Here is a 107,892-nt window from a genome sequence, read left to right on the forward strand (position 1 = left end):
ATGTATTGAATGATTTATATAGGCTGCAGTAGCCTAATCTCGTTACCTTATACATTCTAAATGACAGAAGCCTAGCTAGAAGTCATTCAGAAAATATAGCTCATAATACTCAAAATAAACAGAAAATCATTAAAAAGCTAAACTGCCCAATATAATATTAAACAGCAATATAAAGGTGCAGCGTATGACGTCACCGCTCATGGGCGGGTCCACAATATTGCTGTGCACCACTGGTTTAGTTACTATAATTAGCACAACAAATAAATAAATAAATAAGGCTAAGTGGAAGTCCCCTTCGTGTATAGTAATAATAATAATAAAAATAATAATAATAATAATAAACGTGATTATGTGTGTGTGTGCGTTAAAAACTAATAGGCCAGAATAGTATTGCTTTCAACTGCTTATATTCGCACGACATGCACGCAAATGAGCGTGCACAAATTTTCATAAACGCAAATATTTGCGGAGATGTAAGAATGTTTAATGATTAAAGGCGAATCTAAAAATGAACACAAACGCTTTCCAGCTCCAAGTGTGCGCTTGCCTAGTGAACAGATGATCGCTCCACGGGAGACACGGCTCGCTCGCGGCCAGATGCACGCACTGCGAAGCGTTTTGCTCCGGAGTGGATAGAGGCACCGAGTGCTGCGGCGCACTGCACCGCTCATTATAAGAGAAGAGGGGCGTCGTGGACGAGTAGAGCCGAGGTTTACATGAAAAGAGGATGTTCTTCATCTGTGGTACTTCAACAGCAACATCATCTCCTCGTCTAAATGTCTCAATGAACTATTCAACATGTCTTTCCCGCGTACCTTTGTGATCCATCCCGAGACGGAACCGGTTTCACCTGATCCTCCGCTATGATTGCGGCCAGCGCGTTGACTCAACAAAGGGGATCCCGGTACAGAATCGCTACGGACGGTCGGTCACCATCGGTGAGGGACCCACACGCCTCTTTTATTTTCAATTTCAACCGTTTCGCTTGGTGGACAGCTTCCAAATATTCTGGCTACCCTGGATTCCGCAGAAAGCGAGGGCTGGGATGGAGAAGTGTTGTCGCAGCTGTATGCCCTGTCTGAAGACGCTGTGGGACTGCATATGGCCCGAGTTTTACTATCCGAGCATGCCTCGACCGGCCGAGATCCGCACGGTTTCGGGTGATATCCGTGTCCCGGCTCCGAAGAAGAAACCTGCGCAGCTGTACGCGGCGCTCTTCGACTTCGAAGCCCGCAGTGAGGAAGAGCTGACGGTGAAAGAAGGGGACAAACTGTCTGTCATAGAAAAGAGGGGAGATTATGTACTTGCCAAGAAGCTGACGGGGTCTCTGGAGTCCGGACTGGTCCCTGCTAATTATGTGGCCCTAGTACAGGATGAATTCGCTAACTACAGGTGAGTCCTGACAGTCAATAGATCTATTTAGTTTCTGATAGCCTGTCCATTTTTAATTACCGAGATTAATCATTATATGTGACCTTGGACCATAAATCATAAGGGCCGATTTTTTTTTTAAATTGAGATTTATACATCATCTGAAAGCTGAATAAATAAGCTTTTCATTGATGTATATTTGGCTGAGATACAACTATTAGAAAATTTGGAATCTGTGGGTGCAAAAAGAAAATCGCTTTTAAAGTTGTCCAAATTAAGTTCTTAGCAATGCATATAACTAATTAAAAATCATGTGTTGATATATTTACGGTACAAAATATCCTCATGGAACATGCTTTTTACTTAATATCCTATTTTTGGTATAAATATAAGTTAATAATTTTGAATTATATGCATGGTTTTGTGATCCAGGGTCTCTCTCACGCACACACACACACACACACACAAATAGATTTTCATCAACACTTGATTTCATTTGTTTATATAGGTAACCATAAAAGTATTTCAGGTTTAAGATATATCAGTTATAGGGTGTAAATATGGTGGTTTGGGGGAGTCAGAATCCCTAATTAACACTTGAACCTAATTGATTTTGAACAAAAGATTACTGTCTAATACACATATGTTTTGACAAAGATTTCAGTCTGCTACATCCATAATAAAGGACTTTATTATGCATTTAGTTATCTTTAATATATTTCCAAAACTCGTTTATTAAACTCAGTTGACTATTGGACCCAAAGGTAGCGCATGACAAACCCTGGCAGACTGTATTTTGAAAATTACCTTTAAATTTAGATTGAATGATTTTACAGACATTATTATATCTTTTTTTAAATAAATAGATCCTTAAAACCTTTGTATAATTCACACTGTAACAATACGGTGAAAAGGTCCAAATCTGACCTTACTGTTTTGAAATCACAGAAGCAGTGAGCATAGTTTTGGTTGTTCATGAGCTCAACCAAGGAATGTTCATGTATACCTGCACTGTCTCGTTTAATTCACAACGGGGTTTATCATTGTCCGTGTGAACAATGGGCTGTTTCCCTTTCTTTCTGTTTGGTTGCTGTAACGGGGTCAGTCAATTGTCCTGGCTATAAAGACCTCCTAAATAGTGTTGACAGGTAACGGGTTGTTATGTCAGAGTAATGTGTGTTCGGCCTCTGGTGCACCTGTCATCTGCCAGAGTTTCACTGAAACTGAGGCACCATGGGATTGTGCTAAACAAGCAGGTGCACCTGCCGCACCCATATTTAACATGGCAACACTTTGCATGACGCCACAGTGTTTACTGTCAGAAGCTGGACGTGGTTAATGCGGGCAAAATATGAGGTGTTTCTTTCTCTCCCTGTAATAAATATCAGCAAAAAAAAAAACACTAAAATAAGTGAACGGCAGGCTATAAAATCCCAGGATATTAGACTAATTGGTCTAATATTCTTGCTGTATATGGCTAATTAGGGTTTCTACATAACTCATAACATATTGATTAACCATTTATAGAATTTGGAGGAGCTTATTTAATTGTACCTTATTTCATGTGGAGTATCTCAGTCTATTTGTCAATATAAGATATTACTGGTAAAAAGAAATGGCAGGTGTAGATTTTCATACAACAATTTCAGGCATTTTACACTACACTACTCATATAAATACTGACATAAGACTAACAATAATAATGTGTCAGCCAATAATTACAATGAAATACATATCGTTCAGTCCTCAATACTTCGTGATGCCATCCAATTACTGTAATGTAAAAAAAAAAGACAAATTACAGTTTTAAACATGCATTACTGATTATATTATTAATATTTTAGCCGATAGTTCAAACTTTAGTATAGAAATGTATGTGCAGTAGACAGTAAATGTGCTGTGTTTGTTTTTATCTATCAACATGGAAATATTCATATTTCAGAATAATATCATAAAGATTCATTTTCTGATATTATGCACATTTCTCCTGGTTTTATTTATATTATATATGTTGATGTATTATCAGCATTAATTAAAGGCTAAACACTTAATATAATAAATAAATATTCTTTGAAAATGACTATTTTTACACATTACAGTAATGAAGAATGGAAAAAAAAATAGTTATTTTCTTTGGATTTTTCTGGTGAAATATGACCTGGACATGCATGGTCTTGACAGGTTATGAAGTGTTCATTCATTCAGCTGTGCTCTCTGCATCTGTTTTACAGATGGTACTATGGGAACATAAACAGACAAAAGGCTGAGAAGCTGCTTCTGAGTTCACAGAACAAAACCGGCTCCTTCCTGGTGAGGATCAGTGAGAGCCACAGCGATGAATATACTATCTCCGGTTCGTTCCCTTGTTTCTTCTCCCTCCCTCTCTCTCTCACACTCTTTCATTTGAATGCCTGGAGACCTCCAGTACTTCCCTTTCTCGTCTTCTTTCTTTCTCATCTGCGTGACAACGTAGCCTCCCCTTCATCAATCTTATCATTTTCTGCCTAAGATATCCACTATCATGTTATCCTTTACCCTTTCAGACCCGCATCTCTCTCTCTATCTCTCTCTCTTTCCACCCCACAGCTTGTAACACCATATTGCTCTTCCACGTGCAGCTGACTAAGCGTTTTTCTGTCTCCACCCAAGAGTAGTAGCGGGCATTATTTTAAGGTCTCAGAAACCACAAAGCCATTCAATAATTTGTGTTAACCTTGTCCAAATTGATTATGTTAACATTCTTTTCAAGTCTTCCACTAAAGATGTTTTATTTCTTATATTTAAAGGTCTCAAATATAAAATATTATTATATGTAATGATTATTATTATTTGAATTACATTTATGAAAAGTCCATATCTACTGATTCAGTCAGAAATTTTTTTTGTATTAACTTTATTATTATTTTATTTTATTCTCTTTATATATACATTCACTGGCACTGCTGGGACCAAATATGTCATCTCAACAAAAAAATCATGGTTAAAAAGTGCTAATGTTGGAAAATTTTATTCTCTCCTTCACAGCCAGAAGTGAAAATAGTGTCTTCCATTTCCGTATTCATCGCTCAGCGATTGGTGCTTACTTTGTATCTGACAAGATCTCCTTTGGTACTCTGGATGAGCTCATCAGATACTACCAGCAGAACTCCAGAAGTCTGGGATGCCCCTTAGACCAGCCATGTGAACAGCAAGTATGACACTCTTAATATTTAATACACACCAGAGAGCGAAATCATGAGACTAAGGCTCATGAGCGTTTTCATGAGACTAAGGCTCATAAATAGGCATCCTTTTTATGGGTATCAGTTCTGCATTAGAGATCCAATTAGTGTTGTAGGGAAACAGTCTGTTTTTGGAGAAGTGGCCCTGGGTGATGGCACCAGTCGGCCTGCAGTGGTTTCTAATCACCTTCATCTTAATCAGCAGCTCTGCACAGAAAAGCATTTTCTTGTGCTCCGTCTGGTTTTGGCCTCATGGTTATCATCTGCTCTTCTCTCCTGGTTTTCAGTAATGAATCCGAGGCTGAATATGAAAACACAAGCTTGCTTCCTAAATCAATAGCACAACAAACTTGTTACACATTTTACTTTATGCATTTCGTGTTTTCACTTGGACAGCTTTACCATCTTTCAGATTTTTATTTTGTGACTAAGAGCACTTGATATGAACACTTCATTATGTTTTACAGTTATTTCTGTGAAAAACATGTTAAGGTCTTTGAACCATTTCATGCTGAATTTATCAAGAAGGACATTTTCATGTCAATATATTGCATTGTTTATTGTATTTATTATATATTTCTATCAAATAACAGTGGGCAATTCCTAATCAAATCAGGAAAAAATAGTATAGGTAGATTTTTCATCACAAAGCTTATTTTTTCCCTTCTAAACACACCATAATCCTCTGATGATTTGTTTTCCCAGTGAAATTTCCTAAAAATGCAAATAGCCTCCATTCCTTCTCTCTTGTCTTCTCCCCTGCCTCATGTTTATGCTGTTAACAAAATATAACCACCACTCTCTAGCCTCTGGTTTTATGATCAATACTGCACACTGTGTTTAGAGCAACTTGTCATATATAGGAGAGATTCTTGGAAGAGCTTTTTTGAGAGCTTTGTTTCGTGTGTGTCCACATGAAGAGGGAGCTATTTGACATGGAGCCATGGGAGCGGCCGAGGGAGGAGTTTCAGCTGCTCAAGAAGCTGGGGGAGGGCCATTTTGGGGAAGTCTGGGAAGCTGTCTGGATCACAAAGAAACAGAAAGTGGCCATCAAGATGCTCAAACAAGGTGAGGCACCACACAAGATGAAACAACAACCCAACTAATAACAGAAAACATCACCGGATTCATTCAATCAAGTCTCTAATAATGATGGTTGTGCATGCTGTTGTATTTAGCACCAAAAATGATGTCACTTCCTGGTGGTTTTTACTGCTAAAAGGAACTGGCTTTTATAGAGGGATATGACAAAAGACTGAAAGTCCAATTTAGGACATACAGAAATCCTAAAGAATTGATATTTTAAGAAGTTGGAAAATTATAAATTTTTTAAGCATTTCGATAACAGAATCATAAAATATTACTATATTAAAATATACTACAGATGTATTGGTTAGTTAATTTTAAGTACCTAAGGTTAATTTATCATTTTAACCACATGAGTGCCTAAGATTTTGGGGATTATTTTCTATATGAACACTAATAATCAATTAAAATGTTTCTTAATAAACTGCCCGTAATGTCATTAGAAATTAGTGCATAGTACCTGCACAAAACTGCAACATAAGGACAAAACTGAATTCACATTCACCTTTTTCTGATATTCTGATAAAGGAAAAATTATTTCCATTTTTAAAATGAATTAACATTATAATATACTAAGGATATATATATAATAGGATGTGAAACCCTAAAAAGCTTTAATTGAAATTTTCCCATACAAAAAGTCTGTTTATGTAATTCAGCACTGAAGGAATGAAACAGCACTCACAAAGATTTTAATGTTGTTTGTTCTTTGAAATGTATCATTTTGTTCTTACCCACAAATTATTTTAGTAAAAATCTTGGGGTTTTGATTCAAAGTCAGTTGGATCTGCATTATATCTTGAGAAAAGGACCACTGTTAAATGAACAAATTATTATTATTTTTTCATAAAAATATAAATGAATAAAGGTGATTCTTGATGTGTTGTTCTCTTACTCTGCCCTGTAGAGGACACTAAATTGGATGAGTTTGTGAAGGAGGTCCATGCACTGAAAAACCTGCACCATCCTAAACTGATTGAGCTGTTGGCCCTGTGCACACGAGGGGAGCCGGTCTACATTGTCACTGAGCTCATGAGTAAAGGAAGTCTCAAACTGTATCTTGCTTGTAAGTGTCAATGCACTCTAATTCTTTGTTCACTTCTTGCTTATATACTTCACCTGCATGTTTGAATAGCTTAGTATTATACAGAATTGCACGAGACATTATATTTAGTTTTCTTACCCCACAATCACGTCCGCACTGACAAACATTTATTGCTTTATGTGACACCAGTGTTATGGTTAAAATTCAAATGTCATCATTTCATTTCCTTCAGTCTGTGAAGCAAATTCTGTACCTAAATATGGCCTGTTGTTTCCCACACATAAAAGTGTTTCATTTTCATCTCTGTGAATTAATATGTCACTTCTTATACTGAAATTATATTTTGAGCATAACGGTTTCACTGAAAAGTTGAATTGAAAATGGTTACCTTCCCCTTCAGCTTTGACGACCAAAGCCGCATGAAATCCTCAGCGCAGATCATTTTGTCCTTCAGTATGATTCGAGATAATCTAAAGATTTTGAGCTCCAGATGGAAGAACATATGAACATATGTACAAAGACTCACACAATCAGTGCCATTAATACTTCTTTTGATTACTGACACAAAAATTACTCTAAATCATTAAACTTTTTTAAGGCAAGTTTATTTATATAGCGCATTTCGTACACAATGGTAATTCAAAGTGGTTTACATAAAAGAAAGTAAAATAATCATGAAGAAAAATAATAACAAAAATAAAACAAACAATTTTAAAACTTTGGAAATTATTTAAAACTTGATTCCAACTACGGTCAGCATAGTAACTATAGGGGGACTCCCCTTGTTTTGTGTGAACCCTTGGTATTTCTAACTGACTTGATCCTAGTGATCTGAGTGGTCTGTTGGGTTAATATTCAGTAAACAAATCTGCAATATATTTTGGTCCTAGGTCATTGAGTGATTTATAGACCAGTAAAAGTACTTTAAAATCAATCCTAACTGGAAGCCAGTGTAAGGACCCGAGGACAGGTGTGATATGCTCAGATTTTCTGGTTCTAGTCGGAATCCTGGAAGCAGTGTTTTGGATGAGCTGCAGCTGTCTAATGGTCTTTTTGGGAAGGCCGGTGAGGAGCCCATTACAATAGTCTACCCTGCTGGTGATGAAGACATGAACAAGTTTCTACAAGTCTTGACTGGAAACAAAACATCTAATTCTTGCAATGTTTTTTAAATGATAGTATGCTGATTTAGTAACTGCTTTGACATGACTACTGAAACTAAGGTCTGTCTCCAGAATCACACCAAGATTCCTGACTTGATTTTTAATTTGTTAGATCCCAACTAAAGTCAAGGTATGCATTCACCTTGAAAACTTCATCTTTGTTTCCAAATGTAATAACTTCAGTTTTTTTCTTGTTTAAATTAAGAAAGTTCTGGCACATCCAACTCTTAATTTCATCAATACATTGGCCGAGGGAGTCAATGAGGCTGTAGTCATTTGGTGATAAGGCTATGTAAATCTGTGCATCATAAGCATAGCTGTGATAGGCAATTTGGTTCTTTCTCATTATTTGACTTAGTGGGAGCATATACAGGCTAAACAAGAGCGGTGCAAGAATTAGAGCCTTGTGGGACTCCGCAATGAGCAACTCTTTCCATCTCTTTTTTCTCATCTCTTCCTGCAGCACCCGAGGGTCAGGTGTTGACCTCTGCTCATCTGATCTACATGGCTGGTCAGATAGCAGAAGGAATGGCGTATCTGGAAGATCGACACATTGTCCACAGAGACCTTGCAGCTCGAAACATCCTGGTTGGGGAAGACCTGGTGTGTAAAGTGGCTGATTTCGGTTTGGCTCGCATCATTAAGGTAATATTGGCTGGATGTCAAAGATGACCATGAAAATCTGCAGATAAATTGAATCTTAGTGTGTAATTTTTTTGTTTGTGTGTAGGATAGCGTGTATACCGCTAGTAGAAACACTAAGATTCCTGTGCGGTGGACGGCTCCAGAAGCTGCTCTCTACCAGCGGTTCTCAGTCAAATCTGACGTCTGGTCCTTTGGAGTGCTGCTGTATGAGATAATGTCACGTGGAAAGATGCCATATGATGGTATGAGTCTCTTTCTCATATACACTACCATTTTTATTTTTTGAAAGAAGTCTGTTATTCTCCTTAAGGCTGCGATTGATCAAAAATACAGTACAAAATAGTAATACTGTGAAATACTATTGCAATATTTTTATGTATTTTTAAATTCAATTTATTCCTGTGATGTCACAGCTGTATTTTTAGCATCATTACCCCAGTCTTCAGTGCCACATGCTCCTTCAGAAATCATTCTAATATGCTGATTTGCAGTGCAAGAAACATTTGTATTAATATGAGTGTTGAAATACATTTATGCTTAATATTTTTGCAGAAAGAACAACATTTGATATAAATAAAAAAATTGTAGTATTAAAAATATATTTACCTTTACTTTTGATCAATTTAAAGCAGGGTTATTCAAATTTTGTCCTGGAGGGCCAATGCATTAGAGTTTAGCTTCAACCCTGATCAAACTAACCTACCTGTGATTTTCTAATGAGCCTGAAGACACTGATTAGCATGCTCATGTGTGTTTGATCAGGGTTGGAGCTAAACTCTGCAGCGCATTGGCCCTCCAGGACAAGATTTGAATAACCCTGATTTAAAGCATCCTTGCTAAACAAAATCATCCATTTATTAAAAAAAGATTGCAAACCTTTGAGCAGTAGAGTATATATATATCATATGTATGTGCCACCCTCTGTGTCCCACAGGGAAGAATAATAAGGAGGTGTTGGAGATCCTGTCATCGGGGTACAGGTTACCGTGTCCAAATCGCTGCCCTCCAAACATCTACCGCATTATGTTGGAATGCTGGCAGGCGGAGGCTTCAAAACGGCCCTCGTTCCATGCCCTTCACAGTCAGCTGGAAAATATCTACTCCAGAATCTACTTCAAAACCATTGAGGTGTAGAAGAGGTGGACTGAAACAGAAGATTCTGTGTGGACAGAAAGGAGAATGAAGAAAAGACTTGCATGGACAAAGTGCACATACAATGGACTCTTTTTGACTGCTTATGCTAATTAAGTTATGTGCAATAATAAATGCTTGTTTACGGATTTTAAAGAGGATAAAAGATTAATTGAGTTTGGAGGAGAGAAACATGCATCTTCTTACAATGACCAGGCCAGATTATCTGTAGCACGTCAGCGAATCTTTATCATGAGTGGATCAAGATGCCAAGCACTGTTATTTACTGTCATAATATCCGTATTTTAGACTGCAGTTGAGTTGATCTGGCTAATTCAGATTCTGTAGTAATAGGAACAGGAGATTATTTGATCTGATGTTTTCAGGTCAGAGTTTATGTTTACAAAAGACTGACCTGCCAGTACGGACAGGTGTCTTGACGGTGAAATCTACGGCGATTTTTAAGTTGGATCTGTTGAGTGTCTTTAGCCTGTGTGAAGGCAGGCTGCACAAATAACTGTACTAGGTACACGATATTGAAATTAACACAGGAGCCATATGACAAAACTACCTGGGTAGGTGTCCTCATGATCGGTTTCGTAGAAATCACATCCATGTCAGAAGTCAATTGTCTTCCAATGAATTATACAAGATGAATTCTTAAGATAACTCTTGTAAATAAAATATTTTTTCAGTATATATATGTTTCTGCAGTTTATTTATCATTTATTTGCAGATTGATCATAATGTAACCTGACTTGAAGTTTGACCGGAAGCATGCTGCTAGTCTGTAAAGCAATTCACCTCAAATAATAAAGTATGTTTGTTTAGCCTACTCAACTTGTGTCATTGTCGTCCACAGGCGTGGTTCAAATGCGGAAGGTTTCATTTTAATGTCAGTTCCCTAAAACAACAGACTCGTATGGGAATCCGCTAGCAGGTGTCTCTCTGGGACCGTTGTATCTCATGGGGGAGTGTTTGGGGACAATTTGCCCATGTCTTAAGACATTATGGGACAGAATATACGGACCATCACCGACCGACAGAGAAACCAGGATGAAAACTGACCGCGACTCTACCAGCGACGGGCTCGGTAATACCGAATCTGACCGTTACGGACAACCGGCGAGCGAGCCGCCGCCAGCCCGGAAGACAGTCACCGCACTTTATACGGCTCTGTGGGACTTTGAGGCTCGCGACTTCCAGGAGTTGTCGTTCAAAGCTGGTGATATGTTAGAGGTTGTCAGCAGTTCCGGTGACTGGTGGAGTGCGAAGAAAATCGCCTCACATGGACGCGTGGCCACCGGTTTTGTACCGTTCAATTATCTGGCGCGTGTGGAGTCCGTGGAGTCTCAACCGTGAGTGTCCAAGCTATTTGTGGAAAGTAACGTAGGTCTGCTAGTTTGCTCATCACTTTTCTAATGTCTAAAGCAGGGCTATAAAAAACAATACCTATTAATAATTCTGCAAGTTTCAGTCTCTAAATTAGATTATCAGCAACGTCACTATGTTGTAGGATATGAAATAATTTAAATAATTTATATATAAAAACAATTTAGTTTACCCAAGACTGTGATTTGAATCCTGTTCATACCCTATGCCTCTTGACTTTTCACTTTTGTCATTTCTAAGTGTCGCGTTCAGAGAAGATTTAAAGGGGTCACATGATGCTACATGCATTTTAACAATTTGTTTGAGCTGAAATGTGTGTTTGCAGTGTGTGTACACTACCACCCCAAAATTATAAAAATCCACCCAGTGTTTTTTTTTTCTTAAATCATTACCTGTTTCTCAAATCCAGCTGACCCCAGATGCCTGTCTGTGTGACGTCTCAACAACAGGCTCCTCCCACGATGGTTTGATTGACAGTAGTGTTTCATCACAGACTGGTCTAGTCTTACCTTAGACCCGCCCTGAGTGAACGGTCATCAGTGTTGCCAAGTCCGTGGTTTTCCCTGTGAAATTGGGTTACTTTAACACCAATGCCATGGATTGTTTTTCATTTCTGCGGATTGTAGTGACCCCAATAACGTGATATTTAGGCCCTGGAATGCAAATTTTACTGGGATCCCTAACAAAAAAATGTTTATTTTACCCCACAGAATGTGATTTTTTTTTTACCGTACCCCCCTCGAACGCGATTGGGCTAGTTTGGAAAAGCAATTGGGCTGGTTTTGTTGCGAAAAACTGGCAACCCTGACTATCATCAGCCAGCCATTGTTTCACCGCCAGAACAGATGTAGACAAGAATGTCTTGAGGTGTTTTGTTGTTGGATGTAATAATGAACATAGCAGTCGTAATTTACTCCTGACATCTGAGCCACTGAAGACGCAGAGGATTAAGTTTGTTTTTGAAGAGATTGAGTCTCTGATCTACCTAAATGTTTCTATGTTTGGGCGAATAATTTGTGATCCAGCTTCACGTTCATATTTTTTATTAATCTTTGCAAATTGCCTTTCCTAATAATGTGCTAATTAGCTAGTTTCGCGATAAATATAGCTAAAGTAAACAGTCCCTCAGAGAGCAGTTAGGAAGAGAGAGGCGGAGTCACTAGAGCTCATAAACATTTAAAGAAAAATGCTACAAAACGGCATGATCTGAAAAGAGAGTAAAAAAGGTGTTTTTTTACACTACCACTGAGAAATTTTAACCAAACTATGTTACAGACTTTTCATTAAGACCCTAAAGAAACATATCAACTTGTGGAAAATGGGCATCCTATGACCCCTTTAAAGGTATAGTTCACTTCTCTCTATCTTTATCTCGCTCCCTTTCTCTCTCGTTGTGGAACACAAATAAAAAATGTTTTAAGGCAGTACCATTCCTAAATGCGGTCCGAAGACGTCAAGGTTAAAAAAGGACGCAATAGTAGGCCCACTAAAAACATAAAAACACTGGTTTATGCATGCTATAGCAAATCTTCTGAAGCTCAGGATATCGAAAAGACCAATATTTTTGTTGTTGTCTTATAATGTACCCGTCCAGTGAATTGGTAAAAAAGTTTTGAACCTATTAAAGCCAATTCACAGACCTAAGTGAATAAAAGGACCAGCCTCAAATACCTGGATTAGCAGTGTGTTATTAAGCTATGTTGATGATGAGAGTTGTTTTTGGGGAACAACACCCTTTTGACCAATCAGAATCAAGTATTCCAGAGAGCAGTGTAATAAAGCTCATTATAATCAGTGATGCTGTCTATGTGACACGACAAACCCCTAAAAGGAAACAGTTCTGAAATAAACACTACTTCTGACAGAAAGGACAAATGAATTGGCAACAGTCACTTTGCCACAAAGAGAGCTTACCTAAAAATAAACAGGTTAGCATCAATTACTCACCCTCATGTTTTTACAAACCTGTATGAAGTTCTGAATACAAAGTTTTTCTGTACATTGAAGATTTTTTGAAGAATGTCGTCAATCAAACAGTTGCTGGTAACCATTGATTTCCATAGTATTTTTTTCATCCTATGGAAGTCAATGGCTACCAGGAACTGTTTGTTTACTGGAGGCGTTTTTAGCCTTTCCACACTCCCCCATTAAAAAGTGTGCCCATACTTTAATACTCTTTTAATGCTGTTTTGGATATAAATCATCTCTACCTGACATTTACAAACTGCATGCACAATAAAGAGCTGCTCTGTCATTGACGACCTATAGAAGACATTTGCAAGTTTTGTTTTGGCCTAATTTCCACCTCATCCAGTGCTTATTTTGTTTAGCTAACTAGTTCCACATTTTTGCCTGTTTAAACAATTAGATCATAATAGAGATTCAGTCAGGGTTCTTGCATTGCTAGCTCCGATTATAAACTGCTTACAGAAATCACACGACTTGATTGCTGAAATATTATCAGAGAAAATAATTTAGAGCTTGATATACATCAATCCCTTTGACACATAAGGATTTATCAACAGCATTTTAATAAGGCCCTAGTAAAAAAGGTCTAGCGACGCTATCATTGTAGCGGTGATGTGGACTTCCCCATTCTCACAGATTTTGAATGATTTAGGGTTATGGTAATACTAATCATCCTTGATGTGAACTGAAACAGAGCTGACAGGAAGAAACAGATTGGTCCATCAACAAATCATTCTGTGAATCGATCTGGTCAATATTTATTTTTAACAAATATGATTCAAAAGAACAATCCATTCACAAATTGAACAACACCATACTGTAAAGCTTAAAAAAAAGTGGTTCCTTTTTTTTTACAATATTTTGAAGCTTTCAGCAGATCGAATAAATGTAAATTAAATAGTGGATGATCACCAATTAATGCTTCATTATTAACTACCCATGCTGTTACCCCAAAGGAAATCATATGACCCTGGTGTTTCTGTTCTTTTAGGTGGTTTTTTGGAAAGTTGAGCCGGGTTGAGGCATTGAGTCTCCTCATGTCAGCAGAAAATGTTAATGGATCCTTTCTTGTGCGAATCAGTGAGACTGACAGCATGAGCTTCGTACTCTCAGGTGTGTTTGTGTGTGTGTTTGTGTGTGTGTGTTTTTTCGACAGCCATTAGGGTGTTTGTTACAGCACACATTGGTATCTCTAAAAGGTACAATTTTAGACTGAAGTTCTGAATCTTGTCTCTTAGTGAAATCACAGGCCAAAGCAAAGCACTTCAAGATTTACCACACTAGTGGTCACTTCCATGTGAATCCAGCTCCTCAGTTTGCCAGTGTATTAGAGTTGGTGGAATATTATCAAACGCACCCACTCTCCACTTCGGATTTACTTAGAAAACCCTGCGTTCGGGTAAGACTCTCCTCTACTCTGCTTGTTTTTATAAGTATATCTCTCTTATGGTCCTCTTCTCTTTCAGTTTGGTCAAATGAGGAAGTGCTTTAAATAGTTCCTTTACTGTTATGAGAATGTCAACTTCATCGACATCAAGAAGCTCATTTTTTTCATTATCCTCCAATAAATATATATGCTGACAGTGTCTGATTGAAAAGCATCTAACCCAGTGAATATGTGAGGACAGTTCTCATAAAACTAAATGTGTTTGTAGACTTCCTCCCTGACTCAACTGACTCATGTTTCTGTAGAAAATGCCGCGGGTTCTTCCACCCCCCTTAGTCGATGAGTGGGAGCTGCCTAAAGAACAATTTACTCTTGAGAAGATGCTCGGCGGGGGCCACTTTGCTGATGTTTACAGCGGCAGGTGGAAAAATCACACTAAAGTGGCCATCAAAATCCTCAAGAACAATGGTGAGCTCACAGCTAGAGTCTCCACAGAGCAGAGCCGAACACTAATTTATGCATTTACCAGACCCTTTAATCCAAAGCAACTTGAAGGGTGCATTCAGGCTAACATTTTTTACCTAACGTGTTCCCTGGGAATCGAACCCACAGCCTTGCGCTGCTAATGCAATGCAGTGCTCTCCCACTTGAGCCACAGGAACACTCGAATGCAAAAGTTGCACAGCAAAATCATATAGGATCTAGCAGCATAAATTTACACACTGCATGATTTTCAAAGTCACAAATTTTTTTTGGGATGTAACCTTCTGATCTAAGCAAAAGACTGTAGATGTACAGTCCCATTGACAACACAGGTTAATGCAGTGGATCAGAACCAGAGTCTCTGCAATCTACATGAGAGTTAATAAACATTCATGAAGACTATGCATTTCATAAATCTATGTCGGAAATAGAACAGACAAGAGTGGTCATTCGATTAAAACCAGTTCAAAAAGTGCACAATACTCCAGACAGAACCTCCGGATCTGCAGTGCTCAGGAATTTCCCTCGGGGAAGGAACTGGACAAGCATGACATGGATAGGCAATATGACAAAATTCATATTCAGATTTCATGCAAAAACCTGCCCTCGGGACATGAATACCCTACAGTTTTTACAACCACCATTTCACACACATTGCACACATTACAGTGTATTAATGTGCCGAGGCTGGACACGATGTAGGTCATGCTGAATGGCAGTGATCCTAAACATTACACTGGTTAATCTACAAACCAATACCTCAAGCAGAAAAAGGCATTTCAATCGCAATTCAGACCCTGACTTGCAATAATGTGGAATAAACACAACAGATACACTGCAATATACAAGTTTGTCTTGTTTGTCCATAAGAATCTCAAATTTAAATAGCACAAATTAACTCAGATATTACATACTATATAACGACATCCTTCTCACTCCATTTATAGATATGTTTAAAACAAGAAATTTTGCTGTGCAACTGTGAGAGCTTACTCTAATAAAACGAAGTATATTTTTAGAAATAGTAATAGAACAATACTTTTTTTTTTTATAAATGCATCCATCTAATGTTTTTCTCTATCTTTATATAACGCAGATGCTCTTGTGCAGAAGGACTTTCAGATGGAGGTGCAGATCATGAAGCGCTTCCGTCACAGACACCTGATTTCTCTCTTCGCCGTCTGTACCTCCTCTGTCCCGTTTTACATCATCACCGAACTAATAGAGAAGGGAGACCTGCTGAATTTCCTAAAAAGTCAGTCACTGTCCCTTAGATACGTATGACTGAAGTCTCTTCACATCTTAATATTCTTCAAATGCATATCTTTTTCTTGTGAGTGTAATTATGCTCTCTCACTTCTTGATTTGCTCTGCCTCCTCCATCAGATCCAGAGGGTATGGCACTGGAAATGGAGTCTCTGATCGACATGGCAGCTCAAGTGGCAGATGGGATGGCATATTTAGAGGCACATAACAGTATTCATAGAGACCTTGCAGCAAGAAATGTTCTAGTTGGAGAGAGATATGTCTGCAAAATAGCTGATTTTGGCCTAGCTCGAATCATTAAGGTGAGCTAAAATGAAATGCTTTTATTGTGCAACACATGCTGCATGAAAATACATGCAGCAAGTTCCACATGTAATGCACATTATTTGCAGTATGCAAACAAAGTAAAGTAGTATCTACAGCACCAGTAGATAACAGTGGTAACAGTATTCACCTGATCCTGTGATATGAAGTCATATTTTTGTTTGCTATATATTATGATTCAGAACAATAATCAAATCGAACCAACCCCACGAATGATTTTACATCATTTAAATGTGCTCTTCATAACCAGAGAGGAAGTTGTCTTTTAACTCCTGCTTTTGAAGCTCTGTCCGTTTTATAGCCTTAGGTAGTGCAAAGTCATCCAGTAATGAAATAAAATAGTGTTCATTCATATCTAGGAACCTATTTATATATCTGATGACAAGAAAATCCCATATAAATGGACCGCGCCGGAGGCTATAGGTTATGGTCGTTACTCAAGCAAATCTGATGTCTGGTCATTTGGGATTCTCCTTTATGAGATTGTCACATATGGAGCTGCACCATATCCAGGTCAGTTTCAAGATTTGAGATCGAGTTCTTATCATTTATACTATTGATCAATTAAGAAATATTGAATTACTAAAGTATTTGATACTGTACAAATGATAAAAAATATTTATGGTTCACAAATGTATCTTAGTCGTTATCATTTGAATCTGTCTATTGAAGCCTTGTGCCGTGTTTTATAGGTGTCCGTAATTGTGATGTGTATGATCTGGTCACACGAGACAACTACAGAATGCCTTCGCCGCTTCACTGTCCACAGGTCATTTATAGCATCATGCGATCTTGCTGGAAAGTAGAGCCAGAGGACCGTCCAACATTTAAGATTCTGAGGCATGAACTAGAAAACTATCAAGGCAACTGACCTTGAACATTTCATAAAGACAGATGTATCATACAATCAACTTGGATTAGTCCACCACATCAGGTTTCAGATAAAGAGGAAGATGCACGTGTAAAGCACTTTTTTTTTTAAAGATTTATTTATGTTTAGAGCAATTATTGACTGAATTTATACAGACTTATGCTACTGTTAATATGTTTTGTAATAAACGTTCTCAGGTATTGAAGTGCACCTTATAAATCTGTAATTGACAGTGTAGGGGCAAGTTAAAATGTCTGTTTTATTATTAATATGATTTTGGAAAAAAATGTGTTGGATGCATGTTTACTTTTTGTATATTCCTATATTTTTTTATATGTTTTATATATGTTTATATATTTCATAAACTTCAGATGCAAATATGAAAGCAATATAGTGGAATATTTCATCATACAAGTGGAATTATAATTTTCAATAACAAACTAGAATAATGTGTCAAAAGAACATATGTAAAATGTTATAAATCAACACAAAAACTTTATGCGATACTGAACAATACCATACAACACAGTCTACTGAATGTATATTGTAATGCATAGTTATTGTTTGTTTTCCTCATGCCAATCTTACATTGACAAATAATAAAAATATAATAAAAATAATAATAATACTTACTTTTTAACATTTTTATCCAAAGTAAAGATCGCTATATCTGCAAACTCAAAGTGCTTGGGAATTATTTATATAAAAGTGTTTATTTGTTTTGGCAAGTGTCACATTCATAAAAATATTCATTTAAAATAATTAATGGAGCTGGTAATGAGCTGATACATAGGGTCAAAATTGTTGAACCTAGTAACTAAACCAATGAATCAGGCTTGTTCAATATGAAATGTCACCAGCAGATGGCGCCATTATAACAGTGCTGCGCTGTATCACGCAACCAAGATTAATGGTTTAATACGGTTTTATTTAACTGCATGTCATTTACTTATAGCACGGATATAATTAAGCATGAAATAGCATAATTATTTCAGAGCATGTTAATCAAATGTATATGCTTATGTCATGAGGGAAAGTAGTATAATGGACAAGGCGTATCAACACTGACACCTTCATGCTTTCAGTTCAACAACAAACACCATGCACCTCTATGAGGGCTTTTCTATGACTCTGTTCTTAAGTTTAACGTATAAATAAGTTGTTCTCTCACATGCTAAAGTTTCAACAGTAATAATAACGACAAGAACTGCTAATGTTGGTTGTTTATCATCATTAGCAACAGGATCCTGTTATTCCTTTTATCATAGTTATACATTTTAAGCATATGGTATTTCTTTATGGCAATAATATCAGAATGAAATGTACATAGCGTGATTAATAACTACTTAAGCTACTTTGGTTTACTATGATCTTTCCATTTTTAGCGATAAGCAATATTCAAAACTGCCAATTTATTAAAAAACATTACTGGTGAAATATTTGATTTTTTTTTTTGTTTTTTTTTTTTTTTTTTATAAATAATTTGGTCTCTAATCTGTTATAGGTTTGAATTTCCACCCTGTGTTTAATTTAACTAAAAATCCAGTTCCTTATGGCATCATCCTCCAGAAAGTGATTAATTTAACTTTGGTTGGAAAACAACTGTATATAGATAGACATCAGTAAATGTCATCCATGGATTAAATAAATATTTATGTTTTTACATTGGATGGTATGCTGACATGCACATGTCCGTAAGTAATAGCTTTTTCCATTAAGTTCGGTTCTTTCCTGTTTGGCATCTTGCCATTGTCTAAATAGTAACTAAATTTTCTGAAGAAATTACATGTTTGCATAAAAAAATCTAATAAAGGCTTTGTTGTATAGGCTACCTTAACAAACAGTTAAAAACTTAATGCAACAGGTATTCAGCTTTGCTGTGATGCTGGGTTTACGGTGACATGATCTCTTCCAGGGACAGCTGCTCTAGTTCTCGGTGTGAGTGATTTATGGTCAGCCATGCAGCAGGAGGATGTCCACACAGCTGCTCATGCGGTCCAAGCGTGATCAGCACTGGACACCCCAATAGCTCCTCCTATTCAAGACTCTTTTGCAGGCATGTCACATGACTTTCTGAAGTAGTCCTGTTTTTCTTACTAGAAGAATATAGGTCAAAGTGGAATAATGGCATGCAGGGGTTTTCTATAACCTCAAAAAGATGGAACTTTGCAGAGATTGTTATTATTGAAATAATCAGAACACATAAAGGCAAAAAGAACATTTTACAGATTTACAGACAGTAGAGTGTACTTCAATAAAGTGCATTTAAGAACAGTAGCATCCATGTGCAAGCTTGTCTCTTATGCAATGAATCTCCACTGGTATTTGTGAGGGCTGGAAAATATGTGTAGCAGCGCATAAGCGTCCCGACCTTTCCTTCATCCCAGTGTCTTTCTCAAATGGTCAGGAAAGCATATGGGTGTTCCTCAGGGTGGGACCTTCGACTCCTTAGCGAATAGTTTGTCAGTCCTCGAGCCTGAAGCAAAGGAGGGGTTTGATATAAAGCTGTCTCATCTGTGTTTGGACATGCATTATGATTCCAGGCTTTCCCTTCTTCACAAGATTTAAAAACATTTCTGGAACATTTACACTGCCATTGGACTTTAAGGAGTTTTACACATGACAGACAGCCTACAAAAAGGCAAGGTCTACTTAAAGATAAAATCAAGACATATTGCATGGACTTTAAAACAACATTTCTAATCATAGGAATATAAACAGCAGCATTATTGTTTTTATATTTGAAGAAATGTAAAACAAAACTTTAAGCAGACTTCTTACACTTCTCTGTGTGTCTGTATATATATATATATATATATATATATTTAAACTGATTTAGATATATCTAATATGTTGGCTTGATACTAACCGAACAGGTCTCATTTATGGGTTGTTTTTCATAAATGTACTTTGTAGCTTGTTTCTGTGTTTTGTTTTTTACTGTGGATGAAGTTTAGCAGGGAAATATTCACAACTGTGATGACTGTTTTCCTCTTCTTCTTTGATTCTCTTTATCTTTGGCAAGCTTTCTATCTCTTCTGCTTCTATTCTTATGTCTCTTTTTTTTCTGTCTAATACACCCGCCCACCATATACATCAATTCACAAAGAAACTCTTCTGTATTTTTGTCTTTGAAAAACGCCTGGAGGAGTGATATGGATCTGTTTAAAAGAATGACACCCTTGTCCATTAGCTTTTCTGTTTTCTGTTGTATCTGTATTCAATTCCAGACGTCTCTGTTCACATACTAACCTTTCAAACGGGATCAAACGACAAGTTTTTCCTTCAATCCCTTGCTGTTTCACTCTTTAACAACATCAGAGTCTGCTGATGAAGCATAGTTCTCCCTGCTGTTATGCCATTGCAGATTAAACCTCCTTTACACAAAGGCTTTTGTGTTCAAGATCAATTTCGTGTTTCGTGGGGGATTAGTGATCATGAACAGTCTTGCGCTTAAAGGAGCCTTAACAAAAAAGCCTGTAATGTTTCTAAGAAAAGAAAGAGTAATGCAGGAGACTGCAGAGCTGTTGAGAATCATTGTATTCTGCATCAAAACAAGAGGACCAATATAGAGATCAAACTATGCACTTCTGGCTGGCTATATAGAGCAAAGTTCACTTCCATAATTAGCACCAGCCAGCTATGATCGCACATAGCTATGAAGCTATATATATGAGTGTTAGTGTGGAGGAAGTGGTTTTATTTTTAGAGATGGAACAATATTTTGGTAGAGATCCTCTAACGCACCCTTAAGATTCAGAATGTGACAGAGATATGTCAGTCTAACAGTATTGCTGAATCAACAGACACCATTACAGTTTCCATTAAAACCAGTACAATTCCCAGTATAACCAGTAAAACCATTACAAATCCTGTGATGGTTTCTGTTGTTTTTTTGGAATTATGCCAAGTAACACAACGATGACCTCATTATTAGCCCTGGTGAATTCCCACCAAGCACACAACAAACTAACAAAACAACCGTTTACACTCTTTCTGCAACTTATACTGATATCCTAGTACTGTACATGGTGACAAGTGACCGTCTATGTGTATGTCGCTGAATTATTCACTCGACCGATTCATTCAGGAATGATACAAGTGACTCCCTTCATGAGTGAGTCATTGAATTATTCACTCAACTGGTTTGTTTGAAAAACTGACTCATTCAGAAATGATTACTAGAGCCGAATCAGTCGTATTTAGAAAGACATAAAAGACACTCGACTAGAACGTTTCATCTTTGTCTTTATGCTATTTCATTGTCACTATTAAAATAATAGTTTAAACTTCTAATTCCCTCTCTTCCCTACTCTTTTGACTGTGCTAGCAAAAACTGAAGTCTACTTTGGGCTTTTTATTACTGGCTTCCGTGACCCTACGGAGGACAAGCATATTGTGTTTACAATTTGAGCAAAACTGGGACAAAAGTCCTTTCTTTGACTTTTGACACACACGTGATTCATCTATAATCAACATGTTTTTTTTTGTTTTTGTTTTTTTTGTGGAGTCAACAAGTTTTTAAAGCATGATAAGAGTTTGTGTTTGTGGCTCATTCAGCACTGACCTTAACTCCTCCTTCTTTGCTGTATGTTTCCAGGTTCCAAAGAACACCCCACTTTCCAAGCATTTGGTTCTGTCATATTTAAAGGTAAAAGCTGACCATGACCACCGTAAATGCCCCCGTCTGTCTCCTTGCTCGGAATGAGTTTTATCGGAGTAAGTGCAGCACTATTTTTAGCTCTCCTCTGTTTAACCAGCTACAGGACACGTGTTATTCTGACTATCTGCTAAAGCTCTGTTTGTGTCTCTTGAATGAACTTTTACCTGAATGTGCAGAACAAATTGTTTCAGTTTTAGCCGTATCAACCAATGTAGTGATTGACTAATTTGTTGACCTAATAAAAATATAAGTCCCATTTCCAGAAATACACCTAATCTGATTGCTTATACCATACTGAGTACTAAAAACATGTAAAGAAATGCCAAATATATTTACTGTAAATAACTAAAAATGTTTCATATTACATTTAAAAGATCCCGTTATCTTGACTAAAGTTACAGAAGCGATTACACATTATGTATTTATTTATTTTTAAACACAACGCATGCCTAAGAGGATTTTCTCCGAGGGGCTTTGGTCAATTTAAGCTGTTTCTGTGTGTGATTGTTTTTGTTTGCAGGCATCTGCCCGACAGACAAAATGAAGGCAGTCAGCAGTCTTTCTGATAACTTAATGGAACCAAAGCAAAGACAAGTGACTGTCTGGGTGACCAAATCCAAGCACAACGGTATAGTATGAGTTAAACTGAGATCTGCCAATCTATACAGGTGTACATTTAGCCCTATTGACAACAAAACCATGAATTTCTGTCTAAATACAGGTTTAGGGCCTAAGAGTGATGGCTGGACAGTAAATGTGGTTTTAAAGAGTCCAGCATCCAGCGGAAGCTCTTCCAATCGACAAAGTCCTGCTGATCGTGTGGTGAAGTAGACAGAATAACATACAGAGCTCTGGAAAAAAAAAAAAACATGAATGTGCTTCTTATAAGTGCTGCTCCAATCATTATTCTATTCTTTTTCTTTCCTTTTTTTTTCATGCTAGAGAATAATCCTTTTTAGTTTATACGCTATTGTTCAGACTCTTGGATTTATTAAGTCTCTTAAGCAATTTAAAAGAAGTGTATTCTATTTGAATAGAATTTCAAGTGTAAATTGTGATGCAAAGCTGAATGTTCAGCATCATTACTCCAGTCATTAGTGTCACATGATCTTCAGAAATCATTTTAATCAATTTTTGCTGATTTGCTGCTCAAGAAACATTTATTATCCCTGTTGAAAACACTTGTGCTGCTTAATATTTTTGTGGACACAAGGAGCAGCATTTGTTTGAAAAGTAATTTGTTTTTTGTAACTTTACAAATCAGTCATTCATCCCTTTATGAAAAGTAATTCATTTAGAAAAATTATTCTATACAAGAAAATTGTTACTGACCCCAAAATTTTGAACAGTACTCTATAAATATCCATATAGCAATATGCTGCATTTATTTTGCCTTACATTAAGCGAGGCCTGTCCCCACACCAGTATGAGACAAAGTACTCCTAAAGGAGCAAATTGGAGAAATTGCAGCTAACAATATGTTGGCTTACTTTGCTGTTAAAATATCCAAACTTTAAAGAGAGCAATCGTTTATTTGCTTTTTTTCACGCACATCAGACGGACCAACCTAATCTGTAATATGTGTTTTGACATATAATACTATTAGATTTAATTGCCGAGGTTAACTTGGCATGGCACTGAAAGTTTTGAAAAGCTTTTGCCTTTCAAATACGTAGAAACATTTTCTATTGCCTGCGTAGCCAATATGGCAACAGATCAGTCATTTACAGATTTTGATATCTTTAAATTCTGTCAATAAAAAGTACATTTCTTTTCTTTTGGGATGCGTTGCTGCAATAAAGGGGAAGTGATGTCTGAAAAAGAACAGAGTCAGCATGCCACAAAGAGGCCTTTTCATGTATCTAGCCAACCATCAGAACTTAGTGACCTGGAAAATCCATGTACACACAGGAACAAAGCTGTACAACATCATCTAGCAAGCAATGACTCATATGGACTGTTTCCCATATTCACTGTTTCTGTGTTTGGAACAAGAGCACTTCAGACCTGTATTTATGCTTGCATCTGCTGTTCACCCTGTTCAAAGCTCAAAGTATTTATTTGAATTAAAAATACAATTCTTAAAAAAAACGATAATTGAAAACGGTTGCTTTCTTTGATTATCTCTGTATGAGGAGAACTGACATTTCACTCAAGAGCAGTTGTCATGACACTCTGTCTGCCTCAGTTACCATCCAAGAGTCCTGTTTGTCTCAATGCCAAAGTCCACTTTTAAACTGAGCTTCAGCATGCTTGTTATATAATCAAATCATTCTTTTTATGAAATAAATAAATGCCTTTCCTTCTCTACACACTTTGAACACAGACAAATTAGTACATGATGTTATACACAATTTTTCATAATAATGTCATACAGTACATCAACATATCTATGTGCAGATCAGCTGGAAATAGCATCTCTCTCATTGGCGCCAGTAACCTCATGGGCAGTGCACTTATATATAGCACCATTTTGTATGATATATTTGCTTTAAGGCAGCTCAAGTTCGAGTCCTGGTTCATGGACCTTTCCAGATTCAGTTTTTTTTTTAAACACAGCTTCTAATACTCTATTATACGTGAAGCTAATATGCATTATATGTATAGGGTCTTTTCTCTTGATTGTAAAGGGGAGATTGTGGTGTATGGTTTCTTTATAATACAGAAACAAAATATGATATAAATAAATAGATGTCAAATAGCAGTAGTGGGCTGTTTAAGACCATTTATTGTGTTGAAAAACACAGGATAAGACAACAACAAGTAACAAAAACAGGTCATCAGTGTTAGAGATGTGTAAAAATGTACAAATGTTTTTTTTTGCAAGTTTCAGCTCTTTCATTTATTACATGATATATATTTATAAAACAATGCATACAAAAAATGAAAAAAAAAAAGTGTTATATAATATATATACTAAAACAGCCCATATGGATGGGAAATTAAGAGGAAAAGAAAAGGGGAGCCGATTCCGTCCCCTAGCGTTGGTTTCCTGATCTGGTGTCCGATTCAGGAATGAGGAGAACTCCCCGCCTCCGACTTGCCTCCATCGCTACTTTCACTCGCTTGCCTCATCACCATCTCCCGAGCGATACATGTCACCTGCCCATTGGTCACACTCACCCCCCCTGACCTGCAGAGAGCCAGTCAGATGAAGGGATTTAGAATTTAAAAACTGCTGTCAAACTAAAACCCCTTGTCATGAAATCTAAAATTTGCAACTGCATCTGCAATTTAAAAGTGCATCAGCACTTGACAAGGTATTCGTGTTACATGCACCAACTCGGGTGAAACTCAATCCAGTGACTCACTTCTGCTGAGCCTCCTCAGTAAGAGTTCCCATCCCAGGCTGGTTCTGCTTCCCAAAGAAGAAACTGGACCACCAATGACCAGAATCCTGTTTGGGCAGACCTAAAGCACAGTTAAACAACAGGTCAGAACAAGCAAAGCACCACCAGTCCAATCTTCTAATGGATTTAATATACAATGATGTAGGCACTAACTGTTAAAGGGTCTCTAAACAAAGACATGTGGGCTGATGTATGCATGTAAGCAACAGTTCTGTTTGTAATTCACAAAAGTGATTTCCGCGACAGTTGATTACTCAGAAGCAATCAGACGGGTGTCCATTTCAACAGAGCTGTGATGTGTGTGCAAACTGTGCAAATTGCATAACGTGTAAATGTCTTAATGTCGTGTCAAAAGTGTTGCAATGAAGTATTGATTGAGATGGGGGGGGGGGGTTGAAAAGACACGTGAAATGACACGTAACTCACCTGGGTGATGTGGAATAACCTCCCCACTGTACTCTGAACTGCCACATGAGCTGCTACTGGACGTAGAGCCAATGCGCCCTGAAAAGGGAGTCTTATAAGGCAAATTCTCTTTATGACATGGTTGCAATTAACTATAACTGCAAAGCACTCTCAAAGGCAACTTACTTCTGTAGTAGTCGTGAGTAGCAACAAGGGAACCACTAGATGGGATGGCTGCCATTTTACAGACTCGTGTCAATAGTGACTTAGATGGAAACCCTGTGAAGAAATTAAGACATTAATTTAATGTGAATAAAACAAACTAGATCGTAAGTTCTCATCTTAACCCTGAAAATGGATTTTAATGAATCCAGACAGACTCGGGGAAGTCATTTAAAAGCTTTTATCTCTCAAATGTGGTTTGAAACATTGTGCTGTATACACATTTGTCTTGTAATTGCAATTGTCTTGTATATTTTCATTCTCATTATTACACAGTTTAGTGCCAAACCTCAAGCCTAACCAAACTGACGTTTATGCGGCATGGGACATTCATTAAACAAGCTTCATTCTGCAGTTTTTCAGAAGGCTTCACGAGGAAGTTAACCTTACAGTGATCCAATGGGAATTACAACAGTTGAGATCACAAAGGAAACATTTTTGTCTCAACCGTGAGAATACACCCCATTATAGCAAAATACACAACACTTATAGTGTTAAGAGTAGATATAACGTTACCCTCTTTAAATTCTCTGACCCAAACAATGACCAGCCTTTAAAATATGAAGCGCAGACCACCATCTCACCTTCTTCTGCCGCTCTTGCAGATGTTATTAGAGCACCCTACTCAATTCAGTCGGAGGCTTCGGGGAGAAAACGCTAGGCGACGGGGCCCATTTGAAAAGGTTTGGATGGATAAGATCCTCCACGTCAGAAAATATCTACCGCAATGCTGTCTAACAAAAACAACTCGTTCGTCTGATTTATACAGAGAGATGACGTCGACGACTAGCAGTGGCGAGTGGGGGCGTGGCCTTCCTCTGCTCTATATAAAGCCCCCAGCGCGGAACCGGATCAAACCAGCAGAAGCAGGGCTGGAGCAGCTCGTGCTCTGTTCTCTGGAAACGGTCAGAAACTACAAAGACATTGGACTCACAATAAATTGTATCCATAATACCTCAAAAGGTTATCAATAAGTAAGCATACACAATTGAATCTAGAAATAGTTTAGAGAATTACCTTAATAATATCGGATATCGGCGAGGGGTTCGAATCCCGGTCAGGGAATTAATGCTTTTGTGGTATTTCTCCGTTTAACACTCATGAATTAAAGCAAAGAAAATGCTATTCACAGCTGTTCAGAATTCAACATTAAAAATGAATGTATAAGTGTAATATTCCGAATTAGTCGTTAATCAGAACACACACACACAGGGATGTCATCCCCTGGTTGAAAAAAATGACAAAAAAAGCCTCCCCTCAGTAAAACCACCATTCCCCCTTACCATCCATCCATGTATGAGTTTTTATGTTTTATATTTTTTTTGCAGAAGCAATGCACTTTTCTGAATATTAGTAGGCCTACACGCACGATTTTATACAACAGTGCATAGTAACAGTGTTTTGTTCCTTGAATTAAACTGCTTTTGATCGAAGGGTTGAAGTGTCCATTCAGATGGACACTTTCCCTACGTCCCGATGTGAATACTATCCAGCCTGTCTGCCCTAAATAGTATTGAAAAAAGACTAATATCACATATAATTTAAGGATGGATGTTATGCATATTGAGACGCAGGCTTGTTACGTTTCTAATTGAATCAGCCGTTTTGAATGAGTCATTTGATTTGAAAGATTCAATAAATAATTTAACAAAACAAGGGCTTGCTGCCAGCTACTGGTGGTTTTATTTCCATTAGTATATATCCATGACAGGCTTTAAAATAGCAAAAGTACCAAATAGCAGCAAAAGTTTCAGCACATTTAGCAAAATATTGTTTAATTATCAATATTGACCCAAATTCCTCCATTTCAGGCCCAAGAAAGGAAAAAAAAGCTGATACAAATATTTCATTTAATAAAGCAAATTCTAAATTAATAAAAACCTTTTTAAAATGTAGAAAAATTTTGTAATCATTATGTCAGGACCCTATCCACAGCTACCCCCCAAAAAAGAAAGACATTGACCACACCATTACCCCTGTTTTTATATATATATATATATATATATATATATATATATATATATATATATATATATATATAAATGAGGACTGGTGTTTGCTCTTTAGCCATAAAATAAAATTTTGGGAAAATGGATTAATAAATATAAACGATAAAGAACAAAAATAAATCAGATGAATAGCTTTATTTAATGTATTATAATTGTAAGTGTACTGCTTGTCACCGTTTTGAACTTGGGTCCGTAAAGAATACGACATAAAATTTAATTTAAACCATTTTTAATAAAATTTCTTACCATTAGCCGATTAATTTTGGTAACAAATCATCTGAAAAAAAAAAAAAATACATTACATAATAGTAATTAATATAAGAAAGCTATAAAGTCTTAATAGCTTCTTTTTATACCAGGAATACCAGGGCTGTCTGAAAGGCTGAGTGTGAATCAATCCTCTAGTCTGGAAAGCAGAGGTGCTCAAACGTTTTTCTATGAAGGGCCACATATCAAACTTGATTGAAGGCCTTGGATTAAAAGTAAATGTTACATTTTATCCAACTCTATAATATTTACATTTCTAGTCAAATTTAAATCTTTATTTCAATGCAACAACAAAACAGATGCTAAAACACAAAGATAAGTTGAGAAGATATCCTCCAAAGGCATGTTTGTGTAAAATGTGAAGTCTGCAGAAGCACATGGTCTCTTCAGTACGTGCTTTACTGCCACCTCCTGACATATTTATGTCACTAACATTATAAAAAATAAGATCAAACCAAACGCCATTTGAACGAATGCTTTATTGATATACAGACAGCTGACAAAAATAAACGAAGCATTACACCACTGTTGTTCTAAAAGAAAACGATCTGAAACTTTAAATCTGAATAGCTAGGCTGAGATCTCTAATTTAAAGCTATACTGTGCCTGTCACCTAAACAAAAAACAAACTCCCGAAAATGGCTACTCAAAATAATAATAAAAAAAGAAGTCCTTTCCCTCTCATGTTCACCATTTTTTCACCGTTTGCAGAACGACAGGTGTATCCACACAATTCTATGGCACCACGGGTGGATCCCAGTGGAAAATCACGTGATGCTGGCGTCTCATCATCTGCACCAGTGTGTCAAATGTATGTAATCCCTTGCATTTCACCCAATGAGGCATGTACTTGTGTGTAATATACTGAAACAAGGCCACCTAATGACACCCATATAAGTGAATGAAATATCAGAATAAAGGAAAAATAAAAGATTACACTTGCTAATAATGAAATATACGCCAATAACTTTCAGGTAAAAAATTACTGTGCTGCCATACAGACAACACTAGTGTTCATGTCTGTTGGGAAAAATCAACAAATGCCACTTACAAAAAGAAATTCGACTTACTTTCGACTGCACATGAAAATAACTGCGTGTTGTGATAATTTGTGTGTGTGTAACATTCGGACAACAAAAGGTCTATGGCATCTACTAACTGGCACACACAGCATGGCACAAAGCAAAGACAAGAGCGATTTCCAATGTCAACAGCATAAATAAAACATTCCCATCATTGAAAAGAAGAAGAAAACTGAATGAGCAAGAAAAAGCAAAGGTAAAAAAAAAAAAAAAAAAAAAAAAAGATAAAGCAAAAAACAACTTTCTGTAACATGTATTTTATTTTTATTTTTACCAGTAACAGACTAATAAAGCAGTAGAGAGTGCGAGTGTAAGGCCGACTGAGAAGGTCAGACATTCACCAGGTGTACAGCAAAGCATCGCTTCACATTGTACTGAGAGTAAAAAAACTACTCAACTGAATGCTCAGCAGCAAGTTTCTTTTCTTTATCGGTCTAAAATCCTCCCCCCTTGAGATTGAAATGTTTCTTCTTTGTGTATTTTGTACCCCTCTGCCGCCTGATGAATGCTGCTTGGCAGTTTTGTTTAAATATAGTTATTTGTATTCCTTTATAGTCATATATAGATAAAAGTTATGTAAAAACATTATGCAAAGCAGTGTAAAATAGTTTCTAATACAAAATGATTAATCATTTGTCTTCTTTTGTACAACCTGTGATGATTTCATGGCACAGAATCTGTACTACAGGTGTGTTTTCAGTGAGATGAGCAAGCACATGCTAGCAGTAGGTGGGGGGGCATCAAAGGAGACAGAGGAAGGAGGGATGAAAGAATTCAGAGAGAACTGGGAGAACGGAAGTGTGGGTGTAGTTAGGATTCACAGAGAATGAGATGAGCGTTTAATCTCAGAACGGAGCGTTGTCCTGCACCGGGTTTGACTCGTTCGGAGAGTGAGCACTTTCACCATTGGCTTTGCCTCCAACCACCTTGTACTGAGACACACAAACAGAAAACCAGTTAGAAACATGCAGGACACAGTGTTCCCAGGATAAAGGAAAAAAATGTGTCAAGTTCCGAGACATGCTCAACTACACACAACATTCACAAAAGTCTTTGTCAGTACTTTAAATATATGAATGTGTTTTAGAAAAAAATAATAGATCTGACAAAAATTAGCATCATGTCACTGACCCAGTTTCAAAAGTTTGCCTTACCTTGATGTTTTCAACTTTGTCCTCAAATGATTTGAAGGTTGGAGAGTTCCTATTTAATGAAACATGCATTAATCCCAGAATTCATAGCAGAAGAAACATTGAAATTAATTAGACATGAGCAAGTGGGCTCAGTAACGTAACTGGCAGATAACAGGTTAATCACCACAAGCATGCAAAGAAATACTTTTATCCAGCTGTATGAGAATATTCAATCCAGCAGTTTTGTATTATTTGTCTTGATTTAAAACGGTTTTATTTATTTTTTTCACACTAATGACTATCACATTTTAATGTCTAATGAATCAGAAACCATTAGAATTGAGGGGCAGTGGTTTACATTAGTACTTTACCTCATAGCTGGCATACTTATTGATTGGCGAATGGAGTAGTTGCTACTTTCGGAAGCATTAAAAGGAGAAAAAGTTGTGTGTATTAGCAAGCAAGCAGCACAGCATGTGAGAGATCAGCTGGGTTACACCACACACACAGAGTGCTAGATCTTTAACAATCACTTCTGTTCACACAGAAAATAGAGCTGGAATCATGCATAATCAAAATTAGCTGGGTTTTTCAGCATTAAAATCAACAGTACATTCAAATGATAATTAAATACATTTGTAAAAATTAAATGGGCTTGGTATTACAAACAGAGCTCTGTGTTAAGCATTCACTTTTTGATGACATTAATCAGTCTTACCCAAAGGAGTTAGAGAACGGAAGAGCTCTGTAGACCAAGCAAGGGCAGCGTTTAAAAAGAAAAAATACAAAAGCAATCGAGTTGGCCAAAGCAAGCAGGTAGAACAAATTATGAGAACGATTGTTCTGATTTTGAGGGAATATGGAGAACAAAAAACAATCAAACCATTACATGGGGGTGAATAAGATGGATAGATGTTAACGACACAAACAATGATGAAAGTGGATAATAATTTAGAGTTATTAAATGATTTGTTTAATGAACGAAAGATGACATTTGGATCGACAGAGCAGCGGATTTAATTCATAAAACATTACTAAAGTTTTTGATCTGTTGAATGAAGCTATTAGCTTCTCTTTATCACACACTAGAGACTGATCTATTGAGCAGCTAATGATTTAGATACTTATAACTAAGTCTCATGTCTTCTGCATGTCAGAACACTGAGTATCTACTACCAACAGGTCATATTTCAGCCTTTCATAAAACTCCTTCTCTTCTGCCTTCTGTTTGTGTTAGGAGTGGTGAGGGAAGTTAAATAAATGTGTGCAAATAATGGTAAGAACAGAGAGAGCCTATGCAGTGAGTAAGTGAATCAGGAGCCAGGAAAACAAGTTCATCTTATGAGGAGTAAAACAGCTGTTGCAGTTGAAGTGGCTCTGCTGACTGTGGCTGCACTGCATTGACACTCATTATGGATAATAATGGCTTCACAGTGATGATGAATGGCAGCAGGATGTGACACAAATGCAAAAGCGTGGATCAATAACCAAAGAGAGCAGGGACAGAGGAAACACAGGCATGAAGGCTTTGTTCACACTGTATGCAAATCCAATTCAGTTTCTAATCCAATCTTTTGTCTGCACTGTTATTTCATTAGACTTCAATGCACATGGATGTTGTTAGGATTGTAATTTCTTCCTTTTTTGGTATTCAGAATCAATGTATTTTGGGTGGATTCTTGTTACATGTCTAAACAAAGCCAAAGACAGAATGTGATGGAGATCCAATATAAGTCCATGAAATGCCATACACACACACACAAACCAGGAACCATGTGTTAGTCTTAATTCATATTACCCAAGAAAAACTAAATTAAATAAAAACATGCAAATTAAGATAAAAGATGCTAATCTAAGTGATTTGTGACTGGAATAAGACTACTAGAGAACCACAGGAAGCACAAGGGTGGGTACTTTGACTTGTGCCATACCTCATGTCACCCAGTTTCCTGCTGATGGCCGTGCCAACAGTGGAGAGGGCAGCTGAGGTCTTCTGTCCAGCCTGAGACAGTGTTTCCTGAGTCTTTTTATACCTGTTAGAGGCAGAACACAAAGAGAAAAGGATGTGGGGGAGAGAGAGAGCGAGAGCGAGAGAGGGAGAGAATACAAAAATCATGTGAAACTCTTCAGTATCCATGAACCTCTCTACTTCTCAGGAGTTACCACAACTTTCAGACGACAAAAACAGTCAGAACCCTTAAAGTCATCCAAGAAACATTAGTTGGTCATACACTACCATTCAAAGGTTTGGGGTAAGATTCTGTTTTTAAGAAACTGATACCTTTTTTTTCAGAAAGGACACATTACATTAATCAAAAGTGACAAATGTTATGGCAAAAAAAGTTACAAAGTGTTTCTATTTCAAATAAATGCTGCTCCGTTTTATTCATCAACGAATCCTGAAAAATATTTTAGCACATTTTCCATGAATATATATAGCAGCAAAAATGGTTTCAAATGTGTTCCATAGGACCATGATTTCTACATCAAACTGAAGAGACTGGATTTTGTAATAATATTACGGTTTTACTATATTTTTGATCAAATAAATGCAGCATTGGTAAGAATAAAAGAAAAAATCTTACAGATCTCAAACTTAAATGGTAATGCACATCTTACAGAGTAAGCACATTTGCAATTGCAATTCACACTACTTAGAAACGCTCTAGAAGGTTGTATTATCTAATAACCCAGCAACAAAATATCCATGAAGCATAGCAAGCCACCTTAAATCAATCTTTTAACCATCCATGACCTCAATGAGACCAGAAAACATCCTTTAAATCACAAAAAACTAACGTAAAGAATGAAGTAACTCACACTTCAGAGCTGGCAATGTCATCCAGAGTGGCAGAAGCTGAAAGATATCTACAGTACAAACGAACAGGGGAATACATTCAGATCTCCACTCTCTTAATCACAACGTGCTATAAACACACACACATACAACATTTCATTTCAAACATGATGATTATACAGTTATGTTGCCTCACAAACAAAACAAGCACTGCTAAACTGCACAACCAGAGAAAAACAGCAGCAGGTTATTTGACATCCTAACTCCTGCTGTTTAATTTGTGTGCTCAAAATGATGTGTGCGTATACTGGAGCTTTCGGTTACAAGCACAAAAAGTCACAAACTGCAAATCTTGAGCATTGCACACTACCTTGGCTACTGGGAAACAAGCAGCATGTTTGCAAAGAGGATATTGCAAAGTGGATCCTGATGTAATATTCATGACTACAGCAAGTGCACAAATGAATGCAGAATAGACTCAGGAAGCATTCATTGGCATTTACTGCTACAGACGTGGCATTCATTCATCTGACCATGACAAGACTTTCCTTACGCAAACACTGCTCTCTGCGCAGACGTCTCTGTCTGAATGTGATTCAAACTGTGTGTGTAAAGAGAGAAGTGAGAGATCTCTCACACACTCGTGATAACGTAGCCTGTCTGACAGGTTCAGCTAAACCTCAAATTACATCAGGACCGCCACTAAAAGTCATGAGACCTGTGGAAAACTACAGAGCCCCGCACATGTACTAAAACGTGCACACAATTACTATAGAGTTCCCTTGATTTACTATTGCGTTCACTCGATTTATAAATTGTGCGCACGATTTACTAATTCGTTCCCTCAATGTACTAAAACATGCACACGATTACTATTGCGTCCGCCCGATTTGCTAAATCGTGCGCACAATTTATAAATCGATATGAATGCAATAGTAAATTGAGGGAACGCTATAGTAATAGTGTGCACATTTTAGTACATTGAGGGAACGAATTAGTAAATCGTGCACACAATTTATAAATCGAGTGAAGGCAATAGTAATTGTGTGCACGTTTTAGTACATTGAGGGAACGAATTAGTAAATCGTGCACACAATTTATAAATCGAGTGAACGCAATAGTAAATCGAGGGAACGCTATAATAATCATGTGCACGTTTTAGTAAATTGTGCACACAATTTATAAACCAAGTGAACACAATAGTAATTGTGTGCACGTTTTAGTACATTGAGGGATCGAATTAGTAAATCATGCACACAATTTATAAATCGAGTGAACCCAATAGTAAATCCAGGGAATGCTATAGTAATCGTGTGCACGTTTTAGTACATTGAGGGAACGAATTAGTAAATCGTGCAGGGCTCCGTAGAAATCCATAGAGGACCTTAGTCTAATTTCCAGAGTATCCCTCTCATGACAGCCCTTAATGTTGTGTAAAAGTAAACAGTACCATTCAAAAGTTTGAGGTCAGTACAATCTTTTTTTTTAGGATATTTATTAAGCAAGGACACATTAAATTGTTTAAAGGGAGACTTCTATTCAAACAATCCTGAAAATACATGAAAACAGAAATATTAAGCAGCATAGCTGCGTTTAATATTGATAATAGTCAAGCATATTAGAATGATTTCTGAAAGATTATGTGACTCAAAAGACTGGAGTAATTATGCTGAAAATTCAGCTTGGTTTTCACATAAATTACATTTTAAAGTATATTCATATGGAAAACAGTTATTTTAACTGTAATAATATTTCACAATATTACTCTTTTTAAATCGCCCTTGTTCACATAAATGCAGCCTTGTCGGTCTCAGGTAGCATATTTCAAAAACATTTAAAAAAAAATTGTATATCAACCCCAATCTTCTATTGAACTTTTGAACAGTAGTGTATATACAGTATAGAGATTAATTAATGTAGCGATTAATTATTTGAAGACATAAAGCACTGCTATAGAGACAAATAATTTCAACAAGCAAGGATGTGAGGTCAGAACGCAGCAGAACTTCTAAAGCAGCGAACAACTGGAGGATCCTGAGCATTTCAGAGACGGAATAATATTCATAGGTGGACAAAGAGACTGTGAAGAAAAAAAAAAAAAGAAGAGTCAAAAATATGTGAGACATGATTCAGTGTTTCAGACGCCCACTTCAACTACAAAAGCAAAAATAACTCTGGTATTTTTAAAAGTTTCAGTTAGTCGAGTGGAGCATTTATGGGGCTGATAAATATGTACTTTGTACAGCGTGATACAAGAGATCAGATCATAGCATCTCTGTTTGAGAGACATTTGTGTTGGGCTGTATTTGACATGCATGGTTTTATTTAACCCATTAAGGGCTGGAGCATTTGAACACCTGAATCTAGTTGATGCATTGAATCCATTGATTTGTGAACACCAGTGCAGAAAAACCCTTAAGGCAGCAGTTAGGCCTATATCGTCTCCTAAAACACACTGGCTTCAGGTGTTCAAATGCTCAATTCTCACAGACAGGTTGAGAGTAGGTGAGAGGAGTTCATGCATTCACTGCAAATATGTGTCCCGATGCGGTCAAACACTCACATAATACACCTTGCAACCTTCTCATTCCACTGGCCCAGCTTCTCTGACATCACCACATAGCTAAAAAACACAGGCGTTGTTATGTGCTGCCTGCAGCGGAGCTCAACGGCACAGCACTAAAGCAAAATATGGTGTTACTGATAACTACCTCTGACTGAATACAAACCAATAACCTCCATGGTTTGAAGTACTGGCAGACTGAAATACTGGCTAGACAAATTATTCTGCTGATATTTGCCCATTTTGGGTTACCAGTGGCTAATCTGTATATATTTGAATAGATACTGTGCAAAATAAATGCTTACTTTGGTGTATGCATTTTATGGACAATGAACAGGCTGATATAACAGGCACTTTATCCTAAACTACCCACAGGGTGATTACGCTATAACAAAAATGAAATCACATGTTTTGGTAGGCTAACATTAGACTACCAAAATAGTAGTCAAATTGCACATCAAGGTAGTCTTGGCCCACACAACCTGAGGCTATTAAGGGCCCAAGGTACTGACCAGGACCATCACCTCAGTAATGTCCTGTAAAATACTACACATACCCATAAAACCACCAAAGTTTTTTCAACCTACAGGATCAAAAACAGCAAACATCTGTTGTTTGTCTAAGATCTTGAGAGTCACACTCAAACCGATGACCATGAGCTCCAGCTTGGAACACAATAAATGGTGGTGATTCATTTCTGAGTCGACTACAATCCTCCTACAGAGCACTTTGAAACCGGACAGCCATTTTTCAACTGATAAAATAATTACACTGAAGGACTTTCAGCTGACGGCATATAATATACACAGAAAACAATGGTCATCTCCTCCGTCTGAACAGGCACTCAAGAGCTTTTACTAATGCTTTCAGTTGATAATGTACAATCCTGCAGAAAATGCAACTGGACACCTACGACTCTTTATTTTTAGGCTGATTTCCAGCAGCATAAAGCGAGAGGAATGTGTGTGTGCTGGAAGAGAACGCATTGAAGCTGGATTAGTTAGATTAGCTTCAGGTCTTCCATGAATTCCTCCACTGACAGAACCAGCTACCAGCTTGCATATGCCATCACGCAGAGTCGTTACCCATTTGCCACCGCAGGGTCTGTGAAAGAGGTTTAGGTTTCGACTCTGCATATGGCAACCCAGAAGAATGTATCTGTTACCTCCGGGGTTTGAGTAAGCAGGACATGTAGAAGCAATGCATTCTTACGCGTTTGAGGTCTGGACGTCCTGCCAGCTTTTGGTGATGTTCTGTTTGAACTCAGTCAGGGGGCTCAGGCCCAGTTTACGCTTCAGCTCCGACGCGTGGTGCTCTTTAGCCGACAGCACCTGCCGCAAGGTTTGGATCTCCTCCTCAACCTAACAGGGTGTCACAGTTTGTTCAAAGACGTAAACAATTAATTACTTCTATTTATAATGAATCACTTTGAATTAAAAGCCCTAATCTTGAGATATACTGGAGAAGATGAGCACATCATCAAACTCCTGGTCACGAAGTGGCTGTTGGCGTTTACCTTGGTGAGCTCCAGTCTCAGTTCCTCGGCCTCCTCCTCTGTCAGACCCGGAGGAAGAGTGCCTGGACTCACAGCGGCCGCCCCCGTCTCTTCAGGCATGTCTGAGAGAGAGTCAGAGCCCAGGCCTTTATGTGGAGAGTTCAGATTGATGTCTGTGGGATTGAAAGAGAATGACATATGTTAAAGATGAAGTGCATAATATATGTTACACAAAACAATAGTAAAATAAATTTATCCTGTCAGCATGAACCTATAATCACTCTTCACACAAGCATTTGATCTAACTCACATTCAGACGCAAAGGCATAAACAGCATAAGTTTCAGTACCATAAAAGTGAGTGAAAACACATTTATATTACTACATTTACCATATGGTGGATTGTTCATCTATTATGGTTTATCTTTTTTTTCAGCCGTTCAATAAACACGTGTGCACAGTTCAAATGTTTGATCAAACAGTCAATTTAGGTCAGTCTATTAAAGAGATGTCGCGTGGGTCTGAGCTATAATAATAAACTGAACATAAACTGTCAATTTAAATAGCATCACATAATATGGCACAACAGATAACGGAGTGGTGTTGTCTTTACTAATATTTTAATAATAATATCCCAAATCCAAGCTGAAAATCGCCACACTACAAGCGCACACGTCAAACAACAGAGAAACGGAACCATAATTTCGCTTAATCATCTGTGATTTCATGATTGTAACGTCTCGATGTGTTTTTGTTATGCATTAGTAACCTGATCGCCTGCCCTGCCCTGATCTCCCCTTCAACAGGACACATTCACAACGCTGGGATCCAGAGATAAGACTACAGCTAACGTTACTCTACATTACGCCATAAACGCATAAGCGGTTGTATCAATCTAATGTTTGTGTTTGTGTTGAACTGCTTTGTTTTCGTTTACCTTGATTGGCGGAATCCATATCGTAGGTTGAGATCTTAAAAACGCTGTCTCGACAGTTACGCAATTCAGAGGGAAAAATCTCTGGGAGGCGTAAATACGTGTCTTTCCTCTATTACCAAAACATTCAAAAGCGCTTGACAAGTCAACACAGGATCCCAGGCGAGTCGACCAGCCAACTCAGCTCAGCTTGAAGAGCTGCCCAAGTGCGCGTGCCTTCCGGCGCCCTGAGATGACGTCGTCCACTGCGTCCTGAGATCAACGAGAAAAACATGTTTGCCACAGACCGTTATTTCGTTTTAGGAAATTCTAGCAGACCAGTGCTTAAGAAAAGCATGTAATTAACAATGAGCAAACTGAATACTAGAAACTGAACGCATTAAGCTGTTGTAATAAGAAAACGAACGAAAAGATTTTCTACAAATACCATGATGGTTAAACTATGGTTGGTTTTGCTAAACCAATGTTTATTTGTGGTCACCGTGGTTTAAATACAGTTAACCTTGTTTCCTTGGGTTTTATTTAATTTTTTTGTAGTAAAGCCATGATTAATTTTTCATGAGAGACTTTGTGTCAAGCCATGCGCAGACTTTGATTTATTCACCAATCCCTACGACTAGACAATTATTGAAATGATTTCTTATAGCATTGGCGAGGTGCGATTAGTACATTGACGTTTTTATTATACTTTTTTTTTTTAATCCGTGCACGTTATTATTTTATACAATATTGCAGTGTTTATAAACGATTTATTCATGCACATAGGCTAATTATTTTTACATTTATGTGACTTTAATCAAAACAACTTCCCTGCAACGTCACTATTCCACAGTCAAAACAACAATCAAATTCATTCCAGATGGACAAAATCCCATCCTACATTTTATTCATTTGAGAAGCAAATATGTCACAATTGGGAAGAAAAGACAGCTGAAACTTTCCTTTCATGTGAACTTTCAATTAGATGTTAATCATACAAAGCCCCGCAAGACATGTGGAATTAAAAAAATAAATGTTGTGCCAGTAACAAATTGAACAAATTCTTAATTCATGGCCACAGTGTTTATCCTTTGCATGTCCTGTTCTGCTCTGTAACCAAAAATAAACTCATTTGTATTAGTCTGACACAATGAGGAAAACAAACATTTATGACAATAATTCACAATTTCTCAAAATTGTATATAATGCATTGCACAAACCATTAAACAGTCAATGCTGACACAATGAGAAAAAAATAAAACCAGTATGTTAGTTCAAGCCAACTCTTAAGATTACACCCATAACAAATCCATCAGTTATAAACAATATTAATCTCATTACAACCAAATCTGTATGTTTCAAATGATACAGTCTTGGAGCACTCATCTAACAAATGGCAAGAGCTTTCAATGACTATTACAGCAAGAGCAGTCAATGTTATTGGGCAAACAAAAAACAGATCCCAAAATAAGTGTATACAGTGTTTTATTTTTTTGCACAAACACAAAGAAGATTTCAAGAAGGGAAGAGAACCCATTCTGACCAGTTGCAAGTCACCATTCTTTCTTTGAGCTTCTGGTTTTGTTTTGGAGGATTGAGCCAGTAGAAACAGAAACAAATCATCTCACTTGTGTCCACTAGAGGGCTCACTCCTTCTAGTGCTGAGCTCACAGCTCTGCCAATCTGCAGAAAACTTGGTGAGTGAATTTACTTTTATGCAAGAACATCTTAAAACCTTCCTCCCATTTAAACAAAAAGCTTTGGCTTTGTTTTTATTAAAAAACATGAGCATTTTTAGTACCTGCAGACTGTCTCTTCATCTCTGCTATATACAAATAAGGCACTGAATGTTTCCCCATATTCGCTGGAGGATGACCAGAAAGCCCAGGAAATAAAAGACTAGAGTGACAATCTAAAGGAAAAATAGAAAAGAAGCAATTACTAATGTATATTTAAATAAACCTTAAATACCACAAACAATTCTATCTAATAAGTCTCATGTTAGGGGTTCTTATTTAAGTGTGCAGAAAATCTTGTTGAAAACTTGGACCGAGACTACAGATGCACACATTAGTAGATGAATGTACCTGTGAAGTGCTTAAGCCATTCTTCTCACACACAGCCACTTTTCTGATGTCTGTACAACTGTCTGCTTGTCCACGAGTGTCTTGTGTTGTCTCTGGTGTGGGATTCATCATCTCAGAAGCCTCTGATTTCAGTTCAGGGTCAGGTTCTGGAGTCAGCACCGGTTCATGTTCAGACTCTGGTTCTGACTCTGGTTCATCAGGTGTTTCCTTCACTTCTTCTTCAGCTGGAAAGTCAGCAGCGTTAATCAGAGGATTTGTGAAAATAAATGATTAAAGTTAATCTATTGGGTCTCTGATGCTCACTCTCCATGAAATCCAGCTGGTACAGAGCTCTCTCCTCTGCATCAAAATCAACTCTGTAGTGATCCATCTTCTCATAGTCAGGATCTAGTGTCTCCTGTGTGAAGCAGTTAGATGCTTCACCAACCCTTCAGAGAAAAGAAAAGATAACTGTTTTGTTTGGTTTGAGTGAACATAATTTAAAAAGTCTTGCTAAAACTTACTTTTCAATTAGATCTTGTGAGGTCTATAAAGCAGAGACAAACATATATATTAAACACTGCATGCCTTTGGCATTCAAAATATAAGATTACTGAGGAGCCCCACACAAAAGTTATAGTACCTGCACAAAAGAAGCCATCTCTGGGTCCTCTATGGCATTCTGGGCTGCCTGGATCAACTTTGAGTTTGTGTCTACATGCTCATTGTAGATATCCAGTAAAGACTGGGTCCAGCCAGTCTTTTCTTCCTGCTCAGAGGTGATTTGTTGGGTCATGATCTTACGACGTTCCTCCAGAATGGCAGATAATTGATCAAACTTCTCGCACAAAATCTGTTTCTGGATTCTGCTGTTTTCCTGTCGGAGTGGAATTGTGTGCATTAACAGATCCAGATCTTTTTTTTATGTTTTATTGCATGACTTTGTAAAAGATCCTCACGAACCTCTATGTTCCTGTGGAGTGCCTCTAGTTCATTAACAAATGACTGAACGCGTTCATTTGTGGAAACCAAAGTAGCAAGTCTGTCGCTGAGTTCAGCCTATAAGAATTGCAATTAATTATTTGGTGCAAGATGTGAAGATGTAACACGACGACACAAATATCTTGAAGAACACACCTTCTGCTGCTGGTAAACATCAGGCAGTGGAACTACTTGGCAGTTTTTGTGGGCTCCAAACACTTTGCAGAGAGAGCAGGAGGTCACCTGACATGTCAGGCAATAAATATTAAGCTTCTCATCTTCATGCTCCGTACAGCTAAACAGTACAGGAGGCTTCGGTGGAGGCCTAGAGCTGGAGACACATTGATTTACAATAAATTAAAGATCAGTTAAACACTTACTGTCCTGATCTTTCTCTATCATCTGACCTTTCGGACTCCTGTTTGTAAACATCAATAATGTTCTCCACGAGTAAATTGCGCTGCAGTCCATAAACTCCATGACGGTCCAAGACAACCTCACGCCGACAGGAAGGGCAGCGAAAACGTCCTCCGATTCCAACCTGGAAGAGAGACGGCTGCACATCTTACTCAGCATGCTGTTCTTCAAATGTCAGCAGTTTTGTGATAACATGCATCGACTGACAACTGAAACTACTTTTCATATATCAATACAGATGTCTTTCTTAGCAGGAAAAAAAGAAAAAGAAGAATTGCCTAGCATGGTTAACCAGACTGAATAACATCATCAGCTCTTGGTTGGACTAATTGGACTTTCATGTACCTCCTTAGAGATGTGCATTGTATTTCTTGGGTAAGATGATCTTACTGAGCAGTCTAAATCTGTGCATGCTTGTGTCTGTCTCTTGTCTTAATCAATAGTTGCAGAGGCATAGAATAGAGTTTGCAAACAGAGGAGCTTGAGACTGATCTCACCAGGTATCCAAAAATAGTCAGACTCTTTAATAGCTCTCAGCTGCTGAGGCTTGCAGGTCCAGTGTGAATCACAGCACCATCACTGGCTCAATAATAATCATGTCCTGAGGCATGATGGGTATTATTTATTCACTGTATTATCTTTTTACCAGAGATGCACAACTTGATATTCCTCAAGAATCATGATGATTATATATTTATGCCACTGCTTCGTTCTTGGTTTCAGTTTCAAAATGACACTACACTCACTTGGAGAGGTCAAAGGTCAAGAGTGTATGCAGCTAGCAGGGTTGCGCAGCAATTTTTAATTTAAGAAAGTGGAATTTAAATTTAAATTCATGTGACCCCATGAAGTGCATTTCCTTAAATTACTTTATCAGTTGAATTTCAATCCAATTCAAATGTTAGTTCAGCTTCCTGCAGTGCATGATTAAACATCCCTGGTTCTTAAAAGATCTCTTTGTACCACCTTCCTAACTTACATCAGCATAATGTGATTAATCAGATAATTATGTGATAGCTTTTGAAAATGGTAAAAAAAGCTTGCAGATAAAAAAGTGCAGCCAGAGGATGTCATAATTTTTCTCCCATGTAAATTGGCCTCATGACAGATAGACTGCTCGGCTTTTAACCTTTGCTTATGAGGAGGTGTAAGGGAAAACCAGTGAGGTATCCGTTAATTTAGATGCAGAGGAGGAGAAGGGTTATGCAGACAAAACATATATCTGTTACAAGGGACTTTCATATCAGTATGCATTGTGTGCTGCGTGCACATTAAACCGCTGATGGCTCAAATGCATCAAATGTAGGCCATCACCTATTTTTATACCTCAGATTTCAGACTGGGGATTGAGTTTAGACATTTGCAATCCCCACCTGTTGGCCTTCCACATGACAGGTCGCTAGAAAACTGTCCGTGTTTGTGGTTACTGTGGTACTCTCATGATTTTAGAAAACTCCTAAAAATATGTCTAGAATAATAACTACAACTGTAAAGTTTTAATTATCATTCCAAGAATATGGACATTTATACCACAAAAATAACCACAAATCATTTGAATTAGAATGATTTTTTCCAGGTGTTGATCGATGAAAAGACATTCAGTTTAATAACTCAGTCAATGAGAATCCATCCTGCTTGAGCGTTTACAGCGGCAGAGGACAAAACACAGAATGTTATTATCCATTAGCGTGGATGCTAATATAGTTAACGTTACTGAGATAAATGGGCATGTATGTACCCACATGTACAAGCACCTTTACATGTTGTTGACCATCCAGCTTTGCAAAAATAACTTATCGCTTAGCACATAGAGAACACTTTGGTTCATGAAGGATGAACTGGATGTGTATCAAGTGCACAGATGCTATTTTGAGAATTCATCATCTTACCAAAGGCTCAAAAACGTACTAGTAAACATGTTTCAAATGGTTCAAACCAAATTTCTACATCCACACGTGAGTTGGTACACACCTGGTAGAGTTCATTGGCACACTTGCGGCAGAGGTTGTGCAGACAGGGCAGAATGACCACTGGTTTGGTGAAGACCTCCACACAGATGGGACAGATGAGTTGTTTCTCCAGCGTCTCCAGTGAGGGGTCTTTGTGGTAAGCGGGTATATCCAGTGGAAGAGACATGGCCGTGTGCCCCTGCTGACCCCACACTCACTGGAAATTAAGATCGGAGAGTGAAACCACAGCTAAGCAGATGAGACGCCACTGTCTTCATGTCTCTGTTGTGTGGTTGTCCAGGCTCTGGAGGCAGCAGGCAGCTGCTCTGTCCCTGTGCTTGAACAGCGCTATGGGCCTGTGTTGGTTTGCAGCTGAATGTGTGCTTGTGTGAGAGGGGGAAGGTGTCCGGTTTCTTGCTGGCTCACTGGGACACCCCCTACCCTTGATCAGTTGTGCCCATATCGGGCAGCCAGTGGAATGCTGGGAAACAGAGATGATGCCTCATCTCCAGTTACTCCAATCATTCATGTCTTCAGTCTTAAAACAGCCAACATGTCAATAATGCCAGAACAGCTACAGTATTAGAGGAGAGTAAGATGATGTTTATGAAGTGTACTTAAAAGTCTTAAGACAAAAACGACTACAAATGTGTACAAATATCAAATATATATTTTTGAAAAATGTAGTATACTTAAAATAAAAAGTCATTATTTACTCACCCTCATGTAGTTCTAAACTACTAATGACTTTCTTTATTCTGTGAAATTCTAAAGTTAGTGTTTTGAAGAACTGTTTTTACCCATACTATGAAATATCCGAAACAACACTTTGTAACTACGCACACACACACACACACACACTTTAACACATTTACACTCATTTGTATCTTAACATTTATGAAACTTTTTAATACTTACAACTTTTCTTACTTTCACTTAAATGTTTTTGTTTTAATATTCTAACTTTATGTTAGAGCTGTCAAACAATTAATTACGATTAATCACATCCAAAATAAAACAATGTGTGTGCTTTGTATATTTATTATGTATATAAATAAACACACATACACATGCATGTATATATTTAAAAATGTTTATATATCAAAATAGAAAACACACCTATTATGCAAACAAAACTTTTATTTTGAATTTATTTTGATTTAATCACGATTAATCATTTGACAGCTCTACTTTATTTTAATGAAGAGGGTTTTTTAAATCCCTGTAAGTGTGTGAAAAGCAACATTAGAATTGTATTTTTTAGATCATTATTTCCTTTGCAGAAATACACAAATAATCAACACAGATACTTTTTTTTTTTTTTGGCTTCCTTCACATTTATTTTACAGCTGTAATTCAGAGCTATTATCCATGTTACGTCTCTCTGACACATTACATTATTCTACAACAATTTCAGCGGATTTATCCAGAACACGCAAAAGAATTCAGCCATTCTGTACAACAGTCATATACACATACTGAACTATGTAATTCATTAAAAACGTATGGAAATAAAAAATTAAATATTGTTTCTCATCACCATGATTATACGATTTCCTTCATTTTTAACATGATTCGGTTTAGGTGTTGCATTCACACTCAATGCTTTATTCGTTATCTTATTCTTAGATCGGAAGCAATAGGAAATCAGATTAGTGTTTTTTTGTTCTGTTTATGATCATGAATGAATGAATACAACATAAATTGAAAGGAAAACTGGGATTAAGCAAAAACAGATCAGTAGCTATGTTACAGCTGAGCTTGTGTTGAGAAATAATATTTTGCAAATAAAAAGCGTTACACATTGTGAACAGTTGGGTCTTAGAAATGCTTAGAAACATGGTCACTAATAATCTGCCTAATCGTTTAGACATAAAATACAAAAAAACTACATGATAAATCTACAAACCTATGACATATTCATGATGTGATCCTAAACAAATAAAACACACATATTTTTGGGGTAAATTACACATATATCCTGTTTTAAGTGCATGTAAATGAATGTATGCACAAACAGGGACGGCTACAGCTAATCCATCTTACAGATATTTCAACAGAACATACAGAGATGATTAAACAGTGATTCAATTAATATCTCAGTTTCAAACAGCACACACACTGAAATTAAGGTTACCTAGACGTCTGTATGTTTAGGTTCACTCCTATCAAATAATACAAATAAAATAAATATAATAACATTAAAAAAAAGCATGTATTCTGACAGATAAAAAAATTTAGAAGATCTAAAAGGCTGCAAGTGTCAGGGTTTCCAAGTTGTTTGTCCAATGACTTTTCTATTACCATTTTGTTTAGGATTTTAGTTCATAAAGACCTATTTCCAGCCACTGAAATATTTTAGGGCTGATCAAAGCTAAAAAAATATATAGAGCATGGACATTTTCATTACTTTTCATTAATGTCCTTGAATGCTCCTGGCTGGAAAGCCACACTTTTACCGTTCCGTGATATTCCCAGGACTGGGACGACTGAATTGTGCATATGATATGATCAAATTGAGCATGAAAAAATTTAGTCTGAAGCACACAGATCAAAGGGTTATTCATATTTTCTGGCATGATAGAAACAATACTGTTAATGTGTTATATGCTGACCGAATCAAACCATCATGGCACCAGGGAACAACATCAAATTATGGGTATAATTACAGCCAAAACAAAACATAACATCAAACGGAGTGATGGAAGTCTAGAACCACATTTGTTAAAATACATTTAAAAAAATGTATCACACTAACAATTTTGGGTCAGTGTGAAACTATGGAATCAATAGATGAAAACCACTGATGTTACTGAACTATAGAGGAAACATATTGTATGTTTTGTGCAGATGAACCCCTTTACTCACAATCCTTCTGTGCTTATATTGAACCCAGCTGTCAGAGGATGGGCTTATGCTCTCTGAAACCACAATCCTGAGGAATGCTAACACTCTTTAACTTAGCAAATCCTTGAGAATACAGATGGAAACACAAAACACCTGTTCAAGATTAAATGACCTGGCACAAAGGTATGTGTTTGTATATATCTGACCCCAAACTCCTGTTCCCCATACACACCACATAATTGAGCACAGCTAAGCACAGCAGTATTATATTTGACAGTACATTCCCACCGGATGCCATTAACACGAGAGACGGCTCACATAAACATACACGCATGACACAGCGAGGAGTCCTCAATCGTGTCCTCAGTGACTGCACTACACCACACTGCCTTACTGTTTACAAAAATATACAGGTCTCAAACTACTGAAAACTATTTTCAGTAAATGTTACAAAACAGCTGAGCCTGAAGGATCAGAACTTATATAGTGTGATTTCTGGATAATGAAAATGGCACAGGTCTGTTTGTAAAAAAAGAAAAAAAAAAGAAAGTGGAAACATGAAAACAAGCCGGGACAATGTCAATGATGTGATTGTGAGGTTTGTGCTAGTGAGAGCCAATCAAATGCATGAAAGGGTCATTCACTTTTTTTTTTTTTTGTCTTACACTCACCAAGGCTGGTTTTAAACCAAAAATCAGTAAAAAACAATTTTGTGAATTACTGTTACAATTAAACTAACAGTTTTCTATTTTACTGCATTTTAAAAAGTATTTATTCCTGTGATGCAAAGATGAATTGTCAGCATCATTACTCCAATCTTTAGGGTCACACTATCTTTCAGAAATCATTCTAATATTCTGATTTATTATTATCAGGGTTGAAAACAGTTGTGCTGCTTAATATTTCTTCTTCTTCCTTTTTTTTTGATGAACAAAGCTCAAAAGAATGGCATCTTTACGGTCACTTTCAGAGTCCAAACTTTTGAATGACAGGGTATGTGTGACAACCTCTACAATTATCACATTTTTCGAGTCAATGTTACGCAAGCTTCATTCATGCTAATTCAACTAATTCGTGCTTCAAGTCAGATTGATCAAAATTATTTGAACCTATTATGTAGACAAATGCAGTGTGATAACCAGTGCATAAGAAGAGCTGTTGGCAAGATGAAGCTTAAGTCATAGCAGGAAGACTGTATGTACACTGGAAGAAAGTCCTTGTGTGTGTGTGTATTGAATATAACACAGCAGTAGGTTTGGGCATGATAGAGGTTAAAGGCAAATAAAAATAAACTGGCTTCTTGCCCTGTACAGTGGAGCGTTTCAGGTTTTCCCATGATACTGTTACTAACTTTCCTCTTTATCACCCGTTGCCCACCGTGACCTTTTCTGGCATGGTGGTCCCGTGTGTCTGTGAGAGAGGTTTAATAGCTGGTGTCTGTCCGGTAGCTGGTGTGGTGAGAGTCTGCTTTCAGCTGAGTGGTCTCCGTGGCAGAGGACGGCTGCATCACGATGGGACTGCTGCCATCTGTGGAAACACACACTAGTGTCACACTGCTTTATAATATGAGCAGCTAGCAACTCAAACTGAACCCTGTTGCTAAGCATTACAGGCATGATAGTGAGTGAGTGCCAGGAGGCCACTTCAAATGGCTAAATAAACAATCTGAAGGCATTTTAACTGTAATACTGGGCAGGACTTTATTCCTGCTTTACTAGGATTTGATTGAAACCAATGATATTATTGACCCACCTGCATGGCCTTAGATATGACAGCAGAAAAGAAAGGTTTAAGAAGCAGATAAAATGATGACATTGTGATGAAAGATTATGAAACAATTAGGGATGCACCGAATGTTCGGCAACCGAAATTATTCGGCCGAAAATAGCCAAAAAAGCACTTTCGGTGTTCGGCCGAATAAGTAAAAAGGCCGAATAAATTTTGCCGAATAATGACGTTTTTAATGACGCAATCAAATAACCCGCGTAGAGTGATAGGCGCGCGCTTTATGCAGCAAACATGTCAGCAGTGTGGAAACACTTTAAAAAGTGTCAGATAAAGATGCAAAAACGGCCGTTTGCAGACATTGTTCTGGATTTGGGAAAGCCGCTAGGTGATGGAGACTGTCAGGTGATGCACAGCGCAGGAGATGAAAACAGCTCAGAGAGTAAACTGGCTCGTACTACAGATGAGCCGCGCACAGTCTCGCTGTCTGACATGTTCGATGAGATCCTCCAAGAGAATAACCCATTTGCAAGACAGAGGACAAGCTCGACTGCTCAACAGTTAGATGGGCAGTGTTGTGCCTGAACGCGTTCATTGAACGATAGTTCATGAACTCGTTCATATTTTGGGCGAACGTGAACTGAACGTGCTGTATTACTGCCTGATGAACGTTACTGTCAACTCGTTCATTCTGGTGTCTGTGAACGGCACGCTCTCTCAGGTTAACTTCGTTCAATAGGGTGCCAGATTTCTATAGAGCCTTCCTGGCGAAAGCCCGGCTAAAACAAACCGTAAACGGGTCTTAATATGTAGCGAAAAAACACCCAATCTGGCAACACCAGCCACCAGTGGCGCACAGTCGTCCGCCGCATGCGCGACGCGTCATCAAAAAAAAAAAAAAAAAAAAAAAAGGTGACAGCAGCATGTAGCAAGAAGGTGTATGATCATTTAAAAGAATTTTTTATGATGTTTATGACAATGTCGGTGAGAATGGGAGACAAAGCATTAAAGCAACAATGGGGAAATGCTGTCCCCTCAATCCTAATTTTAAACCCTGGTTGGATAAGGATTCAAAATTGGATATTATATGAAGATGAAATCTGACGCATAGCTTCATTGTTAAAACTGATAAAATAATTGCTGTCTGTGATTCTATATGGGCTGTGGCAATAATCAAGGCCGCTTTCCTGACCTGGCGCAGATGGCACGCAGGTAGGCTCCTTGTATGGGAAATTAATTTAAGATTTTATTTATATTTTGGATTATGGTAACACTTTATAAGTAGTTTCTATTTTTAACTTTAACTAACAATGAAAAACCCTTATTAAAAGCATTTATTAATCTTAATGTTAACATTTACTAATACAGTATTAAAATTAAGTATCACATTTGTAATTTCTGAATTAAAAAGTATCAAAAGTGGTAGGCCTATTTGTTAAAATTGTTAATGCACTTATACTAACATGAACTAAATATTTTTTATTATCTTACATTAACGAAGATTAATAAATACCATAACAAATGTATTGCTCATTGTTAGTTAATGCAATAACGTTAACAAACATTATAAAGTGTTACTACCTATATTTTATATGTATTTTGTGAAAATTCTGAACTATTTTCAGTGTAGTAAAATAGTAGGCCTACACTGGGTTTCAACCATTTCATTATCTTGAAGACATTGTTCGTTTTGAAATGAGCAACTGTCAGAAAACTGCAATAAAATGTTCAACTATTCTGCAGGTACTCGTCTGCTCCATGCACAAGCACCAACAGTGAGAGACTGTTTAGTGCTGCATCTCATGTCCATACCTGCAAACTCAGAAGGCCTGAAAAAGGTGACAGATTGGCAAAATAAATGGAAAAAATGCGAAACACCGCGTTCGGTATTCGGCCTTCGGCCTTCGGCCAAGCATTTCATTATTATTCGGCTTCGGCTTCGGCCAAGAATTTCATTTCGGTGCATCCCTAGAAACAATCATTATCACTTTACAATAACATGCACTGAACTGTGCTATGAACATTTATTGACCCAATGAAACAGTTTGATTACAAAATAATAATGGTTCATTAAACTACCTTTTGTAAGTACACTAGCTTATGAATGGCATTAAAAAGATAAAATACATGGACTGATACACACAAAACTGCCATTTTGATTTCATGTCAATGTCATCGTGTTTATCTGACTATTGTAAATGAATGAGTGACAGTGTTATCGTGTTTATCTGACTATTGTAAATGAATGAGTGTCAGTGTGTCTCACCTCTCTCATCAGACTGCATCTGAGCTTCCAAGTCTTCAGGAGACACATAGAAATCCGGCTCATCTGATGGAGGAGGATGAGGTTTACACTTCCCACAGCAGCAGTTACAGCAGCAGCACAGACAGCAGCAGAAGTAACAGCCTGTGGCCACACCGCAGAATATAAACAACGCCTGGCCAGAAGGTGGAAAAAAAGAGGAATTCAACACAAATAACAGCATGTAAACAAATGTACTATATGCTCTATAACATCTAAAGGTTTGGGGTCAGAGGCCTCATATGCTCATCAAGGTTTTTTTTTTATTTTTCTTTTTTTTTAGTTTATTTTAAAATGTAAAATGCAATTTTAGGAATTTAAAGTTGAATTTTCAGGATCAGCATCATTACTCCAGTCTTCAGTGTTATATGATCCTTCAGAAATCACTCTAATATGCTGATTTGCTGCAATATAAATATTTTGAGATAAACTTCTTCTGAATAATTAAATGCATTCTTGCTGAATAAAAGTATTATTTAAGTATTAAACTAAGTATACAGTGTATCTGAAGGGTCTTGCGTGTATGACTAACCTTGGCCCACCAGCTGGACAATACAAAGTACGTGTTAACGTTCTCCTCTCCAAACTGTTCTGCCACGTAGAGGCCCAGAGATCCGTATTTGTCGTAGATGTTGCGTTTGGTGGGGTCGGACAGAATGGTGTGAGCATTGTTGATTTCTTTGAATTTCTCAACTGCTTCTGGATTGTCAGGATTCTTGTCTGGGTGGAACTTCAGAGCTAGTTTTCTGCAAATCAGAAGATCAGAAATAATTTCGCTTCCTAAAAATGAAATGCAACCATGACCTTTGTCTAGCATCCTTGCCAATCTGCTTTCAGATGTGTTAATGTTTACTATGTTAAAAATGGACCCTTTTCACAGACTGTTTATGCATTTCCACAGTTCACCCAAAAATGAAAATTTTATCAATAATTACTAACCCTCATGTCGTTCCAAACCTGTAAGACCTTCTTTCATCTTTGGAACAAAAATTAAGATATCTTTGAAGAAATCTGAGAGCTTTCTGACCCTGCATATACCTCAACGGAGCAGACATGCAAGACTCAGAAAGGTAGTAAGGACATCATTAAAACAGTCCATGTGACATCAGTGCTTTAACCCTAATTTTATGCATCTACAAGAAGACCTTTTCTGCTCAAATAAAACAAACATAATGATGGTGTGATGCTGCTGACGGAAGAACTGGCTTTCTGATGTAAGACATGCTGCACCTGGTTTGCAAGCAGAGGATTGCACACTCATGCGATGTGAAAATCATTGAAATGTTTGAATGGATTGTTTTTCCTTTGATATTGGAACAAACTGCAATGCAAAAATTACAGTATTATAATTTATTATATTTGTTGTAGTTTCCATTCACCACTATGGTTCACCCGACTATTTCGACTTCCACTAGTAATGACTCCATGATATATAAACACGCATCTTTTATTTAAAAATTGCATGTAAATACTAAGTATTATTTCATGATAAATGCTGGCAAGCATAATCGATCACCTGAGTATTCATGCATAACAGAAAATGTACATACTGTTCAAAGTACTCAGACTGTATAAAACAGCAGTAGAGAGAACAGTATGCTAGCTTGTTTTCATGAGAGGAAATGAGGGAAAGTTCTCTAGTGGATTTAATTGGAAATAGATTTTTAACCCCCCCCCCAAAAATCATTTACTTACTCTCACTTTCCAAACCGTTATGATTTATTTTCTTTTGCGGCAATACATACAGGGTTGGAATCACACAAGGGTGAGTAAATGACAGAACGGGTGAACTATCCCTTTAAAAATTTTTAGTTTTCTCGCATAATTCGTTTAGGAGTTATAAAAAGAAATTAAATAATAAAAGGAAAGAACCCCCACACTGAACAAAATCCAGTGTGCTTTAGCCACTATTTTCGATGGCATTGCTGGAACAATCTTTCTGTGTGCATTAAGAGTGTCTCACCTGTAGGATTTCTTGATGTCTTCTGGTGCTGTGTTTTTATCAACTCCCAGGACCACATACAGTGATTCTCCTGCCGTGGAGAGTGAACGCTGTCTCTGCTGCTCTGCCATTACTCACACGCGTGCACACACACTCCCCTCACACCACAACCACCTCCTCTTTCTGAAAGAAAAAGCAGAGAGACATTTTATATGCGTCTGCTTTTATTCTTGCAGTGCTTCAGTGTCTTTTTACATAGCAGCATAACATACAAAAATATTTAAAGCGTACCTAAACTGCCATCCCAGTGATATGGCAATAAAACTTGAAATGATTTTATTATCATTATACACTATTTCTGTGAATCTAAAACCCATTATCCATCCCCTTTAGTGCAGCAGAACACCACCATTATTACATCAGTGAGAGTCATAGGCTCATCATTTCCCACAATGTCCCTGTTCTGAGTCAGTGCATTAACAGTGAGGATCCACACATGCTGACAGAAGTCATGTGACTCTAGCATTCAGAGAGGTGTTTGGGTGTAGTACGCTTTGCCATATCTAACCCTTGTATTTGAATACTATACCTGCAATGACAATTAGAATTAATATGCCCTAATCATAGTTTGTTAATATATTATATCAAAGATGCAAGGTTTTATAGCCCTCATGCACTGGAAGCAGCAAAACATAATTTCTTGTGTATTGTGATGTACAATATGGATTATCAAAAAATTATAATAATAATGAAAACAGAGCAGGGACATGATTCTATGAATTTTTGTTGATTGGATCAGTGATATGCATTTAGAAAATATATCAAGTAAATTGTAATTAATGCCAACTGTCATGTGTATAAAATAATAAGAATTATGATTTTTGTTGTGATTATTAATAAATGTATTAAAATTAGAAATTATTTCTTACAATACTTCTGTGTACTGTAAAATTCAAATATTTAATTAAGCATTTAATAAAATATTGAAAAAAGCTATTGTCTATAGTACAACTGTAAAATTACAACACTAATATTCATATCTTAAACCATGAACTGATTCAAGTAGCAAAAAGAACAATATCGCATGCTTAAATCTTTAAATCTTAAATACGTATTTATTTATTTGCGGTGTGGCATTATTTTGAGGACAATTAAGCACATTTTCTCCTCATTGAAAGTTCACTTTATGCAGACGGATAAAAGACCGGCTCAGTCAGAGTATTAGCTCCATGACTGTCAGGTACAGTTTGTGTAAAGAGAAAGAGATACACAGTGACACACATCTTTCACACACACAGACGATCAGAAGTTACATCCTCCAGTACGATTCAAAGACAGTTAACCCATTAACCCCAGAGTAATTCAGGTTAAGACACCTCCACACAAACTGACATGGTGAGGAGACGTTTCATATGCCAATAACCAATTATTTGGAGAAAACAAAAAAATACAGGTATGATGACTCTTTACATGAGTACAAACACCACTTTTCCTCATGCGAGGAGCTTGCTGTGGCGTGGTGTGAGACAGTCTCGCCTCCCTTCGAGGCTAATCATGCAGCCTGTCAGCTAGCATTAGCAGATTAGTATTAGCGGAGCATTTGAATAAGTGAAGGGTTATTTCTGTCCCTTCTCAAACAGTGTGCTTCTTCAACTGGGACACTCCAAACAAATTCAACATCTCCTCAGATATTACTGGAGATTTCTAAAAATATTGCTCATGCTTTGGATTTTCAAACCTCTTATTATTCTCAATAGTAATGAGAATTATAAATATTAATAATTATCAGCTATTACTTCTCTAGACAACTGCAAATTAGGATTTTTGCTTGCCAATAGATTTGCTGTTGACAAGCAAACAAACAAAAATAAACCAAATTAATGAAAAAAAAAATGAATTCAGGAACAACAAATATCGTTAACTGCTTTCAAAATCATGCATTTGATGATTTTTTTAATAGTTAATAAAGTGCACCAAAATGTATTATGTAAACTTTTTGTGTATTAGTCCAAAAGTTTGACCTTTGATTATGTTCCCTAAGCCTGCATTTATTTGATCAGCTGTGTTGCTTACTATTTTTTCCTGAAAACCTGATACGTGTCAGGATTCTTTGATGAATACAAAAAAAGATAACATTTATTTTAAATAAAAATCTTTTAAAACATTATAAAATTCCTTAACTTTAATTTTTGATCAATTTAATGCATCCTTGCTGAATAAAACTTTAGCTTTCTTTACAAAATGAATACAACATTTGCGTACTTCAGCACACTAGCAACCACATCACAAAAAAACACTCAAAACAACCACATATCAGCGCCCCGGCAACCTCCCACAACACCTTAGCATCACGACAGTATTCTTTACACTGAGAAACACCACCTACATTTACTGCAGAAAATGAAACTGTTGCTACAAGTTGTGTTTAAAAAGCGTGTCAGAAATAAGTGGGTATGTTTGGGCTGCTAGCAGCTCCATCGCCATCGGTTGATTAAATGATTACTAACAGAGTTTTCATCAGGAGCAGGGCTCTGCAATGCAGCCACTACATCCATCTCTCTCTATCTCTCACTCCCTCCCCCTCCTGTCTCTGCACCACCATATGCTCTGACTAATTCTTTAGTGGCCATCTCAGTCTGTGGACAAGAGATGGCTGCCAAAGTCTCCATAGCTTAATGAACATCACTGTCCAGGTTTGTCCATCATATCAAGTTCTCTCTCTGAGCAGGTGAAGTGATGTGGTGGTTGTATGTGCTGCTGTTTTTAGAGGAAGGGAACAGATGGAGTGAGCAGGTTTGATAAGAGTCTCTCTTCACAATGAACAAATACACACAAGTAATAGTGTCGACGCATCTAAAACCTGTTGCTATGGTCAACCAAAACATAAAACTTAAAATTAAAATAATTTTCAAATTCACTGAAATATAAAAAAAAGTTTACAATTTTCAGCTGGTTGCCAAAGCAAGATTTCTCTTTTTTTGTGGTTGAAAAACAAAAGAAGATATTCTGAAAAATGAGGGAAACCAAATAACTGATGGTATCCACTACTTTTTCTCCATACTATCAAAGTCAAAGGCTAACAGCAACTGTTTGGTTTCAAACTAATTTCAAAACATCTTTTTTTTGTGTGTGTTCAAAAGAAAGAAAGAAACTCTTCCAGGTTTGAAACAACGAAGGTGAGTTAAATGTTAGATCAGTGGTCAGAACTGTATTTTTTGGTGAACTATCCCACAACAATGCTTAAAACAATGTGTTATTATTGATTACTGACCAAAAATAAGGAGCTTCTAGAAGTTAGAGACAAATTAATGGATCTGAAGCATCTATCAAAACAACACAAGGAGCAAACAAGTGCTGCTCAAAAACCTGAAGGACGGACAAAACAGCTCAAAGAACAAGAATAAAGACCAAACAAATTTGGATTAATGTGATGAACGAACAGCCAAAAGCACTAATTTTATGGAAAGTCACATGGTCTTGTGTTAATAACAAAAAATGCCTTGCCATTTTTCTAATATGAATAAACGAAGATCCATAACAAGATTACCATGATAACTCTCATGGAGAAACTTTTAGTGCTTTTCTATTAAGCCTCAAATGCCAACTTTACATTGGATTGGTTTCCTCTTTCTCCTTGCTGTTGGGAAGTCGTGGCCTGGTGGTTAGAGATTATGACTCCCAACTCTAAGGTTGTGGGTTTGAGTCTCGGGCCGGCAATACCACGACTGATGTGCCCTTGAGCAAGGCACTGAACCCCCAACTGCTCCCTGGGCACCGCAGCATAAATGGAGGCCCACTGCTTTGGGTGCGAGTTCACGGTGTGTGCACTTTGAATGGGTTAAATGCAGAGCACTAATTCTGAGTATGGGTCATCATACTTGGCTGAATGTCACGTCACTTTTTTACGTGAAGTGTGATCGAATGATAGAAAAGTAAAAATATGAATGGTATTATAAAAGTTTGGAAATCCCGTATTGAGAAAAGGTGGTTGACTATGTTCCCTAATGTAAAAGCATACAGTGACCTACAGTAATTGGGTATTTTGTTGATGTTGTGAACTACACCCTCCATAAAAGAAAGATATTTGTAGGAAAAAAAGATAAATGATTTGTATTATCAGGTGAACAAACCTTATTATAAACTCTTTTCAGTGTGATATAATCTATAACAGTCATTTTCACCAGAGCTTTAAATTCACTATATGATGATCACACCTGTTAATCACTATCTGCATCCCTGTAATATCACTCCAGTATTATCTTTAGGGAAACTGAATCATCAACAGAGATGCATTCAAAATTGTTAATGTGTTATATTCTACCATAAAAACAACCCATTTGCCAGGGTTAAAACAATCTCTTACTCATGCAGTAACAATTCTTAACATTTTCTAGCCAATAGATTTTACATTTATTTATAAACTTTATTATGATAATTTAAATAGCAATTACATAAAGGTATCAATACAGTGACCAATAGTGTCTATTAAACCACTAAAGTCTTATTCTGGCAGTTAAACATGAGAAACTGTCAGTGTGTCTGTGTTAAATATAGAAAAATGGTCATTAAGTTTAAATAAAAAAAATAAAAAAATAATACTTTTACTCAGCGAGGATGCATTAAATTAGACCAAAGTAGGGGTGCTCCGATCACGATCGGCCGATCGTTATGCGTATCTCATCAGTAAAGCCGGTTTTCTAATCAGCGGTTAATTCCATCAGGTGCGTGATTTCACATAGAGCAGCTGTTACTACACAGAGCCGTTGTTAATAGAGAAGATGCGCAAATCACGTTAATTTTCAGCGTTTATTGGCCCATCTTCTCAGTTAACAACGGCTCTGTGTAGTAACAGCTGCTCTATGTGAAATCACGCACCTGATGGAATTAACCGCTGATTAGAAAACCGGCTTTACTGATGAGATGCGCATTAACGATCGGCCGATCGTGATCGGAGCACCCCTAGACCAAAGTGACAGTAAAGACACAACACTGTTCTAACTAAGATCCCTTCTTATAGACAACACCGAGCTTGCCAGCTTATGTTGACTGGAATACTGACTACACAAAAACCTAACGAAGGGTGAGGGAAAACAACTTCTAAAGAAAGTGCAGTTAATTAGCTAATGGAGTGCAAAGGTGCTTTCAGCAGGTCTTCTGAATGAGAAGGACCACTCTGAGTTATGCAGCAATTTTTAGAAACAAATATAGAACAATTGTGGATAGCCAACCCACAATAGTATTCAAAACTGAGATTTGTCAGATGAAATACTACATATGCTAATGACAACAGAAGTACCGTATTTTCCGGACTATAAGCATGGTTTCCGGAGATCTGGAGCCGATTCGGAGTAGCTCGGTGGTTTATGACTGTTGTCTCGTGGCGCGCTGTCTTTTAGGCGCACGATTAGCGCTCGTTTTTTCCAGGCGTGTCCGCACCGCATCGAGTTAAACCCATCTCAACTTTTCAGAATGCCGCAAGCGCAAGAATATCAGACCTGAACCAGAAAGTTGGTCACCAGATCACACGGTAACCAGTTAAACCGTAACACCGGAGAGCGCCAAGATGTTTTCCTCTAAGGTGCTCGCGCATCGCAGTTGTGCGGCCGCTACACCATATCGTTTTTGCAAAGGGAACAAATTTTATTTGTCTTCGGTTTAAAGTATTTCCATACTTTTGATAACAGTGGTCTCTGTTTTTGTGATAGAATGCAACTTTCTCCATTCCCAGTATGACATTACGCGAGATGTAAACAAGCAGTGTGACGTGTCGACACATTTCACGCACATCGACATATTTTCGTAGTCGACGTAATCGATGACGTCGACGCGTCGTTGCAGCACTAGACCAGCAGTGCGACTTATATATGTTTTTTTCCTCATCCTGACCTATTTTTGGACTGATGCGACTTATAGTCCGAAAAATACGGTAAGCACAAAGATGCTTTGAAAGCTTGAATGATTTTTTTTTTTAAACACAGCAAGCAAGATTCAAAATTTACTCCCATTCATGTTCCAAACCCTTAAGACTTTCTTCTGTGGTATTTAAAAGAAAATGATTTTAAGACTGTCTGTAACAAATCAGGTTGAGCTACCATTGACAACCATTGTTAAAAAAAAAAAGTCTCATTGTTACATTTCTGTGTGAGTGATGACATGACTTCATTAAATTTACAATCAAGAATAATTAGCAGTAGCAGTTGATGTACCTTGAGCCAAGCTCTAGGAGAAAGAGAAAGTACCAAGTAGTGAGGTGGTTAAAGGTTATGAGTCACAATGCAGAACTAATGAATTAACCGCAGACACTGATGAGAGCCGGGTGTGAAGCGGTTCAGTGCTGGAGATTTACAGACTTTAATCTCCCTGCTTTGCGCTCAGTATTCATGTTGGTTTGTTTGGTAAAAGAATAGTTCAATCAAATATAGAGGTAGTATCATCATTTACTTGTTTCAAATCTGTACCACTTCCGAAACACACGCGGAGATGCGGGATGACAGCCGCGGTCACCATTCACTTTAACGGTAACGTTACGGAAAATAAAATGAACGGTTACTGAATCTGTCCGTCTGTAACATTTAATGTTATGCTCCAGAATTAAAATCAGTCATGTGGGTTTCAAACGACATGAAGTTGGGAATTTGTATTTTATGTAATTTTTACTAATGGTGAACTATCCCTTTAATGGATTAAGCTTTCTTGCTCAAAAACCTTCCACAACAGTAATGTTACTAATCCACGCGCAACGGCAGCATGTAGCAGGATTGAGGCGCACAGATAGGATTTTCCTCTGGCTGCGATCTCATTTCTTACCGTCAAGAAGAAGCGTAGGTAGAAGTGCAGTTCCTCAGTTGTTCGTAAATTAATACCTATATCTATAAACGGCCCGAAAGCTGGAGTAAATCAGGCTGCGGTACTCGGACACGGCGTCCTAGTTTATGAATATGATCGCAAGCAGCGTCCCCGCTCAATGGGAGTCGTGCGCTGACGTCACGCTCGAAAGGAACATGGGCGGAAACGAAAAAAAGAAGCCGTTTACATGCCGAAATAAGCAAATCAAACGGACACATTTTTGATCGTAAAGCGATCTACTGAAAGGCTGCTGTGTTTTGCAGAGAAAAAACTACTGAGGAGAATTCATGGTATAGTGAGATAATGCCCAGGTAAGAGTTGACTTATTACTACATTGACTTATTACTACATTAAACAATACAAAAGTTCAATAAAAAATAGACGATACAACGAACGTAATGTTTTAGTTTTTTATACTTTAAATTAATATAATAATAATAATAATAATTATTATTATTATTATGATGTAAGCAGTCCTTTACCTCGCTGCATTCGATCAGCAGCCAATCCAAACGAGGTAGCGCTGAAATCTCGTTATCTTTAAAAACCGCGAGAGCTTGGTACGGCCTTTCTCCCCGAGCTGCTGGCGATCAGAGTGTACACAATAAGGTAAAATTCTTAATTTTTTTGCATAATCGACAAGTTATTGTACATGTCGAAAACTAATGGTAATATATAAAAGCTAGGATAATATCTGTGCTTATTAACGGTTATATATGTATGTTGTTACGGACATTTTTTAATCTGTTGTGATCTCTCTAGCGGTCCAGGCTTCAATGTTATGATACAGGCCTTTTAATTAGAGCTTCCGGTCATTACAAGCGAAAATGTAATCTTTCTTGCTTTCCATAACATTGTTTATTTATATATTCTCATGGTGTATTAGCTAACTCGTTGTCGTTCTATGTTGTATTAGTGCCGTAGTCTTCCTTTTTCTAAAATCTTTAAAAAGTAAACATAATAATAGTATGTTTTTACACACACACACACACACACACGTGCATGCATGTGTGAGTATTTTTATTAGATATAATTTCTATGTATTTGTTTGCCAATGTAGAACACTTCATGATGAGTTATGCTGAAAAGCCAGAGGACGTGACAAGAGAGGAGTGGATGGAAAAGCTAAATAATGTTCATATTCAGCGGGCAGACATGAATCGGCTCATTATGAATTATCTGGTGACAGGTAAGTGATCAACTGACCAATTGATTTTTTTCACCTTTAATACAACTGTCAGAAGATCTGTATCATAATTTGTTTGTTTCTATTTGCATAGAGGGGTTTAAAGAAGCAGCTGAGAAGTTCAGGATGGAATCAGGCATTGAACCAAGTGTTGATCTGGACTCTCTGGATGAAAGGATAAAAATTAGGGAGATGGTGCTGAAGGGACAAATTCAAGAGGCCATTGCACTGATCAACAGTCTGCATCCTGAGCTGCTGGACACTAACCGATATCTGTACTTTCATCTTCAGGTATAGAAGGTTAATGACAATTGGCTCATGATATATATTACGTATCTTCATATGTTTGAGGGCTGTATTTTGACACCGAAGCCACTCTACAAATGTATGAATTTCATTGCATGGTTAACATATCAGCCAAACAAATTATACCTTTTTGTACTACACCTGTAGTTCATCACACTATCTGTGAATGTGTTCCAGTAACATTTGTAAATGAAAGTGTGTAGATAATTTTTCTTCAATTTGAAAAGCAGATCTATTACTTTATCATTTAGAACCTAACAAACGAACTAAAAAGTTTTATCTGATCTAACAAAATTAAATGTGGCCTAAAGTTCAAATATGTTTTGGGCCCTACGAAATCTAAGTTGTACAATGTTGGACTTTTGTTTTGTAAACTGGTTGTCAATCTTAATATTAAATGTTTATATAAATAAAAGTTGTACTGTTCCACAGTGACTCAAATTGTCAACTGTCTGATGATAAATCACAAGAAAAGTCTTTTCATTTTACAACGAGTAAGGTATATCTGCTTTCCTCCTTTAGCAACAACACCTGATAGAGTTGATTCGCCTGCGGGAAACGGAGGCTGCATTGGAGTTTGCACAGACACAGTTAGCTGAACAGGGAGAGGAAAGCCGAGAGTGTCTGACAGAGATGGAGCGCACCCTCGCACTCCTGGCGTTTGATAACCCAGAAGAGTCACCCTTCGGTGACCTGCTGAACATGATGCAGAGACAGAAGGTAAAGCTGGTTGATCTGTCTTCTCTTTATAAAGAATGCTATTTTTAACATACAGGTACATCTCAAAAAATTATAATGTTGTGGAAAAGTTAATTTATTAAACTGTGAAACTTGTGTATTAAATGAATTCAATGCACACAGACTGAAGTAGTTTAAGTCTTTGGTTATTTTAATTGTGATTTGTGATGATTTTGGCTCACTTTTAACAAAAACCCACCAGTTCACTATCACAACAAATTAAAATACTTCATAAGACCAATAAAGAAAACCTTTTTACTGAATTGTTGGCCTTCTGGAAAGTATGTTCATTTACTGTACATGTACTCAATACTTGGTAAAGGCTCCTTTTGCTTAAATTACTGCCTCAATTCAGTCAGGTATGGAAGTGATCAGTTTGTGGCACTGCTGAGGTCTTCTGGAAGCCCAGGTTTTTTGACAGTGGCCTTCAGCTCATCTGCATTGTTTGGTCTCTTGTTTCTCATCTTCCTCTTGACAATACTCCATAAATTCTCTCTGGGGTTCAGGTCTGGTGAGTTTGCTGGCCAGTCAAGCACACCAACACCATGGTCTTTTAACCAACTTTTGGTGCTTTTGGCAGTGTGGGCAGATGCCAAATCCTGCTGGGAAATGAAATCAGCATCTTCAAAAAGCTGGTCAGCAGAAGGAAGTGTGAAGTTTTCAAAATTTGTTGGTAAACGGGTGCAGTGACTTTGGTTTTCAAAAAACACAATGGACCAACACCAACAGATGACATTGCACCCCAAATCATCACAAACTGTGGAAACTTAACACTGGACTACAAGCAACTTGGGTTATGAGCTTCTCCACCCTTCCTCCAAACTCTAGGACCTTGGTTTCCAAATGAAATACAAAACTTGCTCTCATCTGAAAAGAGGACTTTGGACCACTGGGCAACAGTCCAGTTCCTCTTCTCCTTCTCCCAGGTAAGACGCCTCAGTAGTGGCTTAGCAAGAGGAATACAAAAACTGTAGCCAAATTCCTTGACATGTCTGTGTGTGTGGTGGCTCTTGATGCCTTGACACCAGCCTCAGTCCAGTCTTTGTGAAGTTCACTCAAATTCTTGAATCGATTTTGCTTGACAATCCTCATAAGGCTGCGTTTCTCTCGGTTGGTTGTGCATCTTTTTCTTCCACACTTTTTCCTTCCACTCAACTTTCTGTTAACATGCTTGGATACAGCACTCTGTGAACAGCCAGCTTCTTTGGCAATGAATGTTTGTGGCCTACCCTCCTTCTGAAGGGTGTCAAATATTGTCTTCTGGGCAGCTGTCAGATGTCTTCCCCCATGATTGTGTAGCATAGTGAACCAAACTGAGAGACATTTTTGAAAGCTCAGGAAACCTTTGCAGGTGTTTTTAGTTGATTAGCTGATTGACATTTTACATTTTCTAATTTGTTGAGATCATCACAATTAAAAGAACCAAAGACTTAAACTAATTCAGTCTGTATGCATTGAATTTATTTATTACACAAGTTTTACAATTTGAGTTGAATTACTGAAATAAATGAAATTTTCCATGATATTCTTATTCATTGAGATGCACCTGTAATTTTAAGCAGGGTATAAAATTAACACCTTCAACCGTCCGGTTAGGTAATTTTTACATATTGGCATTATTGTTTAATAAAAAAAAAAAAAAAAAAGCTTATGGCTATTCCAGTCCTGCAGGACATTAAAGTTCAATTTCAAGGCTAGTACAGTGTGAGGGCAGAGAAACATTTGGTTTACTTAAAAAGGAAATGTTTGTTCAATATACAGAAAGAAATTGTGCATATTTGAGTAGGCTATACAACCATTTAAAAGTTTGGGGTCTGTAAGATTATTATTATTTTTTTGTCATTTATATCCACCAAGGCTATATTTGGTTGATCAATATTGTAGTAAAACAGTAATATTGTAAAATAGTTTTATAATATTTTTATAAAAAAAACAATGATACATTATTTTCAGGATTCTCTGATGAATAAAGAACCCGTATTACTTTGAAATAGGAATCTTTTGTAACAATGAAAAATCTTTTGTGTAATTTAATTCTTTATCAATTTTATGTTTTTGAGGCTTGTAAGTCGCTTTGGATAAAAGCATCTGCTAAATGACTAAAATAAGTTCATTTCTTTGACAATTCAATATTGACTTTTTTTTATGCAAAATTGATCCCTTATACTTATTGTACATTCCCAGTATTACTGTGAATGATTCAGTGTTTATATATATCTGTACTCAAAATGTAATAACTTGCCTTTTTTTAAATGTGTTTTCAATGATATCACTCCACTCTCCCCACATTTAATTTTATGTAAATCATGGCATTTGTAGAGGGTAATGAAGGGCGTCATTCATTCAGTCTGTCAGTAATTGACAGCATGTGGTCTTCTATAACAGGTGTGGAGCGAGGTAAACCAGGCGGTGCTGGACTATGAAAACAGGGAGTCCACACCGAAACTTGCCAAACTCCTCAAACTGTTGCTGTGGGCTCAGAACGAGTTGGACCAGAAGAAAGTCAAGTACCCTAAAATGACAGATCTTAGCAAAGGCACCATCGAGGACCCCAAGTGAAAACGAACCGGCATCTCTTCTGTGGGGAACAAAATGGACGCTTTCCCTTTCCTTAACTATTTATACTCCGTGACTGACACTCAAACATCCTTTTATCAACCTTTTGTTTGTTTACTTGTTGCTTATCAGAGACTTTGCTTTAAATGGGCTGGGGAATTGAGATTAAGATTTAAGGGGGACTCCTAGCCAAAATGGAAACACTTTTTTTTATCACAGATGGATTTCTGTGATTTTTGTTACCACAATGTTTGACTTGCTGAGCTGAATTGATTGCATTTTAGCCATTTTGTTTTTGCAGAGGATTATTATCTATTTTGTCAGTAAATGTTGAGAAAGTCTACAAATATAAGTTGAGGACTGAACCACACTATCTAGATTTAACTTTAAGTATTTGACTGTGTCATCTGATGTGAGGTACCTACGGTGCAACAGTAGTGTTTCATCAAGGACAGTGGATTTGATTGTACCAATGCGGAGAACGAGTTCTGTGTGCTTTCACAACTTTTATTTGCAGTGCACAGGTATACATTTTGTATGCGTGTTAAAGGGTTCTGTCAAAGAAAATCTGCCCTTTTCGAGTACTAATGTTATTGCATTATAATGTTATAAAGTCATGTGACATTGTTTTCTACTGTACATTGTCATAGTATTCCTGCTTACATTGACATTCAATTGTGATTTAAAGATATTGCAGAGATCAAATTGTAAGCTTCTGAAGACAGATGCTTTATGTGGGTATTAAATATTCTTTTTTTTTTAAATCCCCAAACTATTTGATTTTTAAAATTGCTGCTGTTGTTGGAGGCTATGGCCAAACACTTATGTGGTGATGTTGCAGGCAGTGTTTTTTTGTTGTTGTTTTTTAAATGGCAAATGAAAGCCCCGCCTTTACTCTCTTATGACTGATTATGATAATGGTTTGCCATAGATAAAGACTCAAACCAGAAATTACACTTCAAATAAGTCAGAGTAAGAACGTGTTCTGTTAACTTGGACTTGTAACACCCTGTAAAAGTCTATTTCTTGGGCACTGCAGTCCTGTCCAGGTGATTTCGTTATTATAATGTATATTGTAGCGAAATTAGATTACTGAACATTGTTCTCTTGAGTCGAATCTTTTCAGTGAACCAGATGATCCTGTTCACAAAGCGAGTCTGAAAGAATAGTTCATTAATTAATGATAATGACAATTTTCTTTATCAGACCTGTCTGACAACATAATTGAAAAGATTAATAATTTGATTCAGCTGGGTTGAACCAAAGAGTTTACTGATGGAGTGAAAATAAATAGATTCGTTCATGACTGACATTTTGTCAATATGCATACGAAGTTTAAATAAACTAAAGTTGATTTAAAAGTACAAAACGTTTTCAGTCAAGAAATGTAAATAAATGACAACGTTGTTTAAAGTAAAAGCACATTATATTTATGATTTAAAGTTAGTTTTGAGCTGAACCATGACTGCAACAAACTGAACTGGGACGCATGAATACACATATAATAAACACAATTAAACCATAAAACTGCATTAAATCTTATTTGAACGTTTACAGTATTTAACACGCCCAATAAAGACGAAATTGACGTAAAATAATAAGGGAATCGTAATTGTGAGCCGTTTTTAAAATGAATTGTTCAAAAGAATCGACTCGCGGACTTCACATCACTTCACATGTCTGTAATAACTTCGTCACATTTAGTGGTGCTGCGTCTGCTAAAACTCTTCTTTAAAATAATTGTATAAGGTCCTCAATTTCACATTCAGGTATTTTGCCGAAGCCGAAACCATGCCTGCATTTCAGTTGTTATGAGTAGAAGGGGCTGAGCTGAGTCACGTTACTTCCTGGTTTGAAGAGCCAGTGGTTGGAGGAACTGCGTGGCTGAAAAAAGAAACTGACACGTGGATCATCATCAACACTTCAGGTATCAGGAAAAAAGCTGAAATTCCTCTCGCTGCGATATAGCAGCTGTGAAAGCCGAAAGTCTGCTCACTACTGCCGGAGCGCAATGGATGCGGAGATGTTTTAATGAGATGCTTCCGCGAAGAAACATATTTTTTTCATTGCTTTGCTTTTTTGCCTGTCACGCTCGCACAGACTGACCCGAGAGGATAACAGAGCGGATAGTCACACACGGATATATTTGGCGTTGAATGGCAATTCTACAAAAACATGGAAAGAACTCTTGTCCAGATTTGGCCAGTATTAAGGAGAACCCCGCAGATAATGTCGGAGCAGCCGGAGCACAGAAGAAGTGGGCAGAGTCCAGTCAGAACTGGACAAGGTGAGACCACCTCCCCAAACTTTCCCCTAAATAATGTTTATTAACCCAATACAAATTAAGGTAATACGAAATAAATACATTATTAGTATAATAAAGTCTATTAATACGTTATAAAATAAAAGCATTTAAATGTTATGAACATAAATTCACTTAATTCTAGGACACAATCACCTTTTCAAATTTGAATTTATTTTGGCAGCACACTGTGAATGGTCAAAATGATTTCAATAGTTTCATGTCGGTTTTTCAAATATATAGGCTAGTTATATCTCTGTTTTTCCAGTTTGAAACATTTTATAACAAGCTTTGTGAACGGTTTCATTCAAAAAGTGAAAATTAAGAAGCATGTATTAGTATTAAATGTATTAATTTATTAAACGTATTAGTATTAAACTTACATTAATTCTACTTTGTAGACTTTGTACTATTTAGGTAATATTTTTTATTTTTCTCAAAAAGAATAATGAACTAAGAGCATCAACATTAGTCAATGCATCTGAAGCAAATTAACCTTTTAGAAATGACTGGTTATAAGTTATCATATGAAGTTTGGAGGGTTGTGTTTGTCTATCTGCAGGCCAGTAGCGAGGGTATGGACGGTGGTGCTGTTGCTGGGGACGTGCCTGCTGTACTGTGCCCGTGTGGCCATGCCTATCTGTGCGGTGAGCATGGCCGAGCGCTTCAGCTGGTCCAAGAGAGAGACGGGCATGGTGCTGGGCAGCTTCTTCTGGGGCTACTGCTTCACTCAGGTGCTTGGAGGCTACGTCAGTGACAGGTTAGTGAGACAAGAAAGGTCGTTATGTGTTTACTTTGTTTAAATTAAATAAGAGAGAGGAGCTTTCCTGAGTTCTGCCCTGCTCTTAAAATTTTACTGAGTTAAAATTTAATAGAACGTAAATAATTGTAAGTATAGTTGAGCAAAAGTTAGGCTAGTAGGTCACAAAGTAGTGTTGAATGAAAGACTCACTTTCTCGTCATTAATAGTAACACAGCATTTATTTCCACTGAATCAAAACACGTAATGCATAAAGGTAACTGATTTTAAGGTTTGAAAGGAAGGGCGGTTGCATGATGCATTCATTTCTATTTACATATTACCTTAATATGACGTCAGTCTTGGTTTTACAGGTGTGGCTCAATTTAAAAACCGTCACAGTTGCCAGATGTCAAAAATGCTTTGAATATTTGTTGAACGGGTTGTGGGTGATATGGCATCTAGTCTCAGCCTCAGACGTCATGCCCATGGACCGTTGACTAAATGTTTGATGCACAAAAAACGGGAAACACTTCAGGAATTTGAAAGTTATTATCAGATTGGTTGAATTCTAGAGGATTTCTGGGAGACGTGTGTCGCGCTCTTTAACGTTCTGTCCAGAAACTAAGATAGCGTGACGCCAAACCCCCTCACGAAAGAAGAAAGCCGTCATGTTTACAACTGTGACGACGAGCGCTTATCAGGATCAGCTAAACGCTTGATTTTCAAATGTATGTGAAATATTTAAAGTTCACGGGATAGAATCTTTAAAATACGTCCAAGAGTTTTACACAGCGGTCAGTTATAGTGGTGAAAATTCCATGCCTTGAAACGTGATGCTGAACGAAATGAACTGTGATTGGTTGTTGGACATGTCGGTCAAACGGCCTCATGGCCATGAATTCCAGACCTTCAGTCTGAAGACTAAATGGCATCTAGCTTTGGCGTCTGCATTGGTAACACTGTCCAACAGTCAAACAGCCAATAGTGGATTTTTTTGGAATTTTTATTACTATTATTTTACATTCAAGTGATATTAAAGCATTTACTGCAGGTGAGTTCATAATATGATTCTCATGTGAAATAAAATAAAGTAATTTTACAGAAGTCTAGTGGCCACCAGAGAGCCACAACCTGCTCAGAGATAGGAGCCAACATGATTAAGTAGGTGATGCAAATGAAGCTTGCAATGAATCGCTTGTCTGTATTGGTCCCATGCTGCAGATCTAAGGACTGAAACGGTGCTACAAATTTTGCTGGAGAAATGCTCAGAAGTATGTTCAAATGCAATAATTTGTTTGGATTTGATCTGGTATTCATATATGCTTGTTGATTTGTTTAGGGTGGGAGGAGAGAAAGTGATGCTGTTGTCGGCGGCAGCATGGGGAGCAATGACCGCCTTCACGCCAATCTTAGCCCATTTCTGTTCCCAGCCCATCGTCTCCATGACCGTCTCCCGCTTCCTCATGGGCCTGCTGCAGGGTGAGCCATCGCATCGCACCCTCACAAAACCTGCTGGACTTCACATAAATGTGCTTTTATGCTTTCATACTGTATCGATTGTTTACTTTCTAAGATCTAATGGTACTGAATTGCAATAATAGTTAAGCTTGGAGAAAGTTACAAAACCGTATTCAGCTGTTCTCTGTGTTTTTTGAAATGGGGCTGTAGTTTGCTGGAAACTGCAGGAAAGTGCGGATTGGGGAATCTTGTTTAGTAAATCATTGCTTCCAGATTGCTGGCAAATTGCTAAATGTTCCCTCCTGCAAACTGTGACCTGTTTTTATGAGAATAGATCATTTGCTGTGGAGCAGAGCATAATTGTTCTGTGGTTGGCAAAGTGTTGAAATCTAACCACGATCATGCTCGGCCTTGCAAGTTAATTACACTGTATGTCATTGTACTGCTGTTGTATTCTCTTAAAACTAGTGGAAGAGGTCTGTAAAAAGACAGTGGGCTGCTATAAAATATGCCATTTCTATAAAGGGTTTGACTTCGGTTCCTCTGCCAGCATAGATGGTGCTACAGTGTTACTGAAGTATTAAAGTTTGTTCAAAGTAATTAATGGCATCATCTTGTCCGGGCTTCTGCAGCTAATCAGAAAACATTCTAAGCTTTATGTCAGAATTATGAGACGGGTACAAAATGTAATATTACAATACAATAGTACTACTTACGCATTACAATACACAAACTACAATACAGATTTAAAAATATAACATGAATATTTGTAATGTGCGAGGAAAGCCAAAATATAATTCATCAGCCATTTTTTTTACTTCTAAAAATAAATATTTATTTATTTACTTTTAAGTAAATAAATGTCTACTTATATTTAAGAAAATAAATTAATAAAAATATTAAAAAAAATTATTAATTATTTAACTGTTACTACTACAAGTTTACTTGGTGTTTTTTTTATTTATTTATTAAACAAGGTGGTATAAATTGATAACATTGACTTGTTTGTGACTTTGTGTGTTATTAGCCATTATATGAAAACTGTAGTCCACTAATGGCTATGCACTAAAAGAGTGTTTGTTTTCTTTCTGTTGTCCTGTGGTGTTCAGGTGTTCACTACCCATCTCTGGCCAGTCTGTGCTCTCAGAAGGTTGTGGAGAGTGAGAGGGGCTTCCTCATGAGCACCGTAGGAAGCGGCTCATACCTGGGGTTAGTGTCTGATCTCTGACTTTGTCTGCTTTCTCGGTTACATTTAGAAAGGTAACAGATGTCTTTCAGACTGCGCTTGTGTAACTGTGTGTGTGTGTGTGTAGGACTCTGGTGATAGGAGGCATAGGCTCTCTGATGCTGGACTTGTATGGCTGGGAGAGTGTATTCTACGTCTCTGGGCTTCTGTCTGTGTTGTGGTCGTACTGCATGTGGAAGTATCTGCTCAAAGGAGAAGGTATGTCTATAATATCCACATTATTTTTCCCGTAAGAGCGGTCATGGCCATTTGTAAGATTAATGTGTCTGGCATCCGGTGTCATCCACTTCCAGCTATTTTTAGCTGTACAAAACAGCTAGTTTTGCTGCTTGATATTGCAAATTGGTGTGTCTTACCATATTATTTTAATGTATTATCTTAAATATGAACAAAATGGTTTAATGCAAACTGCACGTTGTTATTATTCTAGCTATTTCCCTATGTTGGCTAATAAACTGGAAGTCTTGCACATTTAATGAAAACGGCTTACCACTGCTTTAAAGAATAAGGTGGATCGAAGCACAAATGTTCATTAGCATTGGGACCCTCTTAGCACCTTTATAATTGAATTTTGATTCTGAGCATCATGGTACAATTCCTAAAAGATTCTCAATGCATTTTTCATGTAGTAGATTCATATTTTCGCAGTTTAATGTGTTTTGTTGCCATATGCACTGACATTCAACAGTTTTGGGGTCAGAATGATTTTATTCCTTAATGTTCATACAGTATTCAGACATATGTTTGTGTATATACAGTGGTGGCCAAAATTATTAGAACACTAGTATTTTTACCAGCTGAAACATGTTTTAAAATGGTTTTAAGTCAAAATTTTAAGTTAAATATTTTGCTGTAGTGTGTCAGTAGGAAATATCAGTTTACATTTCCAAACATTATTTTTGCCATTAATTGTAATAATCCAGTGAGATTTTGGTTTGCACAAGGAGTCTGACAGCAGCCAGTGCTTCACAGAGAGATCTGATCTCACCATCATACAATGAACATGAAGAAACAGAACAAACTGAGACAAACTCGATCCTGAAGATCTGTGGCAACGTTTCCAAGATATTTTACCTGTAAAGCTACAGTACTGTGCAAAGTTTTAGGCACTAATAAATGCTGTGTAAATGCTGTGGAATGAGGATGCTTGCAAAAAATAATGTTATAAAAGGAATTTTTTTTATCAATTAACCAAATTAAATCAACATTTGGTGAGAGATAGAGAGAGAGAGGCTCTCATTTATCATTTCCATAGTTAACACTGGGGAAAACTGGGCATTGAAATGCTTGTGACGAGGCTCAGACATAAAGTGACAATAACAGGACATTAATAGACATACATACATGGAGGGCAATGAGATTTTGAGTGACTTCAGTGACCATAGGCAGAACAGACTCGGACAGAGCATTACATACACATATGTAGCAGTAACAGATACAATGGGGTAGACTGTGTTAAGAGTTATAAGTAGTCCTGAGGTTCTAATATAAGATTATTGGGGTAGAGCAGTGTCTAAATAAAATGTCATTTGTAGTGTCGCAGAACTACATGAAAAAAAAATTTAAGTGGCAGTGCAGATGCAATAAATAAACTTAAGAGCAGCACACATTCCAATGTGACCATCTTTTGCATTCAAAGCAGTTTTTGTCATAGGTGCACTTGCACATTGCTTTTCGGGTAGCTTTGCAGGTAGGACTCTTGAAGCATCTTGGAGACATTGCCACAGTTCTTCTGGATTTAGTCTGTCTCAGTTTGTTGTGTTTTATGTTATGAAACAGAAAACAATATATATAAAACGTGTGTGTCTATATATACCGTATTTTCCGGCCTATAAGTCACACCTTTTTTCATAGTTTGGCTGGTCCTGCGTCTTATAGTCAGGTGCGACTTATTTATCAAAATTAATTAGACATGAACCGAGAGAAATGAACTAAGGGAAATGAACTAAGAGAAAACACTACCGTCTCCAGCCACCAGAGGGCGCTCTATGCTCCTGTAGTCTACACTGAAAACACAGAGCACCCTCTCGCGGCTGTAGAAGGTATTGTTTTCTCTTGGTTCTTGGTTCTAACTAAACGTGACTATATGCGAACATATGCGATATATGTTTTTTCCTCGTCATGACGCATTTTTGGATTGATGCGACTTATACTTGGGTGCGACTTTTCCGATTTTATTTATATATATATATATATATATATATATATGTATGTATATTTCAGTGATACTTAAGTATTTGAGGTGCAGTAGAGACCAGCTGTGCTGTTATTTCTTCCTTAACAGGTGTTCAACTGTTTGTTTAAAAACCGATTGTGCTTGTGTTTGTCAGGTCCCATCATCACACTGGAGTCTCTGGGCAGCTCTGGCACCCAGTCCAAACTGTCCAGGAGAAACTGGCTGCGTCTCTTCAGACAGCCAGCTGTGTGGTGAGATTAGCACCTGAATACTGAGTGTGTGTGTGTGTGTAAGAGAGAGAGAGCATGATGCTGAACAAAGGGTCTTTACTGAGCTCCCATAAAAGCCTGATTCACATCCGTTCTGTGTCTGTCTATATTTAGAGCACTCAGAAACAGTAACACAGTACTCTGTCCCGTCAGCTAAACATGACAGAGTGTTTCTGACAGCACAAGACGTGGATGTTTTTGTAACATTTTAGTCAGGAAAAGAAGATGATAAAAGTAGATAATTATGCTTGAGTGTGCTTTAGAGGGAGTGCTTTAGCTGTAATTATTGTTACATATCTTGTTATTGAAGCAGAAGATTGCTGCAGTGATGATCTATTTTTGTAGGCCAGTCCAGAAATACGCATCACTCCGATTCCCCTGACAGAACTCAATAGGATTTTTCCATTGGCTTTTGGATTATTGCAGACCAACAAATGTTTTTGATTCTTATACATTTTTTCATCATGGTAATCTTTACAAATGAACACAACTGATGACTTCTGAAGCCTAAATACAGTAAAAAGCTAAAGGTCACGTGACTTCAACGGTACCATCACTAAGCTTCTGACAACTCTTTCATTTCTTTCGTTATGTAAAAAGCATTTCTCTGAAAGTTTGTTACAATAATAAGCAAGTGTGCAAGTATAAACATAGCAACATAAATTACCCACTTTAATTTTTAATTTGAGAAATAATTATTGTTATATTAATTATACAGTATAATATAAAATCCTGTAGATTGACACTGGTGTGGATCCAGGATATTTTATTACTGATGCCATTGTAGAAACGCTCTATTAGTCTAGATTGATTTATTCAACAAGCATAAGTCTCTAGATATGGGGGTTTCACATTCTCATTTTCCACCAAAGTTTTTGTTCAAGTGATCGCATTATGGCGGCACCCATATGACTTGACCTTATCTCCATTAAAGAGATATTTAAAATAAAAACGCTTTTATTAGCCTACCTATATGACTAGAGTCGGTCTACTCTAAATTACAATATATTTATTATTTTTAAAAGATGAGAGAAATGAATGAAGAGAGAATGACTGAATGCACCTGCAGAGGGTTTTTTCCTGACATGCTGTGTTGGTGACATTGATTTCAAATCTAAATGCTCTTCTCTGAATTTCAGCGCCGTTATTATTACACACTTGTGCACCGCTAGCACTTTCTTCACACTGCTGTCATGGCTGCCAACGTTTTTCAAGGACACCTTTCCTGATGCCAAGGTAAGCTGAACTACGCTCTTCCAAACAGTGTGTGAGAACATGATCTGTGTCGGTCTGTATACTGAGATCTCTCTCCTTCTATGTGATAAAAACAGTCTCCAGTAATCAGTGTTGGGGAGTAACTAGTTACATGTAACGGCGTTACGTAATTTAATTACAAAATTAATGTAACTGTAATTAGTTACAGTTACTAAGAAAAAATGAGTAATTAAATTACAGTTACTTATGAATTTTTTAACGATTACAAAAGGGATTACATTTGAATATTTACACACATCCACATACAGATTTAACTGATTTCTTTCCCAAATTGCACTGACTATTCTAAGACATACGCCCTAATAATTTCCGGGATGCGGAAACACAGTCTGGTTCGTAGAATCCAGTCAGAAAAATGGAATGCCTAACGCGGACGGAATATGCCACATTTTGGATGACTAAATCAAAAGTAGGTCAGTACACTTGAATCAAAACATGACATGGACTGGTGTCTGTGAATATCAAGCCCCCAAAATGCAATATATGACTCCTGCACGTTCTGCGTGTCAGTTGAAATCACGCGCGGACTGGACACCGGGAGAACCGGGACAATTCCCGGTGGCCTGCCAGCTTCCTCAGTCTTCCTCAACTTGTCCCAATATTTTAATATCATTATTGTATAATTGCCTGCCGAATGTACTAAAGCGATCATTTGCGAATCCGCCATTTGATAATTAAATCTCTAATAAATCTGTTAGTCGTGACTCGCGCGCTCTCCGCGCCTCCGCCAAACGGTTTGGATCAGACTCCAAGTAATCAATGCGAAAGAGAGATAAAAGAGTGGACTGTGGAAGCGCACAGCTGGAACAGAGAAGCAGAACTACTGTTCAGGGTTTCAGGTCAGTTTAATCTGTAAAGATGCTTTTTTGAGACAACCCTTGCGAAAATTAACATTTTATTATTTTACTATAAATCCAGTGAAAATGGTTATTATTGTTTAACTGTGGTAACCAAAAATTTAAAATTATTTTACAAATTTATTTATTTAAAAATAAATACGAATCCATTTGCAAAACAAAAAACCATACAAGGTTATTGTACTTTTATATAGGCTAATAAAAGCATGGTAAATTTTTGTAAAGGAAAAACATGACTCGTGTACAGTATTAGGATTTTTCTATAAATATATTGTAGTATTGTAGAGTATTGTATTGTAAAGTGCAGTTTTGTTCAATCTTGAGTATTAAGATGGATAAGGGGGCAAAATAATGAGACTGAAGAGAAAAATGGAAGTGAAGGTGCCGTTCAGGAGAGAACTTTTAATTATTTGACATGTCCCCATATTAAAGATTTAAACCTTTTTTATGTCAGGTCCATACAAAAAATAGTATTGTCCATGAATTTGTTTGTATGAGTTTGAATTTTCCATTCTGATTTTTTTTTCCCAGTCTGCCCCTCCTGTAAATTAATGGCAAAGACATGCAGTTTCATTTACTACACATAGGCCTACTGAAGCTCGCAGTGTTTTCAACCTCTGCCGTCTCAATATATGAGTACACGAGCACATACACATAATTTCTAGAACTGCTCTGTCACTTCATGCATTTTACTTATTTTGAGAAAACTATCATCATATCATATATAAAGAGACAGCAGTTAAAAAAAAAAAACACCAATGTTTCAGGAGTTTATTAAACAGCATATGTCACATGCTTATTAGATAACTTTATTGGAGTTGATATATATGCTTTTATTTATTATAATGTTCACAAATTTAGAAAAGTAATCAAAAAGTATTCAAAAGTAATTAGTTACATTACTTTAATAAAGTAATTGAAAAAGTTACACTACTATTACATTTTAAACAGGGTAACTTGTAATCTGTAACCTATTACATTTCCAGAGTAACCTTCCCAACACTGCCAGTAATTAATATCTGTGAAGGAGAGCGAGCTGGTGATGTTAGTATGATGCTGTTGTGGTTGAACTCCAGCAGGGGGCATCGCATCAGATCAGATCAGAGTGTGTGTGTTTGATTCACATGAATTGGACTCGCCTGTTGTTCATTGCCTGTTCCTGTGTATGTCTGCATGTGTGTTTCCTCAGGGTTGGGTGTTTAACGTGATCCCATGGTTTGTGGCCATCCCTTCTTCCCTGTTTAGTGGCTGCCTTTCAGACCATCTAATCAGTCAGGGTACGAAACTGCACATGCTACACAAATACACTCGCTGTTCCTCATGTTCGTGGCTTTTATAGACAATTAGAAAGGCAATTAAATATCCTCTGTTCCTTAGTGTCACTCTGTAATCATTGTTCTGTCATGACTTTGCTCTTTCCCACCAATGTTACGAGTCTGTTTGAGTTTTACGCTGTTGTAAATGTCAAGTCTACATGGTTGCAAGTGACTTATAAAACTGTTAAATGTTCCTCGTCTGCCACACTAATACTCTCGCTCCTTTCTTTGTCTTTTAAAGGGTTTGATACTGCGTCAGTTAGAAAACTCATGCAGGTATGTTTGAAATAGACACTCTCTTTATGTGCACCAACGCTGCATTAATTTGATCAGAAAATATAGTTAAAAAAACAGTAGTGCTTTGGAATACTAAAATATTATATTAGAATTTATTCATTCATTGCAAAGCTACATTTTCAGCATTATTACTCCAGTCTTCAATGTCACATGATTTGCTGCTCATGAAACACTTCTTATTATCATCAACAGTTGTGCTGCTAAAAAAGTTTTGTTGAAGCTGTAATATATTTTCCGGATTCTTTGAGAAAGTCCAAAACAGCAGCATTTATTTGAAATTGAAGTCTTTTGTAACAATAATTGTCTTTACTGTCACTTGTGAACTATTTAATGCATCTTTGTCGTATAAAAGTATTAATTTCTTTCAGAGACAGTGAATATAATATGTATTACTGTGTTTTCAGTTCTTCTCTATGGGCGTCTCCAGTGTGTTTACTCTGTTCCTGTGTTGGACCACTACCTTCCCCACAGCTGTGGCTTTCGTGTCTGCTACTATGGGCCTCACCACATTCAGCCACAGGTATTGTCACTCACTGCTTACACATGCATTGATAAAACAGTAGAGCATGGTGCTAGGTGCAAGGTCATGGCTTGATTTCCAGGTCAAATAAAGTGTCTGCCGAATGCATGAATGTAAATGTGGAAATGTAATTGTGTCTCTCTCTAGTGGGGTTTCAGTGAACGTTCAGGATCTCGCTCCATCCTGTGCAGGGGCTCTGTTTGGTATGTAGCATTTAACCCAAACTCTGATTGCAAACTTAAGGCTAACTATATTCGCTTTGACACCAGTTGACAATAACATTGTTTATAAAAGTGCATGCATCAGTAGGAAGGTTATTTTGGATTGGCTGTCAGTGGATTAATTGTTCATCAGCTCTGAAACTGATTGTAGCCAGGGTTATACTAGTATAACATTTTTCTAAGTTTCAATATGTTTGTTTTTTTAATATTTTATTTTCAGGTTAGATTATTATTTTTTTTTTTTTATAGAATTAGTCAACGTCCCTCTTTCTCATTATCGTTGTATCTGTGGTGTGGACAATTTCTTCAAACTTTGTTGTTATAATCATTTTTAGGATTATCATTTTTGGTGTGCACAGATTTATTGTAATTTTACAGTGATCAATATGACAGTCCGTAAATATAACAAGTCTCATTATTTTCTTTTCTTTACTAAATTGTAAAAAAAACATTTTTTCTTTTTCTTTCAGGAGTAATGAATACCTGTGGAGCATTTACAGGTAAGAATAGTATAACCCGTTGATATTTTATAAATGTAAATTTGATATAAATCAAACAACAAACAGATAACAAGCACTCCATGTCAGTTTTCAGGAGGATTGTTAGTGTGCTGTATGTGTTAATGCTGTTGCGTGTTTGTGTGTGTTTGTTAGGGGTCATCATGGTGTATTTCTCGGGGTATCTGATCGAGACCACTGGCTCCTGGGCGTCAGTTTTTGGGCTCATCACTGTAGTGAACCTGTTGGGTTTAGGAACATTTTTAAGCTTTGCAGAAGCCCGCAGAGTGGACATAGATCTAGCGAAGGGCCGTTACCACAACATCCACATCTGAGAGCACAGATGACGGGAGCAGAGCAGACTCTGACAGAAACCTTTCTGAAGCAGTCACTGGTTCTTCAGAGACTGTTTTATTATCTGTTTGGCTGAAGAGAATCTAGGAGAAGCTGGATGAGATCTGTTAAAGGTCATTAGGAGCCACAGTATGAAGTGTGTTACTGAATATTTTGCGTTCATTCATTTCTATTTTACCCTGTAGCAGTTGCTTTAATATCATCATTACTGCGACCAAAGCAGTTCAGAATAACTGCAATACACCGTCCATTTAACCAGATGAAGACCAAAAGATTGAGTATTGACAGTGTTATGGCATCGCGTGACATTTTAAAATACCTCGTCTCAGACATCTCAGCTGTTTTTCACACTGTGAGTGTGATCGAGATTAGAGTTTGTTACCGCAGAATTAGAGTTTGTAGCAGTTTGGAGAGCGTTACTGTCATTAGATGAAACATGTGCTAGGTCATCTTTTCATTGGCTGATCCTTTAAAGCGTTTTCTTTGTCTCAGCTGTCTGCTGTTGAGAACGCTTTCTGATCTTTAAAGGATGCTTTTGTCTTTGATTTAATCGTTAGAGACCTCTCTGTGGGTCATTTTGCTTGGACCAAGACGTTGCACAATGAAATGAATGTATTATGGTGAGAAGCTTTATTATGTAGAGACAAGACAACATTATATCCAACTCAAGAATATTTCAATGCAATTCATGCAACTTATTTAAATATTTAACCTGTGAGTGTATAATGTACCATAAATCAAAAACTAAAACATTTCTGATCTCAAAAGTCATAAATTGTGCCGTAAATCTATTTCTCAGAGTAAAATAAAATGTTACTGTTTAGTTACTTAAAGAAACTGAAGGAAAAGCAAGGCCTAGGAGGCTTAGCTGCGCTTTAATGGTTTTGTTTCGGTGTGCATCGAATCAGCAACATATTTCTGCTGTTATTGCAGGTATATTGCAAGGAAGATCATGACAGATTTGCAAAGAAACAAACAAAATAAAAAGACTTGAATTGTTATATAACACTGTTCTCTGCATGGAACTCGAGGAAATTGTATTTTCCCCAGTACATGAGTACATAAAATCACAAGAAATATGTTCACAAAGGTTATTTGTGATTAAAATGTTACTTTATACATAGATTAGATATCACTGTGTGTAATATATGCAGTTGACAATATTTCAGAATACTTTTATATTTGATTTATACCTAATTTAGAGATTAGATTGAAAATGCATACATGATCTTTGCTTTCTTAATTCATATTGTATTTTTTTTCTCTGGATTCTGATCTTGTTTTGACTGATGCAGCTTTATAGAAATGCCATCTCGCATAAATATTGTTCCATTCCATTTAAGGCTGTTTAATTTGATTTTTAAAGTGTTAATGGTTTACAATAGACTGTTCTGCATAACTGATTTATGATTGTGGGATTTGTTTCATTATCACAGCTGACAATAACTTGCTTTAGTGTAGCGATGAAGAAATTCTGCATATTTATTATGCTTGCGTCATTCCTTATAATTATTATTTTACTGGAGACTAGTAAACACGGTAGATGATCTGTGAATAACTGCAGTGTCATTGCATCCTGAATTGAGGTTGAAAGATATGTTTCACAGAAAACTGAATCAATGCATACTGTGACCTTTCTTTCAAGACAAATGTCACATTAAAAAGAAATGTAAACAATGTAAATGCAGTATTCTGTATTTGTAAGCATATTTTGTTGGAATATAAAAGTATTTTTTAATCAAGTGGAAAATGCTGTTTTAATTTACACCTCCAACAAAGTGAGCCAAGAGATGATGTTAATGCGCAACATCATTTCTTTTCTCTTTTTTTTTAGTTTATTTTTTAGAATAATTTTTAAGTAAGTTATGACTGTTATTAATTTGTGCCATAAATTCCTCAACGACTAGCTAAACTATATCATACTTATCATAAACTAACTATATCATAAACTATAACAAAAATTTATCATACTTTAATAACTTTACCAAGAAGACAACCGTGTCAGAGCTTGAGAGGAAATCTGAGATAAAAATGAAAAAAAAAAATCAAGATAAATAATGGAAGCTCATTTTAGCTACATAAGAGAATATGAGTAAATTATAATTATGACATTAAACAGAAGGCCTATAGATATTAATGAAATAGTCCAAATGTTTTACTGAAAACTGAACCAATCCATATTGCTTGTAAAACATTCAAAATGATGTATTTTGTATCTGTAAGTGTATTTTGCTGAAATATAAAAGTACGTTTTCAAGGGAAACGTGTGCAAGTTCACAACTTCTTCAGGGCGATTGCAGACATGTTGAAGTTGCACTGAGAGCCACACCACCAGAGGGCAGCAGAGTCCAGGACATAGTGTGGTGTAGCAGGCCTACCTCACTTAAAGGTTTACAGTCCTCTAATTGTGTCTGGCACAGAGATTTAAATACTGAAAAGAGGCCTTTATGTGCGTAATTGAAAGTGCGAGGGTGGGCATATGTGTGCGTTTAACTGAAGTGTCATGGCTGGCACCTCCCGACTGTTTGTAGCATCATTACACCTCAGTTTCCAGTCTGGAAACTTCACCAACTTCCACACACCCTCTTTAGTATACTTCAGTTCTGATCATCTACATATATTAACAGACACTTTCACAGAGCTCATTATTCTGAGCAGCTGAAATATACGCCTGCAAGTAGCCTGTATTGGAAAGCCTAGTGCGCTAATTAATCTTTTAGAGCCATATTGTGGCAACTAGTCGTCCACACTGCTGTCGTAATTCCAGAGCTATATCAGCATGGATGGACATGCAGGTCTTCCTCGCTTCTGTCGCTAGATATATGGGGTGGCACCATATGGCAGGTCGCTGCGTGCCGTGCTGGTGAGTTGGCAATGTGTGTGTGTGCCAGGCATCCGTCACCCCTCTCACGGGACTCTTTCGGGTTACCATAGAGACAGATGGCGATGCCGCTTACCGTGGCGGTGGGATTTGGGGTGAGATTAGGGGCCTGGGGCAAAGTGGGCGACACTGTGTCACACCTGAAGATGAGAGGTGCTCCATGCGGCTCCAGGAAGGATCTATAGGCTCAAGAGAACATGTTATTTAGATTTCATGTTAGGTTCATTTTATTTGGTAATAGTTTATCCAATATATCTAGAAGTTGCAGGATAAAATACTGTTTTGTGGAATGTGCCATTCAGTTATTCAGGTCACCGAATGTTTAGTAATGAAAAGAGCATTTAGTTACTGTCGCACCAGTATTCATTGGGTGTTTCCTCACTTTGAAGCACGTATATATACCTGAGAGTACTGCAGAGAATAACGTCCCCAGGCTCTCAGAGTCTGATCCGGTTAATGTCCAGATCATCTGAGTGATGGGAGACAACATCCAGATCTCTGCTGATGTGTGCATGCATGTTTGTTTGTGTGTGCGCGTATGTGCAGACAATAGTTCACAGTGTTGCATTCTCCTGTCACACAATGAAAATCCACAGTACAAATATGATTACAAAATAAATAAATGAAGAATGGATGTATGAATGAATGAACTAGAATTATCAGAAGTGTTTAAATTAAAAATGCATTGTCTGAAATTGATGTTTTCATTTTACATAAATTATCATTATTGTGTCATTTCAACAATTCTTAGTTAAGTTGACATTTTTTATATATTTGTGACAAAAATAATGAAAAATCAAGGTAAATATATGGAAGCCTATACTATACATAATCACAATTATGAGATTAACAAGTAATGATTATGACATAAAAAGTTGAAAGTATGACATACTAAGAGGTTAAAAGTCCAAATTTGTCAAAAACTAATTGAAATTTTGAGATTAAAAAAATTGTGTGACAGATGAATATTATGAGATCAAACATATTTATGACAAAGTAAAAAATTGTGACAAACTATTGACAAAAAGTTTAAATTAAAATATTAGAAATGTAATATATAATATTTCATATATTTAAATAAGATTACAAAATATAAATAAAAAAAAAATTATATTTAAATATGTTATAATAATATAAATATACACACACACATATATACATACATACCCACACACACATATCTCTGTGTGTGTGTGTGTGTGTGTGTGTGTAAACCATACTTTATTTGAGTTCTGTTGGAAAAGATATAGTGTGATTGAAAAGGTCAATGTGTTCAGAAAAAAAGCTGAATAAATAGAAGAATCCTCCAGTGTTTTGTATATGGAAAGATCTCATGGTCTCTTGCATTGCTACATACAGTTGAAGTGGGGAGAAATAAGGTTTGGGTTTTGTTTCACATGTGTACACATATTAACACATCCATCAGCTTTTATTCCACATGCCACAACCAGTCTATTATAGTTTATAAATACTACATTCTGTATAAATAAATAACTGGTAAAGATGATGATGATGATGTTTCACATAGACATTTAACAGTAATTGAAAATCTATTGTCAATCTAATCTTAAAAATATAAATTATATAAATGATAATTTGCCCTATTACAAATCGTTTAATTAGTTTGATTAGGTGGATTTAATCAACATCAAACCTGAGGTAGGGCACTGTATGTTTTGAGGATATTATTGAATTTAACACAGCTGGTTGTGACATGCCATAATATCACAGCTTTTACATATCTTCAGGATCGTGGCAAAGCCCTTAATTAACTCACGCGGGAAGTGACAGAGAAACAGCCTCCTGCACGCATTATTGGTTTTCGTCGCAATGGAGAAATAAAGAGCCTGTCAGAGGAGCAGGAGATGTGCCTGAGCGAAATAGTGCCGTTAATTACTAATTAACTTCAAGCTAATGACAATGTCACTGTGTCGTCGTCTCTACGAATGTCCTCTTCTTATAATACACCCCCTCCTCCCCCCAAGCTCAGACCTGATCTGCATGCTAATTATTCTAACACATGCACAATTTACTCTCCATAATAAAAATGATTTATATTATAGATATCAAATCCATAAGAGTACATGTTATTTCACTGGAACACAAATTAATATTTTTAGAGGCTCCTGAGCACAAAAAAAAAAGAAAAGAATAGGAAATATAGTCACAAAATAAATAAACCAGAACAAAGATATTGTATGACCAGAAGAAAGCTCCGAGCTCGTATACTCTCTGTCTTTCTCTTCTGTTAAAGGCTGAGCCCTGTGGCATTAAACTCTCCCTCCACTAACTAAATTACCACATCACTTTGTTTTGTGCTCCCTGTGGTGTTGCTGATCGCCAATCATTTCCTCCCGCTCACATCTCACACAAATGCATGCACGCGCGCGCGTCCAGATATGTTGATTTCTGTCAATTATCTCAGTCAGCTGTTGGTCTCCTGGTAAGCATATGGCCGGCGTTACACACACTGTCCTGCAGCTCGGCACAGAGAGGGACACTATTTTAATGGAGCCCTCCGGGACAGGACCCCACACCTGCGCTCACGCCATGATAAGGAAGTGTCAGTGAAGCACCCATACAACATATCAAGAGGTGTTGCAAGAACTTAAAACATTCTCATTGCCCCAATGAAGCCTGTCCAAGATATTCATGAACGCCATCAGATACCATTTGGCAATGCAAAGAGCAAAAATCACACACTGAAACTTTTATTATCTTGCTTGCCTAAGCTGCTGCTGCTTCTTTTTTTCTTTTTTTTCGGACAGGTAATATAATATTATTGTGTATACCGCTATTAAAACATAGTGTAATTTCAGTGCAATTTACATAAATAACATACTGGATCTGTAAGTACACCAGTGCTAGAATGGCCCTTAAATTACCCAAAAATTACAGTTTGCTGAAATATACTCACCCTCAGACCATTCAAAATGAAGATGGGCTTGTTTTTACAGTTTTGGAGAATTTGCATTATTTCACCAATGGATCCTCTGCAGTGAATGGGTGCCGTCAGAATGTCCGGCCCAGCCCAGACAGCTGATAAAAACATTACAATAATCCACAAGTAATCCACACAACTCCAGTCCATCAGATGATGTCCTGTGTCAAGCTGTTTGTAAGAAAAAAATTCATGATTATTCATCTTTAAGGCATTTCATATTTAAACGGCTGCTTCTGAACAAAATACCATAATCCATAATAACACTTACTCCAGGGAAAAAGTCCATCTCCAGTTGTCCTCTCACATCAAAATCTACCAACATTTGTTTAGAACTGTTTCTGCTCGTAAATGGTGCTTGATCTATGCATATTTCTCTCCTGATTCAGATGAGATGACTGGAATAATCAATATTATTGATGAAGGAATCGTATTTTAGCTGGAAGCGACAGTTTTAAGTTCAAAATGGGTTTTCATGATAAATTTTTTTTTTTCCAAACACGCAGCTTTTCGCGTCACAAAACATTAATTGAGAGACTGGAATTGTGGCTCATGTGTGGAATATTATGTACAAATCATTCATCATTTGTTACAAAAGACTCACCCAAAACAAATTCTTTCTTTACAAATTTGACCGAGCTTCCCTCATTAACTGTGAACTGTTAAAATATCACAATATTTCACATACAAGCTATTATATGATTTCACAAGACTTGACATACAGTATAAATCACGCAGACCAGCTATTATGATACCGTTATGCTACTTTATGTGCTGATATCATTGAAAGAAACAGACAGAAAGAACACAAAAAACTAACACACACACACACACACACACACTCATGCAAACTGCAACAAATGCCAAATGTTTGTTTACAGAACAATATGATGCATTGCTTTGGCAGGGAGTCGTCATTTGCTGCCTTCTTCAGAAAAAAAACTCCCTGCATCTTTCCATCCAGGCAGAAGGTCTCAAATGGTCACACTCAACAATGTGTTTAATACTCAATTAATTTGTGCTGTTCTCATCGATGAGGCTGTTTTATAACTGCAGGAGTGATAGTGCTGTATGTTCTTAAGACCTGAACAAGAAGACTTCTTCCTAACAAAAGACCTTTATTAGCTCAGAGCTTTGGTGGACCTCTCCTTTGTTGATTATCTGCTCATCACGCAAGGAAATTTGATTCTCTTGTTTCAAACTAAGCAGTCTCTGTAAGTCATTAGCTCAAAATGTGTCATAGCTTATCAGCAAAGCTTTGCAGCAGTAAAACAGCTGAGCTTCTTTTAGATGACAAAAAAGTTGTCATCATTTATTCACGCTCGTGCTTTCAGCTCATTTTTCTTTCTTAAGTGGAATCAGAATTTCTGTTACCTCTTAAAAAATAATTGTTCTAATAGAGGGTTTTCGCAACAGTGGGTTCCTTGAATGTTTCAGCAAGTATAGTTATCCACTACAGAGAACCTTTTGTGCAATGGAAGTTTCCATGGATGTTAAAGGTTCTTCATGGAACCATCATTGCCAAAACGAATCTTCTATTTTGATCTATGAGGTCAATTTATGTGAAATATACACTGTCTGAATTAAAATACTGAAATAATAACATTGAAAATACCATTTTGTTCAATGGAAGAAATATGGGCAACATGAGAGTGAATAAATAATGACATTTTCATTTTGTGGTGAACTATTGCTTTATTGTTAAAGGGATAGTTCACCCAATAATAAAAAAATGTCATGGTTCTCTCGTGAATGGTGGTGGAGACTGATCTGGAAGAGAATAAATCATTGAATCAAGTCCTTATTTTTGTTTTGTTTGCACACAAAGTATTTTCTTTTAACTTCATAAAATTATGGTTGAACCACAGATGTCTCATGGACTATTAATGATGTTCTTATTACCTTTCTGGGCCTTGGACGTGATAGTAGCCTTGCTGTCTATGCAAGGTCAGAAAGCTTTTGGATTTCATCAAAAATATCTTAAACTGTGTTCCGAAGATGAACAAAGGTCTTACAGGTTTGGAACGACATGAGGTTGAGAAATGAATGACAGAATTAAAATTTTTGCATGAACTATTCCTTTAAACAGTGTTGTGGTAACATGTTGTTCAGATACCAGTTTGCATTCAAAACAGCATTTTTACACCTTATCTTGTGCCCCAAAAACACAAGTGCACAGCTTTCTCTCTCTGTGTGTTTCTGTCCATGCCCTGTGTCTGTTCCCCCCTCCACCAGCTCTCTGTCTTTCACTAAAGTTTGGCTGTCAATCAGATCTACCCTCCGGCTATGTGCACTGATTAAAACCCCCAGAGATAAGGAGACCTAAATTAGATTTCAATAAGGCCATTGAATATTCATAACAGGAAAACATCTAAAGGTAAATGCTTTTTGATCTCGGCTTACAAATACCACTTGTGTGCATTCCCAGGTCCTTTCACTCGGGCTCCGAGTGTCGCTTTGCCGAGGCGAGCCGGTCCGGCTGCGGCAGCGGTTCAGTGCGCCCTCCTCCGGGGGATGCGGATGAATACTGATGACAGCCTCCATAAAAGAGGCCGGGCATTAATTATGTTTATACTAAAGGGACTCAATAGAAAGGGCACCCACACTAAGCATTCATTAATTAGTACAGCGGGAGAAGTTGACTGGGTGAAAAAGATGGAAAAGAAACTGACTTGCACTCATACAGCGAGCTACTATTATTGGAGAAGTTTAGAGGTTAGCGTGAGCGTGAGCTCCAGCCGGCCCATAAACCATTCTCCAGATAGCTTATTTATGTTGTTTTCTACAACTTCAAGTTTTATGTGTTTAATGAAAATGCCAGCAGAGTGTGTGGTGTGAGTAGCTAATATCCATGTTTCTAATGATATTGTAGCAATAAACCCAAAGACTAATTAGAGTTATTTATTTGTAATATATGCTCTTGTGTCTCAATGTTTCTAATTAATTCACATTTAATCAGTGCATTTCTGTAGGTGAAACTAGGGTCAAGGACTTCAGATCTGTGTTTTGTTGTTCACTTGACTGCAGGAGTGACTCACATACAAATACTAGGTGTGGGTGATATAACGGTTTACACGATTAACTGGAGGAAATCTGCCAACCGTTAGAGATTTTGGGCTATTGTGTCTATCGCGGTTACATGCTCACCTGACGCTGCTGTGCTACGTGGTCACAAAAAAACTTGTAATTTGCTTGCATTTTTAAGTATCACGGTTTAAAAACAAGTCATTTTAAGCTGTTAAAATGCAATCAGCAGCAAAAGAGAACTATTTTCTGAGCACTATTTGAGAGGTGCACGCAAGTGAGGATGGTGCTTGTAGAGCGCGGGAGTACTGAACCGAGTTTTCGCCACTTCATAGGCCAATGGTTACACACACTTGTATGTGCCAAAATGCCCATCTTTGCAAGATTCCTAATAAACAAAGTGAAGGACAACAGTATACTGGATCTGGGCAGCTCTTAAAGTGACAGCAGTCTAAGGGCGGGCGTACACGGTGCGAATTCGGATGGTCGGAAGATCGTATGTCCACGCACACGGCACGAGTGAGTTTATCTGAAAATCGTATGGACGAGATGATATACGACACGATTTTACAACCTGCGAATTCCAGAAACAATCGCACGAACTCGATAGACGCGTTCGACTTGAAGCAGCGCTGCACGCACAGAAGGATCACTGTATGACATTACCGCGAGAGCGATAAGAGAGCACACATATCCAATGCATTCGAATCGCTCTCGCGGTACTTTGATGCCATACAGGTGATCATTCTGTGCAGTGCTGCTTAAAGTGGAACGCGCCTAACATAACTGCTCTCCCTCTCTCATAACTGCATATAAAATATTGATACGAGCCGTGACTGTTTCCTACACGTACAGGTTATTTTTCAGCAATAGGAAACCGGGACGTTTGGTTACCCTGTGTGTGTGTTCTTGTATATGGTTTATAAATATCTGAAATGGGTATTAAAATGTAAACATGGTTTATAAGGACAATTACTGTGCCCTCGTAAACCAAATGGCTTTAAAAAATACTATACGGTGTTTAATAGAAAATTTAAACATGCATTTTCCGTGATGGATAGAGGTAGTGTATGGGGATATACAGTATAGAATACCGTTACGTTTATGGAGAGTCCCTGTAAACTACATATGCGCGTGTGAGAGAGAGAGAAGGCATTGGAATACGTTGCTAGAAACATCATACAGCGCTCGCTGTTCCTGTCAGACTTCAGCTGCCGTCTTCGTCTTTCTTCTTCTGTGGTTTTCGTAGTTCGTGATTGGTCAACTTCAGATAAATCAACAAATCGGCTCATTCAACCGCACAAATGGCACGAATTCAAACCGATAGCTCACGAACTTTTTAGACATGTTTAAAAATGATCGGGAGGTCGGGAAGTGCTCGTAAGCCACGCTGCTCGGCTCGTAATTTATCGCAAATGATACGAGCCGCGACCATACGAGAATACGCGATTTCCACACGATTGAAAAAAATCGCATGCGAACTCGTACGACAGCAAAAATCGCACCGTGTACGCCCGCCTTTATATTTCTGTCAATACTATCTGTTTATCAAAAAAAAATAGACATAAAATCTCTCACTACTCTTGACTGAATAACTTGTGTAACTTTAATAAGAAGAAATATATATTTTAATTTACACAGTGAAGAAAGGAGTGTTTTTATATGTTTCATTACACAATGTAGCATTTCTTTTTTATTTATTATACTGTTTTTTTGTCCTGTCGCTCATAAATAGTTTTTTATTCTTATTTAATCATTGACTGTTTACTTGTCTTCAGTAAGCTTGAGTTTTTTTCTTGAGTATGAAATAAAATTACTCATTTTGTGAAATAAGATTTTGTTCATATCACCCCCCCCCCCCCCCCCCCCCCCAACTCAAATATTTTTCTGTACTAGGAAGCCAAATTGCTACGTCTAAAAAATATTTCTGTTGAATATCTAAAGTACTCGTCTAATGGACACTGTTTCTATTATTTAGAAATAAATTCTAATATAGGTATTTCTTACTGTTGCATCAAATGTAGCTTGTAAAGGCAAAGATGTTGAATTACTTTGGATTTCGAATAATAAGTAACAGTCACTTTGTAGGGTCAGTAACGTAGTCTTTAAATGCATGCTGATCTGGCACAAATAACACCATTTCAGTGGTAAAGCAACTTTCACACTTACTTTCCTCACTCAAAGAACTCATTTAAGCAGCTATTGCCATGGCACTGACAGCTAGAGAAACATATCACAAGCATGCAACCGTGACAGCACAAATCTCTAAGTGACTTCTTAAAAAACAAGATAAAAGTTGCTTATAATAAATGGATCACAGGTTACACAAAAATGTTAATCAGCGTAACTTTTCAACACTGATAATAAGAATAAATGTTTCTCAAGCATCGAATCAGCACATGAGAATGATTTATGAAGTATCATGTGACACTGAAAACTGGAGTAATGATGCTGAAAATTCAGCTTTGCCATCATAGGAATAAATTACATTTTGAAATATAGTTATTTTAAACTGTAATTATATTTCAAAATATTTCTGTTTTTGAAATGCAGCCTTAGTGAGCATTAGATAGAGGCTTCTTTAAAAAAAAAAATAATAATAATAAATAAATAAATCTTGTGCATCTTGTAATCTAAAATTGCATAAAATGGTCTTGATGTTTGGCAGGACATGCAAATACTAAATGAATAAAGAACTAGTGCTAAAAATCTTCAAATTAAGTTCAAACTGAGTGCATTGCATTGTGGGATACATTATGCTTCATTTTAATGTTAAAATGTAAAATCTAAAATAAAGCTTGAGAATAAAGAACATAATTTGGCACAGTATAGGCTGATCTCCCCTCCTCCCGCATGTTTAAAGCGAGTGTGTGAAGAGAGGGGACTGGTGTAGTTTGCGCCCGAGGCTGTGCTGTGACAGTCAGCCCAGAACGTTTGGCTAAAAGTCTCAACCAGACATCAGGAAACCAAAATGTCATTCACTGATGGGGCCAGTGGGAATCTCCGTAATAATACTGCTTTGTTAAATGAAGATTTGACCCTTGACACTGCTCTCATATAGTGTCATACTCGCATAGAGGAGAAGCTTTCTGTTTCAGCATCGTTATTGTTTTTAATATCTCTGATAGACCTTTATGTAACTGCCATTGATATAATGGACTCTTGGGTTCTGTAAATAAAAACTGAACATCTAAAGATAATTAATTCAGTCAAAATGATTTGGTTTTGGCATTGTGGTCACTAAAACTGCCACCATATCTTCTCCTTTTTTATGTTCAATCCCTCTTTCTTTTTCTCTCTCACTCTTTCTCTTGCACCAGATGATGGTCATTCTGTTGCCAGGCAATCTGGTCTGTCAGATTCACACTTGCTTTTACCCCCAGATTTCTCTTTCTTTACTTGCTCTTTCTCCAGCTCTCTCTCTCTCTCTCTCTCTCTCTCTCTCTCTCTCTCTTTTCTTTCTTAAGTCAGGACTGTAATCTCTCATATATCGTTGAGAAATACAAACACCTTTCAGCTGTGGTATCTATATTGTTGTATATATTATTTGTGTGTGTTTTTCAGGTTTTGCAAATATCAAATGTATTATAAGATAAGAAACCTACATTTGAAGAGAAAACAGCTTGATATACACACAAAATAATGTCTTACTTAAGATCTTAACATGCAAGGTTTATTTGAGGATTAATTTTAAGTGTAGAGGATTGAAAATATACTCATTTTCTCGTAATGAAAAACAACAACAATAGAAAGCATGATAGAAAGACACATATGCGTGATTCTATTTATTTGTGTTGCACCTGAAGGAATGAATGAACTGAGTGAGGGTCACTGGGACTGTCCAGGGTCATAGCCTGGCCTGCAGCGTGCAGAGAGGGCCGTAGGCAGTGTGCATGTATACAATCGTACAGTAATCATATAAATATGTACATTTGTGTATGCATGTAGACTCACATGAGCATAGGAAGCTAATGCGGGTTTGTCAGTTGAAGTTTTATGAAAAGGAAAACACAGGAAGGGAGACAATTTCATGTGTTTGTGCGCAGACCAGTGCATGGAGGCAGGTGGTGGTCTGGAGGGCTGGAGCAGCGGTGTGTGTGTTTGTGTGTGTGTTCATGCATATATATGTGTGTGTATGTTTATCCTTTCAGTCCTCGGGCCCTGTTCAGAGATGTGAGGTGTCATGCTAGCTGGGCTCCTGCAGTCTGAGAGGCAGCTGTGAAGGAGACAGGTACGTCTGCCACACACACACACACACACACACACACACACACACACACACACACACATACACAGGGGATGTTTCTTGCTTACCTTCCGTCTCACATGTTCAAAGAGCCAGAGGTGAATTTTTCCTACATTTCTTAGGAAAACAGAAGAGAAGTGGTAGATAGATAAAGTGTCTATATATATATATATATATATATATATATATATATATACTTAAATACAATGACATAAACACACCTCTTCCATGATGAGTAAGTTTTTAGATTCTAAATTGCAATTAGTTTTGGTATATTTTTGGGCCAAGAAGTCAAAAATTTCCAGGTGATACAACTGTCCTATTATAATGACAGAAAAAATTTAAAGATTGACATTTCTAACAAATAATATAGAATTGAAATGATAAATAGTAAACAGTAATTTTTCTATATAATGTTTTATAGATGAACTTTAATTTGTTTCACGATGGATGCATTTCACAACAATAAAACTGTTATTTTCCTGTTTATTAATCTGAAGCTGCTTTAAAACATGTTTAAACTTTTGTACAGGCTGAAAAAAAAACAAATCAGGAATTGATATCATAAAGAGGACACCTGGAAACCCTCACAACAATCTGGCCATTTTATGGCATAACAAATTAGTTTAGGTTGTAAAATGTAATGTGGTTGATCGCCATAAGTTCTTCATGAAATTTGTGAATTAATAATTCATATTATTCGTAAAAAAATAAATAATCAGGAAAGAAAAAAAACATTGCAGTCAAACTTAATTTCATTATTAACAATTATTATTAACTATGACTTTTGCCTCAATAAACTCCTAATTTGTTGCTTATCAATAGTCAGTGAGGAAGTAGTTAAGTTTAGGTATTAGGTTTGATTAAACATGTAGATGTGCTTCATGAGTATTAATTAACAGCCAACGTTTTCCTAATAGGCATGTTAATAAGCAACTAGTTAATAGTGAGAATTGGCCCATATTCAGTACTAAAGTGTTATCAGAATTTCTTATAATAATAATTAAGAAGTGTGCATTGTGTTTTAAACACAAATTGAATGCAAATGATTTCTAAGAGTACATATCTAAGAACTTAGATTTTTCCTTGTCTCTTTAAATCCTGTTTATGTCACTAGGCTGGATATTAGACTCTATTGAATACACACATATCCAGTTAGACAAAGCATCTATCAAACACATCCTTTTTCCTCTCAGACATCAGTCAGTTCCAGTTAACCGACCGGTTTATCAGTTCATCAGTTAGCGGGTGTTGTAACATCGAAATGTGAAGTTTTCACGCATCATCGGTTCGATGTTTTAATTGTCCCAGTAATTGAATAAGGAGTGTCCGTGCGCACGCCTGCGTGATGGTGCGCTCGCTCGACGCAGAGATGCCAGGTGTCTCCAGGTGTCTGGCTGCACCCTGCTTCATTTGTCACATCAGAAAGCAATCAGTCAAACGCGACAGCCCCCAGCATCACTCATTGCCTTTGAAAATGCAAAAGAAAGCGGCAGGGAAAGAAGAAGCGGGAGAGAAAGTGATGGAGAAACGGAAAACAGAGAGAGAGAGAGCGCCTCGGCAACATGTTGGCCTCCCAGGCAAACCTAAGCCTCCCGGGCCCGAATCTCCACCAAGGCGGCAGAGTGAAGTAAGAGGGTTAGAGAGCTTTTATTTAGAAGCTCCAATACAATCCCACACAGTCCTTTACTCATCTCTCCGAGTCTTTCCATATCCCAAACCCATCTCCAAATGTTTCAGGCCAGCCAGATCCTCTCTCCCACACTCGCTCGCCTGTCTCGCTCTCCCTCTGGTTTCGTGGTGGGGCCAGATGTCCAGGTTGACACAGCGCTTACGGCGTTTGACTTGATAAAAAACCGGGCTGGCTGTGGGTAAAGGGGGATTAAAACAGGGCCTGAGGCGCTGGTGTTAGATTGAAAACATCCTGGGCTGCTTTGTATGGAGATTTGCATACATCCAACCCATGCGGGGCTTGTCCATCTGCTAGAGTGCATTGTCCCCGCACAACAAAGTGTGTTTAAATATTTCACATCTCCATTTACCACGAGGGAGAGAGAGGGAGAGAGCGGGTAAGGGTGAGAGGCACAAAGAGACGGTGGGGGAACGAAGAAGAAAGAGAGAGTGATTTGGCATGTCTTTGAATTTGAACAGATCCCAAATGTGCTCCCATCACTGAGTAAACAGCTCTGGCCAGGTTTTGGCAGAGCGTGGGCCATTCAAATATCGCATTTTGAACTCCGCTGTGAAACCAGGTGAGAGCAAAGCTGGAAACAGGTAGCAGTAAAAAAATAGACCTTCATTAAAAAATGCTTGAAAACAAACCTGATTGGGGAGCGACAGCAAACTTAATTGAATTGTGCCTAAACTCATGATTTTGGTTAGTCACATCACATGTATGTGTAGAGCATGTTCAAAAACAAAAAAGGTGATCAAAACACTGCACAATAATTAAATTAAGACATGAAATAAAGAGATTTAAAGGGACAGATGACTCAAAATATATATATTTATTTATCATTTCCCTGGTTCTAAACCACTATAAATGTATTTCGATCATATATAAAACTGTTTTTTTAAGAACAGAGTATTGAGAAAGGCTTAAACTGAAATTTAAAAAACATCTACAGTGGGAGAAGCTCTAAAGTGGAGAAACTATTCCAAAGCCATATGGCCATAAATGAGAACCATCACCCTAAAACTTTAAAGTGCTCCCTTTTATGAATTTTTGAAAATGAACTTTCATGTAGTGTGTAACACAGCTCTAAGTGAATGAAAACATCCTTCAAAGTTTGAAATCTGAAAGTGCACAGTGTGTAAAGTTATTGTCTCTCAAAAGAAAGAGTTGACTCATTGAAAAAGAAAGAGTTGAACTCATTGTGTCATTGAAACAAGTCGTTTCTAAAATGAATCCCATTTGACGTCAACATGAAACACACTTGTTGGTCTTTTCGCATTGGTGTGAATGAAAATACAAATTCATTCTTTGCCACACACGGTAAAAATAGTGGTTTTCCTGGTAACTTTGTACACAAAGCAGCACTGTGCTTACGAATGCTGCTTTATCAGGCATTACAAATGAAAATGAGACCAATTGGACCAATCACCACAGATTAGTGTCACGCAAAGGAGGGGTTTGGAAAAATTAATCATTGATTGAATCGTTTGGGAGTTGTTGAGCAAGTAAGATACAAATAAATGCATATTAAAAGACAATGAAAGTGTTTTTTGACCTTGCATGCATGTCAACCTGTTGTTGGGGACTCCCAAAACCTTACAAATGAAGCTTCCAAAAGTGGGGTTTCACAAAAATGCCATAGAAGAGGCACTTTAGGTTCCCCAATGAATCTTTCGATAAACAGTTCTTAAAAAGAACCAGGTTTTTTTTTCTTTCAAGGTTCCATGTATCTTAACAGTTTTTAAAGGAACTATCAATACTAATTAAGTACCTTTATTTTTAAAAGGAGCCTGATACTAAGACACAAGTTCACAAATGTAATATGAATTTAATGTGGCCTTACAATTAATATTAATAAGGCCAATTAAAACAATTAATATTGCCTTCAACTAAATCCTTAACAGGACAAAACTCTCTTCCTGGTTACACAACAGGAACCAGAACCTGAGGACCTCATTACGTGTTAGCACCTCATAAAGTGTTTGATGCTAATAGCATGCATATAGATGTTCCAGAAGCGGACATTTAAAATGGCCCAAACACATTAGTCATAAGAAAATAAATAACTCGACTGCAGGCTGCTGACATTTCTGGGTTTTGTGATTCATCCTCACAGCTCTACTGACACTTGTCATTTACTAATATCTGGATTTATAAAAGTCTGCTTTAAAATATAATTTATTTACCAATGCATGCATTTACCCACCTTTCCCATAGAGAAATTATTTATATATATATATATATATATATATATATATATATATATATATATATATATATATATATATATATATATATATATATATATATATATATATATATATATATATATATATATGTACACACACACACACACACACACAGGACTTAAATACAAACCAGATTCCAAAAAAGTTGGGGTACTGTAAAAATTGTGAACAAAAACAGAATGCAATGATGTGAAAGTTTCAAATTTCAATATTTTATTCAGAATACAACAAAGACGACATATCAAATATTTAAACTGAGAAAATGTATCATTTTAAGGGGAAAATAAGTTCGCATCTCAAAAAACAAGGCCATGTTTACCACTGTGTGCCATCCCCTCTTCTTTTTATAACAGTCTGCAAACGTCTGGGGAGTGAGGAGACAAGTTGCTCAAGTTTAGGAAAAGGAATGTTTTCCCATTCTTTTCTAATACAGGCTTCTAGTTGCTCAACTGTCTTAGGTCTTCTTTGTCGAATCTTCCTCTTTATGATGCACCAAATGTTTTCAATGGGTGAAAGATCTGGACTGCAGGCTGGCCATTTCAGTCCCCGGATCCTTCTTCTACGCATCCATGATGTTGTTATTGATGCAGTATGTGGTCTGGCATTGTCATGTTGGAAAATGCAAGTTCTTCCATGAAAGAGACGACTTCTGGATGGGAGCATATGTTGTTATAGAACTTAGATATACCTTTCAGCATTGATGGTGCCTTTCCAGATGTGTAAGTTGCCCATGCCACACACACTCATGCAACCCCATACCTTCAGAGATGCAGGCTTCTGAACTGAGAGATGATAACAACTTGGGTTGTCCTTATCCTCTTTAGTACGGATGACATGTTGTCCCAGTTTTCCAAAAAGAACTTCAAATTTTGATTCGTCTGACCACAGAACAGTTTTCCTCTTTGCCACAGTCCATGTTTAGATATGGCTTCTTTTTTGACCTATAGAGTTTTAGCCGACAACGGCGAATGGCACGGTGGATTGTGTTCACCGACAATGTTTTCTGGAAGTATTCCTGAGCCCATGTTGTGATTTAAATTACAGTATCATTCCTGTATGTGATGCAGTGCTGTCTAAGGGCCCGAAGATCACGGGCATCCAGTATGGTTTTCCGGCCTTGACCCTTATGCACAGAGATTGTTCCAGATTCTCTAAATCTTTGGATGATATTATGCACTGTAGATGATAACTTCAAACTGAGAAACTCCTTTCTGATATTGCTCCTCTATTTTTCGCCGCAGCATTGGGTGAATTGGTGATCCTCTGCCCATCTTGACTTCTGAGAGACACTGCCACTCTGAGAGGCTCTTTTCATACCCAATCATGTTGCCAATTGACCTGATAAGTTGCAAATTGTTCCTCCAGCTGTTCCTTATATGTACATTTAACTTTTCCGGCCTCTTATTGCTACCTGTCCCAACTTTTTTGGAATGTTTAGCTCTCATGAAATCCAAAATGAGCCAATATTTGGCATGACATTTCAAAATGTCTCACTTTAAACATTTGATATGTTATCTATAATATATTGTGAATAAAATATAAGTTTATGAGATTTATAAATTATACCATTCCTTTTTTATACACAATTTGTATACTTTTTTGGAATCAGATTTGTATATAGAAACATTAAAGACATGTACAAAATGAATTGAATCATTGGCTTCACTGAAATTATAATTTTATTAATTCATCCTTGTGCTTCAACCCTCTTTGTAATATTAAGTCCATAACTCTGACTACATGTGACATTTAAAGGTGCTATAAACTTAGATGATTATGGCAATATATCTGTAATAATCTGCAATCAGAGAGCTGGAAAGAGTGTGTGTGAGAGTGAGAGTAAGAACGGGGGACATGTAAACATTGAGAAAGTGCAGTTTGAAAGAACCTGCATGCAATGACAGTATACCAACAATATGTATAGAATGGTAGTACCGCATTGCTCCTATAAACTATACAACCACTCTTCATTTATCCTATCTCTCTCTCTAGACATTTTCAATTTCTGAAGCAAATGTAAATGTTTGACTATGCAAAACTCACTACCATGATGCTAGAATGTTGTGAGTAGTTGCCAGGGTGTTGCTATCTTGCTATTGTGTTTTAAGTGTTTTTAACACAGTGTGCAAAGTGTTTGCTAATACCAGCCCAAGTCTAAAGAGATTACACAATAGGTGTCATATTTTCAGTGTATGACTAGGACATGCTGTCACATGTTTCAGATACATGGAGTATAGTGATGCTTGAACTGGGGGAAATTTATTTTTTTGAAACATTTCTGAAGATGATATTACAAACAACTTGCATGTTGTGTGGCACTTTCAAAGTGAAATGTCCAGTAAATGCCACTAAAAGCATGTTATCTGAAACAGATAAACTTAAGCCTTCAATGTTTTATTACATTGATTGTTGTACATATTGTAAGTGTTTGGAAATGAAACACAGCATTTACAGAAGCAACCATGCAATTTTAGCTTGCTTTTTCAAGTGTTTGAGTCAAGTTTCATTTCTGGGTGAACTATCCCTCTAAGTTTTAAATAACGGGCTGCAGGAGTGGATCAGGGAGAAGGCAGTTAAGGTAAAAGTCAACGGCGAACAAGTGGGCCGAGCCACCTGGCAGCACATCCACGCCAATCTCACACCTCTAACACCACCACGCCAAACACACACACGCATCAGAGATGGACGTGAGGGAAGTGTGGACTGAACGGGGGAGGATTTTGGAACACGGTGCCTGGTCAAGCTGTCTTCTCACTCACATGTCCAAGAAAACTGTAAAATACATCCACAGACATTTCATCAAACATTAAACGAGACGTCCCGGCCTGCGATTAAGGTTACGTCCTGTCACTGCCACCCCAACGACACACAACACAACAGTTTAATAAATGAATATCGTTGCAGGTTGGGAGAACAGCTGTATCGCTGTCACTACAGGATTTGGATCATTAATGAAATTTGTGCCATAAAGTCAGTAGACAGATTCCGCTTTAGCCACACAACGTAGACACAGCATATCCTCTGTTAATCTGGATTAACTGCAACAATGAAACATTATTTAAAAGCCATTACACCCCTCTCTCCTGAGAGAGAGAGCGAAAGGTATGCGGCTGGTACTCGAGTACAAGACAACATAATCAGACTAATGGTTCGCATTAGTTATGTGCCAAACGCTTGGCTTTTTACTTTAGATCCTACTAAATAAATATGGCACACAGATCACAGTAATTAAACCAATCCCTTTAAATCACTGCAGATTCTCTTCTAGGCATCATCCTCGGTGGTAAACGTCTCTTAACAGATGAAGTCATTTGGGACAGTGGGCAGACTCACTGTATGGGCGAAAAGTGCTTGTAATTTCCTTGGGACAAGGACGCCTCTTGAAAGTTTTCTGACCCTGACCTGCAGGAATCAATGGGTTATGCATGAACACAAATAGATACAGTATTGTGCAGGAGCAAACACACACAAACACAAGGAGCGAGCAGACCACTGCGGCGCTGTCAGCAGGAGGCCGAGCTGATGGACATTCTGGTTATGCAACTCAGCAGATCACAGCCATTAGAGACAGGTGGCCTACCACGCTGTGTGTAGGTGTGTGTGTGTGTGTGTGTGTTTGTGTGTGAGAGAGAGAGAGAGAGAGAGAGAGAGGGTGGGGGGTGATAGAGACATGGATGGATGGATGGATGGATGAATGTCTAGAGATGCAGTACATTGTGACCATATTAATATCTATTACAGTCTAAAGGCCCTGATATACTCACAACAAAGTTCTTGTTCTTTGATCGGGGTAAAAATAAGTTTGAAATACTTTTGCAGCAGTTTATTATTAGAGCATCCAGACACTGGATACACAAATATATATGAATATGTGCTGCACACTTTCCTCCCAATGACAAAATAAACACTCAAGAAAATGACAGCTGTGCGAAAACAGCAGTTAAGAAAGCGGTTTATAATAGCGATGTAGAACCAGGTAACAATTTACTTTATAAAAAGGTTGTGGGAACATTGTTTTGATCACAGGTAAATCTGGAGGAAATGAATTTAAAAACAGCAAAAAAACTGATCTGATATGTTATTTCGAGTGAATTTGTTCTGTGTGAGCATTGATCTGCCAATAGCCAAGTCTGAGCTGTTATATGTGCCTTGTGTGAAGCATGTGCCACAAACTCAAATAAGGTCTCTATAATAACTCAGGTGTTTCAGCAAATGGCTCCTGCTTTCTATAGTGATTTTCAACAGGGGTTCAATCAATTATTATTGGATCAAAAATTGACTGTTCTGAAAAAAATTAATAAAATGAGAATAAAATTAGATTCCAAATTCTAGTTTTAGTTAAAAGTCCCTCCCATATAAAAATTAAGTTAATTATAATTATATTAGCCCACAAATTATTAAATAAAAAAGTAGTGTAAATGGCTTGCTACATCAAGGATTATTTTTATAGCTGTAAATACATTCATACTGTACTGTATACATGATTTTATAGGTCAGGCTTAAAATGCAAAACCCAGTTTTGCACAATATGTAGAGGAAGTTTCTACTTCACTTCTCTATTCTCTCTATAATAGTTAAAAACCCTTGATTTAGAGATATATATTCAATATGTATTATAAAGGTGTTATTGGGCTCAATAAACCCAAGCAAAAGCATGGTCAGCCAACACACACTCAGTATTCTTAATCGGGCATTTGCCAGATGGTGTCCTATTGCACAGATGATTCATACAAAAACCAGACCCAGCTCTGATCTGGTCTAGCGCCTTGGAGACCTAGAAGTGGAATAAAGAGCATTTCATATGCACCATGTACAGTCAGTATCCAAATAGACACTGTATAAATAGACAACTTCTGTTACAACTAACTGAATCACAATGCAAACGCAGTTATATTTGTAATAGAATACCAGTGCACTGCAAGGCTAGCAGAAGTTCTTGCATAAGATTTCTTCCATAAGTGTCTTGTTTTCCCTCTTTCAGCCTTCATTATCAGTGATCATCAACACCTACATGAAGCCATGTCAGTGCCTTTAAGCTTCGACCTCACTGAGTAATCTTGAGAGAAATGCATGAGCTAAATCATTCATCGTTGCATATTTATGTCAGATTGACCATGAGCCTACTCAATTTTTCCCAAAAAGTACTGTGCATAGCAAATACATTATGCAACCTGCTCTTCATTACATATATAGGAGTATATGTTTTCTTTCCCACTGCTTCTCACATATGTGTACATGGCATGTGAAGGACAGTATGAAATATAAGTGATAAACATTTTGTATGGACAGATGTGGATTACTGTTCATCTTTGCCTCATGCAGGAGATTAAAGCTTATTCACCGCTAACAGGGTTTATCTTTCTCTGTAATTCTGATTACAGCGAAAGAGGAGAGTGAGAGAGAGAGAAAGTGAGAGAGAGAGAGGCAAAAGAGATGAGAAGATATTAAAAGATGTGCACTATATGTAAAATGAGGAAGTGGCGCTTAAAAATAAAGGTGCCAATTAAAACTAGCAGAACCATGTTTTTCATGACAGTCGTGATGTTGAGTTGACAGTATGAAAGTTTTTTAAAAAGTTGAAAACGCCTTTATGTGTGACGCTAATATAGATCTATAGACAGACAGAAGGTCTGTGCTATGTTTGGTAGCTTGCAAGCTCTTTTCAGGAGTAATCTTTAGGATCTTTGATCATCCCCTATGAGAAAACTGTAAGTTAGATTGTTTAAAAAATACATAGCACACTAAGACACTAAGACAGAACAGGAGGACTACAGGACTGTGCCAAGCTTGGTGGATATAGCTTGTAAGCTCTAGGACAAGTTATAGTCAGAAATGTCTCAGGGTTCAGATTTACTTTTAATAATGAATAAATAACTTTTATATAAATAAAATAATTCATTCATTCATTTATACATTTATACATTTAAAGTTCAACATTTTACCTGAATACCCATCAAATTATTCATCAAATAATCCTGAAAATTTGTTTTCACAAAAATATGAGCACAACTGTTTTACCGTATAAATACCGTTATACCGTTTCTGCAGCAAATTAGCATATTAGTATGATTTCTGAAGGATCCTGTGACACTGAAGACTGGAGCATCAAGAAATAAATCACAATTTAAAATATATTTAAATAGAAATATATTTAAATATATATGAGTTATTTTAAACTGTAATAATATTTCACAATATCACTGTTTTTACTGTATTTTTTGATCAAATAAATGCAGCCTCTCTGTGTTATAACATCTAACCAAGACTGGCTGTTAACAACTGAAGATGTAAGATTTATGACATGACGAAGCGAGATAATGTGTGTGTGTGTGTGTGTGTGGTGGGGGTACATTTATGGTGGTTGAGGGGGGTGCTGGTGGTAGAAGAAGAGCTTGGCTGCATTTGTGCTCGATAACGAACGTTTAATGCAAGTCTGGAAAACTGAATACGGTCACCATCTGCTCTATACCCGACTGTGTTCTGAGAACGAATCAGCAGCCAAGCACACTTAACTGAAGACAGACAGAGATGGAAAGAAAGTGAATGTGTGTGTGTGTGTGTGTGTGCATGTGTGAGGGAAAGAGAAAGAGAAAGAGAGAGAGAGCAAGCCAGGAGCTCACAAGAGAGAGATTTGCTCAGAGGCGAGCGATCCATCACGTGTGTTTAGAGAAAGAACAGACACAGATGAAGGTGAGCACAAGTAGGACGGTCAGACATGAGTCTCACACTCAGAGGTGTCACAACAAAACACACACACACACACACACACACAGCCCTGGGGTAGAAAACACAACACATGTGACTCACAGATGTAAGGTAAGGTAACCACGCAGATAGATAAAGAAATAAAGTATGTGCATTATTGCAAGGAAATCGAGAAAAATCCTTGATCGGATTTTAAAAACTGTTAATGGAAATTAAACTTTGTGAAAATTGTTTCAAAGTAAATCCCACACCAAAAGAGCAGCATTAACACTATGCTAAATAGCTCCGTTTGTGTTCTTAGTGTATTTACAGTGAAAAAAATATATATTTCAGCATACTGAAGAAATACATTTTGTAACAACCACCATAGCACAGGAATTAATAGCAAAGTTAATCACAAGTAGCTTTTCCAAGGGCTGAGGAAAATACTAAAGTGTAGAATGTGCATAATGTCATGTAAACAAATATAACAAACATGACACTAAAATAATGCAACAAACATTAATCTAACAACATAAGATGTAACATAAAACACTAATGCACATAACTAATAAGAAATAATTTAGTAAATAATTATTTAAATTAAAAAAAAAAAAAATTCAATGTGAAGTGTCACCTGGAATTCTGGGAATGTTAATTTATGTTTTTTCACTGTAAATTATAAGACGACTTCTTGTTTTTCACTCAATTTAACAATATTTTACTGTAAAATTAAATCAGATCTCCCATTAGATTTATTACAAGTTTTCACCATACATAAGGAAATTTACTGTTAAATATTTTTAATACCGTTAAAATAAATGCATACACCAAAAAGTAAATAAACACAGTAATCTTGGTTCTCAATGCTGGTACATTGCTCAGACACACACACACACACATTTCACCACCAGCAGGTTGTGATTAAATTCACCATTGCTCATGATCCCTGCCTAAATCTTTGCAATTTTCATTTTAGAGAGATTTAATATGGATCATGGTTTGGTTGAGCACAGCCCCCCATCCACTGCTACACACTCCCTCCTAATCTAGAGCAATCTCTAGGACAGGAGTCACTCGTGCTTTAGACCAGAGACAGAGAGCGACTCCAGAAAGAGACTAAACAGCTGGTCTGGTCACCATTACACTTATTGGTGTTAATCTGAGCCTGTGTGACCTGATATCAGTCATAATCACTTACAAACACACATTAAATATGAACACACAAATCAGTGGCTATGATACTTCACACCCATGACCCAGAGAGGAGCTATGTTTCTTGGGGAGGGGAGAGAAGCAGATGGGGGTCTGTGTCTCCTGTCTGGAAGAGATCGTCTGAACCAAATGGCACATGATGAACACAGATGTACTTGTGATACAGCTGATGTGCCTTAATATGTGTAGTTATGATATTAACATCATGTAACTGGCATTAACATCAATGTCTGCAAAACCTGTTATATGTATTAAAAATTACGTTTGCTCTAGTATTCATGTACATGATGTGCATTATTTATTAAATATGTATTATAATTAATTAAAAATAAAAATCAAAGTAATATTGTACATCAGAAAAAATCTTAAAGTAATTAAAACAAAGGTCACTGAGTACATTAGAAAGAAAATACCAAGTTTTTATACTTCAGAATTGTTTGTATATTTCATTGTGTTACTTTTAGTTCCTAGCAATTGGCTAACAATTTCATAGTGAAAACTTTTTAAGAGTACAATTTTTTTTAAGTATATCAAAAATAACAAAAATCTGAATTTCTTTATTCCAATTACTTACATATCAATCACCAAAGTAAGCCTTTGTATTGTCACTTGCCTAAGAGTAACGCCAAAATTATTTGCTGAAATAATGCTGATATTCTAAATCATGCATCTCATATTTTTGTCAAAGAAGAGGTCCAGGGATGTCCAAAATATATTTTTGCATTTTCCTAAATCACTACATTTTTGAAAACTGCATGACAATTTTGCATCAAATGTTGCTTTAATGAAAGCAGCACTCGAGCTATGACCTCTGTAAAACCTGATAATCGTTTTTTTCCAGCATGATTTGGGAATAATAACACCAATGTATTTATCCGATTACTGATCTAGATCTAGATATACTTCAGAATCAGATTATTTCTTAAAAATGTTATGGCATAGTGTTTTTTATTTGGTAAATTCTGAAAACGTTTTATTTATTTTCAGGGTTAAATTCGATTTTTTAGACCCAGTGTTGAATGTGGCCTTAGACAATTGGACCCCACTGTAAACGCAAAGGATGCGGAGAGCTGAATGAGATGAATGAAACAGAATGTTTCTGTGTTGATGTGTGTGGGTACGTGTGAGAGGGTTGGGAGGGAAATTGGCCCTGCTCAGTCCGAGACAGGCTCGAGCTCTCAGCTGGATTACAGCAGAGCATTAGAGCAGAAACCACAGAAAACCCTTCAGCTCTAATGTAAATAATGACTGTTAGCACAGGCCCGTACACAAATACACATGCGTGCTAATGCACACTAACACATACCAACAAATATCCAGTCATATGGATTATTCACAAGTAATCACTGGATCTGGCACTGTCAGATGGTCATTTCTGAATTAAGATGCTAACTCAATAAGTAATGTTCATGTACACACAGACACAAACACACAAACAGAAATGTTGTCATTGTAAACCAGTCAAACAGTCTGTCGGTATACAGAAATAACACAGCGCCATTCAGACATGCTAAAATGTCATGCATTTGTACGTGTGTGTGTGTGTGAGAGAGAGAGAGCAGACTCCTTCTTCTACTGAGGGGATTAATAGTCCCCACACACTCCTGCCCTGTATGTGTGTGTGTGTGTGTTCTGTCTCACACTGCCTTTTACTCTCTCAGCCAGACTGCAACTTTCACTGATGGAGACACTTATAAGAAAAATAACAAAATTATAAGCATATACTTTTTTATATATATTGTATGTATTATCAGTAGTATTGCTGTTTGTGTGTGTATACACAGAAACTAAAATATGTGTATATATAGAAAGAAAAAAAACATAGATAGAATAGAAATAATATATAGTGAGTTGTTAATATTATATTTTATAATTATTAAAAATAAAACAGGTAGATAGAATAGAAATAGAATAGTGAGTACGAATGTTAGAAGGACACATTTTTATACATAATACATAAAAGAAAACAGACAGAATATGAAACGGACTATTCATATACAGTAGAATATATATCTATATACTATAGATATAACTGGACTTTACAGTCAATGAATACAATGATTTTTTTGGAAAGCAATATATTACATTGGGCAGATGAAATTAAGTTAAAAATGTGTTAGTTATATATTTATGAATTATACAAAATTGAAATAATATATATATATATATATATATATATATATATATATATATATATATATGCAAAATATTTTTTTAATAGTGTCAATTCCTTTCTGTATGATTTATAAACTTGTTTCATCAGGACCAAACAAATGTCCCCACAAGGTCAAAAATGACTGGTATTACTATACTATACAGGACCACACACACACACACACACACACACACACACACACACACACAATAGTTATATACTATTTAGTTATATAACATGCTAACTAAATAAATAAATAAATACATGAACAACATTCTATTAAGTATTACAAATATTCTATAAAATATTATACTTATCCTAATAAATATATATGAATAAAATGTATTTTCAGTTAAGAGCAATTAATCTGCATAGGGTCAATTTGAGTCAATTTAACTGACCATAGATTTCGGGCCTTCTTTTTTCTCTCAACAATAACTATGATATATTTTTGCGAGTCACATTTCAGAATCCATTTAATAATCTGGAGACGTTCCCTGCATGACGCTGGAATATGCATGTGCTTGCACTCACAAAAAACCCGATAATTCAGTCTCATATTAAAGGGTCACATCAGGTGGAAATAGTCCCTTAATATAATAACTGCACATATTCACACTTTACAGCGTAGTTTATGTTTAGCTCCAAATAACTGGCGATCAGACCACTGAGTATTAAACCAACCCCTTCACTGCCTCAAACTACTGTCATGTTCTGTTTTAACCCCCTCCAAGCATGTAAGTGCTGCTTTACCTCTGCAAACATGATTAAATCAGACAATCTACTGTGTTAAATCCTCTTACAGCTCCATATTACATATCTGCCCAACAAAAGAGACTCAATCAGAACAATCAAAACCCGCTCTCCGGCCCGGATTATCTGATCCCATTGTCATGATTAAAATGAAATGATGGAAAATCCCATGTTCTGAATATAAGAGATATCAGGAGGGGTGGAGGAACACAAATATATCTGCCCTGAGTCTTTGATACAGATCAGCCACTGTTTGCTGTTATGTGATAATAATACATGGGCCAGAGATGATTGGTTGACAGGGACAGAGTATCAACCATTGGCTGGAAAGCTTCAGGATGTGCATGTGGAAATCTGTACATTTAAATGTTATTGGGTGTTCATTTTAAAAGGACAGTGGTCCAGAAACAACTTTAGATTGTTTTTGTCCATTATGCTGCAAAATCTCTGCTAAAAATGTGTAGTTTGGTCTCATTCTCTAGAAATAAAATCTTACTAAAAAGATAGATTTATAAAGATAAATTCAATGAAATGATCAGTTCATCCAAAAATGAAAATTCCCTGAACACTGACTCAACTTCAGGCACGTCCTGATTTTGCCAAGTTCGACGTGTTCCTAGGTCAACATATTTTGTTGACCCTGGAACAACATTTTACTCCAAAAATATATTCTTAACCATATCTCTACACCTAAACCTAACCTTAACCATGAGTAATCCCTAAAATCAGAGGAAATGATAGATGAATGACACTGATGTACAAGCACCAAACACTGATTTTAAGCGTAAACTTCCCAAAATCTATAAACTGGTTCTTCAAATCTGATTGGTTAATCACAATGTTGTTCCAGGGTCAACAACGATGTTGTCCCAGGAACATGTCTCACTTGGTAAAATCAGGTTCTGCCAACTTCAGGGCGTCTAAGATGTAGATTAGTTTGTGTCTTCATCTGAACAGATCTGGAGAAATGTAGCATTACATCACTTGCTCGCAAATGGATCCTCTGCAGTGAATGGGTGCCGTCTGAATGAGAGTCCAAACAGATCTTTAATGGCTTATCAAGTAAAAATCTGTGTGTTTGTTAGAAACAAATCCATCATTTAGGCATGTTAACTTTAAACTCTCACTTCTATGTCCTTATAGGGTGAGAACATTTTCCAAAACAATTAGCGATTCCTTTAAGTTAATATTTTCACGTATTATTTTGGAACTTTTTCTTTTGCAACATAAACTCTAGTAAGTTGTCTACGATGTATTCTTAAATTTGAGACCAAGTGATATGTATTTCAGTATAGAAAAAATAGTAGTACACTGTAAAAAAAGATTTTTGTAAACATGAAAACACATTAAGTGTTACTTGCTGTTTCTTTGTAATTATTTCTCAAATTTACTAGCAATTTCTGAGTGAAAATTGTTTCAAAGGAAATGTTATTCAGGGTAAAGGAACACTTTTTTTCAATAATGGCTCTACAACATCCTATAGAGTTGAGAAAGAGATCGTGAGTGTTTGTGTGTGTGTGTTTCTGCCAGTTCTCCTGTAGTCTCTGCAGGGTGTGAGGATTATCTGAGGAAGTGCAGGGGAGTGGCAGTAATGAAGAGACCTCCTCGAAAGCGTATGAACACACACACACACACACACACACACACACACACACACACGCACACACACACACACACACACACACACACACAGGCTCAGAAAGCAGTGTTCATTCATGCTATATATTAAAACAAACTGAAGCTACACGTCCATATTCACTCAAAAATAAATGACACATAAATGCTGAGTTCAGAAAAGTCCCTTACCAGATCCTCCTCTGTTTTCATTACATTATTCATTTAGACAGCACACACACACACACACTCAATAACAGAATATCAAGCTTTTGAGGGCCATATGTGTTACTTCATATTGAATCTTAGAGCGATTTTACCCTGCATCAGTTTATCTGTTGTGTTCTGTCCTGTTCCTCCTCAAAGTCATCTGGGCCATTATCCTTCCAGAGTAATTAAGAGGGAGAATATTACCTCAGATACACCCCCTCACCCCTCTTATGGATCGGCCCCTCTCAGCATGATGGATGGAGGGCTGTCACATCAACCTGAGCAGCAGAGGGGTGCAGGACCGGCCATAACACACCTCTAATCACATAAAACCAAACACTTGTCATTACACACTCTAATTATCAAAATGCAGATGGCAGGGCTGAGTGATAACAGCATCTTGAATGACAAGGGTCAGCACTGTGATAGAAAAACCAGCCTCTTTGAGGACTGCAGTGAGATCTGCTGATTTTCTTTTCTGATTTACTTTGATTTGAAAAGCCAATAAATTATTCATGTATGCCATCTTAAAAACATACAAATTTCTATCACTTTTTTCTCATTGGCAGGTATGAACCCAATATTTCTTGATTTCAAATCTAA

The 107,892-nt window shown here is 37.0% G+C and overlaps 8 protein-coding genes and 2 long non-coding RNA genes across 20 annotated transcripts; 5 read left to right on the forward strand and 5 right to left on the reverse strand.

The window, feature by feature from the left end:
* Positions 1-355: 355 nt before the first annotated feature.
* Positions 356-10,361, forward strand: LOC128012125 (tyrosine-protein kinase SRK3). Its single transcript, XM_052595128.1, has 9 exons — positions 356-938; positions 1,031-1,392; positions 3,603-3,724; positions 4,396-4,562; positions 5,513-5,660; positions 6,586-6,744; positions 8,350-8,531; positions 8,617-8,773; positions 9,466-10,361. Exons 1-9 carry the CDS (start codon positions 864-866, stop codon positions 9,663-9,665), a joined length of 1,572 nt encoding a protein of 523 aa, XP_052451088.1. The 5' UTR covers positions 356-863; the 3' UTR covers positions 9,666-10,361.
* A 156-nt stretch (positions 10,362-10,517) lies between these two features.
* Positions 10,518-18,217, forward strand: LOC128012126 (protein-tyrosine kinase 6). Its single transcript, XM_052595129.1, has 8 exons — positions 10,518-11,020; positions 14,014-14,135; positions 14,261-14,421; positions 14,715-14,877; positions 15,989-16,147; positions 16,279-16,460; positions 16,842-16,995; positions 17,175-18,217. Exons 1-8 carry the CDS (start codon positions 10,629-10,631, stop codon positions 17,351-17,353), a joined length of 1,512 nt encoding a protein of 503 aa, XP_052451089.1. The 5' UTR covers positions 10,518-10,628; the 3' UTR covers positions 17,354-18,217.
* A 43-nt stretch (positions 18,218-18,260) lies between these two features.
* On the reverse strand, positions 18,261-22,053 carry LOC128012129 (uncharacterized). Its single transcript, XR_008182708.1, has 2 exons — positions 21,921-22,053; positions 18,261-19,829 (listed from the first exon to the last, which is right to left on the reverse strand). It is a non-coding gene; the product is annotated as an uncharacterized LOC128012129 (long non-coding RNA).
* On the forward strand, positions 21,954-24,120 carry LOC128012128 (uncharacterized). The gene is made up of 3 exons (XR_008182707.1): positions 21,954-22,072; positions 22,537-22,644; positions 22,738-24,120. It is a non-coding gene; the product is annotated as an uncharacterized LOC128012128 (long non-coding RNA).
* Positions 24,121-24,724: 604 nt separating this feature from the next.
* On the reverse strand, positions 24,725-26,789 carry LOC128012127 (pancreatic progenitor cell differentiation and proliferation factor B). Its single transcript, XM_052595130.1, has 5 exons — positions 26,578-26,789; positions 25,958-26,050; positions 25,793-25,870; positions 25,328-25,427; positions 24,725-25,149 (listed from the first exon to the last, which is right to left on the reverse strand). The coding sequence occupies exons 2-5, from the start codon at positions 26,010-26,012 to the stop codon at positions 25,026-25,028; spliced, it is 357 nt and encodes a 118-aa protein (XP_052451090.1). The 5' UTR covers positions 26,013-26,050; positions 26,578-26,789; the 3' UTR covers positions 24,725-25,025.
* Positions 26,790-28,730: 1,941 nt separating this feature from the next.
* On the reverse strand, positions 28,731-38,517 carry LOC128011562 (tumor protein D54). Of its 8 annotated transcripts, none has more exons than XM_052594097.1 (9): positions 38,276-38,517; positions 37,361-37,512; positions 37,057-37,205; positions 33,305-33,352; positions 32,416-32,517; positions 31,203-31,229; positions 30,856-30,897; positions 30,506-30,554; positions 28,731-30,283 (listed from the first exon to the last, which is right to left on the reverse strand). In XM_052594097.1, exons 1-9 carry the CDS (start codon positions 38,292-38,294, stop codon positions 30,197-30,199), a joined length of 675 nt encoding a protein of 224 aa, XP_052450057.1. In that variant the 5' UTR covers positions 38,295-38,517; the 3' UTR covers positions 28,731-30,196. The 8 variants fall into 8 exon arrangements, with proteins under 8 accessions (XP_052450057.1, XP_052450056.1, XP_052450059.1 ...); XM_052594096.1 differs by having other exon boundaries at positions 30,856-30,900; XM_052594099.1 differs by lacking the exon at positions 33,305-33,352 and having other exon boundaries at positions 30,856-30,900.
* A 604-nt stretch (positions 38,518-39,121) lies between these two features.
* trim101 (tripartite motif containing 101) lies at positions 39,122-44,086 on the reverse strand. The gene is made up of 10 exons (XM_052594093.1): positions 43,687-44,086; positions 41,706-41,854; positions 41,455-41,629; positions 41,281-41,376; positions 40,961-41,194; positions 40,842-40,864; positions 40,642-40,766; positions 40,339-40,562; positions 40,053-40,163; positions 39,122-39,934 (listed from the first exon to the last, which is right to left on the reverse strand). Exons 1-9 carry the CDS (start codon positions 43,849-43,851, stop codon positions 40,077-40,079), a joined length of 1,278 nt encoding a protein of 425 aa, XP_052450053.1. The 5' UTR covers positions 43,852-44,086; the 3' UTR covers positions 39,122-39,934; positions 40,053-40,076.
* A 1,234-nt stretch (positions 44,087-45,320) lies between these two features.
* On the reverse strand, positions 45,321-59,455 carry LOC128011329 (dnaJ homolog subfamily C member 5). Its single transcript, XM_052593598.1, has 5 exons — positions 59,288-59,455; positions 52,502-52,663; positions 51,071-51,284; positions 50,503-50,674; positions 45,321-48,038 (listed from the first exon to the last, which is right to left on the reverse strand). The coding sequence occupies exons 2-5, from the start codon at positions 52,609-52,611 to the stop codon at positions 47,935-47,937; spliced, it is 600 nt and encodes a 199-aa protein (XP_052449558.1). The 5' UTR covers positions 52,612-52,663; positions 59,288-59,455; the 3' UTR covers positions 45,321-47,934.
* Positions 57,539-64,751, forward strand: LOC128011327 (glucose-induced degradation protein 8-B homolog). 4 transcript variants are annotated; one of them, XM_052593597.1, is made up of 5 exons: positions 57,539-57,560; positions 60,387-60,515; positions 60,607-60,803; positions 61,341-61,538; positions 63,942-64,751. In XM_052593597.1, the coding sequence occupies exons 2-5, from the start codon at positions 60,395-60,397 to the stop codon at positions 64,113-64,115; spliced, it is 690 nt and encodes a 229-aa protein (XP_052449557.1). In that variant the 5' UTR covers positions 57,539-57,560; positions 60,387-60,394; the 3' UTR covers positions 64,116-64,751. The 4 variants fall into 4 exon arrangements, with proteins under 4 accessions (XP_052449557.1, XP_052449554.1, XP_052449556.1 ...); XM_052593594.1 differs by lacking the exon at positions 57,539-57,560 and adding an exon at positions 58,800-58,998; XM_052593596.1 differs by lacking the exon at positions 57,539-57,560 and adding an exon at positions 59,456-59,637.
* A 1,022-nt stretch (positions 64,752-65,773) lies between these two features.
* Positions 65,774-79,384, forward strand: LOC128011326 (solute carrier family 17 member 9-like). The gene is made up of 13 exons (XM_052593593.1): positions 65,774-66,399; positions 66,977-67,174; positions 68,496-68,635; positions 69,724-69,823; positions 69,928-70,058; positions 72,191-72,287; positions 73,445-73,541; positions 75,627-75,714; positions 75,995-76,029; positions 76,455-76,570; positions 76,718-76,773; positions 77,262-77,291; positions 77,445-79,384. Exons 1-13 carry the CDS (start codon positions 66,269-66,271, stop codon positions 77,621-77,623), a joined length of 1,398 nt encoding a protein of 465 aa, XP_052449553.1. The 5' UTR covers positions 65,774-66,268; the 3' UTR covers positions 77,624-79,384.
* The last annotated feature ends 28,508 nt before the right edge of the window (positions 79,385-107,892 follow it).

The sequence above is a fragment of the Carassius gibelio genome, chromosome B23 (assembly GCF_023724105.1).
Source record: "Carassius gibelio isolate Cgi1373 ecotype wild population from Czech Republic chromosome B23, carGib1.2-hapl.c, whole genome shotgun sequence".
NCBI lineage: Eukaryota > Metazoa > Chordata > Actinopteri > Cypriniformes > Cyprinidae > Carassius > Carassius gibelio.

Excerpts from the sequence above, each read along its gene's own strand:
- LOC128012125 (XM_052595128.1), top strand. The coding sequence starts at position 864 with ATGATTGCGGCCAGCGCGTTGACTCAACAAAGGGGATCCCGGTACAGA. Across the intron at positions 939-1,030 it reads CGGACGGTCGGTCACCATCG|AAAGCGAGGGCTGGGATGGA; the intron begins GTGAGGGACCCA and ends TGGATTCCGCAG. Across the intron at positions 1,393-3,602 it reads GATGAATTCGCTAACTACAG|ATGGTACTATGGGAACATAA; the intron begins GTGAGTCCTGAC and ends TCTGTTTTACAG.
- LOC128012126 (XM_052595129.1), top strand. The coding sequence starts at position 10,629 with ATGGGGGAGTGTTTGGGGACAATTTGCCCATGTCTTAAGACATTATGG. Across the intron at positions 16,148-16,278 it reads CCTGCTGAATTTCCTAAAAA|ATCCAGAGGGTATGGCACTG; the intron begins GTCAGTCACTGT and ends CTCCTCCATCAG. Across the intron at positions 16,461-16,841 it reads GCCTAGCTCGAATCATTAAG|GAACCTATTTATATATCTGA; the intron begins GTGAGCTAAAAT and ends ATTCATATCTAG.
- LOC128012127 (XM_052595130.1), bottom strand. The coding sequence starts at position 26,012 with ATGGCAGCCATCCCATCTAGTGGTTCCCTTGTTGCTACTCACGACTAC. Across the intron at positions 25,871-25,957 it reads TACTCACGACTACTACAGAA|GGCGCATTGGCTCTACGTCC; the intron begins GTAAGTTGCCTT and ends CTCCCTTTTCAG. Across the intron at positions 25,150-25,327 it reads ACTGAGGAGGCTCAGCAGAA|GTCAGGGGGGGTGAGTGTGA; the intron begins GTGAGTCACTGG and ends GGCTCTCTGCAG.
- LOC128011562 (XM_052594096.1), bottom strand. Across the intron at positions 33,353-37,056 it reads GACGTCCAGACCTCAAACGC|ATATCTTTCAGCTTCTGCCA; the intron begins GTAAGAATGCAT and ends TTTGTACTGTAG. Across the intron at positions 30,555-30,855 it reads ATAAGTATGCCAGCTATGAG|GAACTCTCCAACCTTCAAAT; the intron begins GTAAAGTACTAA and ends TTCATTAAATAG.
- trim101 (XM_052594093.1), bottom strand. The coding sequence starts at position 43,851 with ATGTCTCTTCCACTGGATATACCCGCTTACCACAAAGACCCCTCACTG. Across the intron at positions 40,767-40,841 it reads TCACAAGATCTAATTGAAAA|GGTTGGTGAAGCATCTAACT; the intron begins GTAAGTTTTAGC and ends TTTTCTCTGAAG. Across the intron at positions 40,164-40,338 it reads ATGGCTTAAGCACTTCACAG|ATTGTCACTCTAGTCTTTTA; the intron begins GTACATTCATCT and ends TTTTTCCTTTAG.
- LOC128011329 (XM_052593598.1), bottom strand. The coding sequence starts at position 52,611 with ATGGCAGAGCAGCAGAGACAGCGTTCACTCTCCACGGCAGGAGAATCA. Across the intron at positions 51,285-52,501 it reads GACATCAAGAAATCCTACAG|AAAACTAGCTCTGAAGTTCC; the intron begins GTGAGACACTCT and ends TCTGATTTGCAG. Across the intron at positions 48,039-50,502 it reads GATGCAGTCTGATGAGAGAG|ATGGCAGCAGTCCCATCGTG; the intron begins GTGAGACACACT and ends GTGTTTCCACAG.
- LOC128011327 (XM_052593594.1), top strand. The coding sequence starts at position 58,968 with ATGACAGCCGCGGTCACCATTCACTTTAACG. Across the intron at positions 58,999-60,386 it reads GGTCACCATTCACTTTAACG|AACACTTCATGATGAGTTAT; the intron begins GTAACGTTACGG and ends TTGCCAATGTAG. Across the intron at positions 60,516-60,606 it reads TATGAATTATCTGGTGACAG|AGGGGTTTAAAGAAGCAGCT; the intron begins GTAAGTGATCAA and ends CTATTTGCATAG.
- LOC128011326 (XM_052593593.1), top strand. The coding sequence starts at position 66,269 with ATGGCAATTCTACAAAAACATGGAAAGAACTCTTGTCCAGATTTGGCC. Across the intron at positions 75,715-75,994 it reads AGACCATCTAATCAGTCAGG|GGTTTGATACTGCGTCAGTT; the intron begins GTACGAAACTGC and ends TGTCTTTTAAAG. Across the intron at positions 76,030-76,454 it reads CAGTTAGAAAACTCATGCAG|TTCTTCTCTATGGGCGTCTC; the intron begins GTATGTTTGAAA and ends CTGTGTTTTCAG.